Source organism: Phaethon aethereus (genome assembly GCF_964289735.1).
Source record: "Phaethon aethereus genome assembly, chromosome: Z".
Classification (NCBI taxonomy): Eukaryota; Metazoa; Chordata; class Aves; order Phaethontiformes; family Phaethontidae; genus Phaethon; species Phaethon aethereus.
Genome location: NC_138577.1, coordinates 13,392,320 through 13,536,498, shown reverse-complemented (window position 1 = coordinate 13,536,498; position 144,179 = coordinate 13,392,320). Strand labels below are relative to the sequence as shown.

Sequence of the window (144,179 nt, the reverse complement as noted above, 5' to 3'; positions counted from 1 at the left end):
CGTATATGTGGGGTTTTTTTGAAACTCAGGGGATTCCTGGTGGAATCTGAAGCAAGAAGTGTTGATTTTTCTGACTGGTCTGGCACCGAGCCAGCTGGGTTGGCTCCATCCACATGCCAGCTCTCTGAGTGGTCCATGGGGGGCTGGTCAGAAGAAAAGCAGAAAAGCTTTTGGAGCTTCCTGGTCACTTCCTGGTCACTCTGATCTTCTGAAGAGCTGATTCTTTCCCAGAATTATTGACAAGCTAAAGGATTCTTTGGAGAAGCACAGTCTTTAGCTGGGGAGTTCATTCTCTTCTCCACAGTCTGCCTGAGAAGAAACTTTAATTTTAGTTGATGTCTGAGTGCTCAAGCCAAGCTCAAGCTTTTACCATGTTCTGTTTCTCAGATTCCAGCTTTTTTTTTGAAATCTGCAGGTTAACTAAATGGATCATGAGAACCTGCCATTGTAGCTGCTGCCCAGAAACAGACATCTCCTCTTTACATTTGAGTTCTCCTGTCTTCCCTTCACATGTAGAAGGACTGTATTCCTCTTTTATTAAACAAGCCTCCTGTTCATTTTTAAGTATCATAACTATAATTATTATAGCCTAAACAGACTGAAAATTCTGCTTGAAAAGTCCAATAGCTTGGAAAATTTTGAACATAAAGTGCAAATGAGTAGCATTTGGCTAGCAGTATACTCTGTGGTTGCTTCTCTCAAGAGAGTAAAGTTGTATTTTGATACAATTTTTTGCATTAGTAGCTGAATTATAACTCCCAAGAAGCAAAAATATCACATAGAGACAGTAGCTGTAAAAAAAAGTTAGCTATGCATCCATTTGGAGTTTCAAGCTTTCTTGCAAGAAATAACTGCAATTTTCAAGAATAATTCAGGTTGAAAAAGACCTTTAAGATCATCAAGTCCAACTGTCAACCCAACAAAAGAGAGAAACCATTCACTCTTAAGTTTCTATTTCTGAATGAGAAGAATCTCAGTGTGTACATGGCTGATTAAAAATCTGATTTTTTTTTAAGAAATTTTTTTTATTTATTTACTTCTTTCAAGCCCTTAGGAAACATTACAAAAAATAAAAACAGCACCAAACTTGCTGATTTCTAAGTAAGGAAAATTCTTAAATACTAAGCTTCAGTATATTAGCAATAAAAAATAATTCCTGATTGCAGCCTTCCTAATAGAGTCATAAATATTTGTTGTCAGTGTGCAGTTCTACCGTTTGCAACAGGACGAAACATTCATGGTAGTATCAAAAGTTCAAATCATAATATCCTGCCAGGAAGCTTTAAAGCAGCTCTTGGACTGCACTAGGTTATCTGTTTGGTATCAAACACAAGATCAATAGTTTCCCTGTTGACTACTATTTACCAACCTGATTTTCTGGATGACACAGCAGAAGATACAATTTACAGAACATTACTGTAGTCATAGAAAAAAAAGCAGAAACAAATGGCAGTGTTGTTTGTTTGTTCAAAATATTTTATGGTTAAAGCGGGGACATCACTGCATGCACAAGGACCAGATTGGTGTGGAGAGGATGCAGCCTCCACAGCCCAAGAAGGAGATCGTAACGTTAATTCCCAGTGTTCTGTGTATGCCTGTGCAGCCATGACTAGCTGTCAAAAAGCAGTATGTAATCCTGGCAGAAATGCTTTGTAGGTTGAGATCCTCATTTCAAACTAAAGAAAAATATGCTGAATATATTTATGCATGTGATGCTACAGCAGTATTCGTGAGTTGACTTCTACATGAGATATCAGGTTCCTTCAAAAACACAGAAGCCTCTTCTTCATATATAACCACTAGATATTACGTGGCTGATATATTAACTAATTCCCACCAGTTGTAAATCACTGTGTAAAATATGCCATAAAACTTACTGAGTCATAGGTACCACTCCTCCCTTCAAATTGGGTAGGTTAGGTCTAAATTTGAGTTTAAATGTTTGATTTCAGATTTTTTTATTGTTCTGAGAGTTATTGTTTTCTAAACAAGGAATTTCAAAGAAATCCATAAAGAATGTTGTAAAAGAAGATCAGAAATGTGAGATTAAGTGTGAGAACTGGGATGGAATAATTTTAATGAAAATCATGCTTTTCTATCATTGTTTCTCAGAGGACAAACTGAAAGGACATAAAATTAATCCTCTTTGCCAAAATTAAGCAACGGAACTTCCTAGGGGAATCTTCAGTGGAAGAATATTCAAGCAGAAAAGCTGAGTGTATTTGGGGTTCTCTTACCATGTGGGAAGCTGTTATATGAAGTTTTATGAGCCTTTTTTGAGACATTATAGTAAGCCTTTGTTAAGCATATTGGAGGTAATCTGAGCTCTTGAAAATGTTTTCTAAGTACTGTGAACATCAGTGCCCTCCCTGTTAGCATGAGTTTTATAGAAACATGGTATATACTTTTTCCCTGTTCATACATAAAAAGAATCATAGGATCATAGAATCATAGAATCTTTGGGTTGGAAGGGACCTTTAAAGGTCATCTAGCCCAACCCCTCTGCAATGAGCAGGGACAGCTTCAACTAGAGCAGGTTGCTCAGAGCCCCGTCCAACCTGACCTGGAATGTTTCCAGGGATGGGGCATCTACCACCTCTCTGGGCAACCTGTTCTCTTCCAATGTAAATGGGACCGTGATCCTCTTCAACACTGTGTATATTTTTTTCAGCATCTAATATGGGTAAATAGCCTCTTTATGGAAAACCTGACTTCCATGTTGTGAAGGAGAAGTGTAGAAGCTCTTGCAACTTACAAAGCTGGATACTTAGTGAAGTTTCTCCACCCTTGGTGGAACAAATAGGAATTTCTGCAGCTCTTACAGCTCCCTCCTCCAGGTTGATTTGTTATCTCCTGCTAAATTCAATCCTTGACAAGATTTCAAACAGATTAAAATCCCTTCTCAGTTTGTTGTCTCCCAGAAGTTTAGAAGTTCATGAGTTCATTTTTCCTCAATGTTAAAAATATGCCAGAAGAAAGAAAAAAAAAAAAAAAAAAAAAGGAAGTGAATGCAAAGCTTTCTGACATCTTTCAGGTCAAAAACAAACAAACAAAAATAAAAACAAAAAGAGCACAGACACGTTCACTATTGATAATGAGGCATCAGTCTGCCAAACCAGTGGCTATTTAAAGATCTTCTACAGCTTGTTTCTATGTTCTTCACTGGCTGACCTTCCCCAGGCTATGGCTAGATAGGTAAAAAATAGTCAAGTCCAAAGAAACGACCCTTTAATTAGCCATTGCCCTCTGCAAATGGGGTCATCAAAGCAATGAGCAGTAAAATCTTTTGGTAAGAATTCAAGCCATAACCACACACCAGCCTCCCTCTTCCCTTCTTCGAGTTTCTAGCCCCAACCACATCTCTCCCACAGGGACAGCAACCTCCAAGAGTGCTATCCCAGCAGGGTCAACCCTGAGTCACTCTCTAGCCTGCAGATCCCTGGGACAGCCTTGGTATTGGGTACAGAGAATAATAAAAGACAAGGAGGGAAGTTCATGCCGGCCACATCTATACTAGTGAGTGATCTGACAAAGTGAAGTAGCTTGGGCTGAGGACCCAACATCTGCACTATAAACCCTTCAGAGTATCTTTACTTAGGACTAGCTCTGGTCTGGTCCCAGGGACCAAATGCCCACTTGTTGCTCCAGCTCACTTGAGGCTCTTGCAGCTTAGTATCACCTAAAAGGAGCACAGTTCATACACCCCAAGACGGCTCCATGATGCAAGCCAAAGCACAGTAAGTGGGGACAAACAGGAAATTTTCTTCAAAAGCACTCTTCTGGTCCACACGTCATCCCTAGAAATCAGAGTCAACATCTCCCAACAAGTACATCCACTGTCCTTCTGGGACAGCTGTTCCTGGAGGGCCTTCTCACCTTATAACCTCTGTCCTAATCCACACAGGTACTGGTAACATAGCAGGGTGAGACTGACTGTCCCCAAGGCACCTCATTAGTTTTTTATGTTCCTCATGGACCTTGCTTCCCTCATCCCACTGTGAAATCAAAGCCCAAGGTCTTTCTATGCAGAAAAATATTTCCAATCCGTTTTTCTCTATGCACCAGCGAGAGGTGGGGATCAGGATTGGGCAGGCAGTTGATTTACTGCACATTCTGGTATCCCCTCCACTTAGTGTGGAGTATTTTCCATGTGAAGGAGAGAGGAAAGCAGCATTTCTCTTTGCTTGCGAGGCCGTCTTACAACAAGCAGCAGATGTTTTCAGTGCATCTCTTCTGGGGTTCTCTGTGTAAAAATAAACTCATGGCAATTATTTACACCACTTTCACACTTCCATCTTTCATTCTAGTCATTTCATTGGGTATCAGTATCGCATACACTTGGTGACCACTATCTGCAGGCACAGTGGGTTGAGAGCAAGACGCTGTGACACCATGGCAGGTCCAGGAAGGGGCAGGAACTGCAGCATTAGACAATTATACTTTTTCTATATTCACAGTCCCCAAACCACATCATCCTTTAAAAGACAGTGACTTTCTAAAGGGAAGGTAAACAAAGGTATGGTCTTGAAAAGAAGCTACTTTGAAAAGAAGTACTTCACAAACATTTTCAAGCCTTAAAAGGAGACTGCCTTACAGCCTTTGGGCAGAAGTCTGACTACTGCAAAACAGCAAAACAGCTGAAATGCATTTCACTGAAAGCAAACAAAACCACAAACCTAAGCATTTAAGGTACACTTTGAGAGAATAAAATAAACCTTTTCCAACAATCCAGTGCCTTTTTCAGTGACGGTCTTGAGCTGCTGTTATTTTAAAGAGAAAGTGTTCACAATATACAGTGATATAATCCAAACACTGCAATAAGCTTTGCTTTAATTAGGAACTCTGAGTCTCTCCATGCTGAAGAAAAAAAAAAGGTCACCTTATGCTTAAACAGAGGAGAGAAGCAGTGGAAGAGTTCCTGGCCCAGGGAATTTGCTCTTTTTTAGCACGGGATGTGCAGACTGTGTAGATAACCCTCCTTTCCCTTCAAAATACCTTGGTGACTTGAATGGAAATGCCCTTCTTTCCCTCAGGGACAACCCTGATACCATTTCCTTATGCATGATCTTTGGTGTTTCAGAGTGTTTCCTAGAAATCTCCCAGCTGCCTGCAGTATGCTTCTCCTCTAGAAGTTACTCACGTCCAGGAGCAACACATCTGCCTTAACCATCCGGCTTGAAAACATTTAAGCCCTGCTCCTGCACTCAGGCCTCCTTTCCCTATTTTCCTCCTCTTGCAACTACAGGCGCTGTGCAACGTGTCTCGAGCTGCACTGATGTCCCCTGACTGACTGACCCTCTGCAGATGGCATGGAAGAACTCCATGGTGAAAATGAGGGACAACTTTAATTCTCTTAAGGTGAGAAATGTGAAATTCACTCTCACTCATATTGCTTCTTTGGCATCAAATCCAGCTGTTACAAAATTCTCTGGAACAAATGACCAAAGTGTTGGCAAGACCAGTCTCTGCACCCAGTGAACAATTACCCATGGAGCTATAGCCAATACTCCTTTATATTCCCATTCCTCTCCCAACCTGCTCAGCCCCAGCATCAGCCTGAGAAACATGTTTACCTATTCCTCTTCACTCCCAAGGAAATCCCGGGTGGTGGTGATTACCTCCATGCAATCTTTCAGGAAGGTTTGAGGAAAGGTACAACAGCAAAGCACACTCCACCATACATTCCTGCTGGAGCTTAAAACAGTTGCTTAGAAATATTACTAAATGCTGTAATATGATCTGCATGTGTAACAGAAATACAAAAAAAGCAATGAACGCTCCACATCTCCTCTCTACAGGTCCCTATCAACTACTATCGGATCAGGCCAACATCTCTTCAGTGGGCTTATATAATTCTCTTGTGTCTGGTTCCTCAGAGTTGGATTCAGCCTATACACTTTCCTCCATTGCCCCATAGCAAGGTTTTCTTGCCTTTGGTACAAAAACCTGTGAACTTCACATTTGTACAATATATGCAGAAAACAACACACAGGATGCCTCACTGCAAGGTTTCACTGATAATTTTTCCACAAAAACATGCTGGCCAGCCATTTTGTATCTTGTGGTATCATCCGCGGGTGCTGAGAGTACGTCCAGATCTCCAAAATCTGTTCTGGTATTTTAGTGCCCATGCCCAGCCATGCTTAAGGCTTTTCTTATTACAGCTCCATCCTTTGTGGTGCTGGTCACCCCACCACCAGCAAACACAGGGCTCCTACACTGTACAGGACAAGCAAGGCAGCTTCATAACCTTTTTCCTCCATGCTCTTCCTTTTAACTCTTTGATGAGGTTTAAGGAGTTGGAGAGAAAGTGAGCATCTCAGTGAAGGTGATGGATTACTGTTCAGATCAAGGAAAGCTTTGTTTTGTTGTTTGTTTAACATGATCAGCACTGGTGGGAACTGAAAGAAGGACTGAGAGGCAAAATATCATTTGCACAAACAATAAATGGCTTATCTACAAAAAAGAGAGAGCATTTCATGGAGTTGTAGGAATGGTACAGCAAAGCAGAACTGTAAGTTAAACATCTGTGGGCTCTTTCTCAGGCTGGTCACTCTCAAAAGCAATAAACATAGATTTAGTCAATACCCAAAATAACTTCACAAAGTTTTGTCACCATATTTTCATAATGGGGGAATCTCTGCACAGGCTGATCAGACAAAGAGAGACCTTGCCTTTCTTCCAAAGCAGTATAAAAAAAAAAGAAAATCATAATGAGAGGCAAAGATTTTTAACTAATATATTCTACATGCACCTTTATCCCTTTTCTTCTCCGAGGGACGTCATACTGATTTCATGATGCTGCTAAGGAGAACCTTTGGCTTGTATTGGTTTGGAAACAGAAATTCTTTGCATATCATAGTCATTAACTAGGCTAGCTAAGAATTACTCAGTGTTAACCCTGGCCTACATGGATTGGAAACAATTATCCCTTGATACTGAGAGCTTTCTCACTCAATTACCAAAAAAGTTATTTTTCACCCTGGACCACACTTTAAAAAAAACACCACAAACATGTTTTCCAAACCAGCCTAAATGCAAAAACGAATATTTACCCTAAAAACAATTTGTTTAAACTGATGCAACATCACTTCTCATAATATATTTGGATCTATTTCAGCAATTGTTGAAGAAAAACAGTGAGTCTTGGAGCTCAGAGTGCTTAACGGCTGCTGCGGCAAGTTTGCGCCGTCCCACTGCTCTGCTTGGAGAGCGTTGTGTCATTGGTATGAGGCACAGTTACTACGTTGGAGGGCTGAGCATGCAGAGTTGGGCTTGGCTACAGTCCTTCCTGCCCCCACCACGGCACAGATGTGCACCCTTTTCCCCTTGTAGTAATTGCTTGAGCCGCTGCCAGCAGCAGGGAGTTCCCATCTCCAGACGGAATCATTCACAGTGGTCTCTGGTCTAGTTAAGAGAGTGAGCAAGGAGTCCAGGGCTTAAGTATCTCCATGTAAGAGATGAACACTACAGGAGCAGAAAGAGAAGTTTCAAACAGCAATTTTAAGTAATGAGTCAAGGTGCAGGATGAGCAAAGAGCTGCTATTCACGTCTTTCAAAAAAGTGCTTATTCACATCCTCATGCAAAACTGCCCGGACCACATCTCTTGGGTATTTTAAAATTAATATTTTTTTTCTCCACCAACTGAAAGTGATAAAAATTTCCTAACATTTAAATATGTAGTAAGAGCATGACACACAGGACTTCTGGTAAGAAGCTGTGTTTTGCATTCCAGCTCAAACCACAGGATCTTATTCTGAGCTAACGATGTCACTGGGTGGCAGGTGTCACCGACCAGGGCTGGTAGGACAAGAGGCCATGGGGTTGCTCCTGAGAGGGGCACAAAAGCACTCACTACTGGGCCTGCAACCAAGAGCAGGGTTGTAGAAACCCTAGAGGATAGTCTGTTGAACCAAGGGTTTGAGTTTATTTCTAGCCAGGATCAAGTAAGGGTTTTGGCCTTGACTAGAGGATTTTTTTAGCCTGTAAGGAGGGTTTCTTGGCAGTTCTGGGAAGAATGGTTGAGTTGGGCAACAGACCAGGGGGGAGGAAGCTGGGCTGTGGTAAACTGCAGAGATGTTGAGGGAAGATGCTTCTGAGTCAGAAGGGAAATGAGTTGTGTTAGGAGGGAAGAGTGAGGGTGAAGGACAGAGCGAGCTGATGAGGGGGAACTGCTCACATGTGCAGCAAGAGGAGGGATGATGAGCATGTGGAAATGCTGCCTTCTCTTTGGATTTCACACCCTGCCTTACACAGCTCCCTCCTAAGGTGAGATAGCCACAGCAAATAAAACATAAGGAGTACATCCCACTGCAGAGGTATTTTATCTTTCCCAGCTGAGATGAACTGCTTACTCTGTTTTTTCCTTTTAATTTGACATTGTTTGCTAGCTCAGAACTGGTCATGAACTTGCAGAAACTTTGCCTGGAAACCACAGGGGAAAGCAAGGGGGCCTTGGCAGGGGATGGCACAGTTGCAAAGCATCTTCCCTGAGCTCCCCAAGCAGAGCTGTGCTCTTCCAGATGCACTGCCCGCTCTGCAAGAGAGCAGAGCAATGACCTTTCTTCTGCAGCCTGGAACAAATGAGTTTGAGCTTGCTCACAGAGGGTTTGGGGGCACAAGGGAGGAAGGATATTTCAGTCTGTTGATCATTGCCAAGAAAATCTTTCAATAAATGAGAAATCATTATTTTTTTGGTATTAGACCAGATTGCATCCAGATTCTTCCTCTGTTGGAGCTCAACTGTATTTTATTTCACTTGTGTAACAATCCTGGCCCTATCTCAGAGGCATGGGTTTGCATTTTGGATAATTGCCTGATAAGTGGTAGGCTGGGACCCCTCAGCATTTCCCCATGCAGTGCATGTAGCTTGTACCACAGGGCTTTTTCCAAGGGGGTAGAGTTATGGGAGAGGGAAAATGTTACTTTTTCCACAATACTTAATACACTGTGACTCAAAGACCATTGTGGTCTCATTTTGGCTTCATTCAGCCCATAATTAATTTCTTGCCCCTTTCTCTAAAAGTCATGGCTGGGTGACCCCATTTTGCACACAGCAGATGGCTCTGTAACATGGCTCATACTAGGGCTATGGCTGGAATTTCTCCAGTTAAATTGAACAAAATAAGTCCCAAAAGCAAAACCAAGGGTTTTATCATAGAATCATAGAATAGTTTGGGTTAGAAGGACCTTTGGGGTTTGTTGGTTGGTTTTGGGCTTTTTTTTTCTGGGGATTTCTTCATATGCATCCTTTCTGCTGCTCTCCCACAGTTTAGAAAAACAATCATCCCCTCATCCCTGAAGCTGCTGAAAAGATCTGTAGACAGCATTTGACTCTTTAAGGCAGCTGTTGAGGCCCTGAGGGCACCACTAAACCTTACTGAGCCTGACCAACCTCCCACAGGACCTCCCTGACACCCGCAGCACCCTGAGACAAGTCAAGGGATAGAGACAAGGATGGATGCCATTTCCCTAATATCACCCTGCGCGGGAGGACCAAGAACCAAGAGCTGCCCTATGGGCTTAGCACCCAGCATAGCAGAGATGGCTGCTGTAAGTATATATGGATGGCCTGGAGGTACGTCACACATGAGACACAGCTGATAGGTAAGGTGCCCAGAAAACATTTGGACACATGTTCTTACTTCCCAGGTTCTTCATGCATCTCTATAACTGGCTCGTGCTAGTAGCTCCCTACAGAAAATGCATGCAGAGGATGAGAGATGAAACCAGGGGGAAAGTAACTGAAAGAAATTGCAGAAGAGATTTTAAGAGAATGTAAAAGCGTAACAAACTGTGCTTTTCTGATGATTACAAACCCAACATATAACAGAAATCCTCTCTTCATTTCTCACTCTAGCAACTGATCTTATTGTTACAGAGGTAGTTTTTTAAATTCTCATGTCACAGTCAGGGTCATGATCTGGCAAATAGCCTGACCCTGGGAACGCTCAGTCTCAGGTCTGAAGTTTCTAGAGATTAAAATAGTGCCCGGATGAAATGCAGTGTTAAAATATTCACCACCAGCGCACTCCACACAGTCTCATGAATATGACTGTACCTACCTCAGTGGACCAATGCAGGACTTTATCATGGCTGGAAGGGTCACCTGTTGAGTTTGTGAGCTGTTGCTGTTACTCTGTTATTGATGTAGTAACAGCTAAGTAGAGATGTAAAGATGTAAAAAGAAGAGTGGGGAGCAGTTAACCTCCCTCAGACAGATGGACAAAACCAAAGTTTTGTTCTTATAGCACCACAGGGAAATTAATTGTTTTTCACAATGGCATTGTCTCTTTTTATATCTTTACAGCTCTTAGAAAACGCCTGTGGTCCAGAGAGCACTGAAATTACTAAATGAAGACTGGAAACACAGACTTGTCAGTGAGCTCTCAGGCTGTATCACCAGGTCGTTTGGGATTTTAGTCCTGCTGAATCTTCTGAGTAAAATTTATCTTCTTCGTTTTTCAATCCAAATCCACAGCCTTTAGCAAAAACAGTATTTGGGCAAGCCAAGCTGATAGCCTTTGCATCGAGCACTGCTGGGAGTGAAGGCAAAGGGTGATAGCACAGCCAGCAATGCCATCTAGCTGTTGTGCTGCTCCAGGTGATGCTTGTCGTGGTGGTGGGCCCATCAGCCTGTACGGACCTTCCTAAAACAACTTCTGGTTATTATTCCTTCTGCTGGAAAACAGGTTTGTTTTCACTCGAGGCATGAGATAAAAGGCTGGTGTTTCTGCACCAGTTGTGTTTTATTATACTTTCAATCCATTCTTGTTTTATTCATCCTGTTTCTCTCCTTTCTTCTGATTGTAATCAGTTCTGATTTTATTCAGATGCTGCTGTGATTGCCTCTCATTCTCTTTCCACCAGTACTGGAAATATTCCCCCCTACTTTCTCACTACCTGCATGCCATCAGCCAGCTCTCCCCACCCTCTGACCTTTCTGGTAATAAATATAACTATTCATTTCACAAAACAGACATGGCCTTCTGTGTGATAGTTTCCAGCACCTTTAGAAAAATAAATTGCCAGGCCCATTCCTCAGGCAATCGAGGTAGCCCTGGACTTCACCAACAACAGAGCTGCACCCATTGCCTTTGTCCCCTCTCCAATGTCCCAGTAAGCTGACAATAAGGAAGGGATTATCCAGCTAAATTTTGACATTTCTCTGCCACTATTCAAAAAGTATATGTGGAATAACTCAGGCAATAAGAAAAACTTCTAATGCAGATGAGGACTGTTACTCATGAAGGTTTCAGCAGTTCTAAAGAGGATTTCATTTTGAAAGCGTTCACCGTCCCACCTCCATAAGCCACAGAAGACCTCCTGGACACTCACATCATCCAAAGATCCGAGCTCTAAAGCCAGCCAACACCTGTGCAAACAGAGCTAGTATTACACAGGCAGTATGCCCTGCCGTAACATCCACCATGCTGGGCTTCGTGCAAAGGACACACATCTTTCCAAGAGGATCCAATGCAGTGGTGCTCAGTGATGACAGTGTACCCACATGGTGAATAGCTAACGCAAACTGATCTCAGGTCTCACAACAGCAGCAGAGGATGCCCAAGTTTCTGCCATGGTTCATTTGTCCTAAGGTACTCTGAGCTGCCAACCGTCCGGCCATGGGGACAGATCCTGTATTCTGATTCATACATGGCAGATGTGAAATATCTGTAACTCAGTTGGAGCTCATTAGCCACTCATGATTCCTCTGCCTTTTCCAGGAACTGGTCTGTGCCTGCAGAATATGGCCCATGCATCTGCTATGGTGTGTGAAACGCAGTCAAAAAGCCAGCGACTGTGCTAGGCACTCAAGAAAGGACCCACTGGGAGAGGGCTGATGGGATATCCCTGGAAAATCACATGCTACGCAGCATCAACAGCCAGCTGCCCTAATTTGTCTTGAAGGTTGCCATTCATTCCTCCAGAACATGACAAGGGAGAGGTGGCAGTGGTGGTGTGATAAAAGAAGGAAATGGATGGTTGAGCTAATGATAATCACTGACCAGCTTGGGCTAGTTGGAAACCACGACAATGTAGGATAAGATGTTACGAACGCATTTGTCAGAAAACTGAAAACCACATTTATTTGAAGAGGATGAATGTGTGTAAATACAGGCAAACAGAACTCAGAAAGTTGCTCGTTAAACCACGCTGTCCGAAGACCCTCTGTGCTAGGAAACCCCTCTACATGACACATGTTCACCTTACGCCGTTTCTTCAGTATTGATCCCAGTAATTTCCTTCTGGCCAGAACACAAACCCCTGAGAGGCATTCAGCCCTGCCTTGAATGAGCATCACTGTTTTGTTTGCGGTATGGGTGACGAAGCGAGGTGTTGGGCTGTGACTGGAGGTAGGACCGGTGGCTTGGCCTTTCACATTGCAGTGAAAACTTGATCCCTTGCATTGTAAGACCCTATTTTCAAGCTCTAACAACGTTGCCAAACTATAACCATTTGGAATGAAATTTTCCATGCCAGGTATCTGCCTCCGGCTGAAGTTTTTGGAAAATGTCCACTAACTCAGCCGTTTCCAATAATGAGGGTAAGGAAAAATTCATTGTTTTGTCCAAGTTAAAAAGAAATTGTGACCTTTTCTTTGAAAAGCCCTGGCATCCCTCATTCTGGAGCAAGAACTTTTTAGAAGGTTGCCTTTCATCAGAGATATCCCTTTTGCCCTCCTGAAATTCTGCCCAAATTTGGCTACGTTGTATGCCTTTGGAAAGTTGAATTTTCACATGCTCAGTAGATAATGAAGAGATTCCTTTCATTTTAGCAACTGAACCCCTGAAGTTTCCATCCTCCCCGAGCAGGTTTCAACCTCAGGTCAAGCAGGACTTCCCTTGCAGTTTCAGCTGCAGACTTCCACAGCCTATGACAGGGCCAGGCACCTGAAAGGAGAGCCAGGAGTCTGTCTCTTTTGCACTCTCAGTGATATTCATTGGGGTGAGACAACGTGGAGGAGAAAAATTCCTGGATTCAAACGCAGAAAGAACAAGAGCCAGACGTGTGGGTGGTGATGAGGGAGGGGAAGACTCAGGAATCCTCCTGACAAGACAAGCAGAAGGACAGGACTGAGAATAGCACATGGAAGTGGAAGAGCAGCGTGAGGTGGAGGGCAGGGCAGGGGTGGGAGGTAGAGGGACATGGTGACTGTGAAATGAAGCAGAAGAGGGGAGAAAAGAGGAAGAGGCCAAAGGAGTCTTTTCTCACCCGAGAACTTGGTTCCCTGGAATGAGCTGCAGACCCCAGGGACAGCATTTTTGCCTGCCACATCTAACGTGTGAAATGCACAGCCTGAGCCCAGACATCAAAATGACTATGTACCCTTTACATTAATCTTCACAGCTATTCAGTGAAAAAAGACTCATTTCCTTCACCTCTGAATGATATTGTAAAAATTAATAAAAGACCAGTTATATCTGAGAGCTTGGCTATAAAGACAGAGTGCCATGGGAAAAAAGTACATTAGAAAACCATTAACTCTTGATTTAGGGCAGAACTTAAATAGTGGGACATAATAAAAAGGTGTTTTATAGTGAAGGACAGAGTTGAAATTCCACAGCTAACTTTAATTCCAGCATTTCCTTAGCTGTTTGCTGTTAAGATGTCAAAGTCAGGCATTATGTTTGTAATGTTATCTTATTTTTATTGTCTAATATTCTTGGCGGTGCTTGGCATTGTCCATAGGTACTGACTGCATGTGCCAGCTTGTGCTTCAAAATGCACAACAGCGACAAGCATGAATAGCTATACAAGTTGGGATCTGGTGTTGGGACTAGTTATTTAGAAATGAAAAATCTGGGGCAGATGGTGTTCAGAAAGGTAAGCAAGATAGACTGTATCTTCTAGAAGTTTGACTGGGACTGAAGAAAACAGGTGGTTACTCTGGAAGAGGAGGTGATTCTGGGAAACTCTGCTCTCTACAGCATATTCTGCAAACATTTTTCTCAGGGATACTTAGAAATGTATGTAAAAGAAGCACATCTCTCATCATATCATCCGATTTAAATTCACTTTATATGAGTTTGCATTTCCACCAGAAAATTTATAGGCTAGTGCAAATTTAAAAAAACTTTGAAAAATTTGACTAACATTTCTAGAAAAGGACTTTTGACCCGTCAACATGTGTGTGCTGACGCAAGGAAGCATTACAGACCTCAACATGTATTTGCCTGAAGTTCTTTGTACTGTATTTGCTAAATGCTTATGGCTCTGCTGTGAGCACCCACATTGTTCCCTAAGACAGGGATTGGGGCAGCTAAAGACAACCCCACACCTCAAACTCGTAGAGACTGAGCTAATGGCAAGAACTTATTAATGTAAGAGTGATGATAGCACAGTTAATGTTTGATACTAAAGAAATGAGTTTATAACAAAGGGAAAACCTGGTGTTTTGGTGTCGTAGCAGTCATGTGAAGGGGACTTTCTCATTGTCTGACTGTCCACAGGATGTTTGTGTGTCTTACTTCAGTGACTGAGAACAAAATTCCTGTCTTGAAGAGTGACCTCCATCAAACCCTGCTGCCTCCTGCAGCCTCCTGTGCAACAAGAATACTCTCAGCTGCTTGCTGTTTCTGAAAAAAAACCCCAACTTTATTTTTCTTCAGATCTCTTGCAGTGGCTACCTACATTGCTAGCCTCACTGATGGCCCAGACCCAGAGCTGGTGCTTCTGAAGGCCATTGCTTTCTGCCCCTACAGACTTCCCTTAAGGGAGCAAAGCGTCTCTGCAAAGCCACTGAGCACTGTTTGAGGAGTCTGGCTTGGTGTCTCCAATCTCTTGTTGAGACCTACAGGCTGACTCAGAAGTTCCTTTGCTGCCATTCTGCACACAATGGTCCCTCAAGGTTCCTTTGAAAACCTCCAGACATCATTAATGTATGTTAACAACTGCTTGGCATATATTGATAGTTCCCAGAAAGGAAATGTTGCTCTGCCTTGAGTGGGTCCAAAATAAGTTAAGGACACTTTGAATGTTACTGATCAGCTTGACATGCATCCCTTATCAGCCCTGACACCAGAAAGTCTATCAACATGTCAGAAAACCGGGTAAGCCAGAGGGAGAAGTGGCAATTTGTCACAATATTGCTTTAGAGATGCACAGAAATACCCAGTTTTGTCCTCAGCCACATCAGCACAAGGTCAGAGCCAGCCTGGAAGGCTGTTGTGTTCTTACTAGGTTGAGGAAACACCACTTTTTTCTTACATTTATTTTTGAGTTATTTTTGACTGCTTGGGAGGTGCTCAAATACTATGTGATGGGAACTATACAAGCACTGAGGCTGAACAGGGGACACATTTTTTCTTGTGGGAAACATCTTATATATTCAAGAGTGGCAGTAATTGCAGGCAATTGCTAGGCAATTCTTACCTTAAACCATCATCACCAAAGCAGCCTTTGTAACTATTATTCCCCAAGAGATCTCTGGGAAGATTTCATGGTTACTTATTTGCATGCCACTGGGGGGAAGGCATTAACCATGCTGAATGTATCCTATCCATCAGCATTTCGGCAACCATCTGTGCTTCTCTTTAACTAACTACAGAGGGGTAACCGTTCTTTTTCTCACTGTCCTCATTCTTCCAGAGTCAGTAAAATTTTTCAAAGCATCAGAATCTCAGAAGCGCAGGAAACTGCTCACACCACAGTCTGGAGTGTGGGTTCAGCTTGAGTGAATATTCAGATGCTTCTCCAAAGCTTATCTGGCTTAGCCAAAACCTCCTGAATTTACAAAATTGGGCTGGGCATTTTATGAGAACAGGATCTCTTACAAGATTTTCAATATTTCCTCTGCTGACTAGAAAATACCATGAAATCACATTGGAAACCAGAATAATTTATTTTGATTAAAAATGGATCATAATGTTTCCAGATCCTATAAAGATACAGAGCAAATTGGCTTGTAGAAATCGATTGAAAGTGGAGGAGGATGACTTCTTTTATTTTGCCCTCCTTAATTCAGTTTGCTCTTTTCCAATGACATCCAAAGTAACTCTACTCTTGGCAGCCCTGTTTCCCATTTCAAACCCAACCCTCCCCTTGCTCAGGCGTTGCCTTGCTGCTGCAGTACCTTCATTTGAAATAAATTATTAACAACTTGTAAATTCTAAGCCAGCAATTATTTCCCGAAAGGTCAGGCAGATCAAATGACTTCCACATCAGCTCAAAGCTCCTCCATCAAAAATGAGATGAAAGCACTGTTGTGCCTGATCCTCATTCCAGTCCTGCATCCCCGGTTTCAAAGGCCACCCGTTGGTTTTGAGGCTGAGGGTGGGCACTCAGATGTCTTGAAGGGTTTTCCTATGGAGCTGGTGGTCTGTCTGGTCTTTTGAGCACATATGTCAGGTCTCCAGCATTTACACTTGTTAGAGTGGCCTTTTTGCTGTGTTCACAACTGAGCTGCGTTTATCTCTGCAGCAAAAACTGAAATGTCATCTCCCAGCAAAGCCTAGATGAAGCTTTGCTGAGACACGGCTGGCACTGTTCTGCTGAAGAGTAGGTGCAGTAGCTACATCACACCACTCACTACATCTTCATCTGGCACACACCAACCAGTCTCCTGGGGAATATTTCAACAGCAAAGGTTATTTGCCGTTCTTAGAAACTTTCCTCAGAAGAGGCTGTTTTCCTGTTGTTGCCTGTGAGAAGGAACATAGTCACCCTGGTTACTGCAAACAGATGAAATGTAGATACCAAGTGTGGTGGAGATCAACCTTGCTGTTCCCCCCCAGGATGGGGCCAGGAAGTCTGCAGTAGCTGCTCATACCTGCTCTGCCTTCCTATTTTCGGTTTGCTTTTATTATTTGTTTCTCCTCTGGTGAGTGGCTGACTTTGATGACCTAGTGGTCCCTTTAATGACCCAGGAAATGGTCAGTACCTAATGGTCAATCTGTCACATTCCCCCATCAGCACCAATGAAGGTTACCAAAGGTGGTCACAATGGGGCTGGTTTTGCTCCTGTATCGCTAGTTGGGTGTACTGCAAGGAAAAACATGGATGCATGTGCGTACAGCCTCTTCTAGGAGGCGGCAGCAGCAGTGTTAGAGCTTTTTTTCACACTCCAAGGAAAGCCAAAGTCAACTTCGAAGAATAAAACACAGTGGCTGTGACTACTTCAGAGGAAAGTGAGATCTGGCCAGGCCTGGACTGCATCCACACATCACAGCTAGAGAAGCTGCAGCACTGCCATAATGAGAAGAAGCAGCCACTGACCCCACAGAACAAGTTAATGTGTAAAAGCTGCTTCAATATACTGCTCTGAACTACAGCTTTTTATTTTAAAACTCATGCTCAATTTCAAAACTTATAGAGATTAAAGAATTTGAGAGTGGAAGTCTCCCAGCAGCAAACAGAGGAGAGAGTAAGTTCACTGGCCATGTTAATGCATGCAGTAGAGAATAACTGTACAACAGCATTGTAGGTGATCTGCAATCCTTCTGCCAGTGGTTTCATCTGTACTGCCTGGCTTCGTAACGGTGATGTGTTGAAACCCAAAAAATGGTACAACACCAAGTCCTTGGGAAAACATTTGGTGGGGGATGGTGTTTGGTGCGGTGACTTAAGGAGAACAAGTTGCCATGAGTTTAATTCCACTCCCACATATGTAAGTCTTCCTTTTCAGGACATCAGAGCTAGCTGGTGATTTACATACATATGCATCTATATTTGTATGAATACATAATTAAAATGGGGAATCTTATGGCAAGAAATTACTAAAAACAAGGGAAGCTCCCTTTAGCCAATGGACGAATCATATCTCCCAGTACAAATTTGAGACCAATGAGGCTAACTCAGATGTTGGATAGATAAACTAGAACAATAGCATTATACTGACCTATTTTAGACATTGGTGAGATCAGGAAGAGATGTTGTTCCACCTGCAACCCCAGAAAGATGATGGAAATCATCTTTCCAGCGTCTGGAAAAATGTCTGGAGAATGATTCAGTGGGGGGAAAAAAAAAAAAAATCAATCTTTGCTGTAAAATTACCAAACCAATATATAGACCCTGTTAAACAGAAGGCTTGGGGAAACTTTACTGCAGTCTATAGCTGCAAATATTAAGAAGGAAGTGTGCATTTGAGAGAGGGATGTTGAAACTAGCTGAGGCAGAATGAGATCCAGTTACTGAAAATAGGTATTAAATCAGCTTCAACTGGAAATGGAAATAAAGATTTAATGATGAACACAGCCATCCACCAAAGCAGTTGTATTTGTGAGGTGGGTTCTGTGTTACTGGAAATGCAGATCAAAATTGACCTTTCTTTAAAAATATCTTCTAACTCAGTAACACCTACTCAAACTGGTTATTAACACAGGGAATTTTAAACAGATTAAATTAAATGATCACTAAAATACCAGACTTTCTGGTTTTATAAATCTGCAACAAAAATGCCGCAACAGAGAGGATGATCTTGGGTTTAAGCCACTAATGTTTGAAGTTGAAGCAGTATCTTTGAATCTCAAGGGAATTACGCTGCTGCCTAGGTGTTAAGAAGTCATGTAGATGGATACCAAGGATTTATTCAAATTCCTTTCTGCTGTCACACCCTGGTATGGCTCAAGTTGTTAGAGAGATGTGACATTCCCTGTATGTGATGGCGTCAGCACATCGCAAATAATTGCTGACCACAACAGAGCCTCGAGTCAGATATATCTGGGAATGGTGGAGTCTCAGTAAAAGAGCTGCATTCCTTCCCTTCTGAAAGGTGATATATGAGTGCTTTAAATATGTACATCTATCCTGCAATAGTTCCCTTCTAAAGCGAAGAACTGCCTCCCTCTGAGGAAACCCGGACAGGAAAAAGGCAAATCTTCAGCAAGGAAAGACAACTCAAAAGACAGAACTTCATAAAAAGGTATTTATTTTCTACAGTTTCCCTCTCCATCAGTACCAGAAGACCTCTTTCAGCAAAGCACAAAGCCCATCGATCAGCTGGAACTGCACAGGGCACCCCAGCGATAAGCGGAGTTCAGGGGGCACGGGGCAGCTATCACAGGGCAGCTAGGATTTCTCCTTAACCGAACTATAGTGGAGTAAAAACTCGAACATACCCAGAAAAATACCAGCAAAACTCAAACAGAGGGCAAGGGAAGAAAAAATTAACCCAGTGGAAGGCTGAACCTATGTCACTTTTCCTGCCAGACATCTGTCCTGTGTCCTCCTCTCCTGCACACAGCATGATTCACTTTCCTGCTTCTCCTGCTCAGAAAAGCTTGGCAACAAACTCGTTGACCAGGTTAAGGACCCAGGTGAAGTTTCAGGAACTGTCATTTTTTGTGCCCTCAGACGGTACACACTCAAGGTTTTTGTGGCAATGTTTAACTGGGACTTTTTCACTGTGAGCTGTTTGTTAACATGGATTTCACACCACTGAAAGAACGTGTGAAGTTTACAAAGAAAGACATTGCCTGCTTTGTTTAACAAATGACGTTATTTCCCTTCTGCCTGGCAACCCATAACAGGGCCAGAGGATTTGTAACAGGGAGCTAGAATGAGCTAGCACGACTGAGCATTTCAAACTAGCAAGTAGATCTTATACTTCCATTGCACTTTACAGCTTAGACAAGAACTGCATGAGATGAAAAAATAATGTCTCTCTTAATAACTGTAAAAGAACTCCATAAACTCAGGTGCTTACCAGTTCATCAGAACTGTAAGAAAACATAGCTTTCAACAGCATTTCAAAATACATTATCTGAAAGACTAATTGCTTTGTGCATATTTCCATGCAGACAGTAAGATCATCACCTTACCATGCCCTTAATTTCAACAGTAAGAACCAATATAATAATGTAATAAAGTTACTGTAAACATTAACAGATCCATAAATCTGAGGCATTTTCTCACACTTCATAGTCATCATAATTCTCTTTATACCTCTGATATGCTGAAATTGAAAGAATATCTGCATTTTAAAACTTTCTTATTTTATACCTTGAAGTTATTAGGCTTGCTTACAGCCAAGCCATACAAGTCAGGCTGTGTCCTTCATGTGGAGAGTACAATGGGATGAAAGCAAGAGGCTGGTAAAGGATTAAAACTATCAGCTTGACCAGCGGCTAACTTGTAGGTCTTGTACATGAAGGGAGGGGAAAAGGGGACATTGCTATAACATATGTAGATTTGTTTGTCAATCCAGAATGAGCTGAAGAGATGATAATGCACTGGAGACACCAGAAAGCATGTCAGAGAACAGCAAGAGCCAGATGCTTTGCAGGGGATGGCAAGCCAAAGTCAAGAGTGACAACAAGGCCACTAGGGAGGTGACAACACCAACAGCCCCATCCCACAAGTCCATGGATGGTAGCCAGGGTCAGCCACAGCCCACAGATCACCAGACAGGTCCACAGTGATAGTGCAGAGCTGAAGCCGAAATAAGAAGGCAAGTCAATGGGTTGGGGTGAGGGTGAGCAACATGCAAGACTGGGCACTGGCATTCCCACAACACAGCTGTGGAAGGCACCAAGGATAAGGGCCTGAGCTTGACTGCGGCTACCAGGCAAAGTAGAGGAGATCCCAGCCAGGTTTCTCACTGCTCTTTCACACTAGCTTTTTTCTCAGCGGTAGGGTCCCAGGTTGCCTGTTTGCACCAGGTGAGATCTGGCTGTAAGCCCAGACAGCCCAAGCCCCAGGAGATGGAGCATGAGGATGCAGAGCCCCTTGGCGCACACAGGGCATGGACCACACATATCACTTGATGCCTTTCCAGCTTCTTTCTGGGATGGAAGGGGCAGAGTGGGATTGACTATGTTCACATACATCTCTTTGGGTCACTAGATTTAAAGACCTCAGAAGAATCTCCTGTCAATGAGGTTTAAAACACCCATATGGAGGTGGCGCTTGGTGTCCCTACAGAAGTCACTGCCAGCAGATGCTGTGACATGTAAAATGTAGCTCAGCTCAAGGGAAGGCTGAGCAAGTACACAGAAGATAAATGCATTGAGGGCTTCTAAATACACAGAAAACATAACCAGATGAAGAAATTCCCAAACTGGAGACAGAGGTTAGGAGGCTGCTCCAGGGAAGCATCTTATTTGCTTTTGCTGGCTATAGTCTTCCCTATCTATCACTTACAGCTGCTGCTGGAGACAGGATACTGAGCTGGAAGAGATCTTGGTGTGACCCGGGACAGCTGCTTTGATGAACTTCCTAGTCACACTAAAGGATCAGTTTCAACCCTTTTAAATGAGCAGTGATTCAGGCTCCCTACACAGTTATTAGATAAAGAGGAACTTCAGCAAAAGACTAAGCCCAGACCCACCTTCCACCATTAATCATGTAAAGACCACTTCCTCAGAGTCCCAGTGCTATGTAGGATGAATCTGGGTCCTAACATCATTTCCAATCTTAATGCAAAAATAATTTAAAAAAATTTTTCAAAGTCCTTATCTCTTCGAGAATTATATGTGAAAGTTTAAATACCTTATTTTCTCAAATCATTGCAAAAATGGACATCTAATTTGACTCCTGTTGTAAATGATATAGTATTATAAAAACTTCATCTGAGAAGATATCTAATGGTAGTTTTGCTATGAACAATTCTTAGACATGCAGGTTATTCCTTGTAAAGACAAATGTTCCATTTTCTTGCACAACTCATCTGATCAGATCAGAAATTTTTTGCAGAAATATTTTTGTATGCTGTAGACATACATTACATTATCTCCTGCATATTACAGGTAAGTTCTAAACAGGTATGGCATTGTGAATTATCACAAAGTCCCTTTTACTGGTACTGCTTCTTTTATTGTTCTGCCTGAAAAGGCAGGTACCTCATTTACCCTGCCCAATTAAACAAACCTCATTAGGCACTGGCAAAACAAAGTCGCAAGCATTTAAAAATCTCTCTACAAATGGCCCAGCACAGCATGTCCCAGCTGGAGCTTTCTGCACCCAGTCAGCCAGAAGACATCAAAAGGTGTCTGCAAAACAGCTAGAAAAAAAAACCAATCTCACAAGCACGCACTCACAGCCACACACAGGCAAGGCAACAAAGTGAGGGGAAATACAAGTATTAAATGAACATTCAAAGCTTGGCCCAGCTTTCATTTAATTGTAAGTGAAAGCCATTATTGCACTGCAGCACAATATGGCCTTGATTTTTTTTTCCCAAAACCCAGGATAGTCCTGTGCACTTTTAAGCACTACAATAAAATTTAAAACAACATCACAGTGTTCAAGTTCTCTTTTAAAAGCTGGGATTTAAAACTTAGATTAAAGTCTAAGCAAGTAGTGCAACCCCAGGTATTTGATAATTAAACAGTACCTTTTATTTTTTGTCATGGGTAATGCATCTACATAAAGAGATGTGGAGTATGCACACACATGCAAAGTAGTAGTGAACTTCATTTCTGTCCCCCACATCACATGGATTCTGTGATTATTTTAACGGCAACATTTGTTTTTCCTTTTTTCCATTGTTTAATCGGAACAAAAACAACCTGCAGCCTCTCTCACAAAAATCATAAATCTCCCAGTTCAGTAGTCTGTTCAGCCGAATTGTGTTCAAGCTCTTGGGCAGTATGAGAACTTGGGCAGTCCAGGAAGTGTTTATACAGATAAGAGATTTGCGGAGAGAGGTGGGGGGAACGTGTGTGATTCGTATGGGATGTCCGTTATTCTGGGGTTCAGAGGGCCAACGAGCATGGCGGGGATTGCAAAGAGGGCTGTGGGTAGGATAGCACCACGCAACCTTGGCTCTCTTCTAGGGCCTTTCTCGGGCTTGAGACAACAGGCAGATGCACTGAGTACCAGGCTGGGGAGGTTTGGTCTCATGTGCATGCCCAGGTTGGGGACCGAGAGGCTGGCAGCAGAGCCTTCACCTGCAGGCAGATCGACAGCGGCACTGTAGCAAGCATCTTGTCAAGCATGATGAACAGACAACTTGAGGAGACACGAGCACCTTCCACATTGCCCAGAAAACTTGTGATGGAAGAGTTAAAGAAATACATAGCATGTTTCGTGGCTTACAAACAAAAGCCAAAGTAAACAAAAAGCAATAACTTATCCCTCAGAAGTCATCAATTTCCCCTATTCTCACACCAAGTGCTGCAGCGTCAGGAATCTGTGTCTGCAGCCAGCACCAGGAAATCCTGACTCCCAGGGTCCAAAGCTCAAAGGGATCATGAACTGCAGCAGAATACCACATAGGCAGGAGCACGGCTGGGAATGAGACACAGAGGAACCTCATGTGGACAAAAAGAACCCTATAGGAAGGACAATAAATGAAAGAGGGCATCAGGTTAATTCCTCTGCTGTTTTCACACTGGGAAAATGAGCCACAGCTTCAGAGGGCAATGGGCAGAGGGAAATGGGAAATGACACATGAAGGTGCCGAGAGCTTGAATTCTGGGGTGTTGATTTTATATGGTTACATGCAGCAAAGAGGTCTCTTTCTAAGTTGTTAAAATAATAAATAAAAACTAAATATTTAAGTATTTTTAACTAATGAAAGCAATATACCACCAAAGTTTCTAAATTAATTTGCTCTGGGAAGCTTTTTGAAGTTGCTAAATCTAATGTAAGAGCACAAGAGTACAGTGACAGGGGCTGCCTTCCTACTTGCACACAGTGAGCAAATGATTTAATTAAATGCAAGTAATACAGGAAGTTTCCTTAACCCAGCCAGGGCACATGTTGTGATCCTGAAAAGGAAGGTGCTGAAGGAGCACAAAAATTGCATAAATTCCTGATTTCATGGTCCCTGTAAAAGTTGTTAAAAGCTAGGTAAACAAGCTTATTTTCCCAGTAGCATGAATGTAGTGGGAATTGAAAGGATTAATTTGATTTAACTTGAGACATAACACTTAAAAACCATGCTAGGGGCTTAGGACATGCAGATGCAGTGTTTTTCAAAGCATAACTCTTGTAGCCATGTTGCTTTGGCTGTTCAAAACTGAAAATTTTTAAAGACACTTCAGCATATCTGATTGAAACACCTTCCTGGAGATCTGCCGTTGTCACACAAGTAAGGCTGCCCAGCACCTTTCAAGAGTAAAGGCTGAAGTCAGTGTTGGTTGAATTACATATATTAACAGAGAGAATGCGGAGATGAAATAAGAGTACCGAAGGACAGTACAGAATCACTAGGAAGTCCTGGCTTCTTGATCTACGTAACTAAATAGCACAAACGTAAAGGCAATGTTTCCAGGTTTGTTATTTGGACTTAGAACATCATCTCTACTCAGATACAAAAGTATGTAAAATTCTACCCAAGTATTTGGACCAAGCAGCTACCAAACAGTCCAGAAGAGATAACTAGGGGACAATAAGGCTGGAAGCAAAAATTCACAACAGGAAATACATGTTTAAAATGCAGGTGCTGTATCTGCTTGACCAGGGACATAGATTGAGTTATGATATGCAAAGTCCTTAACTCAATGTACAGCTGCAGATGAGAGCTGATTTTGAGCTGATACCAAACATATTAGACTTTGATGTTTAAAGAGACAAGTTTTTAATCAATCAATTTAAAATATGCTGTTAGGGGTGAATCCCATGTTATTGCTTTCCCAGATCTGTCTCACTATAGTTGGCTCTTTTATTTATACAGCTCAAATGAAATTGCTCATCATCCAATACACCCACCCAAGGTCCACCATGACCTCCTGGCTTGCTTTGGATCCCTCTGTGACTTTGAGCTGTCTAGACACAGGCAAGCCCCGTTTTGCATGGTGAGAAAAAAAGGGTGATAAAAAGCCAGGCCTTTACCCAGATTATAGTAGACCTTCATCTTCTCTAGACTGGCTACAGGGGCAAGGGCAAATGCACACGGATCATTAAGGCTGTATGCATATACATTCTGCATATGCCCCAGGAGCAAGACAGAATGCTGGCAATTATACTCTACCACTAGATTTTCCCAGGCTTTGCCTTGACTTGTGGAGGAACCAGATCCACTGGGGATTAGTAGGCGTAATTCCCTGTTCCCTTCAGGCTGCTCCTCTCTGCTAGCTGTGTGCTACTGGGCTCCCAAACCCTGCCCTCATCTTCAACCGTTCTCTGACTTCTTTCAGTTCAAGTTGGCATCTTCCTTCCAACGTCTCCCAGATAGGTCCTGACAAAGCGAGGAGTCAGCTCCTTGCTCTTGAGCTGAATTGCAGATACATCTAATTACAAATCACCTAGAGTTGTGTTTGCTGCATTCTGTTTGGAAAGTCTCCAGCTCAGAGCAGTGAGCGTTACAAGACACTATCAGACAACACATACCTACGCTTGAGGTCCCACAGCCTATGAGCTGCTGTGGCAGAGTCACTGACTCCTTGCTGCTCATTCTGGCTACTTTTCTCTATGTCCAACCTAAAGCTGTTGGGATTTTTTTGGTTTGTTTTCCTCTGTTTACAGAGCAGCCATCATAGCTGTGCTTTCTTACTCCACCTGCAAAATGGGAAATCATCCAGTATCTCACTGCAGAGGGGACAGAGGTCAATGTTTGTCCAGTGCTTAGAGAGTCTAAAGAGGGTTGACAGCAATGCCACAGCTTTTACGTGGTGCTCTGAATAAAACCAGAGTCTGGCAGAAAAACTCGTGTCATTTTTGTGTTAAGGAGCCTTCGCCCTGACAATCCAGTCAGTAACATGCTACTCCTACCACATCGCCCTGCAAATGACTGTGTTTGTTGGCATGCTCGTCTGTTATGTAGGTGTGTGACAGGCTTCTGTTGTTATTTGGATCAAACCTGCCTCATTATGTTCGTTCCAAGCATTGCTTGCATGCTGTTTTGTAGACATCTCCTAGACATTCAGGGCACCATTCATCTAAATGTTTTCCCAGAGGTTGGTGTGAGACGGTATTGACCTTGCAGACTCAGGAATCAGATAAAAGGCATTCAGAATGTGAAGGGACTTAAGGCTTGATGTGGCAGAGGGAGAATATGACACTCCAGAGGATTTCAAGCTAGTTTTCTTTCCTGGAGACTAGGTGTTACTCCCTCTAACGCAAGACCTCAGGAAAGAACCACTTTAACCAGTTTCAACCTACCAAGAAGGGTTGTTGAGACTGCAGAAAAACAGCCTACATGTGATGAGTCTTTTCAGAGTCTCACCTTACCATCATCTCTGATCTGCAAACTGTCCAGTTCTGCTTATCTTTAATCTATGCTTATCATCTGCAACACCCTGGCTAATAATACCAGGATAATAATACTGACACAGCTCTCTTACTTTGGGAACTCAGTGTTCAAGAGCTTACAGCAGCTATAGTAGGAACACCACAACAGATCTTAATTATCTCGAACCAAAAAGAACATCACTTAGGTGCTCACAAGTAAGAACCTGTGTTGGCACCCATATTAACGTCAAGTCTTTAATAAAAAAAGTAAACTAACCTTGGAGGCTCAAGCTGAAAAGGGGGAAGATGTATGTGCAAGGCTTCAAACAGGGCTTCCAGCATTTTCCAGGAGCTGCTGTATTTCAGGACAAATCTTTTAAAAGGGCAATTACATTTACTGGTGATTGGGTTCCTGGCACATTTCAAACTAGTGGGGCCCCATCCTCAAACATCAGCCCTTTCATTGCCACTATTCCCAAACACCAAAGGGAGCCAGTCTTCCTGATCTTGAGTACTACACGGCACAGTGCTCACAGAACTGAGATGCCTCTGACCAACACAATGAAGCCCACCTTTGGGGAACTCCTGAGGGCAAGATCTGGGTTTTGCACAGCTGCATAGCTGGCTCAAGAAGTGACCTGCTGATGGGGACATGGGAAGACTTGCTGGCTCCCTGCCTTTTGTATCAGGGGACTGCTACTGCTCAGCAGCCCTGTGCCAGCACAGCGGTCCACTCAGTGGTCCAGCCACCACTCATGTAGAGCCACTTGTGGCTTCAGAGCCATAGAGTTAACACAATGTGTGCGACAGAGGCCATTTCCAAACAGTGACTCAGTTACAGCCAGACTTCCTTTTCCTGACCTGCTTCCCCTTTTCCCACTGCCCCTTAAAGCCAAATTTTTTTCCTGCACTGGAATAACTGGAGAGACATTTCTTCCTATTCCTGATGTGGGTTTCACTGTATTTCACCATGCCCTTCTAGTCCTTGACACCCTCTTGTGCATGCTATTCTCCCTCAAATACATCAATGTAAAATCAGACACAACATTCAGTATACGTGCAGATAAGAAATATATGGCTTCAGTATGTAGCCCCATGTTACAGTACATGGCATATCTGTATCTGCTTGTAGTTTTTCTCCTTGGTGCTTGAAGCCTTGCTGGTCTTGCCACCTATGCCTTGCTCCTCAGACAGTTTCTCAGTAGCATCTACCCGAGGTGATTGTTCTTGTCTGCTTGGGTTGAATACTTAATTTTCCAGCTGGGAAAATATATCCTTGTCCTTTCCACCCTTGCAGGTCTTCAAGACTTGATTACCCAAGTCCCTGAGCAACCTGATGTAATTAGATTGGCTTAGATCGGAGGTTGAACTAGATGGCCTTAGGTGCCTTTGAACCTAAATCATTCTATGATTGTGGTGCCTGAAACAGAGATCCAAGAGCACTAGCATTAAGTCAAGGTGGATGATCAAGGATGAGGTTAATCATGCAGCAAAGGAGTGTGAGACGCTCCTGAGGCCAAGAAGCCTGGTAAGAAAAAACTGTGAGGATCAGCAGCTGGGTGGTCCAACCACCAGAGAGATGCTTAGCAGGCCATTTGGTGCCAAGAAGGGTGACGACAGTCTATGATGGGTCTGGTGGGTCTGGTGGAGCCCATCAGTATCAGGCAGGAGGCTGAAAAAGCAATCTGAGCATTTGAAGAAATCATCTGAGCATGAATGCAGGCAGGACATGGGAAAAGGAATAGAAAAATTTATCTTTAGTAACTGCACTTAACATCAACAAGATGGGTTATAAGCTTAACACTGCACTTGTAAGGAGCTGGGACTTCTCTGCTCTTGTTGGATGGATGCAAAACAGCAGTCCACTCTATGGAGAAGGAAGAAGCTAATATGTAATAAGCACAGCACAGTCTGTCCCCTCAACACAGGAGAAAATTAGGCAGGTGGGGCTGAGCATTTAAGTATAGTTGACTTAACTCTTTCACACTTCGACCAGCACAGACTAAAGGTAGTTGCTCACTTTCCTTAATGTGTAAGTACAACCCCACATTTGCCATTATCAACTCTAGAAGAGAAAGAAATACTACTTACATTATATGGTCAGGTAAGGTTCATGCTATTTTTGGATGAGGACAGGGTGCAGAACCCATGAGTGACTTCATTAAGAAAATAAAGATTTACAAAAGAATTTACCAACACATGGGCGATGATTGGAAGAGTACAGAGTTACACTCCCAGGGCCAGTTGGGCATGGGACATAGGGAGATTTTATGTGAAGGCTTTTTGTTTTGTTTTTAACAAGAAGTAATTCCACAAATGGAAATCATGTTTATAACCCTTTTCATAAGCCTTTAAAGCCACTTGTTAGTGTTGGACACTAAATGGGATTTTGGCAAAGAATTGTCAAAAGAAGAAGCTTAACAATCAGTAAAAAACACTGCAAGAACGTAATAAAACCTATATACCTTGTGACAATTATTATCCAGAAATAGGTTATTTCAAGCTACAATCCCAAGCAGCAACCATCTGCACTGACAGCTATATTAATTCATCTGCACTTAGATGGAGAGAGGGACATCAGACCTTCAACTTCAATTCAGGTTACTTTCCAAAATCAACATTCACAAAACTCTTGTTGAAATAAGCAGGCAGAAAGCCAGGATTGCACATTCATACCACTACGCTCAGCTCCTATTGAAGTTAATGGAAGATCTGCCATTAGCTGAAACTGGGGTTTTTCACACACAGCGGATGTCTGGTGAGATTTGGGAATGGTATTTGAAGTCTGATGACTCTGAATCTGGTTGATTTATTGTATTGTTAACTTAAATTTTTCATGCTTTTGAGATCTAGTTGTAATAGCTAACAAATTTGTTTTGCTTCCCCATTTCACATCCACCTTTTAGATATCTATTTTCACAGGTTGCTCTCGTGTAATCACACTATATATTAACTGTGGCAGTGTTATGCTTGAAATTCATTCCTGGACCTTGGTTTTCCCAGAAAAGGCATACAATGGTTGTATAAACTGGGGATGGGGCTCTGAAATCAGGTACCTCTTCACTGTAGGACATGTACTTGGTCATCAGCAAAGCCAACCTTGTGGAAGTCCAGCTGGCATGTCTTCCTACAGGCCTCAGCTATTCCAGTATTCAGTTATCCAGACTCAATGGTTAGTCTCTGGGTTGTACCTTGACAGTCCTTGTATGTTGCCTGCTAATACCCCATCAGCCTTTCCAGGAGTTGTTTCAGGGAACATAAAGCAAGAACATGTCTGTCCACCCCAAATCCCTGGTACAAAGCATCCCAGACCTTCCAAAGCATTGCATGCTGCACATAGGGAACCAGGATGATGCACACTTTAGTTGCTTGTGGCCCAGTGTATTTCCAATTGCTTTCACAGGATTACAAGGAAATGAAACTTCATTAAAAGCCCCTAATTGAGCTTCCTATTTCTTTGTTCTTTTCCTCAAGGGCTCACACATTTCAATCCATTCTGGTCACTAAGTGTGAGTGACTGGGGTGAGAAGGAGCATTGAAGGTAGCTTCCTCTCTTCCCAAAACTACAGCTGCCTCAAAACATGCCATATTCTTTACAATAGAAATTGCATTCATGATAACTCAGGAAAAATTTATTTGCATGCTGCGATTTCCCCTTTTGGCAACTATGTTGAAAGCCTCTTCTCCAGCTCTGGCTCTACTTCTTGTGTTCCTCCTTCTCTGAACAATGTCATGGGTCTATCTTTAATCATCTCTAGAGTAATCACCCTAGGTACTTTGATGGCTCAAAGCAGGGCAGATGAACAACGAATAGTGAGAACAACCACTTGATTGTCCTGCTCCAGGCAGCGGTGATCATGCACAGGTCTGAATCACAGAATCATAGAATATTTTGGGTCGAAAGGGACTTTAAAGGCCAGCTAGTCCAACCCCCCTGCACTGAGCAGGAACAGCTTCAACCAGATCAGGTTGCTCAGAGCCCCGTCCAACCTGACCTGGAATGTTTCCAATGGGCAACCTGTGCCAGTGCTTCACCACCCTCAGTGTGAAACATTTCTTCCTTACATCTAGTCGAAATGTACTCTCTTTTAGTTTAAAACCGTTACCCCTTGTCCTATTGCAACAAGTCCTGCCAAAAAGTCTGTCCCCATCTTTTCTTCTAAGACCCCTTCAAGTACTGTAAGGCTGCAATAAGGTCTCCCCAGAGCCTTCTCTTCTCCAGGCTGAACAACCCCAACTCTCTCAGCCTGTCCTCACAGCAGAGCTGTTCCATCCCTCTGCACATTGTTGTGGCCTCCTCTGGCCCCACTCCAACAGGTCCATGTCTCTCCTGTGCTGAGGGCTCCAGAGCTGGCCACAGGACTCCAGGTGGGGTCTCATCAGAGGGGCAGAATCCCCTCCCTTGACCTGCTGGCCATGCTGCTTTGGATGCAGCCCAGCATGCAGTTGGTCTTCTGGGCTGTAAGCACCCATTGCCGGCTCATGTCTGGGAATGACGGGGATATACCTGCAGAGCCCTAATCTGCTGTTTTGCCTACGTTCCTTTCTCTCACTCCCAAATAAACAACCCACCCTGCTTTAAACTTTCCCCTTTGGTCCTAGCTTTTCTTATTTTACACCATTGTTTTTAATTTTTGGCCTTGGTCAGCAACTCCACTTTGCTTTTACCATCTTTCAACATTCAACTAAGTGAGCTCCCAATGACTCCTTTCACATCTGTTGTCTATAAGTTTCACCCACTATTGTTTTATTAGTTTACCCCCAGGTTGGCGTGGTTATGTGCTTTTCCTCATGTCCAGCATTTTCGTTCATTGATACCTTGTTAGTTACCCTCAGTGGATTTTCCATCCCCTGAGATTTAGACAGATGCATAGAAATAAGATTTAGGGTTGGCAACGGTCTTGATCTAAGCAGGAGGCTGGACTAGACCTTTGGGTTACAGGACCTCCACAGATCTCTCCTCACCACTGTTTCTATGATTCCTGTATGAGACAGCATCTGTAAGGATGCTTTCTCTCTGTCACTCTGCATTTGGGACCTCTGAATTATAACATCATACAGTCTTTGAACTATAACTTTGCGTAGCCTTTCTGCTGTCTTAGGCATACTTTCTCATGCTCAGAACAGGATCTACACAGAGACTAAAAGAATCTAAGATTTCAAGGAAAGAATGTCTATAAAAACTGGTAGCTCCACCAGCCTAACGCCAATATGACAAGCCTTTGGATTAAGCTGCTCCTTACACTGACAACCTGCCTGCCAGGGAATAGACTTAGCAATGCTCTTCCGCCACTAGATCATGCAATTCAAAACCTCCACAGGGCTGTGTCCTTTCCTGCTGCCACATAGTTATTTTGTTGTTGGTTCCATCCCGAAGAGCTGGTGGAATGCATTCTTGCAAAGCCTGATCTTAAAACCATTGAGATTTGTACAAAGTATTGGATCAACCCTGCAACGCAATTCCAGAACTGGGAAGATGGCAGAAAGTGAAGCGTATTCTAAGAGAACATACTGGAATGTCATAAGAAGCAATAATGAGTAAAATTTGTTTTCATAGTGAAACATTTAATATGCATGACACACACTACACAATTACTCACATTCTTAAAATGAAATAGATAAATGTTTCCAGCAGGCATCATCTTCTAACAATTCTTTAAAGCCAATGCCAAAGGAAAAAAAGAAAAAAAGCTTGTAAAATTTCTGTACAGAACATACCAATATTGTCTCCAAAGCTATCAGACATTTTTTCATGAAAATTGAAGTCAGGTTAAAAGAGAGGCATCCAAAACATATTTTTTCTAAGGGTGGGGATAAGTAAGTGAATCACGTAAGACCACTGTTTCATGTACGATATTTTGTTTCCATTAGAGAAGGCCTGCGGATGAGAGCTTCCAAACCGTATTTATCTGTATTTACAATTCAAACTTAGCTTAAGGCTATGTTCAGCACTGATCAAATGTCCCAGAAGATGTGACCTCAAATGCCTGAATGCTTGCAAAGGAGTGTAAAAGCCTGAATGGTGTATCTTGTTAGAGTAGCTGGCAACACCAAAATCTGCGGGACTGGTCCCGTCCTTCATGCATACATAGCACTTGAAGCCATCCCAAACACTCTCTAGTCCATAGGCCTCCCTCTCTTTCCAGGTTCTTTTACCTGTCTCTTCAGCCACTACCTCTGCACCTTTTTCCAAGTAGTTATAGCAAAATCCGCTCTAACATTTCTGCTTTAAGAGGCTTGTGCTAACTTAACACTGAAATAATCTGTTGTTATTGCCCAACCACTGCAGCTGTCTGCTTCTCTGTCTAACCATGCACAAAATTTTATCATTTGTTTGTCTATGAAATGCCTGGCATGTGGCAGACGCTGACACAAATTAATAACGATGTTCAGTTTGCAGGCTGGGATCATATCTAGGTTTCACAAGTGAAAACAAGTCTTTAGCTATCGCCCACTATTACTGCATCTGTTTCTGAGCAGCAGCAGTGATGTCAGATGGCACTTTGGCAATATCTCAGATGCCTGGACCAGGAACCTTCAAAACGTGGGCATGCAATTGCCAAAGTGGTAAGTGCAGGTAGGGCACAACTGAGCAGCAGTCAGCAACCAAGATTAAAACAGACCATCTAACAAGCCAGATGCCTTGGATATACACACACCTATGCAAAACTAGGCAGTGATGTGCAATCTCATGACGGGGGCAGGTCTTGGAAAGCTGGAGACTACAGGGCTTGCTGCAGATTCAACTCATAAATTCATGTATCCAAAGTGTTCACAGGTTCTTTGTTTTGCTCACTTTTCATAGTTTTTTCAAGACTTCTGCTTGAAGCTGGTAATGTTTTTGCTTACTTCAGCAGTTGCTTTTCCTCTCCTGACCGCTATATTACTTGGTGTATTTTTCCAAGGATGCTTTCCTCTCCTTTCTATCTCTTCCACTTGCATAGTCTTAATTTGCTCAGTCTTCCCATCATTTGAGGTATCAGTCATGGTTGCTACTTATTGATCCCAGCAGTAACAGGTACCTACACTTCCAGTTGAACACAAGAAAGTATCATGGAATTAAACCATCTTTGCCCCACCTACTGGCCTTTTCCATGTGGAAAGGTGGACACTGAAATGGCTGCAGTTTCAATTGCTTTGTCCTACATTTCTTCCCTTGAGGGAGCACCTCTCAGGGGCTTACTGCTTGCCATGGAGGTCAGGTGTAAGTGATCTGGACAGACATAGTGAGATGTCTGGTTCTGCCACACACAAATGAATACTGAAGCCGTCTGCACATGTCATACATGGGGCCTCGAATCATACCTCAAATCCTATTTAGGAGCAATTAGTAGGTGACTATGTTGCTGAGGTCAATGATTAGAAGGAGACATTGCCCATGTTATTAAATCATGATAAAAGAGCATTATCTCATGCTATAAACACTTGGACCAGACAGTCCATCATCCTTATTAGTACAATTCTCAATGCAACAAATAACATGCTGAAAATGTTGGAGGAATAAAGTGTCTATAATTTGCCTTCAGCTTTTCTCACTGTAAAAACGCCATATAACATTTCTGCAGTGTTTTCTGTTGCTGAGATGACTGCTGATGCACTAAATTGCCACATAACTGTCTGTGAAATGCTGACGCACTGTTTTTACTGCATGTCATCTAGTCATGCGACCTGTGAAGGGTTACAGCCATAACATCTCCCTGACCTACACTGTTCGTGAAGACCAATGGTCTCCATTGCTACAGTTCATCCCTGTTCGCTCACAGAAAGAGCAGCAAAATGTTTAGAATCAAATAGTAATAGACAGTCTCTGCTGAAAACCAGACCATTAAAAGATTCAGAGACAATTTCACAAAAGACCTGCAAAAAAGCTAAGAAAGAACTTTGTTCTTAGGCACTTATGGTCAACTTCTTCCAGAACTCCATGTCTTTTTCTGGATCCTTAATTCTTCTTCCCTGCATGTTTTCTCCTTTAGTCAGTCCAAAATTCTTCAGACAGGGACTGTCTTTTATTTCATGTAAGGAATGTGCCTACTGTGCCCCCAGCCCACCATCTAGCTTCAGGCCTCTAGACATAAAGAAATAAAAATATTATTACTAAGAATAATAGAATAATGAGTTGTCCTTAGAAACCTCATTAATGCCATATGCCCCACTGTGTCTCCTGTTTTTGTCCCCTCCTTTTGACCGATGACTGGGCATATGAAAGAAGAAGCTTTATTCAGGGTTATCCTGCAGAGACTGGTTTGCTATTTTAACCAAGTTCTGGGAATAACAGTACATTTTTCACGTTGGAGAAACAAGATACAATAATAAAGAATATTAATCAAATATTGTATTGTGTTCTCATCTTTGTTGAGCTTGAAACCATTTTCCACACTAAAAGAAAATAAATAATTAATAAAGAAAGCTTTTTTTTGTAAAGGAACACAAGCTGAAAAACGTCCTATAAAGTTACAAAGTAAAATGCAAAGTGTGTTTTTATAACGACCCATGAAATGTTGATAAACATTGTTTATTTTCAGTACCATGGACCACTGAACATGCAATAGATGGCAAAGCAGTACCTGATTCATTTTTATAGGTATTTTTATAGATATTTTTCTCACAATACCTGGTTACACACTCACCCAAGCACGCCACATGCCAGTTCTTCTCTGTTTGTCATAGCAGCTGCAGCCAAATGCCATCTCAGCTGAAACCAAGTATCCTACAAAGACTGGAATGTATCACTCAAAAAAATAAGGGATTGTAACGCCAGTGCGTTCGCTGTTTTTGAGAGGAAAAGCATCATGTTTTAAAGCATTCAATACTTGCAGGAAGCGTACTTCAGGATGCCTCTCCTGGTGTTTTTTGTTTCCCTTACTGCACTGCAGACAGCTCCATGTTGTTATTTCCCCTTTTTTCATATCCTAAGTGTAGTTTCCCTGCTCTAGATACATTCCAGCACAATGGGAGAAATATTTTGTCCTATTCTGTGTAGGAAATGCCTCTGAAACGCCCTCTCTTGCTGGAGAGAAAGAGCCCGTGCCTGCCCGCCAGCACGAGGCCCGTTTTCCAGCAGCCATGCGCAGCTGACAGGGTGCTGTTTGCTTCAGAGACCATTCACCCAGGAGGAAAAACGGTGTCACCAGTGGGAAGGGAGCCTCCAGGATGACACCGGTAAGCACAGAGTAGCCCTCGTCTCCCATCCCAGCCAGAGGGCAATTAGCAGGTTATCACGTTATAATGCTCGGGTTACGCGGCTCAGTCTTCTCTCCTCGGCCAAGCCTGGTTCAAGTACACATCTCCATGTGTGGCGGGACATAAACACACACATAAACTAGAAATTCTTGCTAGTATGACTCCAACTTCCCATGAGGCTGAGCCCAAACACTGCCCAAATAATCAGACACTTTGTCCCTTATTTTAAGAACATTTAAAAGCCTAACTCTGGTTCTAACATGCCTCATCTTTTGATACACTAAGCACCTCCTGCAGATTACTGAGCAACTTTAGATGGATCCAGATAGGGTAGTTTATCTATTATTTGATCTCCAAACCACAAGAGCAGAACCATTGTCCACGGTTTTACAGCACACTGTAGTGAACATTTAAAGGTAAGTTAAGATTTTAACAGCTACACAAAATTCAGGTCAGTGGATTATCATCTCCTAAAATTCAGTTTTGCCTCTTGTATCTGTGTCCTAGCCATTTGGCACAGGCTGTAAGGAAAAGAGTTTTGCTTTGCACAATGCATTTCTGTCATATTCTGTCTTAACAGTTCATTGAACTCTGTGGAGTTCCCAAACTCCCTCTTTTTATTTGTTCTTTGCTGCATGACAGAAGGGATTCAGCAGCATGCTTAACTTCAGCCCGCTACACACCTGGGTTGTCCTGGAGTGCCGGGGCTCAGCCTTGGCTAAACCCTTACTTGGATGGTGGAAGTGACAATTAACATAAAGTGGCAAAAAAATTGAAGTGGAAATACTATTACAAAGTAAAAGGTAATTATAAACTTAGATGGACTCTGTAGAGAGTGGCAGACGTCTCAAGGAGCTGTAGCCTTTTCATTAACCACAAAAATGAGTAGCAAGTGCTCTGCCATATGATTGCTACTAAATTGTCTTTCAGGGAACGTGACGGCTTTCTCTGGGTGTATCCTCAAAGCTGACCTGGGACACAAGGCACTCGGAGTCTGGCTTTGATCCCCCTTACGCAAGTTCAAGTTGGCCATCGAGCTGCGTGAGCTGTGCTGGTAGCTCTCCAGTGCCCATCAGCACAGGACAGAGCTCTGGGGCTCGAAAAACTAACGAAGGGCAAAGGCATCTTGCCTGGGTGATGATTAGTCGCGTTGGAGCAGATGACTGCACTGCAGCAGAACTGAGTACAGGGTTCACCAGGGGTTGGTTTGCACTGTGGGGTTAACTGCTTTAGCTGGCGAGTTATAGGACAGTGATACAGGCTTCACGGGGTGATGAGCATTGCGTTAATCCAGAATTACAAGCAGCTGTAATTATATCCAGATACACAAGAGCTGTGTTAGTGCAATGTCCCAGTTCCAGTAAAATTCACACTCTCTAACCGAGTTCGGACTGAGGGTTATGCCAGAACAAGGGAACCATCTGTAAGGCTCCCACCTCCAGCTGTAGCTAAGAAACAACCTCCCCCTCCACAGCCTGTGCAGTAGCCAGAATTTGGGACTCAGATTTCCATCTGTTTGGCCCACTTCACATCGGTAATAAACACATTGCATACGCTATCTTACCTCTATCTTGCTATTTGGCAGGAACTCTTGAAAAAAAATAGAACATAAACACTCCAACAATATAGAACAATATACTTTTTGGCAGGTCCTGCTTAATCAAACGTGTCTAAGTCTGCAGGCTCTCTCCATGGCCAGTGGACATATAGAGCTGGAGCGCGCACCTGGAGGAGCCCCAGCCTGCAAGCTGCATTAGGAGACAGATTAAATCAGTCGTCACTTGGAAATAACAACAATGGAGAAGCGGCTGGAGACACAGGTGCAGAGTGAGGGATGACAGGAACTTCCACTGCAGCCATAAATCTGGGGGAGAAGCGGGTGCCTTACCCCACCCCTAAAACTGACTTTCCCTAATGTGACTCAAGCCAGGCTGTGTCTCCTCTTTCAGAAAACCCTTCAGCTGCCTACAGACAAGGTACATAGTGGGAACTGCCTGGCACACCAAAAGAGAGGGCAGGGGAAGATTTGTGAAGTTGCAGATTTCCAGGCAAGTTTCCTGTGCTTCTAAATTCTCCTCCCAAATACCATTCCTTCATCTCTGCTTCTTCTGCACTCCCTCCTTGCTCGCCCTTGGTGGCAGGAGACACTGAAGGAGGAACAGCAGAAGGAGATGGTGGGAGACCTGTTGAAGAGCCTGACCTTTCCTACTGGAAAGTGTCCACCAAAAAGATGTTTCATCAACTGCTCTAGTTTCTTCTTTCAATGAATTTGGAGAGATGAAGATCCTTCTCCCCTCACCATCAGTGGGAAGGGAAGGGAAGCTGAACAATGCACACACAATCTCAACTGTGAAGTTTATTTGCATGGTTTAGAGTTGCTGGGGTTTTCAAGGCCACCAATCCCTGTATCTCTGCACATTCTGGGATCACAGCCACCACCACAGGGCAGCCCTCCCTGCTTAGGGCACAATGTCACTTGCTGCATCAAGTGCAGCTGGAGCTCAGCCCTGCTATTCCCCCCTTACACTCACCGGTGCATTGGTAGAGGTTGTGTTCCTGCTGAATTTCAAGCACAGACATGCCCAAGCTGATATATTAAGGCACAGATGATCCCCACTTCCATCACGAATGAATTCACTGATCCTGATGAGGCCACAGGACGCTGTCGGGCATGGCTTGCACATTGCTGCCACCACAGAAACATCTATAGTGGAATAGATATGTGATAGACACTGCAACTTAAATGGGAATTTAAAAGTTACTGAGGATGCCATAATAGTGTAATAAAATCTCTGCCAAGTGTTAATACACCTGCCAGGGTGTCTGCAAACTTATGACAGTTGTTGGCAATGCTTTCAAGGTGTCTCTGCAGCTGGCAGGCTGGTGGGCTACCATTAGCCAGGACTGCTGCGCATGCATTGCTAACCTGATCTACCCAATCTGTCCCTCTCCAGGAAAGTGCAGTAGCCTATGCAGAAGTGACTAGTGGAGCATGCATTGAAGCATGTCTTAGTCTTTTGCATTCTTGGTCATTGAGACTGAAGATCTGGCTGGAGCATCTGTTATCTGGCCACAAACCTGGGGTCTCACATCAGTACAGACTTGAGATATGACCAAGGCACACTCCTGTCGGTCAGAGTTCAAAAGTGCACCTGTGTTCCCTGGGCCAAACATAACCCGAGAGCCTCGTTGCCCAAGAAGGAGAGCAAGGAAAGATCCTAAAACCTGGGCTCAGGAATAAAAGGGAGAAGCTTGGAAATTAAACCTGTCTGGGTTTCTTGCATGGCAATGCAATTAGTTAGAGCATTAGCTCTAGACCCATCTACAAGACAATGCCTTGGCTAAGGAGGGCCAAACAAATCCATTCAGCATACTGATGTGAGTCTGAAGATTAGTAACTACATTCTTCCGACAACTTAGATGACTTAGTATTTCAATTGCAGTAACTGTGGTCTGATGATGATTCTCCTCCCTTAACAGTGTTAGCATGTATATGGGATCAATGCACATCTTGGTGCAGATTCATATATGTAGGTAGTTCATATGCTGGGCCTAAAAGTTAGAGCAAGCACAGTGTCAAGAGATCAAAGAGCTATAGTCTTTTGGAAATATATATTAAATAGGTAGAATTAAACCATGTTCTGAAGGTAGTCTGGTAGAGTATGAAGGGCATTACAAAGGCAAAACAGCTTTCAGGACTTCTGTCCCCCATCAAGTGAGGAGTTACTCTGTCGAATTTTCTAGCACTAGTATTCTATAATCAATGAGACAGGTGCTACATAGCTAATTATCTCCACATCACAGACAGGCACAATACAGCCATTATTTCAGAAAGCATAAAATGTTATCATATAAACATGAAACAAAGAAAAGAGTTTGCATAAATTTATCTTCTGATTAGGTCTCAGATTCCAAAATAAGAATCCACCTTGAGTTTTATCAGCTGGGAAAAAACTAACATAGTCTGGGCACAGTTAACGTTCAAGTGTAACCTTGGCTAAAGAAAGCTGAAAGCCACTTGAGCAGCGTTTCAGACAACCTTGTACCCTTGCAGACACTTTTCCAAAGAGCCTAGTTTATTGTGCCCAAAGCAACACTGAAGTCCAGAGAAAATAAAATCAGAACCCATGTGAGACCCCATCAGTCACTGACTCCTGAAGATTCGCGTAGCCAATAGAGATCACATTAAAAACTGCTGCAACTGAGAAAACAAGTTCTTGTTTCAAAACTGCTTGACTGGCATAGCTGATCAGACACCGGCTTTGGCCTTTCCCCCTGGAACTACAGCAGATTTTTGGTTTCTTTGTTTATGTAAAACAATCAGCTGAAATGGGACCTATTTTCAAAGTAAGTAACATAACACTTGTTGCCAGAAGATGAACAAATATCTCTGATCGCTGAGGAGCTGTTGCAGCAGTGCAGCGTTTGAGTCATTTAGGTGGTGAGGAATCGAATATGAGTGGTGGGATCTAAGTCAGAATGCAATGCAGCAGTCGTGTATACTGAGTTTCCTGTTTTATTTGGAGGAATAATATTATGAGCATCAACAGGAAATCAAGCAACTGGAGATTCTTTTTTAGTGTTAGGAAAAGCATCTAATTCCATCAATTTTTACTTTGGAAAAAATTAAGAAAAATAATTGCCCTTCTTTGCAGTGCAATAAGGAGAAGGATAAATCTTTTCACTGTGATATAAACTCTAGACTTTAATAAAAAGCTGGCAAAGACTATCCCTGATTCCTGTTTGCAATGAAACCAGGTTTAGGTAGCACATCTCACAGGTGAAAAAGCAAAACTCATCATACATGAGTCAGTTACTTTACCAAATGTAATAGCAAATGAGGGTTGTAATTTGCAAACTAGGCAATGAATTGGATGCTGGTTTCCCAATGAGGACCAGGGGGATTTGGACAAAAAAGCTCCTTAATTTCCTGGGATAAGGGAGTTGAAGATTAGTATTTTAGCCCCTGTGAAATACCTCATTGACCTAAGACCATCCTCTTAAAACAGGGTAGATGGTGTTATGCGGCTAATGTTACACTAAAGCAATCTGCCTGAAAGAACAGTTGTTTTCTTTCTCATCCCCGCTTGAGTCCACGAGTGGCTTCCCACACATCTAAGGTGTGCTGGAGGTCAGTTACCAACTGTGCGGAAGAAAGAGAAAAAGAAAGCACACTATTATTTCTCTGCCTTTTTGTATTTCACAAGCATAAATACATGATAAAAGACTGTGAGATGTCCAGGCACACTTTTTTGCCAGGACAACGGAACTTCAGTCAGATATAAACAGTCAAAAGATTTCACTTTCCAGGTTACCGAGTTCCTTCCAAAGGCTTTTATTCATTTAGCTTTTCAAAATATACTATGACGAAGCCAGATTTTACCCCTCCTTCATATTCCTTTAGCTGATTGAACTTCATGATGTAGTTTCATGATCAGATAAAGTCAAACTATGCCCACACCATTACCAAAAAGGGTGATCTCACTATCCACCCCATGTCCACATCCACATTCCTGCTCTTTCTTCCCCTGAGTTCAGCCTCCACAGCTTTATAGACAGGCAGATACCCACTGAAATAATCTGAATACTACCCATCTCACCCCCTCATAATTAAAAAAAGAATAGTTTTCAGCACTATAGATTTATATCCCCTGGAGCTGCTCTTAACCCATCATCCTTTTCTTGTCTGTGCACAGGATTTCTGGGTCACACATGCAGCCTGGGAGTCCACTATTGACCCTGCAAGTGCAGACACAATGCTGTGGGACCAGCACTCCCAAACAGTCAGAGACAAGGTCAGAGAACACAGAAGAGGTGAGGAAGATGAGTGAGAATATGTATCACACCAGATGCAACAAGCTAAGCAAAGGAAAGATTGAGAGATCAAGGTGTTAATCGAAGATAGTGCAAAAGACAAGGAGCATAGGTGAGTGCAGGAACACGATGGTAACTTGCTGGAAGGAAGGAGACAGAGCGCTATGCACAGCACGCACAGAAATGCAGTTTGCTGACTGCATGAGAAACAGAACTGAAGAAAAGCAGCCAGCTAAACTCCTTACAACAGAGGGAAGAGCCAGAAAAGCCCATTTGCAACAGATATAGTTTACTAGTCAAAGAAGGAAGGAGAATATGCTAACATTGCTCAGCTTGAGTAATGCTCTTTATACCTATTAAATTTATTTATAGACAGAGAATTATATTCTCTCTATGCTCCCTGAAAAGTATACACTAACATACACTGAGCATATCTTAGTGATTAAATTTTCCGTTGTGTCATGAAAAGGAGATGCCACTTCTCCTGGGTGGCATCGTCCTTTATCTTGCCAATAAAGATTATGGCCTGACCAAGTCAATAAGATTGAAGTCAACAGCACTTTTGCCATTTAATACTCTTCAGTGTTTGACTCGTTGCATTCGAAGACTGATGGTAACATTAACTAATTAAGAAATGTAGGAATATAAATAAAATTATGCTGGAAGAAGAGTTTTTACCTTCAGTTTGATTGATTTCAGGGAAGAAGAGAAAATAATTTGAATTGTTAACAGATAATGAAGATACTACTGTTTAGACAAAATTCTTTCTCTTTTTCCCCTAACTTCAAGTCCACCATTTGGGAAAAGCAACTTTATACCTAAAAAAACCTGTTCTCTTACCCAGCAAACTTAAGAGTGAAAGACAATAGCACATTGTACCTCCTGTGGGAAAGAAGCAGCGGAACAGTTACAAGAAGGGCTGAAAAGATCAAAGAGATCTCAACTACATCTTAGAATAAAGGGGTTTTTTTAAGTTTATTTCCCCTATGGGCAGCCTTGTCTGTACTCTGTCATGCTTGCACTATATGATATTGACATGAAAGGTCACATACTGTATGTTCAGTAACATATAAATCTGGAAGAGGAGAATTGACTGTGCCATTGTCACACTAAGTCTACATTACCTGAGAAAACATCATTTTTAAGATGTCACAAGACCTCCTTATCACTTTTATCATTGCAATTACTTATTCCTGAATCAAAAATCATGCAAAATATATTCTTTCTTTCTAACCACATAATTATTCTTTGCCTTCCTTTCAGCTTGGACAGGCTTGCAGTTAGTGCTAGTTTCTGGTGCCAGGAAATTCCCAGCCTGGATCAGCCTGTTGACTTCTAATTCAATGTCTTGTCTCAAATACCAGCTGCTTCAAACACCTCTCTGGTGGAGGCGATACAGGACTCCTTACTCCACGGAAAGCTGTCCCTTATGCATTGGCCTGTGCCCTGCAGAATTATGACTTTTCTGTTGTGCTTGGATACAAAGCACCACCAACTGACTGCATATGCTTGTGATAGACCTCCTACCCTGGGCACACTTAGCTTTTGCTCCGCAAGGGAAGCAGCCCTTTCTCTTCTTACAACCCCCCTCCACCATTGCCTTACAGAAAAGCTTGCTTCCCATTAACACTGGCTGTAAACCACCAAGTCAGAGAGCATCCTTGCCCTGCAGCTTTTAAGGCCATGAAATTCATACTTACAAAGCCTGGAAGAGAGTTGTGACCTTCCCAATTTCACACAAGCAATCCTGCAGCACTGGGTGCATTTGGGGTGAAGAGTAGGTGCACGCTGATAGTGCCCTGAGGTCTGGCCCCCCGCACCGGGACACCCACATGACATTTTCCTCTCCCAAAAGAGAGGGATTTAGGGACTTCCCTAGAGTAGCTTTGCTCCACCTCTAGGTCATGACTGGGAAATATTTCTGTGTCCACCAGCTTCAGTGCAGCAAGAAATATGGGGACTTTTATAATACATGTGAAAACACAAAGTAGACAACGTTGCCCCAAGAGGCCATGGCAATTTCCCACCCATTATACCCCAAGGCATTCTTCCTTTCCTTTCCTTCACGAGCAAATATTTATTTCTTCTTTGTTTTCCTGGCTATGTCAGTAAATTGCACTAACAGCAATGTAAACGTAGTCTGTAGGGTTACAAGCTGCACCACAAAAATCGTAACGGGTTAGAGACAGAACTTTATACTTAAATCTCTGCTTTTTACTGTGGTGCTGGAGGACCCAAGTTATTTAATAAGGTACTTTGTGTAACTGAAGAGAGGAAGTAATTACTCAACATTAAAAATGGACACAAAAGATCCAAATGGATCAGATTATTACACAGATAATAAACTTATTGAGAAAACATCTAAGAAAAATCACACAAGTTAGTGATCAAATTCCACAGGATCTGTGTATCAGCTCTGCACAGGAAGCAGACTGAAAAGAGTCAGAGACACATTCAGGCAAATGAAAAGAGATTTAACCTGAAACTGGCTTTAATCAAAAACACTGAAAGGCAAATATACATCTAAATTTTATTCTATCTATGTGTTTAGGTTAGATTTTAATGCTCGTTTGGTAATATTTGTCAAACAATGAACTAAGACATTGCTCTCTAGCTACAGCAGGTTTGTATGCAATCAGTCATATGCTGCTTAAGTTGCAGATCTTCCAAAAATAAGGAAAATATTATTAAAAGCTGAAAGAAAATATTTTAGAATTATATTTCAATAAGCTAAGAAAAGATACCCAGAGCCAAATTAATCTCTGTTGCCATCACACTGACCACAACAGAATCGCATTTGGCAAGTTTTGCATCAGCTTTGCCAGCCATGTATCCACATCTTACAAAACCAGAAACTAAGCAACAAGCCACATTTTGGTACTATCGACTGTTCTGCAAGCTCATTTGCTTTCACAGCCACTCAAAAGGAAACTTTGCACTTCGGTTCTGTCACTGGATAAGTCCGGTCCAGCAGTTAACAGAAGAGCAATGAAGCTGGTGAAAGGTCTAGAGAACAAGTCCTGTGAGGAGCAGTTGAGGGAACTGGTGTTTAGCCTGGACAAAAGGAGTTGGAGGGAAGATCTTATTGCTCTCTATAACTACCTGAAAGAAGGTTGTAGTGAGGTGAGTATCAGTCTCGTCTCCCAAGTAACAAGTGATGGGACGAGAGGAAACACCTCAAGTTGCACCAGGGGAGGTTTCGATTACATACTAGGAAAAATTTCTTCTCCACGAGGGTTCTCAAGCATGGAAACAGGCTGCCCAGGGAAGTGGGCATGCATGGAGGTATCTACCATCCCTGGAGGTATTTAAAGAGTTGTAGATGTGGTGTTTAGGGACATGGTTTAGTGGTGGACTTGGCAGTGTTAAGTTTATGGTTGGACTTGAACTTAAGGATCTTTTCCAACCTAAATGATTCTCTGACTCTAACACACAAGGATCTTTCTTCTCTGTTTTATTAATGACTGAAGATATGAGACAGGATCTGTAACAGCCATGATTCTCTAACTAACATGCCAGTTATCAAAACTGCCTCTTGAGTCAGACCAATGGTCCATTTGGTCCAATATTATATATCTAGCAGTGGTAAAAGAAACACCATTTAGGGCATGACCTCGTAAGTGCATTACTTTCTGCTGTCCGTTTCCCCATCCTTCCCCAGCATCCAGAACCAGGGATGTTAGTGACTACATACTTCATTGTATGTTTCAGATTCCCTTTATGCACGTGCCTTTGTCACATCCTTTTTAACCTACCTCCACCACCCCCTGCAGCAGCAGGCCCCTGAAGTGCTTTACTTTTCCTGTCTTAAAACTCTCTACAGCTAGCTTCACTCAGTGCCACCTAGTCCTTGTGTTGTGGGACTTCTGAGAACCGCAATCCTCCATTTCATTTATCCACCACCTTCTAGATTTCCTAAATTTAACTGTAAACTCAGCAGCCATCTCCCCACAGACTGGGGTGTCCCAGTCTTTGCTGGGGCCTCACAGAGACACAACACCATGGATCTATCTAGATGTCCAAGAGCATCTGCCTTTGAATTAAACTAGTAAACTCCTTGGTTTGTAGCAAAAAGAAATAGGCAGGAATTGCCATTCATTACAGTAAACATATATTCAGGATGAAACACAGAGAGGGAGTAGACAGGCATAGGGTTTGAAAGGTAAATATTTAAGATCTCATTGAGACTTTGAAAAAAAAAGCGTACAAACAAATTCATCACTCCTAATTATGGACCTGCACTAAATGTACCAATATTGAAAGAACTTTTATGCTCTTAGGCACAGACAAGATGGATTTTAGCTAAAATAGGAGGTTAGAGCACCTTCCATAGAAACTCTGGGAAAGCTGTGATCACAAAACAGATGGACAGCCGTCGCCTGCAGACCCTTCAGGAGTACTGAATTCCTACTTGGAGCTGAGTTATGCTGTCAAAGATGATGATACTCAAATACTAGCCTTGCCCTGTGAGCAATCAACATGTAATAAAGACCCCTCAGTCATCAACTTGTCACATTAGGCCTTCGCAATTGGGCCTAACGATGCATTCAGAACAGCCAGGCTCCACTAGGTAATGCAATCACAGTAAAATGTCATGTATAAAGGCCCTCCAACTGAAATTACTGGCTAGGAATTGTCAGTGAGACCCAAATATACAGTATAGGGACTGCAAAGTAATGAACTCCACAGCATTTCTAAAATAAGTCACAAATGTCCTGACAGGATCTGTGGCAAGGAATAATCTAGTTTAGTTTAATGACAAACCTTAACAACATTCTCCACATCACCCAGCTTTTCTAGCGTAAAATATTGTTTTGTAAAGCAAATGAGAAACCAGCTGATATTTCTTCCCTCCCAGAGTCCCTGCAAAGCTGAGTGTCTAAACCAATTGCACTCACATTTCAGAAGACAGCAGTCTCCCCGGCTGGAGGCTCAATCTGCCAAATTTTAGCCTGAAAGATATTTGAGGGTGGAAGGAACAATATCAAATGTAAATTCCACAGGGGGTTATAACAGAAGCACTGACAGCAAACAACATAAATGCAACTCTATCTTCCTGGATGCTCCATAAGACCAGCTCTCTCTCAGTTTCTGGTTTGAAGTCAGGAACTGCCGAGATGTGCCGTTTCCAACTGTTTCTTGTGTTACTTGCACTCAGTGTAAACTCTCGAGGACTCAGGGCCCCATTCCTGCAAGCTGATGCATGTGAGCCTCCACAAACTCCCATGATCTTCAACAGGGCTTTGCGGGGGTGTAAGGGTTTGCCTGAACAGATCAGTTTGCAAAATCAAAGCCTGAGAGACTGCACTTAAGTGCATTTTCATCTCTGTCTCCTCTCCTCCCTGCAGCTGGGCCTTAGCTATCGCTCCCCCTAAGACATCCCTCCCCTTCAACTCAGTCAATCAGTCAAGGCTCATATACCAAATTTCTCTGCACTGAAGTCCAGACCTTCATGCTCCCCACCTTTTTACTCAGAAGGCAAAATCCTTCACTCACCAGTGTTTTCTTTTCCTCGTTACCAGGCACACCTTTACCTCCATCGAAAACTCAGTCTGCTCCCCAGCAGGTCAGCTTAGGATCAGCCTCAGCTCTTCATAACCTTCACTGATGAACAAAGCCAGGCCTGAACCACAGCTGACATTTTCATGAACTAGAACAGGGCTGTGATATCTGATTCCCTAGACATGGATTTGACTCTTCAGGGACATACATTTATGGTCAAATTCTATTCTAGAATAAACGTCTTATGGATTTGTTTTTAAACATCAAAAAACTTGTTTGTACTAAGCTGTGTAAAATGCATGCTAAAGAAAGCTTATTTGTAGTGTAATCAGAAAAACTGTCCTTTTAAGCCTGGTATAATAGCCTTCACTTTTAACATTTTATTTCAAGGCCAAACTTGCAAAACAACTGACACCATAACACTGAGGATCCTTGTCCCTCCATGGTTTCTGAGCCTGGTTTTCACTCCCTTTGTTGCTGTAGCTGGTTTGTTGTCTTGATTCAAAAAAACTGTTGCTGGAAACTAAATATTTAGTAGAGATTTGTATTTGTTAAATCTTTTGCAAGATGTTTGTCTGGCCCCAGCTTTTAATCTACTTCTCAATGAGTCAATCTTTCACAGAAAGGATGTGGTTGGAAGAGACCTCTGGAGATTGTCTAGGCCAAATGCGCTCCTCAAAGGGGGCAAATTGAGCATGTTGGCCAGGGTCATGCCCAGCTGGGTTTTTAATACCTCCAAGGATGAAGACTCCACAAATTCTCTGGAGAACCTATTCCAGTGTTGGATCACCCTTGGAATAAAAAAGGTTTCATATGTTTAAACAAGATTTCCAACATTTCAAGTTTGTGCCCATTGCCTCTTGTCCTTTCTCTAAGAGGAGTCTGCCTCTGTCGTCTTCACTCCCTTTCACCAGGGATTATATGCCTCAATAATCTCATCTCAAGCCTTTTCTCCTCCAGGCTGAGCAGACCCAGACCTCTCAGTCTCTCCTTACAGGACAGTCCTTTCATCATCTTTGTGGCCTTTCATTGGAATCACTTCAGTAAGTCCATCTCTCTCAGACTGGGGGCCCAGCACTGGATGCAGCTCTCCAGCGGAGTTTCACCAGTGCCAGGCAAAGGGGAAGGACCACTTCCCTTGACCATTTGCCATCACAAATAAAGCCTCTTGCCATCAGGAGCAAAGCCACATAACTGACCATCCCTCTGACCTCAGTTCCTCACCTCTCCTCATTGAGACTGAAAACTCAAGTGACTGGTCCTGCTGTACAGAGTTATTTGCCAGTGTATTTACTGGACTGGGGCACTCAGAAGTATTTATCAGTTAATCCCAGATATTGCTTAAATCCAGAGAAACTACCTTGGCATAACAAATTACTCGAGTGTGCACAGCAAATTCAGAACTCCATAGGAGGCAAGGCAGGCACATTTCCACACCGGTGTCTCCAGCTCCATCCACTAGTAGTTGCATTCCTGAACCTGCAGCTTTTTGTTTCACAGATACCCAGATTTTCATTCAGGATGAATCTTAACTTCATAATTTTTTTTGATGGTGCATTTTTCAGATTAGCAATTTTAGAAGATATTCTTTTTGCACCTCCTTATGTCTAGAAAACTGGAAAGAAAGCCCCAATATTGTCTGAGACCTCACACTGTGTGCAAAGTCTCCCTTTGTCTCCATAAGTTCTGTACAAGTTGGAAAGCATAAAACACTCTAAAATCATTGGGTTTTACATGTGAGGAGAGGCAGCTTTATTTTTTCACATTTCAGTGTTACAAGATAACCATCTTAAAGTCCCTGTTGGTCAGCAAAGGTATTTGCCCAGTTATTCTCAGCAATTACCACTGCTGAAACTCCTAAGTACACAGAATATTTGCTTGCTGAAATGCAACTTTGACATAAACCTACTAATAAGTAGCTAAAGTTTGCTCCTAGACACCCCTCTCACTGTAACAAATAGCTTTAGAAGGTTTATTAAAGAAACATGCCTTCCCACTTCTATTATAGGAAATATTCACCTGTCTTCCCCATTGTATTTTACAACTAGCCTTTTGCCTGAAGCTTTCTGTAAGTATACATGGCGAGAGGTACATTGATTTAGCTGGACTGTTGCAGGGCTTTTTCAACAAAACAATCCCTTTGCTCTTTTTTTTGCTTTCTTTGATCCTACAAAACCCAAGAATCACTGTAACTTCAGCAAATCAGTTATCACTGACAAAATAGACGTACTCTGAAGTCCTACAAACAGTATCTCCTGGCTACAAGTCACCCAGAGAGATGCCCACCTGGGGCACCCCAGCTCCCTTCTGTCCATCTGCTTCCCCCAGGCAGCTGCTCCACATGCACTCACCACAAAAAATGGAGTTTGCTTAGTTGTACTGTACCTTGGTTCTATATAATGTCTTCCTGTACCCCAGGGAAAGGTCCATGCATTACAACTTCTGAGACACGTAAAAGGTGTAATAAACTCAGTGGCTGAGGCACTTTCAAATGGATGGGTTTTAAAGTTCAGAGTAGGGCTGGGGACTTGCAAAGTGTCCAATCCTCCCAGCTTTTGAAAAATGCTGAAGGGATTTTACCTGCAGACCCATAGGGGTAGGAATTAGATGCATCTTGCTGTACCTATCCAGATCTATTTCTCTCCAACTTTCCAACTAACAAGCCTATAAAACTAAAAAAGATATTGCAACTTACTACAGCTTAACAAGATTGACAAATTCTGAATTTTTCCATCATTTAATTGGTCAAAGTAGAACAAATTATAGTGCATATTTTGCCATTTTTCAGTGCTTTTTTTTTTCCTTCTCCCTTCCCCTCACAAAACAACAACATAAATTATATGGAAAAATCTGTATTTATTTTTTTGTAATTACTTCTGGAATCAGACCAAGTTTCTAAGTGGAAGCAAATTTTTACATCCAAGTTATAACCTCTGAAAAACAACTTATAATGAGAATACTGACACAATTTTAAGTGGAGTGACAGGAATGGCGCCAATATAATGTAGTCAAAACATGTGGGGAAAAGTATTTTGTTCCAGAAGGATATGAAATTCCCAACACAGAATAAAGTATACGTCTGGTATTTACTGGATTCTACCAAACATAACAATTTTGCAAAACATACAAGGGCTTCAGGGAGTATAGGATTCAATCCAAAACCTTCATACATTTGAGACAAAGGGAATCATGAGCCACAGGGGCTAACTTCTTTCCTTCCTCCAGAAACTCAAGTGGGATTTACAACAAGTGAATAATAGAAGTTCAGCAAAAGATCTACCTAGCAGAAGCATTCAAAAGCCCACATAATATCCAAAATGCTATAAACCACTTAAAATTATGAGCTGTGTAGTAACTATGCAGCATGGGAACCATAACAATATACCAAGAAGGAAGAGAATTGGAGTTTTTATGTCCTTTGCAAGTCAGCAGAGGTAGTTTCAACACTGAGATGAAGCAGAGCCTGAGATGAGCTATTATCATGTTATTCTTTATTACTTATTAAGCACCGATGTTGTATCCAGTTCTTCACCAGAGAGCCCTAGTCCTAGTGGATTTACAGTTGCAGGTCCTCTGCCATTGTTCCAGACAACCCTTAAGTCCTCTCAAACTCCTAATGTCAAGACAGATATAGAGGTCTGCCAACACAAACCCAATGACTGTGCAAAGAAAAATACAATGTAGAAATGATACAAGGCTAGAAATATAGAAAGAGTTAATTGTACTTTTACAAATCACTTACTGTGGGAAATACAGAGAAAGGAAATGTTTAAGAGTGATGTGAATGGAAAGAGATGGATTAGTGAAACAATGGAGCCAAGTCCTCTCTTGAGGACAAGAAAACTGGCACAGAGTAGAGAACTGCAGAAGACACTTGTAGAGCTCCACCCAGCATCCTTGGTAAGGTAGAAACAGGATGGAATAGCCATGAATACCAAAAGGAGCAAGAGGGGATGGAAATCAAGTCTTGTGCAGGACAGGTAGATATCATGCCTCCTGGGCAAACAAAGCAAACAGAAATGAGGAAAAACTAAGGACTCACATTTGCCAAAAAGAGTTGCCCCTCTGCCATTCTTCCTTCCTGCCCTCAGCTACATGGTCTCACACTTGGTGCTGGCACAGACGCTCATCTGATGAGAGCAGGATCCTCTTCTCCCCAAAAGAAAACTAGTTGCTTGCTCCTGTTGGGTTGTTTTTCTGCCAAATTAGCCACTTGGAGAGCAATAGAGAGAGGAAGAGGACTGTATCTTTTCTGCGTCAATGAGCCACTAATTTGGTTTAGCCAACTTCCCCCCTAGGTGCAGCCCTAACGTGCACACAAAAGCTCTTCAGCTTTGCTGAGGGGCTCCGTGATGCAAAAGAATTTTTGCTGACAGGGAGCTGTCTCCGTCACCTCTTTGATGGATCCATGCTTGAGTGCAAGCAGAACTGAACTTCAAAAGTCTTATTATTAAATTTCACTTTGTTCTTAGTTGTTTTAGCAGGTATCAATGTCTTTTTCATGAGGACTAAAATGTTGGAAATTATTAGGAAAATTCTCCCTAGTATGCTGCTAGAAACATGGTTTTCACTGAGTATTTCACAAATACAAAAGCCTGCAGCCTCTTGGTACTGGTTACCAAGTCTCATGTTGTCAGAAAGCAACTTTACATCAAGCACATTTTAAGCAGGAATGGCCAACTGGCATCTCAGCTGTTAATATTTAAAATAATGCTGACATCTAGTGGCTGACTGCGCTCATACAGGTCTGTGCAGGTCTGAAAGCTATTTGCGTGTGTCCAGCATCATTCCTTACCCTTTGGAGGCAAGAGGCTCCAGCTGGAAGTATCATGTCCCTCACAGTTGTGCACTATTCAAACAAATAAAATGCATCCTAGCTCTGCAGACATCATAAATTAAATAAAAAAGGACAAGCAAAGAAAAAAAAAGAGAGGAAGAAAGTATTATTATTCCCCTTTTGTAGATGGAAATTACCATGGGATAAAAGAAATTCAAAGCCAGATTATTAAAAGCTGATGGATGCAGCCAGCTGGAGCTGACGAAAACTAAAGAGGAGTCCAGACTTTCCCAGAAATATCAGGTGCTTGAAACTTGTCAGATTTGATGAGCTGGAGTGAGACACTTTGAATACTCACCCTACCCCAATTAATAGCCCTCCCTCACGGCACATGGATGCTGGCTGGATCTGCACTAATGCACTGCTGCTCCTGGTCTGAGCGGGGAGATTTTCTGGATTGAAGTGTCCTACGTGACCCATACACAAAGAGAACACATTCAGAAGCAGCAGCCCAACCTTGTGATACTAAAAGGTGGCCAGCGCAAAGATTAACAATCACAGAATCATACATCACACAGTTTGGGTTGGAAGGGACCTTTAAAGGCCATCTAGTCCAGCCCCCCCGCAATGAGCAGGGACAGCTTCAACTAGATCAGGCTGCTCAGAGCCCCGTCCAACCTGACCTTGAACACTTCCAGGGATGGGGCTTCTATCACCTCTCTGGGCAACCTGTGCCAGCATTTCACCACCTTCAGTGTGTGAGACATTTCTTCCTTACATCTGGTCTAAATCTGCCCTCTTTTTACTTATAACCATTACCCCTTGTCCTATCGCTACAGGCCCTGCTAAAAAATCTGTCCCCATCTTTCTTATAAGGCCCGTTTAAGTCCTGGCAGGCTGCAATAAGGTCTCTCCAGAGCCTTCTCTTCTCCAGGCTGAACAACCCCAACTCTCTCAGCCTGTCCTCACAGCAGAGCTGTTCCATCCCTCTGATCATTGCTGTGGCCTCCTCTGGACCCGCTCCAACAGGTCCATGTCTCTCCTGTGCTGAGGGCTCCAGAGCTGGACGCAGGACTCCAGGTGGGGTCTCAGCAGAGCGAAGCAGAGGGGCAGAATCCCCTCCCTCGACCTGCTGGCCATGCTGCTTGGATGCAGCTCAGGACACACTTGGCCTTCTGGGCTGCAAGGTGCCTTGTCCTGTCTTACATGAACAATGAGATTTTTTTTGAGAGACCTATAAGCTACAAATCAAATAAAGCTATACAATGACAAATGCCTTTATAAGAAAGCTCTGCAAAGGCATTCACATGGATCTCACTTTGGCCCAAGACTGCAGCTCTGCTCACTTTAACTGACAGAAAACTAGAAAAATATAAATAGGTACATCTCCAACAAATGAACATCACCCATACACCTCTGCCACACTGTATTTGCCTCCTGATGTATTAAAAAGAAAGAACAGACCACTTGCTTATGCAGCACATTTAAATTTTCCAGTGTAACTTAAACATCAGGCTCCTGAAGATGAGACCGGAAAGCTTTGTATAAATTCACATGTTGACTAAACTGTGGGATGGTTCCCCCTCTTCAGAGTTATGCAAAGCCAGTCTGAAATTTTCTCAAAATGTCCATTGTTAGAAGAGCATTTGGTGATACAAGAGCATAGGCTGATCCTGCATCTTACCTGGTGCAGGAGTAAAACAGATAATCCAGAGATGAGCGAGTCAGCCTTCCTCATGTTGGAAACTGAGTTGTGACATTTTTCTAGTGACAAGAGGCACACGTTCGTCTGGAAACAAGTTACTGGACTAGAGGTACACTTCCTACAGCTGTTCTTGCATTATTTTTTCCACTGAGGAGATTCCAAAGAGACTGATGCTGTACTTCACAACAGTACCTTGCCTAGTTTCAGAGCAGACTTGGTGGGGGACGCTATTCTTCTCTTTCCAGGTGCTAAGGGTTGCTGGAGAGAACAGGCAACAAAGCAAACAGCAAGACCTCATAGGTGCCATTGCTGCTGCTACCAGTATCCCAGGTGCCCACTGGCACCAAGAAGCTGACAGAGGTGAAAGACAGTTTAGGGAGAATTGCAAAAGGTAGGATGACAGCAAGATTGCTGATCATGCAGGAAAACATGTGTGTATTAGAAAGATTAATTCACACTTTACGTCACAAAAAATACCGCATTCTTCATACCAGCAGAACAGATATGAGCGGAGCCCAAGCCTACATGCAGTAATCCATATTCACAAATTTTGTAGATTTTCATATATTTTACAGCAGTAAATATTTTCTGAAATAGCAAAGTCCTGAGGCAACAGAGGCACTGTGATCTGTGCTGGTTTTCATCTCATTGCTCTGGCAACTTTCCTACAGACTGAAACAAAATTCTTAGCAGCACTAAACACATATGTTATTCTAAATATCTTGAACAATGAACATTGTCTTGTTTTAACATATTGCTCAAAGAAGTCATACCAAGACAAAAAATATAACTGCAAAACATCAGCCAGTTAAGTCATCAAATTGACACAGGCACATTTTTCCCAAGGGATGAAGACAACTGTTCTCTACTATCCTCAGTCCCATCATTAATACAATAAGAGGGTGTTATTTAAGACAATGTTTTAATTTCAACTCTCATTACTTTGAAAAAAAATATTCAAATCCCTGTCCTACCAAAGTCAAAGTATTGACTGAAGATTCATGTGCCAAGAAGTGGAGGAAAGCACTCCAGCAGATGTTTCATTTCCAAGTGCTGGAAGTGCCTCAGCACTACTGTCAGTCAGCAGAACAGAGCACTCAAACAGGCTTTATTCACAACTATTTGACGTCATAATGCAATACTCTCTCTGAGATGACTTTACCCTTTTCACAACAGTTTCTCCATAAAACATGGAGGAAGTTGACCTCTAAAAGACCAAGAAAGTATCTAGGAGGTTTAGAAACCCTTTCAGAGTGAAGGATTCCAACCCAATAATGCAGTGCTATTGTAGGCCACACACATGTAGATTTCCAGTTCTTCTACAACAAATTCTTGCAGTGACCCTACTACTCTACAACACCCAAGAAATCCAAGCACATGGATTAAGACTTAGTACCTGTCACAGATGATTTATTAAAAGAAGTTGTCATAATGGGGTTAACTAAAAGGGTTTTATTAATGATTAAATTATTATCAAATTATAATTAGTTGATGATTGAATGGAAATTAAATGGTGAAAAAGTGATAATTGAATGGTAATTAGCCAATGATTTGTCAAAGATTTAAATGATGATTTAAACGATGATTTAGACAGCAAACATTCCGCTACTTATTACACTTCTAATAATTAAGCCTTAGCTGGATATATATACACATAAAAATGTCACTAGCATACTATATATTTTTAGGCCAAGTGTAAAATGCTGCTTACCTCACTGTAGATGCCAGATGCTGGATAAAGGGTCTCTCAGTCTCGAGGAGCAACCTTGAGAGGTATCCCTGCTCACAGGGGGAGATCTCTGTGCAGCCCACTGCCGTACAGGGGAGCTGGATGGGCTCGGGACGGCGACAGGTATTTATAGTGTAAAGTGATGGACTCATAGTCAAACCCCTCCTCTGCACAGTTGTGCAGCTGTGGCAGTTCTAGTTTTGTCTAGTCCCAGCTCGGGCTGATGCTGTTATCTCCCGATAAGCCACAGCCTGGAGTCCTTGGTCCCTGAGAAGATGCGGCCTCGCACGGTTCTCACGGTTTGCACGGCAGGGCTGGCACTGGGCAGGCCTGCTCATCGGTGATGCCCGAACCACAGTGCTGGTCACTCAGACGGAGCGGGGCATCCACCACACTACCATTTACAAACTTACAGTACACATATATACTGCACTAACCTATACTGAATTATTACTTAAGTATTGTTGTCAGCACAGAACTTGCATATAGTAGCCACTTAACACAGAGATCTGTTTGAATATGTTAGAGAAAAATATAAGTTATTAAAAAGTAATTGTTGAGGTTTACCCAGGAAAAAAAAAAATCTCACTTCTCTGAAAAATTGCATATACTGTTGGAAGATTTACCAATAGGTTGTCAAACTGTTCTATAGGAAGGTTTTCAATTCAGATCTTGTATACTTTTCAGGTAAAAAGCAGTAATGAGTTATCTCATTCCACTTCTTTACACCTTCCATACATGTTGCATTCAAATGACCCATAGTGAAAAAAAGACCTGCTTGGCAACAGAACAGTATTATCTTACCTGGCACCAGGACTCCCACCCTTAATGCTGTACCGACTGATGATGCCTATGGAAGTACATTAGCAATGACTCAAGCAGAAATGTAACCAGATGCAAAATAGAACTGAAAATTATGTAAACTGTGTATCAATTGCAGAATTATAAATTTCTTGACTATGTGCTAATCTTGATCATTTTGAAGACAAAACCACACAAAATAGCATGTTTAATTAATAGAGCTAAATATCCATCCAAATGTCACTTCAATAAACACACCAAAACCTCTTAAAATAAAGTTAGTTGTGCCCTTCATTAAATACAGCAGACTGCTAATACCAAGGCTTTAAGGCAATACTGACCTAAAGCAGATCAAACTCATTGCCTTAAGCACTCAGAAGCCTCTTTCTCCAAGAGCTTCCACGCAAGAAGTTAACAGGTCTCTTCCTTCAGCCAAGGATGTAACCTCCATCCATAGAAGTTCTCACAAAGCCTAACAGAAATTTACCTATTCAGTTAAGATGAATGCTTCAAAGTATCAAAGCACAAATAAAAACACTTTAAAACTGTATATTGGCATAGATTCGATTAGCTTTAAAAATTTTGTGGTGCTAAACTTAGCATTTATCAGGGCAGGTTTCTTTTTTTGAAAAAAAATTGCTATAACTTTTGCAAAAATATTGCATAAAATAGTGCGCGTCTGATGAACTCGTGTTTGAACAGAAGCAGTTCCAAATTCAAGCTTAGCATTTTTTAACAGTTTGGGGTTTAGTTTTTGCCTTCAAAATTAGAAAAACGCTGTTTCTGGAACATGTCCTGAAAAAGTTCAGAAAATAACTAATTTCTTTAGCTGTGCACTTCCCTCTCCTCACCTTTTCATGTGGCATATCAGAAGCTTGCAATTTTATAGCCCTGACAGACACTTCTCTTTTCAACAGTTGCTCAGACTACAGAGCAAACACTCTCAGCCGGACAACAATCTAGGAATCTAACAAAATCTAGTAAGAAATGTATCTAAGCATGACCTTTGCAAGTTCATTTTCAAAAGCTGCAACCGGATCATGTTAAAAATAAGGAACTGCAAAACTCTTAAGTGATCACAGGAAAAAATCATTTCAGTTTCCTGAAAAACAGTGACACAAAATTAAAATACCAAAACATGAACAAATTTATAGGAGAGGGGAAAAATACCTAGATAACTTATTTACAAAAAATTCTCCCCCAAACCCAAAATGTCTGTTCACAAGCATTTTCCACCGGTTACTACAAATCGTTTTGATACATGAAAGGCACACTGCTATGGAATATATTACATAATATACACTACTATAGAATATATTACATAATAGGTGCTGTGTGAAAATGAGAAAAAGACATGCACCGTCCCTACACAATCTCAGCGTGACTGAGAGTAAATCAGGGCAACTAGTTCTCCCACCACTGAAACAGGACTACAGAAATTACACCAACAAATCTCCTCAAAAAAAAAAAAAAAAAAAAAAGAGATAAAAAAGTAGGATATATGTAGGGACAAGCATACTGCAAATTAATATTGTTCAAAGGTTTCTTTGAACAGACAAGAGGGCAGTCTTTAAATCATCACAAATGCTACTCATGTGCTACATGGCACTTTAGGAACTTTCCAGGCTACCCAAGCAACTGCGTTTTCTTTCCATTAACCAAACCATTGCAATTACAAATACCCTTCCTTATGGCAAGCAGATATCCAGGTGGTAACTCTATTCATTTTCACCCCAGGAACTGTCTCACTGTGGTATTTTCCAAGTTGTGAATAATCACTTCAGAGAAAAACGCATTTGTCCAGTATTTTCACTGCAGACAATAACCCAAGCTAGTGTGAAGAATCACAGAATCACTAGGTTGGAAAGGACCTTCAAGATCAAGTCCAACCATTAATCCAGTGCCACCGTGTCCCCTAAACCATGTCCTGAAGCACCACATCCACACATTTTTTGAACACTTCCAGAGATGGCAACTTCACCACCTCCCTGGGCAGCCTGTTCCAATGCTTGACCACCCTCTCAGTGAAGAAATTTTTCCTAATATCCAATCTAAACCTCCCCTGGCACAACTTGAGGCCATTTCCTCTCGTCCTATCGCTGGTTACTTGGGAGAAGAGACCAACACCCTCATCGCCACAACCCCCTTTCAGGTAGTGGTAGAGAGCGATAAGGTCTCCCCTCAGCCTCCTCTTCTCCAGACTGAACAACCCCAGTTCCCTCAGCTGCTCCTCATCAGACTTGTGCTCCAGACCCCTCACCAGCTTTGTTGCCCTTCTCTGGACATGCTCCAGCACCTCAACATCCTTCTTGGAGTGAGGGGCCCAAAACTGGGGGATTCAAGCTGCGGCCTCACCAGTGCCGAGTACAGGGGCACAATCACTTCCCTGCTCCTGCTGGCCACACTATTGCTGATACAGGCCAGGACGCTGTTGGCCGCCTTGGCCACCTGGGCACACTGCCGGCTCATGTTCAGCCGGCTGTCAACCAGCACCCCCAGGTCCCTTTCTGTCGGGTAGCTCTCCAGCCACTCCTCCCCAAGCCTGTAGTGTTGCATGGGGTTGTTGTGACCCAAGTGCAGGACCCTGCACTTGGCCTTATTAAACCTCATACAGTTGACCTCAGCCCATCCATCCAGCCTGTCCAGATCCCTCTGCAGAGCCCTCCTGCCCTCCAGCAGATCAACACTCCCACCCAACTTGGTATCATCTGCAAACTTACTGAGGGAGCACTCGATTCCCTCATCCAGATCATCTATAAAGATATTGAACAAGATCGGCCCCAGAACCGAGCCCTGGGGAACACTTGTGACCAGCCGCCAGCCGGATTTAACGCCATTCACCACAACTCTCTGGGCTCGGCCATCCAGCAAGTTCCTCACCCAGCGAAGAGTAATCCTGTCTAAGCCATGAGCCGCCAGTTTCTCCAGGAGAATGCTGTGGGAGACGCTGTCAAAGGCTTTACTAAAGTCCAGGTAGACAACATCCACAGTCTTTCCCTCATCCACTAGGTGCGTCACCTGGTCATAGAAGGAGATCAGGTTGGTCAAGCAGGACCTGCCTTTCATGAACCCGTGCTGGCTGGGCCTGATCCCTTGGTTGACATTACTTCCTTTGGAAAGTATCCATGTTGGCAAGAGTAACCAAATTACTTCAAGCATACTTTATTACAATGCTAAAAAAAAAAGTGTATATATATATGACTGTTAATAGGCCTGTGTTAGCAATAGCAGATGTATCTGCCAACTATTATGCGGATCCAATTGTGAAGATATTCCTTGTCTTGTGATAGTGTGAGTACAGCCAGAGATGCTTGTGTTCCAAGAGATGGAGGGATGCTTCCAGCCAGAAAACAACTAACAGAGGAAATGCAAAGGGAGCTGCAGATTTCAGTAAGGTATGGCAAACGGAAAGCAGACGAAACAGAAGAGCTCTTCAGGCCCATTCCATGTTGAGATACCTATCAAAAAGCTTCAAAGGCTGCATAAAATCAACACCACAGACTGCAACGTTTTATTGCTATATACCACCTAACTTTCAGCTTCAAGTAGTTACTTTAATCAGTCTCAAGTTTGTTCTTGACAATGTTGTTCGCCTCTCCCTCAGATATATTATGTGATATTTTAGTGAATAGAACAACTTAGGTCTTTCTGTTCCTAAGACGAAATGGACTATTTTCAACAACCTGAAAACTATTCTGACACATTAGCCTGTTAGTGAAAGCATAAAACGTTTAAACTCTTGAGGTGTGAAACAGTTCTTTTAGATAACAACACAAGTAACAGGGTTATGTAAAAAACTTACGACTTCTTTACTTCAGCAGTTTTTCTCTCATTAACTGCTGCCCAAGTGAACTGATAACTAACAGTAGTCTGCTAGGCATGTTCACCAAGGAGGCATAAAATATGTTTCTTATTCAGCCTTATCAAATACAGCTAGAGATTTCCAAGAACAGTCTGTTCATTCCACCAACTTTAGCAGTTTTACAGCAAGCTCTTTTCACCTTTAGGATTGAGAGCCCACCTCCTTCCACATGATAACAATGTTTTTAAAAACTTGAGTCCTCAACCCAACCTCCATTCCTGCCTTATTTGCCATCCCATCAATGAGTATATGGATTCATTGAAAGCATGTGACAGTAAAAAACAAATTAAGCAGCTTATTAACATTATAATATTTTTGTTAAATGAAGCACAATACCAAGGGAACAGCTGTCACCAAGTCTTTAAGTTATCCCATGACTACCTGCATGTCCTTCTGCTCACAAGACAGCACGATTTAAGCTTCCAGGATAAACGATCACAAAGCCAAGGAACATTTATTGCAGTGCTTCAGCAGGTGTCTTCACACTTCCACATAACCAGGTTTAGTTGAGAACAGGGGACATACAGGCTTGATTCACAACAGGGGAAACATTGTCTATCAGATTGCTCTTCCATACACAGTCACCAGAGTTACAGTCAAACACGAATCCTATCAGCAAGCAGATGGCAGTAAATGAGAAACAGGTAGGACACGATGACCTTCCATCAACCCCAAACTCCATTTCTTCCCTCTGAGCCAGAGTTATTTCTGTTTCTGTGGCTATAAATTTCTAAACTAATCAAAATTACTTGAATAAAAATCTGTTCAGTTCAAAGCCACAAACAAAGTTCATCCACTCCCTACAAATCAGTCACAGCAAGCATGTGAAGAACAAGTATCCTTCCTAATGAAGCCTACACTGACCTAACTCACTAGTGATAATAAATAGATGGATGAAAAGCTTTTTTCTATCTAATCTATGGTTACATTTATCGTCAGGTCAAAAAGAAACTCCACTGAAAAAGCCAATCAGCCATTTTCTTAACAGCAGATACTTATCAGGCACTTTCCTTCTGTTTGATGTTTGAATGGGTGTCTGTATCTGCTGCTTCAATATTTACATGACACTTGTTCTTCTATCACAGTGAAAAAATTCTGTCCCTCCATGCTACACCACCTCTCATCCGCAAACATGGACTAAGTTGTAAGATAAGAGGATTAAGTTTTCAAATTTCCAAATTACAACAGTTGTAAGAAACAAAGAGCAATTTCCATAACAATTTCAGAAAAAATAAGTTCTAGTGCAGCTGAATTTCTAATAAAAATAACACTATGTCAACAGAAGTCTTCATTTATTTCCAAGCGTTTAAATGGTTGGTACACATAAGCCATTTAACTATTTTTTATTTGAACATTCAGATAATTACAGTTGGAGGGGTCATATTTCCAGTGGCCTTTCTGCAGTAGACACCACCAGAGCAAAACATAAAACATTCCACATGGTTAACAACATGACATTTGAGTTACCAGAATTACAATCATTGATTTTTTTGCTAACAGATCACATAAGTAGTACGTAACTGGGGCATTTCCTTTAACAGAAATATCAAACTTAGTACTGCATTTGTTTAATTTCAATATGAACATCTCTACATAAGAGCAACATTGTACATGACAGTTTATCACACACATGATACTTTGGCAGCTCTAACTGTGACATAATTTTCCTCCTAAGCTCCATAGTAGGCTTACTTTATAAAACATATTGCTAATACGCCCTGCATAAACTTCAAGAATCAAATGCATCTTTCTTTTGCCACTTCAATGGGAAAGGGAGCAGTGTTTTCATCTGGTATTACACAGCCTTTTCATACATGCACAATTTTCTTCCATGGAGACTTCTACATGTACCCTAACTACCATTCTGTCTGCAATAATCTTTATTCAAAAAAATCAGAATTCTCCCTTCAAATCAGGTAGTTGACAACTACCTGACAAATCACTACCAACTATTTGTTTCAAAATAACATTGAATGTGTCACGTGTCTATCAAGTAACAAGCACATCAGTCATCTGAGGTGCAATGAGTTCCCCCACAATTCAACTCATCCCATTTTGAGTTCATTTGTGAAACTGACTGGTTTAGTTACCTTTTTTGTAGGACATTCATGCAGATGTTAGGATTGGCTCAGGTAAAATATGTATTTTATCATTATTACAGGCAGAAATAACTGGTAGATGGAAAACTATTTTTAAATGTGCAAGCGAAGCAAAATCAAACTGCCACAAGTTTTATCAAGTAAAATGGAATAAACAGGTTGAGTACTTATCACCACAAATTCAGCAAGGGGGCTATCTGTAACAGGAACAAATAGTTCTTGGTTAACAAATACTAATTTCTTTGAACACCTCTACCAGCAGTTTCCACAAGAGAACTGATCACTGTATTAACACTTTTCCACTTACTCCCTGTAAATGAATGAATTTAATTTTCCACTTTCCTGAACACAATTATATTGTACTCTGATACACACCTGCCATTCAATGACCTACTACCACAGTAATCTGACGGAGGACAATGTTCCCTCCAACATAATCATACACTTTAAAGTAGCCAAATGAAAGTTTTGGGGTAAAAATGGGTGAAGTCTAGTTGCAAACTTTCAGATTTAAAGTTGAAAAATCATATATGCATACTTCAAATAAAAAACACCTAGAACCTGTCCATAGTGATTAGCAATTTATTTCATTCTCTCATCTGTGAAATTTTAGCAGGTATTTCGTATTTATTCTACTTGGTCCAAATATCCCTACATGCCTTTAAGAGTCACTCAAAAAAAAATGTTCTGCCCCAAAATGCATCTGCTACCACAAAACATCTCTTCAACCTTTTATTCAACCTCAAGCAGTTCTTAAAAATTCCGATTTCCTGAGCTACGCAAAAACAGACGTCAACTTTATTTGTAATATGTCAGCAATGTGTAAGTTAAAAAGCAGGTGGAGGTATTGTTGGGTTGATGGTTGGACCTGATGATGTTAAAGGTCTTTTCCAATCTCAATGATTCTGTGATCTGACATAATATTTAAATTAAATAATGTATATTTAATTTGATGACATCACCCTTCCTCACCTTTAAACACCTATTTGTGTCGAACTATGAACGCTGCAGCACAGGAACAGTCTATGTATGGCACTTCCATGTACGTTTGCAATATAAACAATGATATTAAGATATTCCAAAATTAAACAAATAGTAAATCCTGTTTATCTATGCAAAATTTAAAACATATTAACATCAAATGGTAAACTTACAGCCAAACCAGTTAAGGTGTACATTCACTACATAGCCTTGAAATTTCCATTTTCATGAAATTTTCATCTTTTTCCTTTATTAACTGAATTAAGTCAAAATGACTCCTCTCCAATTCCATTAATGTACATTTCTTCACAGTAAGTATGTGTCAGCTAACTTTGAACTTTCACTGTTAACTTCCATACCGGTGTGCCTCTCATCTCTCCAGGTTCTACTCAAACATCATATTCTCCCTCCCTCATTTCATTGTTTGTGACACCTACCAAGAAGCCCTTCAACTGGGGCACCGTCTAGTCTAATAGAGCTTCCACTGGACAGAAGCTTCTCTTACCAGGATAGTACAATGGTTGACAAGCAAAGTTCAGTAGAGTCATGATCCACTATCTACCAGCGTTCCATTGTAAGCGCTACTTATCTTCTGTACAAAAGATGAAACAGCTGTGCACACATAAGCTACACAAAGCAAGCCAAGTGATTTGGGCAGGCAGTGTGGACAGGGCAGAAGCATGACAGCCAGACATTTTGTCTGAAGCAATTTTAACCCTGTTTGGCTGTTTAACCTGTGTTACAGTCTAGTTTAAACATCACTGTTTATGCAATACTCTGAAACGAACAAAAGGCCTACAAAGACAGGTTAACTGTTCTTTTCTATAGAATAACTAGTTAGTATGTGTTAGTTAATATGTGTTCAAGAATAAGTTTAATGTGAAGTTTAAAAAGGGTACCTAACTAATAACCACACTTGGAGCCTTCAGATACTATCTTACTCTGAGGTATATGTCTATTACTGTAAAAGTTTATGCATCACATTCTAAAATCTAGGGCCTGAGAAAAAAGGCTAACTGAATTTTCTAAGTCAAGCAAGCTGTAGAAAAATGGGAAGAAATAACATGTGGCTTGTGTTCAAGTATTATTGTTTAGCATAACACTCCATGCAAGTAATGCAAAAAAGTCTATATACTCAGGACTGTTTACATCTGAATAAATAGGGTAAATTAGCAAATACAGTATTTAAAATTATCTACAAAAATGTGTTTTACCAAGTATTTATTGTTTGTATCAAGTTTTAGAACAGAAAGCTGGAAGGGCAATACCAAAGAGTATGACAAAGAAAAAATTAAATTGAGACATTTTAAGAAATCTCCTCAGAAAACAAATTTATATTAACTGTTAACTAAACCGAAACTAAAACAAAGACTAAAGCTATCAGGTAGCCTTATCAGTAAACACCTTCAATCAAAAGGCCACAAGCAAGTATGATTTACATATTATTTCATTTGTTTATTCTACTCTATGTGGTGAAAGTAACACATTTCCTTTTAGTAAAGTATACACAAATAGCCTCACTCAGAATACACTTTTAATGCACATAAAAAAAGTATTCATCTTACAAATCGTTTTGCAATTCAAATATACAATAGCTTGGAAAACAATATTTTAGAAAACAAAAGCCAATGTAGAAAGACCGCTGAAAACAACTTAAATGATAAAGTTTCTGTATGGCTCTGTCTTTACAGTTTTCTTACTGCATCATCAATATCAGAAATCTGTTCCTTCAGCTGGTTCCACTGTTCTGGATTTAAAGAAATACCTGAAACGCATTGAAAATAAACACTTAAGATAAAGAAAATTGGGGTGCAGTATCTTGCATCATTTCTATCAAGGCTGGTTTCATACACAAAATCTATGTCATAAACTATTAATGGTTGAGCTACTTCAACAGCTTTCTCAGCTACAAAGTGGAACTACTCATTTGCAACACTTCAGTTTAGCTTATTTCTGGACAAGTTTAAATGACAAATAGTATGAGTACAGTGTAACAAATTTATTCACAAGTATTAGGCTAAACACAGGAAGTGAAACAGAGCTCTGGCCTTGGCAGAAGGCAGGACAAAAGCCCTGGGCAAGACGGAGGAAATCATTCGTATTCCTGTTGGCTCCTAAAAGCCCTAACAGACTGAACTTCTGTGCACTTTTAAAGTACCATAATTCTGGGGGTTTTTTCCCCTCTCCTGTTTCTTAAAGCACTGTAATAACATATACTGTAAGTAACATTTTAGACATTAAGTAAATCTATTCCACTCCCTAGCACTCACAAACCAACACAGAAGTTTTTTCACTACAGTTTTTTCACTACAGTTTCTAGTGACACTCAATAATCATTCAGTGACCCACAAAACATCTCCTCAGTTCTAAATTGGTACCTCCCCTCAAGCTTGAGTTCAGGCACATATTTCATTTGTGCTTTAGTCTCCTCATTCTTCCCCTCTATGCCAACTCTATGTAAGTACAGAATCACAGGCCCACCTCTCATACTCCAGCCAGGCTCTTGTACTATTTACCCCCCCTCTCCCCACTTCAGTGATCAGGCTTCCTTCATCGCTTTCTCCCTGTAGGTGGAGCAGGACCTGAAAACGGGTGAAACTTCGAATTCCATTTTGGGGGCTCAATGCATTTTTCTTCTACCATCACTGTTTTATCAGAGCAACACCATAATTCTGAACAGTGAGCAGCATGGAGCTACTCTAAGCAGTTTTCCACCATTCTTTAGAGGGCAGGTTTCTTTTGAGAACAGTTAGGTCGGGTGTGCTAACCATTACTAGGGCACCAAACGTCATCAAGATGTCATACAATCATAGAATCATTTAGGTTGGAAGAGATCTTTAAGATCATCAAGTCCAACCGTTAACCTAACACCACCACTAAATCATATCTCTAAGTGTCACATCTAAAGGTGTTTTAAATACCTCCAGGGATGGTGGCTCCACCACTTCCCTGGGCAGCCTGTTCCAATGCTGGACAAACCTCTCAGTGAAGAAATTTTTCCTAATATCCCTAATTTCCTAATGTCCCTGAACCACTTACCAGATGAACTGCACACAGTTCAGACCTGCTGCTTCAAAAAATCTGACACAATAATTTAAATTGTTAGATTTTTTTTTTCTGTTTTGTATTACACAACTTCAACTGCTAATACTGTTTTCAGGATAACTAGATAGGAAGTTCGTAAGTGCATAAATGGAATTAGACACACATAGTGTATCAGATTATTATTAATTTTATTAGGATAAAATTCAGACCCTTTTGCCACATTGATAAACATTTCTCTCAACATCATGTGATTTTTGTCACTTGGCCTACCCATCAAATCTCATTGTAGTCTGCCATTCAAACTGCATATACTTTTGACTTCCACCTCAAAGCACAGCAGACTTAAATCCTTAGAAGTCAGAGTAATCTTTTTTGTTAAGTAGCAACAACAAATGCAAAACAAGAAATTTTCCTCTACAGTACTAGTACAGCTGTTCATACAAACCTGTTCATAGGTTATTTAAGAGATGTTGAAAATGCTTCTCAAGCTTTCCAGGGATCTATTCACTGAGTTGCTCCTGGACACACCAGAATAATGTAACAAACCTTATGCTGATTGTACATTGCAAATGTCTCCAATCTCCATGGCAGAATGTTTCATACTTACCTCTTTCCTTAGCACACTATGAAAACAGATTAAAAGTAGGCTTTTCTAAACAGAAGCAATGGGACATTAAGCAAAGCACTACTACTGCAACTATCCTGGCATCCTCATCTTGCAGGTGGCAAAGTTCTGAAAATGGTTCAGCAAAGACATGCCATAAAAGCAGGTATGGGAGTGGCAATTAAAAGTACAAAGTCTCATGCTGTGCTGCAGATTAGAAGCCCAGTATCAGAACTTGAAAACTTCAGGTACTTCTGCCTGAACTAAAATCTTGACATATTTTTTCCAAAATTAGTCACATTAAGTGTTTAAATTATTTTTATCTAAAATTTTATATAAATTGAAGGACACAATCGTTTTAAATAAATTAACATCTTATCACAATTAGTTAGTTCTTTTCAGTGAATTTTGAAATAAGAAGTCCAATTGTAGTAAAAGAAAGAAATTGCATTAAGTTAATCAATCAATGAAGGGGGAAAATGTATGGCTATGTTTATAACTCCCAGACCAAATTTGCTTGTATTTGATGCCTTGTTTTCCATAAATCATGGAGGATCCATTTAGGAAAACATACTCAGGCTGACAAACACACTTTGCTTTTGTTTATAACCTATAGATAAAACTAATCATTTTTTAAAATATAAATTATAAAAAAGTAAAAATATTAACTCTTATCATGTAGCAACAAAGTATAAAAATCTGATATACAAAATTCTCCAGCAAACTGTAGACAATGTTTTAATATAAGATAACATGAAGCAGAACAATACCTTTTCTGCCAGGTTTCATTTCACCTTCTTGATCCATCCAATATTCTCTAATATCAATTAAGACTTTCCCTTTAAAGTCACGAACACTGACGTACCTCATTTTGCCAATCTGTCAAAACACATATAAGGGTCTTTCAGGTATTTTACATTTTACAGTATTCACTTCTCCCAGCAGTATCAGACTTGTACATGTGACATTGCACACTGCAGCTTATTTTAGACACCAGAGAAACAACTGGATCAAAAGCTTAATCCAGAGTAGTCAGTAGGCTAATAAGTAATGACAATATAAATGGATGAACAACTTAAAACAAGTCGAGCATCCAATGCTCAATGCAAAAGTAGCTCTCTTCAAATAAAAATACCTGCAATCTTAACACACTTACTTCTTACAAAAGTCACTCATTTACTGTTTTCTGAAATAAAACTACTATACTGTCTCTACTATAACCATCTTTGCAGCGTTGTAAACAAACAGGGAAAAACGGAACTCTACTCTGAAATCTGAATTTTAGTCCATTCCATATGTACAGAAAGTAAATTAGATATTCACATGAGTAAACCACAATTTCTAAAGGGAGATTTTCTGTTGTTTTCTTTTTTTTTTTTTAAAGACAGTAAATATAGGTGGAAATTAAAAGTTAGCTGCCAATTGTCCCATGCCTGCTCCCAAGTCCTCATGGCACTTCATTGGAACTGTGGCTGAAAGACTATCTCACTGTACCAGGTCATCCAAAAATCCATTCAAATCGTTTCAGTTTACCAGCCTGTAGCATAGTATGAAATGACTGTGGAGTTCCACAATTTCTGCATCAGTTTGGTTTTTTTTTTTTGGGGGGGGGGGGGGGGGTTACAAGGGAAGCGGAGTGGTCACACTAACAACTATGCATTACACTACATATTTAGGCTCATTAAAGGTCTTTCCAAATTTGATAAAAAACTATTTGTTCACATAAATTTGAATTATAATGTGAACTTGAGAATCAGAAATTAGATAATAAAAATGCAATCATATACAATTCATATAAGAAATTCTTAGAATTCTGTACGTGCCTCCTAGATTCACTTTTTGAAGAAAGAACACATTCTAAAGTAAACGATTTTAAAATACAATATTCCTCCCTGAGAAAACATTAACTTCAGTTTTCAACTTCTTCAGTCCATGCATCTTGCCATTCAATACAATTTAATGAGGGCCCAAACACATCTTACTAGCATTAAGAAATGCTTTCTGTCTGACCAGAAAAGTTGAACAACTCTCCAATCAACTAAAATCATCCACAGATGTTTAAGTCATAAGCTGCTATTTCACAAAATAGGTATAAAGAAGGCTTTATGTTCGCTTAAATTAATTCTTCTTCTCATGCAGATCATGCTAGATTAACTCCAAAATTGTTTTTAAAACAATTAGGATATCTTTAGATACCATAAGCCTGAAGCAGTTTTCCTACTTCAAAGCATCCTTTAAAATGAACAAGACATTACAGTTTAAGATAGTATTTTTGATTGATTTATTAAATACTTTCACAGTACTACAGATTTAACATTCAAAAATAAGGTATGATGTCATGGTAGCTTAGTTTCTTCAGACCAAACTTGGTACCATGCCCAAGCCCGTCAGCACTGCTGGCAAAGAACATCCTGAAGAGCCTATAAGCATTTCTTGGTTTTACCCTTTAATGCTTCGGTGATTTTTATGGTCTAAAGAACCTCTGAGAACAGCTTCAAGTAGTAGTAGTAGTCTGCAACAACTTTTTCCAAGGCTATCAAAGAATATTAGTGCATTGCCAAGTAATTCCAGATTTGCTCTAAGAAATAAAACCTAATAGAATAGAGCAGATTACAGCTGCAAATACAGTAAAAGGATTTAGGATTTGAATTTTAAGGATAAGACTGTATGTCTTAATTCAACTACAGTAAGGCAAGGGATAACAATGCAAAGTTCACATTTATTCAATCAGTCAGTCTACCTTAAATGGAAACAGTTCCATATGATAATGCTGAAATTAAGTTAGGTTTTACATCATTGTCTAGATTTCAGGTGATGTTCACATTAAATTTTGAATGTTTAGTTGAACTCTATGCAAAAGCTGCCACTGCTAAAAGCTTCAAAGAGGCTTCTAAAGTACAGTTTCAACTAACATCTAAGGTTGAAAACCTGAACCAAAATCTAGATTTAACTATTTAAGTAAATTTATGCTTCTTGATGTTCAGTTACCTGCAATTCTGGCACCGATTAATTTCTGAATATTTTTTTTCGTGCAGCAGCTGATAGTCCTAGAACAATTTAACTGATCTAAGACATCTTTGTATCTCTCTATCCACAGAGGTGTTCCAAGCATTGTATTGATTTATAGCAGCGTAGTTACTGCAGTTCAACCTTCATAGGTTCGTATGCTTTTTATTAAATATTATATCTCCTTAGATTATACTACTATACTGAATTACATAAATCAGTAGATGTAAAAATCATGATTTCCAGGTTTCTGCTTCTTAGAATAAAATGCGCTGAACAGTGTCTTGGTTCTTTTCATATCTATGCAACTGACTTCCTGTATGAGTTTCAGCAACCACCTTCTTCACCATTTCTCCTCCTATTTCCAGTCTGTCTTGATTAAACTGTATACACACTGTGGAAGTAGAAACAGCAAAAAAGCATCCTTCTTTCTTAGCCAATAACTATATGTGTAGCATTAGAAGGAGCACAATAGAGAGCCCTGTAAACAGTGAGATCTGCAACACAACAAATTGATTGTTAAACACATCAGAGACCACCTAAGTTTCAGAATTAATGTGCTAAACCAATCACCTTTCCGGAGCATCATAAACTTATATATTTACCTACTTTCAGGAGCCCTATGATAAAGACATTACATTGGGAAACTGAAGAACTTTGTTCTCACAAATCAAAAAGCTAATATGACCCAAACTTAAAAAATAAAAATAAATAAAATGGGCAGGGGGGAGGCTGGACAACACACAGGCTGACGACTTTCGAAGTAACAATTTCAGTGAAATGCATGATCCTGCAATGTGGTTCCACTCTGGGTAGTCATTAATATTGCACTCAGAGCATTAACAAACCTATCCAAATCAGGCATCAGTAGATGACAGGATTTGTCAAACTAACCAAAGCACATGATGCAGAGCTCACATTGGCTTGAAGCCACAGACAGGAATCTAACGTATCAATACTAAACCCTTCCACATTAACATGAAAAACGCTTGTCCGTAGGGCCTCTAGTAATACATCCCAAATGGGAGTAAGTTTCTGCACCCCAACTGCACCCAAACCCTTTAACAAATTCCAAAGTATACTAGGCTAAGTGTAAAACCTAAAAACATCACGACATGTAAGTAAATAAAACACACTTGGTCTCTTATACTAAATGAATTCCCTTCTACTTACATTTATACTACTCTTCGTCATTACTTTCAAGAATATCATTATACCAACATTATTCTCAAAACAAAAATAATAAAATGCAGATCTTTATGAAAATACTGAATCTTCTGAATACAGCAGTCACAATGAGCTCTGTATTAAGAGAAGCTGTGTACTTTTAAGAACACAGCCTAAGGGTGTAGAACAAGCCTCTAAGTTTCACATCATTTGCTGCCACTACCACACACAATATGGATACCACAGAACTTCTGACTATCCTATGAATGCTTTGCAGACTGATTTCCATCAATCGAAGACACACTTCTAAGTTATACTGCAAAGTCACGTGCAAGTCAGATCATTTTACTATCATGGGAAAGCAGAAAGGAGAGTTTCTAGTATTACTAATAGTCCTAGAACAAACAAAAACCATATGTAAAAAATTAACACACAATTAGATCTTCTAGCGTGCTCTCCTGGGTAGAAGAAGAGAGGGGAAGTATCCTCAGACCTATAATGGTATTTCTACATTGACTGAATGTGGAAATAGCTGAAACAGTTGCATGTTAGTTAACGCACATAAGCTGATATAGCATGAAACAACTCACAATGCTTCACGTAACACAGTAAGTGATCTAAAAAAATGTGTTGTTGATTAACTAAAAGGCAGGCAGAGACTAAGCAACACTGATGTTTTAGGTCAAGGTGATATTTAAATCTTTTTTCTGTATTATACTGAACTTTGGAAGAATCCTGTTCTTATCAGACTAATAGAAGTCCTCTACTGTCTGTTTTTAGTAACTTTATTATCATCTTAGGTCAAAAAGGTTAAAAGAAATCAGAGCACACAAATACTTTCACTTTTATTTGAAAGTTTTGGGGGTTTTTTGCATCAGGGGAGCAATAAAAATTTTAACAGCTTCCTCCAAGGCTGGAATTTCTGAACTTATTACAAACATAGCAAAAACCTTATACAGAGGTTTTTTGAGTTCTAACTGCAGTTCATCTCCTAAGGTGTACAAGACACTATTTCACTTCTCCTACATAGTTCAAAGCATGCCCCAGCAGAACTAAAAATATTGTATCCTTCCTTCAATGGGGAAGTCCAGGCAATGCCTTCAACAGAAGCCCTCCCTCCCAGCTACATACAAAGATGAAAATTACAACTGATACATTAAAAATAACTGCCCTGTGTTACAATATCACTTAAGCGGTCTCTCTAGAAAAGTTTTGGGGTTTTTTTACCCCTATTACTTTGTACAGCTACAGCCCAAAACCATTTCTTTTGCCTTACTCAGTATTGGGGCCTTCTTATTAGGCACCTCTCACATACCCTTTCACAAATTTAAGGATCAAAAAAATTTAACTCTAAAAATTTAGTCCCTTTCCAGCCAGCTAGTCAGAGACATTTAATAAGTCTTGATACACACCCCTAGAACAGGTAATTCTGAGCAACATATATTCTTGCACAGCTTTCAGCACACTGCTACTGCCTCTGCTAACCCCAGGAACTGCAATACCCTGAATTCACAAATGCCTCTTGCTACTGAAAAATGTTCATTCATCCAATCTTAAAAACAAGGACAATATCAAAAATCACAATCTTTCTGGGTATTTAGCAAGAAAAACCTGCATCATAAAACAAAGGAACAAGCAAAACATGTTCTAAGACACCGTCTTACAATACAGAAGCCAAGTTGCCCTTGACCTAGTTAAATAGGAAGGAGGACTCCACATTTTGGTTTCCAAGAACCTTTCTTTTAAGAGCCTCGATTAAAAAACATCTCCATGTAAAGACAGTCCTGATCTAATATTTACAGTATACTCATGGTAAGTGCTGTATTTACTGACAAAATGACTACTCAGAGTTACCATGGGCAAAGACATGAGGGTTAGATCAATTGCTACAACTCAGATTCTTTTACTCTGCTGAAACCTGACAACACTTTATCTGAGCATCTCATCTGCATGCTAGCATTGCAATTCCCTTTGGCCAAGGCTTAAAGAGACCAAACACTATGCTGTAAATATATTTGGATTATTTCATAAAATTTATACTGAATATAATATAACATGTTACCTTAACCAGGCTCTAAGAGTCATCAATTTTACCTGAAACATATTCTCATCTCTGTTACTGCTTTGCTTAGAAGAAGCTGCACCTTTTGAACTTTCACCAGTCTTTTGTTTCTTTACAGGCTTTTCTGGAGCTGCTTGCTTTTTCCGCTTTGCCTTGGAGCAAGAATAAGAAAAGAAAAGCATGAACCACAGCTCATTCTGTAAGTTAAAGAAAAGTTTACATTAGAAGTCACGAAGTACTATTACACAACACACATTGTCACCTTCCTGCTATGAAGGCAAGAATCCAATTTAGATTGGAATTAAAAAAAATAGATCTTCAAATGAGCCTCATTCTGCTCCCAGCGAAGCTTACCATAATACTTTGGCTTTAAAGAGAACTGAACTGATCAAAATACATTTCAAAAATCCTATTCCTTCTATGCAGTAATACTGTCAGTTGTGTAGTTTTAATAAAAATTTCAAAGTCTGATGGAAGTTTCATCTTCCTTTGCATTCAGTGCAACAAAAAATGCAGGACAGCTTACAACTCTTCTTAAAAAGAAAAAAAACATAGATGAGATAATGAAGATAGGATCTGGAAATCACTTCCATCAGAGTAATTTTATTTTTAAATTAGCATCCAATCTCTGCCCATAGTATGACAACTTAAAACATGTTTTTAAAACACTCAGACCTTATCACCTGTGAATCAGATTACCCGCAGATACTACAAAGTTACTAGTACTACTAATGGTTATATAGTAACCATGCCCACCCCCAAAAAAGAGTAATACCAAGACACCAAAAATTAGTCTCACCTGCTAGAATCATATTGTGGGTAACCTCTTTTAAACAAATATGGGAGGTTATAACAGAAAAAAACCCCACCTTACTGCCCACTAAAGCAGACTGTTAAGACTGCATCTTTTAAGGAATACAGCTCCCTTTTATATTAAGATCTGACAGAACGCCTAATTTGCAAGTACAATCAAGCCACGTTTGAACAAATGCAGTAAAGCAGACCGAGTCTCTTCACATACTACATTAAAATATCTGATATCTGTGTTATCACCTAACATTTATTAAAAAGATAAAATAAGTGCGTTTTTTCTGGTTTTGTTCATAATAACTGGTACAAACTTATAAATTAAATAACTATTAAAAATAAATGGGCATACTCAATTTATACATTTGAAACAGTCAACATATGTTAAAATTAATCAACTCAAAGACACTGAGGTTGCCTCAGCTTTTAGATGAGAAACTAGCAGATGGTATTACAGTAAACGTAAGAAACTGAAACAGAGAAAAAGAACACACAAACAAGATAAGCAAGTGGCACATGGAGGACACGGCAAGTGGAGGGTTTTGTTCTGGACAAGTAATCCAGACACCAAAATGCTGGGGGCGGGAGGGAGGGGACGGAATAAGGATGAGGAGCAGTGTGCTCAAAATTAGTCCAAATTTTTGCCACCATGGGCAGCTTAGAGAAGCCTTCCATCACGTGCCACAAAGCAGCAAAGAATTCCAGGAAGAGTGTCCTCAGATATATCCTATCTAAAACTGAAGAAAGCAAAATACAGTTTAAGAAAAAAGTTTACTGCAAGGCAAAAAGCACCCTACCCATCTAAACCCTAACCTTTGGAGGTGTCTTAGTTGTTGGGGGAAGCGGGCAGGGGAGAAAGTGTTTTGATCTGATAAATCATATGGAACGACATGCATGTTGTGACATAACGCTCACCTAATTCCTTAACCCCAGGCTGAAATATAAGAGTTAATACAGTAGCAATAAACTGCATATAATGTTCACCTTTTTGTCAACTTCACTATCTGAATCACTGGCAGATGAGCTTGAAGACACAAGTTCCTTTGACTTAGGCATTCTAGGAAGAGAAAAATAATGTGAGAACACTATACAAGGAATACGTCCCATTACGGCTGCAAAACCATCTTCAAACCTGTCTGTAAAGGCTCATCTTATTAAAAATGCTCCTAAAGTCTTCTCTGCCTTTTCATATAGGATTTAATACATGTTGTAGATGTGATCTCAAACACTCCTCCCTCTTAGCTCTCTCCTTTTTGCAGCAACTGCATTAAATGCAGTAGTTTACTTTCTGACCTCTTTACAAAGGCACAGTGTTTCACCCATTTCATATACCCCTAAGTATGGCAGAAATCACACTTTAAAAAATACAATATTGCCCTCCAGTTGAACTCTTTTTATTACACGTATAAAGGATTAAGGCCCTAGCATTACCTATACTCTTATACGGGCATTTTGCCGAGCTTCATTTGCCAGCAACACGCTTCATAATCACCATAGTGAAGCTAAAGTTCCCACCAATAATACAAAAGTCTGAAAAACACCTCAGTTACAGTGAACTACAGTATTGCAATTAATATTTCCACTGCAGCTTCAACACATCAGTCACTAGAGTCTATTCATTTTCTAGGCAATTGGACATTCAACTTTCCTTGAATGCATGCTGCCAGGTGTACTTCTACATCACTGTAGTATGCAAACGTGTGGTTAGATATAGCAGTTGCACATCTTGCCTGCTACTAGAAACTCTTTGTAACACACACATAGCTCATTTGTTCTTTCAGAATTAAAACTGAGAAGAAATCCCAGAGAGAAACTGAGTGAAACAAACTTCAACTAGGAAAGGCTAAGAAAAGATTAAGGAAACGTATCTCAGGAAAGAAAAAGGAATAGCAGTGTTTTTGAACTGACAGTGAAATAAACCATATGCAAACAAAAAATGGAAGTCGAATAACGCTAATGAGTCAATGAGATTCTAAAGTTGGGTAAGTTCTGTCGTAATAACTTGGATCACAACGATGGAAGCTGCAGCACTGAAAATGAAACTGGGCACGGCAAAGCAGACTTAAGCCACACTGCAGGATGGGAGGCAGAGGAGAACTGTAATGGGACAATGTAAAAATAAGCACAGCGATGGCATGAAATCGGGGAGTCGAAAAAGACTGATACGCGAACGCCGCGGGCACCAGCAGGGGACAACCCCAGGGTCCGCACTAGGGTGAGGGAGTGACAATATGGAGGAAGGTGGGGGCGGACGCTGGAGGAAAAAGAAATGGGGGGTGGTCGGTGCCCCTCGGGAGAGGCTGGCAGGCAAAGCGTGAGGAGACACCGAAGCACCCGTGAGCGGAAGGACGAAAGAAAGGGAGAGGAGGAAAACAAGCGAGGACGAGCTAGGAGCACCAGGCAGGCGGATCCCAGGCGCCATTTTCCTCCCCTATGCCTCTTTTCCACGGCTCGTGTTGCCCCCCGGGGAAAGGAGCGAGGACCCAAACAGGGGGGCGCGGGCAAGAACGCCCAGGTCCTCCGGCGGCGGGGTGGCAGCCAGTGGGCTGCAAGTCACCGGCGGCGGAGAAAAGGCAGCACCAAAAAAAAAAAAAGATATAGGGTCGGGGGTCGTTAGCGGGCAGGCTCAGATCCCGGCGTGGGGGGAACGGAGCCGGGCGGTTCCCCGCCGCCATTTTCTCCCTCACTCAAATCCTCTTTGCCCCCCCAACATGGCAGCTTTTCCTCGACAGCGGCTCCTCCTCCTGCCCCAGGCCCGCTCCACAGCGGGGCATCCCCCCAGCAGGGCACAACAGGCACTCGAGGAACAGGGGAAGCCTCGCCACGGCTGCCCAGCGCGCCTCCCCCGCGCCGGCAGGCACGTGCCGATGCCCCGGCAGCCGCCGACGGGGGACAGAAAAAATGGCGGCAGCCTTAAGTGGGGCGCGAGGGGGGAACCCCAATACTCACGTCGTGCTCCGCGCGCTGCTACCCCACGAGAGGAACGGAAGTGACACACCGCGGAATCCCCGCCCCTGCTGTGTACCACGTGGAGGGGCGGGGAGGTGCTTAAAGGGGACGCGTCCCTTTGTTACTCGTTTTCGTTGATCTCGCCTCAGGGGGCGGGGCGGCAGCGCTCGTCTTCCCCGGGGCCGGTCGCTGTATCTATCGCCAGCCAAGCACCAAGGAGGGCAGAAACACGCCCTCCGACAGGAACTCTGTGTGGCTGAGGGCAGAGCCCTGCTCGCTCCGCGGCCCAGCCTGGAGGCGGCACCCCTCGGGGCTGTGGCCCCGCTGAGGCGAGGTGCCGCCGGAGTCAGGCCATCACCAGCCGCCTGCCTTCCGCTGACGGGCTGCGGGGGGAGCGGGAGGGGACGGCGGCGGGAGGAGGGCCCTTAGTGCCCTGTTAAGGGAGGAAGGCTTGAAAAGGAAAGAGAAAAATCCGTAAATGGCTGTTTTCTTTCGCACGCCGCAGCGGTTCCTCGATCTCGTTCGAAGCCGCCCGGCCAGCAGCCGTGCCCGAGGAAGCGCCGTGAGGCCGCGGCTTTGCATACCGAAACCGCAGCGCTAGGCAGCAGCTGAGGCGTTGTTCAGGAAAGCGCCGGTTCCCTTTTCGCTCACCGGGCGTCTGGGGTTTCCTTTTCTTCCCGAGGGCTTTACGGCTGGTGGGGCGGGTGAGCTTGAGAGCACGCATCTTGGCAGTCACTGTGGGTCAAGCGCACATCTGAAGGGCTGGAGACTGAAAGTTAAAACAATCTCTGCTCCCCTTCTAAACACCTACTTTCTAAAAGCCCTCCAAGCAAAAAGAACCCTTCAAAACATGACCTGACAATCTTGCCTGTTTCCTGTAGCACGTTGACACCAGAAAGCCCTGCATCCTGAAATGCCCTGCTAATGCTGTCTACCATGTTAGGACTTGAAGAGATGCGACAGGCTTAGTTCATCTACACAAGTATGCAACAGCTTCTGAGATAAACCGAAATGACATCTCTTTGGAGGGGAGTTGGGGAAAGGATCCGTTGCCCACATCTTTGTGAAAGGAGAAGACTTTTAGCAGCCTTTCTAAATGGCAGTAGATGAAGCATGCTGCCAGAGCACTAGTGGTTTCACGTTGTGCCTTCCTGTGTTACTTATTTGACCCTGCACTTCCATTCAGTTTATGATCAGATTTATTGATGTTAAAATATTCTCGTAGTCAATGCAACTTCACACAAGACTAACAGCCTGGTATGGTTTGTTTATTAGTGTTTGCACCAACGGGTCGTTGTGGTAGGTTGACCCTGGCTCAAACAGGGTCACAAGAGCCAGGTGCCCAAAAAAGCTGCTCTATCACTCCCCTCCTCAGCTGGACAGAGGAGAGAAAATACAAGAAGCAGCTCATGGGTTGAGATAAGTACAGGGAGAGATCATTCAGCAAGTACTGTCATGGGCAAAAGAGACTTGACTTGGGGAAAAATTAATCTGATTTATTACGAATCAAATCAGAGTAGGATAATGAGAACTAAACCCAAATCTTAAAACACCTTCCCCTCACTCCTCCCTTCTTCCCCAGGCTCAAATTCACTCCCAATTTTCTCTACCTCCTCACCCTGACCAGCGCAGGGGGACAGGGAATGGAGGCTGTGGTCAGTTGATCACACATTGTCTCTATCGCTTCTTCCTCCTCAGGGGGAGGACTCCTCACACTCTTCCCCGGCTCCAGTGTGGGGTCCCTCCCACGGGAGACAGTCCCCCACAAACTTCTCCAACGTGAGTTTTTCCCACAGGCTGCAGTTCTTCAGAAACTGCTCCATCCTGGGTCCCTGCCACAGGGTGCAGTCCTTCAGGAACAGACTGCTCCAAAGTGGGTCCCCCATGGGGTCACAGGTCTTGCCAGGAGCCTGTTGCAGTGTGGACCTCCCATGTGGTCACAGCCTCCTTCGGGCATCCCACTGCTCCGGCGTGGGGCCCTCCCCAGGCTGCAGGTGGAGATCTGCTCCAGCATGGAGCTCCATGGGCCGCAGGGGCACAGCTGGCCTCACCATGGGCTTCACCCCGGGCTGCCGGGGAACCTCTGCTCTGGCGCCTGGAGCACCTCCTGCCCCTCCTTCTTCGTTGACCTTGGTGTCTTGCAGAGTTGCTTCTCTCACATATTTTCACTTCTCTCTCTGGCTGCAATTGCTGTTGCACAGCTACTTTTCCCCCTTCTTAACTCTGCTCTCCCAGAGGCACTACCACCGTTGCTGTTGGACTCAGCCTTGGCCAGCAGCGAGTCCGTCTTGGAGGCAGCTGGCACTGGCTCTGTTGGACATCAGGGGAAGCTTCTTTCAGATTCGCCTCCCCACTACCAAAACCTTGTCACATAAACCCAATACAGTCATGTAGTTGTGCTGTAAGCATGTCAGGATGCCAGTGCTTCAGATACCCATTTTCAGTTTAGTTTAGTTCTTTTCTCACTATTACTACCTCCAGACCTGTTCTTTTGTTACCATGACAATGCAAGCTTTTCATAAAAAGTGCCAGGAAACTATCAGAAATAGGAAGCGAACTCCAGTCCCAGTCCTAGCTTCCAGATAAAGCTATTATTGATACCAGTGGAGTGGGGTGGTGGGTGATCAGCCTCTCCAGTTTCAAGAACAAATACCTCTTAACAAAGTGTTGAAAATGAAAAGTCTTGGGCTTTTTTTAAATTCCAGAAATCCCTATTATTAACATGGGCAAGAAGGATAAACATTGTGTTTCAAGATGGGATAGTCCCCCAAAGTCAGCAGGAGCAGATGCAAGTCCTAAGCAGTGTTTCTGAAAGAAATCCTTCAGGGAGGTGGGCAAAGATATTTTTAGAAGGGATCCATGAGGTCTGTACAGCCAACACCATGAATTGAGGTAAACTGGCTAGCCAGTTTTTCACTTTAATAGCAGGAAAACAGGAAGTTAATACCAGAAATTAGAAGTGCACTCTTTCAACAAATTCTTGGAAATTAGCCTTTTCATGATGTTGCTATATATGTTGCAAAACAAAAATAGAAAAATACACAGTTATATATTGGACACAGTTACAATACACAAAAATATACATGCCTGACCTTTGGAAAATAAAACTATGGTTGTTTATACAAAAACAAAGCACATTAAATAACATGCATGCAAATATAGTAATTGTCACCACTGTGCAAATATCAGGCTTGTCAAGCTGTATAACTGTGGAAGATGAAAAAATGATCTTTTAATACTTAATGCCTAACTGCAACAAAAAAAAAAGAAAATACTTATTTTACAGAAGATAGTTTCCACATGTGGAATATTAGTTTGAAAAAGCATAGCCATTCTTTTCAAGGCTTTTATTACCTTTTCATATTAGGATAGTAATGGCAGCTCAGGTCTTTGTAATCCCTATCTGCTTTGCTTTCTTATAGGTCAACATCTCATACACAAAGAATGGTAAGGTTTTAGCAGCATTGCATTCAAATCAACAATTCTTTATGCACTTTTAATCAAGTCCTTCAGCCTTGAAATAAATCAAAATGACTAAAAGAAAGATATTTTTCTGCTGGATCTTAATGAGTTAGCTTCTCCCACCTGCAACATTTCCTCCAAAGCAAACACCAAGTTTATTTTTACAGCTGAATTCCCAAATAACAGGTCAGTGAGGGGAAGTGAGGGTTTGCTACAACTGGGGAGTTCATGTTCTGTTTTCTAGTAATGATATGTTTCTTTGAGAATTATTCTGATGGTTGAGTGTAGTCGCTGTTTGATCTTTTTGGTAGATTACTCTTATTATATGTTATTCTATTTAAAAAGAAGAAAGAAGATACTAAGAAAAGATGCTGGCTTTAGAAAAGGGGGGAAGAAGCCTTAATTTTTCCAAGGTAAATTTCTTCTGTTACCTTCTGAGTCACCTATCTCCCTAAGGGGTATAGTTCACTTTCTGAGCTCTTAAAAGAGATTTTTGTAATGGGTTTGTTCCCTCATCAGACACTTTCCTCCTGTAGCTGCCTTAAAAGGTCTTAAATTCTTCTAGTTACTGCCTGATTGCTTCATTTCCTATCACACATGTCTTTGAGAAGAATGTTGAAGCTTTTCCTTCAAAGTGAAATTTTAGCATGCAGGTTTAAATGCAAATGCTGAAAAATACAGGCTGATGCTTCTGATCACAGAGCAATAGAATCACTAACTGCAGTTGTTGACTCCTCTAGTTACAAATCATATTGCTGGTAGGAAACACATCTTGGAGCAAGCAGAATGAGGGACAGCTCTTTCAAGTTTTAGTATTCAGTACTTACTAGTTTAAAAGGTGGATGAAGAAATTGACTGAGGAAGGGAAGGTTATCCTATAATATGGACGCTCATTTCATTAAAGTGTCAGGAAAGAAAGAGTAAGGGATACAGCCAGGCAGTATTTTTGCTTGCATACTGTAACTGGTTCGTTTCTCATGTGCATATGATTTGTAATTTGAATTTGCATTAACACTTGCACAATTTTGTGTTATGCTTGAGTTTGGGTGGTTGGGTTTTTTATGTTGCAATTTGATATTCTAAACACTGATAACTTCCATTTGTGGTTTAATAAATTACTTTTATTTATTCTATTAACACTTCTGTGGTTACGGTCACTGTTCAATGTCTAAACCCTGCTGTTAAAAGGCAATACTTTTTTGCTTTAATCACTTAAAACCTTGGTTTTTAAGTGATAAAAACATCTGGTTCTTGTCTTCACTGCTCTTAAAAATAAGAAAGTAGATAAACTGATGAATGTCTTGTCTCTGCGTAGATAATCTGAAATAATCTCCAGGTGAGAAAACAACATTGGACTCCTTATACTGATTTTAAACCTTTTCCTATCTAGGGCTTTTACAAAGAGAGCACTAAGTATTAAATTACCTTTTCAGGAAATAAAAATGCTGCTTTTGTTAACATGGTTTGTACTCTACTGTGTAGGAAAGCTTTAATCCTCTGCTACATCTGCCCTCTGGTGGTCACACAATGGCCAGCTCAGAGTCTGTTTTTAAATAAACTGGAAGGTTGCCTCTGAGAAATCTTACCACTATGTGCTACCAACAAAAAAAACCCAACCAAACAAACAAAAAAATTCTATGTTTGCTCACTTTTAGTGGCTTACAGAGAAGGTGCAAAAGATTGAGGGTTCTCCGCATTGTGTTTATACTACAGTTTTGCAGTTCTGTGGTCGCAGCAGCGACATGCGTCTTGGACATTAAAATAAAATAGTAGGATTGGTGACACTGCATGTTGTATGGTGCTTTCTTCTTCTCGCCATGTGTTGGAGATCTTTCATATAGATGAAATGAAGGTCAAAGATTTGTTTTTCTGAATGCTAGCTTGCCGTTTGTGTCTGTGGTATTGTTAGATGCATTGAACTTTGCACAAATAGAGTAGCTGTACTATTTAATCCCAAAGTAAAGTTTTGCATTCCAGTGTATGTTTTCATTCTGGAAATTCTTGGCTATTCTGTAATCTTAATAGGAAGAGAGATGGAGGAGTTTCTTTTTCCTATTAAAAAAAAAAAGTTTTGAACGTTTCACTAAAGCTTTTCTGCCTTTCTCCCTCTGCCACGTGATTTGCACTTTATCACTCCATTTGTTTTCTTTCCAGTTAAGGATGAAGAAATCAGTAAAGTCCAAAATGCCCTAAAGGATCTAATCTAAATTTACTACTGTTTCATTTTGAAGCGAATCTGATACACATGTCTGAAAGATGCAATCTTGTTTTATAACCCAGCCGAGGTTTTTTAAGTATAGACTATGAATTTGATCCTGCGAGCTAGTAGTAACATAAATAGATGTTATGTAATGGTTCACAAAGTCACCAGGAAGCATCAGGTTCTTACTAAGAAACTGCTGAGGGAAAGACTTGTATAATACCACTGGAGTTTTTTTCCAAGAAAATGGGAAACCCTTTTGGGTTTTTTTTGTTTGTTTGGTTGGGTTTTTTGCCACATTTAGTAAGTGTGACTTCTCATAAAGTATGTTCTAATCTTTTTAAAGTGATATATGCACTCAAGATTCAATATGCCAAATTCACCCAGAAAAGTAATCTGAAACTTCTGCTGAAATTGCAGCTGAATCAGGTTGCCAAACAGCAGCTTATGCTCAGACATGCAGGACTAAAATCACAAGATATAGAGTGGAACAGTTGAATTAGAACTACTAGAAATTATGTGGATAGAATAAATTATGAAACCTAAGACAGAAATCTGTATCGTGAATAAGAAAGCTTTTTTTTTTTTCCTTTCAGCTTGCGGAGTCAAAGCTTGAAAAGATGGTCAATATTTCAAGTTTACCTCATCAGTGAAGAAGGAACAGGCAGTTGCAGGCATATGCACTTGCAAAATATAGGTTTAGTGCTACAGTGTTAAAAGGTCTGTGAATGTCTGTGTGTTTATATAGATGCTTATATTTTTAATGAAATGTGTATTGAACACTGTGTATTTGTCACTATATTGGAAGGTTTATAACTGAAAAAAACTTGAAAGACAGTGGAACAAAGAAAACTTCCATTTCCTTTTTGTCGAAGTACTGTGATCTAGTGGTCCAATTATGAACAATTTTTAATAAAAATGAGAAGAGACTATAGCTATCTCTCACTTTTGTATCCTGAGTCCACTGAGGTTCTTATGGCAGAGGTCATGCCCTGTAAGTTCTTCTATAGAAGATTTGTGTAGAGCCCTCTCATGAAATATTATTGTAGGTAACATCAGGATCAGGGCTTTTGTTTTTATAAGCAATAGCTATTAAATGTCTTCACCCAATAGCTGCTTTCTTCACAGAAAAGCACTCTGAGTGGAAGTGCACCACAGAGGTTGGAAATTCATTCCTTTTCCCATACAGGTCCCTTTTCCTATTGTGCTTGATCAGGATAAGAAAGAACAAGAGGTACAGTACTATTAAATGCCTAAAACTAATAAAAATTACCAACAAATTATGTTCAGTGAATTGGCAAGTATGTCTTAAGTAGCTATACTTCATAGGCAGCTGCAATAACGTAAGCTTTAGATGAGAAATTACTTTTCTCTTCTCATTTCTTTTATGAACAACAATCTCTTTGTTGAAGTCTTCTTGCCTAAGATGACCGCAGGTACTGTGGGATAAAGGACATCCCTGCTTTTGTGAGAACGGTGGGGGGTCCCAAGCAGGAGTATCTTGAGTGGGTGTGGCTTACAGAAAACAAATACTTCTACAATGATCACTTTTAATTAATCCAGAAATGTTTTATAAGTCTTAATTAGTTTATGAAAAATGCACACCACGCGCAGACAAAGTACACCAATGGCATGCAAGTATTTGAGGATTTAAGTTTTGTTTTGTTCAGAGCTTTGAGAAGCATCCACTGCTCAGAGGGAAGGATTGCCAACAGGTGGAACAGAGTCAAGGGGAACAGATGCAAATTCAGTCACTGCACTGGCTGCAATGTGCTGCCCAACAGTTTTTAGGAGCAATCCGAAGGATTGCTTGGTGCCTAGAAACTTGCTGCTGCACTGCGGGTGCGTAGAAACTTCAGATGAGTGGGCCCCACATATGCGAGGCTTTACCTCATATGAGCAACAAGTGCATGGGAACTACTGCAGAATGAGTTTGTGGAGTGTGTCGGCTGTGGCACCTTGGGGACAGGCCAGACAACATGCACATGATTTTAGTTGGACGACAGCAACGTTGCTCTTGATGTGTGCACTTTGTGGTGCTGCAGCTGGGGGTCAAGGTGAATCTAAAATGGGTTTCAAGCTAGCCAAGTCCTAGGTCTCGCTGTGAAGTCTGCAATCATGCACGGGCTGCAGCTGCTGTGTTCTGTGGGGCCTTGCAAGGGTGCCCATTAGGTACCTGCTGTCTATGTCAGGCTTCAGCTGGTGATGTCCTTGCGTGGGAAAGCCGGTAAATACTGATGCATGCGGTATGCTCGTGGGGACAAACACCAGTATGTGGCAGATGTGGTGGTGACCCACTTCACCTGCACGTCTGTTACTGGAGGTACCTACTGCGCTCTGTTGTGCCTTTGGAGGCAAGAACGAGAAACCGACCCTATGGTTGCAATATGAGTCCACAGGCAGGGGTGTAGTGTCGGTGCAGAGCACGGGATAATGGAAGGAAGATGAGGACAGGCGGCCGGTGCACCCACCGCTCCCCGGGGAGCGGTTCTCCGTCGCGCCTGGGCCTCAGGGACGGTGACTACAGCTCCCAAGAACCTTTGCACATCCCGCGCACGCGCACAAAGAAACCCCCGCGCCTCAAGGCGCCTCGGCGGCATTTAGCGCAACCTTCTGCGGGCAGGGGTAGGGGGCGTGGCCGCAGGCCGGCCTACAACTCCCAGCGGCCCCCTGAACATCCCGCGCGTGCGCACGGCGCCGGCCCGGGCGCACTCGCCGTTGTCGCCGTAGGTGGGTGGGTGGGGGGAAGGGAGCGAGCGCGGCGGTGAGGAGGAGGAGGAGGAGGAGGAGGAGGAGGAGGAGGAGGAGGGAGGGGGGGGGTGAGAGTTGAGAGTTCAGCTGCCGCTGTCGCTGCCAGGTCGGACTCATGATTCCCATATGCCCGGTAGTTTCTTTCACCTATGGTAAGTAACGGCGCTCGGTCTGTATGTGTGTCTGTGCGTGCAGGGGGGGGCGGCGGGGAGGCGGAGGGGGAGGGGATGCGGCCCGCGCGCGGGGCGGGGGACGGGGGACGGGGGGGGTGTTGTCCTGAGACGCTGTGTCTGACCTGGCGCTCGTGCGCTCTTTCTGTTCTCTTGTGTCTGTCTGTCCCCGTCTCTTCCTTCCCCCTCCTCCTCCGCCTCCTCTCTTCCTCCTCCTGCCGGGCCTCCTGTCATGGCCCCGACCGCCGCCGCTGCCTCCGCCTCTCGGTTATCGTCGCCACAGTGCCCAGCCGGCTGGGAGAAGATGCCAAAATGGCCACCGGCAACTACTTTGGATTCACCCATAGCGGGGCTGCTGCCCAGTATAGGTAACCACCGCGACCGCTCCCTGCCCTGCCCCGCCCTCTGTCCGGGCCCGCAGCCCCCGCTCCTCTCTGCGCCTCCGGCCCCCTGGTCCTGGCCGGGATCTCCCCGCCCCCTCGGGGTGAGGGCCCGGGACTGCTCCTATCCCCGCCCGATGCGGGGGCCTCTTCTGCACCCAGCTCCTCCGGGATGGTTGTGCCTGGGCCCCTTCTGCTGGTCTGTCCCGCCCGCGGGTGTGTTTTCTTATCGTCCTGGTGAGGGCCTCCCTGTATCCCCAGTGGTGTGAGGATGGGGAGGTGGAGCTGGGCACCGCGGAGGAGGAGAATCAGCGGCAGCATCAGGTCCCAAGGCCCTTAAATTAAAATGGCTACTTGCAGGCACCACCACCAGCCAATTACCGTCTGCCGCCCCTGGGCAATTCTCCTCCTTTAGCTTCAGAGAAGATGGGTCTTGCTCCCCAAGTCTTTCCCCCGCTTATGTCAGCATGGGAGGACAGAATCCTTTTTAACACAGGTTAGAATTATGTCAATCCAACCTAAGGGAGACTGGATGTATAAGGGAAGAGCTGAAGCATCAGAAAATGCAGGGGACTTCATTCCATTGAAGCAGTGTTATAATCAGTGTTAGTAACAGAGTAGAGAAGGTACTTTCAGGGCCAGGCACCTTTTAAAAAGATTTCCTACCTTGATATCTAAGACTAGGAGCAGGTCTTCTAGTGGGGCTCAGGGACCTGTTACTATACATCTTGTATAGACATACTCCCACAAGTCTTTGTACCTTTCTAGTTTCTGTGCGTCCAAACTGTGTATCGGAGTGTTAAAAAGTAACTGGTAGCATCTATTATCTCACGTGTTCTGAAATCAGATTACTTAATTTGGCAAAAAGCAGATACAGTGAGGAACATCTTCAAATTTTTGGCTTGTATTGGAGTAGCACCTTAAAGTCCACATTTGAATCTGCATTATTTGTTTCATAAATCTGTGGTAAAAACCTTCCTTGAGTCCTAAGTCTTGGTTAGTGAGAAAACCAGAAGGATAAAGCAAATATATGAGGGGTTATTAACAAATGAATACAGATGTATGTTACTGTTAATTAGCTAATAAAAATTGCATACCTGACATAGTTTCAGGAATATGCAGTTTTATGGAGGTCTTTGAATGACTCAAAGTCTATTCTTTCTATCTGTGTTTTCCTGGAAATGGACATAAAGTACCTTAAATTTCATTTACTGCAACGTTTAATACTTAAAGGAGAGGATTAACTTAGCTCATCTTCTAGTTCTTTTAAGATTTGGTGCCTACAGTATGTTTATATTTTACTTGACAGTTACAGTGAAATGTGAAACTGGGTTGTCATGGGGTGTGAAGGAGTTTCTGAACAGGAATTTTTTTTTGTACGTAAACAAATTATCTTTAAGTGAATAATAAACTGAGATCCATATGTTTGCAGTTTTGAAGTAGAGATAAATTTTAAAAATTACTATTTCTTTTATTGTGGAGCTGAGGTGGTCTCTAGACTTGCGAACCTGAACAGCTCATCTGAACTTTCCTTTTAAATTGCAATATAAAAACATAATTGGAATAACATTGAAGTTCAGAACTTGTTTTCATAGTTAATTTTAAATGTCTTCTTGAGAAAATGAAAAAACTGATTGAAAGAAGCCTTTTCTTTTGCTGTTGCAAGTGCAAGGTACTATTTAATTTGCTATCAGTAAAATACTCTACATTCTGTAGATGTTTTGTATATTTACTACATCTGAAAGTGAAGATACACAGCAATCAAAGTTAAAGCAGTCCTTTCATAAGAATGAATTTAGTATTTTGAACAGAAAACACAGGAGTCACTTAAAATGTCTAAAAGGCAGTTTACCTTCATGAATCAGACTTGACAGGTCCTTAGCAGCTTGTTTAGAATGCTACAAAATGTATATTGCACTCCAGTATATTTGAGAAAGAGAAGCTGGTGGCAGGGGAGGATAAAGATTTAATACTGGAACAAGTCCTCTAAGACTGTTACTAGTATTTGAAGTAACAGTTTGTAGAGTAATAAAATTCTTTCATTCTTAGAAACCAGCATAATATAGCCACAAATGCGTGTTTATCTGCATAGTTAATACATAGGTGAGCCTCATAAACCTACCAAAAACATTTCCTGGCCACAGGACTAATCCATGGATTTTTTTTAAAAAGTTGCTCAAAATAGCACATTGTTTTAGGAGGGCAAATCAGATACTTGAAATTGAAGACCTTAGTTCTTTGATACATGCTGTTTAGAAGTCCTAGTGCTGATGTTTTTACAGCAAGTAGCAAAAAATTTCATTATAAAAACACTACTGGTCACACTTTTGGGGGTTCTTTCTTGACAAAATAGCTGTAAAAATTCTGATGTATAAAAATTCTCAACCTGTGTTGACTGTGCCTGACAGTTGCATTGTTCTTTAAATGCCTTTCAGTAGCACCCAGTATGATCTTCATAATTTTTCCAGGAGCTGAGGTGAGACTAACAGGTCTGTAATTTCCTGGGTCTTCTCTCACACCCTTGTAAATCAGAATAACACTGGCTAGCTTGCAGTCAGCAGGGACGTCCCCAGATTCCCAAGACCTTTAGTAAGTGATTGAGAGGGGTCCTGCTGTAACATCCACCAGCTCCTTCAGTATTTGGTGATGAGTCCTGTCACGCCCCATGGACTTGTGAACATTCAGCTAATACAACTGGTCCCTTTACAATTTCAGTGTCCACAAATGGAAAGTTGCTGTTCCTGTTGTTGTGTTCCTCCCACTTACAGGACTTGAAGGAGAAAATCTGCTGTACTAACTGAGTGGTATTTGAAAGGTGCTTGTAATGAAGGTTTTCTTTAGGTTTTTCTTCTAGACCTGTTGGAGACCAATATAAACTCTCTTGGAATTCCAGTTTCTCAATGCAAATTAGAATATTGTATTTTTAATATTAGTGAAGAGAGAACATATTAGAACTGTTGAATTTGAGGAAATAGCTTCTTAAAATTGAAGCAACAAACAACTGAAAAGACGATGAAAAGACGATTTCTATGTTACTGGCATAGAAATCACTATGTCTTCCTGTGCTTTTAATTTTTGTGTGGCCATGGCGGATCATTCAAACACACTCTTATCCTTCACATGAAAGATAAATTGAAATTTGTCCAAGGAATATAGTCTTAACGTTAAATACAGATATTTGAAGCAGTTATAAAGGCCAGATTGGTAGCTGCTTAGATGTTAGATCTTGGATTTAGGAAATTCATGTGTAGTGTGTGCAGGAGTTGATAACGTATTTACTGTTGTAACGGTGTAGGCAGTATAGTTCCCTGAATTTACTAGATAAGAAAGAGGATAGATATCTGTCTCTAGTTCATAAATGCTAGTTTTCAGATAACACATTTGAAATCTTAACTCATTTCATATTTAATCAAAGGTAGCAGAAGAGCTAAGTACACTTTAAACCTGTAAATAATGGATGAGAAGCATTCTTGTTCCTTTCAGTGTTGTCACTGCATAAAACTTCCTGCTGCCCCACTCATTCAAAATTCTTTGTGTGCACTACCTGGTAATAATATCATTACTTAATGAGAGAATCACTAGGTTATGCAAATAACAATACAGGAAATTTCTCTGAATGTTGCAATACCTTTACAGATTTGTTCTTTCTGCTAGTGGTGGTATTAGGGCCCTAAGGTTATAAACCTGTGTGCAGTGCAGACTTCATCTGTTACTTATTTAAGTAACTATTAATCGAAGAGCCTGAAATAAATGTGGAATTTGGTGATACTAGTCCTCTTTTCTGTGTGTATATGCTGTGTAGGTCACCTGAACCACTGTGTGTCTATCCAGTTTAAAATGAACAGCCTAAAATTGGCTTGTCTTTCATGTGTAAAAAATATTAGCATTGTTTATTTGGTGCTGGAGAGAGGCATAGTTATTCTTTTACTCTAAAGTTGGCTGATTGAAATGTGGGGATGCTGGTGGAGAGATGGGGGCATTGAGAAATGTTTGGACAGAGAAGCATGCAAATATGGTAGTCTCATTTCGTTGACCTTGTGTTAAGATTTTGGTTTCTGTTAAGATGATAAAGAATCTTTAAGTGTCTGAGTTTCATCTTAGTGATACTCATGCTGTGTCCCTGCTGTAATGAGACAGGACACAGATGGGAGATTCTTGGATAGTTAAGAGTGATTTGTTAGCTTTGAATTGCCTTCATGTAGCGTGAATATTGGTAAGTGTGGTGAGCCTTCACAGGTAAAGGCAATTCTAGCAGTTAAGGTCCAGAGCAGACCACGGTGCCTTTGAGTTTAGGTTAAGATGCAATCTTCTAGGCAGCCGTATGGAGGTGAACTCTTGCAATTGTAGCTGGACTGGAATTCAAGTGCAGTGTGTGATGTTACAGCATATTTGAGGCTGGTGCAGAACAGCAAAGGAAGGTGAAATGCTGCAGATGCATGTTGGCTATTGAGAATTGTTTGGGGGTGGAATGTTTTTCTCACATTTGGTAGTAATGATAATTAACTTTAATTTTGTCTTCTGTTTCAGCCCCAGTTACCTCAAGTTGCGCCAGGGGAGGTATAGATTGGATATTAGGAAAAATTTCTTCACTGAGAGGCTGGTCAGACATTGGAACAGGCTGCCCAGGGAGGTGGTGGAGTCGCCATCTCTGGAAATGGTCAAAAAACGTGTGGATGTGGTGCTTCAGGACATGGTTTAGGGAACATGGTGGCGCTGAATGGTTGGACTTGATGATCTTGAAGGTCCTTTCCAACCTAGTGATTCTGTGATTCTTCAACTAGATCCTAGTCTCAGAACTGTTCAGTCCCTTAGAGACATTAAGGTTGTAATTCACACAGGCCTACTAGCCCAAGCTTAAAATACCACTAAACATAATTCAGGCTTGAACTGGTGGACAAGAGGAAGATAAGCACAATGCTGAGTAGGACTTATGGCTTATTCTGAAGTGAAAATGTGCTACTAGACTTAAACTTGTGTTAGGAAAAGCATTTATTAATCTCACAGTATTGTGGTATAGGCACCCTATTTGAAAATGGATGGGGAGTGAAAGTAATCATAGTTTTATCATGAGCTTACCTATATCATAGTATAACAACTCCACATGCTTTCTTTCAGTGAATTTTGTGCCCATGCTATCTTGAGTTGTATCACATCTTAAAGCATATGCATTTTTATCAAACAAGACTTCACTGAATATGATAGAGCTACATGGTTCTGATTCTCTCTTGTTCAACCAGTGTTAGTCTTAAGTGCTCTCCTGAACGTGCTGTTCTAGCTTGTTTAATGTACACAAGAAGCCTTCAGTAAGCTATTGCTGTTTATAAAAAGATTTTGATAGACTTATTTTCCAGTCAGTGAGGTCCCACTCTCAAAGGAGGTATGCCAACATTAGAAAGGCAATAAGGTGCTCTGGGTTTGTTAACATGGGCTGCATGCCAGTATTCCAGTTGAATAATGATGGGGAGACAGAGGAGGTGATGATGGGGAAGAAAGTTGCCTCACTACTCAGAGGGTCCTTTGTCATGTTTAGGAGGGAAGTCTGCGAACTAGCTAAAATTTGCAGCTCATGTCTTTAGGAACCAAGCACTAGGGGAAGCTTTTCTCTTAATGGTATAGTTATGTCCTTTGTAGTTGTATCCTCAAAATGGATTGATGGTTGTAGGCTTAACTCTGGGGTGTTAAACTATGTGTAAAATTTGTCTGCTACTAAAATGCAACAATGGTAGGTTAAAATAGTCGCATTATTGGTACTAGAAAAGTAGTAACTTAAGGCAGGAAGTATAGAATGTTTTAAGAATGTAATACAATTTTCCATACCAGTGAAGTTTCTTTCCTTTCATAGACAATTTGCCAGATTTAGAAATTTTTCTGTTTAAATCTTCACCCTCAGCAAGTTTTCTGATGAAACAAAACTGGGAGGCGTAGCTGATATGCCACCCAGAGGGTTGCGCTGCCATCCAGAGAGACCTCAACATTCTGGAGAAATGGGATGACAGGAATGCGAAGTCCTGCTCCTGGGAAGGAGCAACCCCTTGCCCCAATATATGCTGGGGGTCACCCAGCTGGAAAGCAGCTTGGCACAAAAGGACTTGGGGGTCCTGGTGGACACCCAAGTTGAACATGAGCCAGCAATATGTCACAGAATCACAGAATCACTAGGTTGGAAAGGACCTTTAAGATCATCAAGTCCAACCATTAATCCAGCGCCACCATGTCCCCTAAACCATGTCCTGAAGCGCCACATCCACACGTTTTTTGAACACTTCCAGGGATGGCGACTCCACCACCTCCCTGGGCAGCCTGTTCCAATGCCTGACCACCCTCTCAGTGAAGAAATTTTTCCTAATATCCAATCTAAACCTCCCCTGGTGCAACTTGAGGCCATTTCCTCTTGTCCTATCACTAGTTACTTGGGAGAAGAGACCAACACCCTCGTCACCACAACCCCCTTTCAGGTAGTTGTAGAGAGCGATAAGGTTTCCTCTCAGCCTCCTCTTCTCCAGACTAAACAACCCCAGTTCCCTCAGCCGCTCCTCATAAGACTTGTGCTCCAGACTCCTCACCAGCTTCGTTGCCCTTCTCTGGACACGCTCCAGCACCTCAACATCCTTCTTGTAGTGAGGGGCCCAAAACTGGACACAGTATTCAAGGTGCGGCCTCCCCAGTGCTGAGTACAGGGGCACAATCACTTCCCTACTCCTGCTGGCCACACTATTGCTGATACAGGCCAGGACGCTGTTGGCCTTCTTGGCCACCTGGGCACACTGCCGGCTCATGTTCAGCCAGCTGTCAACCAGCACCCCCAGGTCCCTTTCCACTGGGCTGCTCTCTAGCCACACCTCCCCAAGCCTGTAGCGTTGCATGGGGTTGTTGTGGCCAAAGTGCAGGACCCTGCACTTGGCCTTATTAAACCTCATACAGTTGATCTCTGCCCATCGATCCAGCCTGTCCAGATCCCTCTGCAGAGCCTTCCTGCCCTCCAGCAGATCAACACTCCCACCCAACTTGGTGTCATCTGCAAACTTACTGAGGGAGCACTCAATTCCCTCATCCAGATCATGAATAAAGATATTGAATAAGACCGGCCCCAGAACCGAGCCCTGGGGAACACCGATTGTGACCGGCCGCCAGCTGGATTTAACGCCGTTCACCACAACTCTCTGGGCTCGGCCATCCAGCCAGTTCCTCACCCAAAATGTCCTGCAATGTCCTTGCAGCAAAGGCAACGAATGGCATCCTGGGCTGCATTAGACAAAGTATTGCCAGCAGGCTGGCAGGGGGTGATCCTTCCTGTGTAACTCAGCATTGGTGAGGCCATACCTGGAGTCATGTGTCCAGTTTTGGGCTCCCCCATACAAGAGAGACATGGACATACTGGAAAGAGTTGAACAATGGGCCACAAAGATGATGAAAGGACTGCAGCATCTCTTGTATGAGGAAAGGCTGAGAGAGCTGGGACTGCCTAGCCTAGGAAAGACAGGGCTGAGGGAGGGATCTTTTTCATGTATGTAAATACCTGAAGGAAGGGTGCCAAGAGGACGGAGCCAGGCTCTTTTCAGTGGTGCTCAGTGACAGGACCAGAGGCAATGGGCACAAACCAGAACATAGGAGGTTCCCTCTGAACATCAGGAAACACTGTTTTACTGGGAGGATGACTGAGCCCTGGCACAGGTTGCCCAGGGAAGTTGTGGAGTCTCCATCCTTGGAGATACTTAAAAGCTGTCTGGACATGGTCCTGGGTGACTGGTACTAGGTAGCCTTGCTTGAGTGGGACTGGACTCTAAGATGACCTCCAGAGGTCTCTTCCAACCTCAGACATTCTTTGAATCTGTGATTTTGACAAGTAAAATGCTGGTGCTTTTTCAGGCAGACATAATATGTCAAACTCAGTTCTTTTTGTCTTGCATGTTATGATTGTGAAGATGGCTGTTGACTAGACTTGAATAAAATCAATGTTTTGATAATGAAGAAAGCCATATAGGCAATGAGCTATCCATTGTGTGCAGCTGAGAAAAGGGAGGTAGATACAGAGCATATATTACGTCACTGTTGCAGATACTTGCAATTGTCATGTACAGTGCGGAAAAGATTACAGAATTTGATTGGATTTAAATCAGGTCGTGAAACTAAATGCGGAGATTAACAAAGCAGTAAGGGTTACTGAAAACACAGGGGCATCCATCTTTGAGGTGAGTTACTGATAGTATATGGTTTAGTTACCTAGCATAAATCTGTATTTTTTGTTTGCAATGAAGTGATGCAAGGATGTTTTTAGAAACAAGAAAGAGGAAGGGAATCTCAAAATTGCTACAAAGAACTGTCTTTTTTAGGCTGTGTGTAGTTAAACCATAGAATACATTACTAGGAGCTGCTGAAATTTAACAGAATTGAAGAGGGGATTGCACATTTGCCTGCCTTCAGGCCTGTGTTTGGATTCTTAGTGAATTGCATTACAAACAACGTTTTGTAACAAAATTCACAAAATTGTAATAATAGGAAATAACAATTTTCATTGAAGTTCCAAAAAGATATATTCAGTCTTCATCAAAATTTTATGCCCATAGTGAGTGACAGGCTCTAGAAAAACAGAAGTCACTTCTAAAGTGCAACTTACTGCAGTGTGATACTTAATTTTACCATTTTATGTTGTTCATTGTCAAGTATGTTTAGGAGGAAGAAAGCTCACTTGATTGTTGGGGGGGGGGGGGGTGTTATTATTATTTTGTTTTCACTTAGCCCAGCTTCCATTAACACACCTGAAATTTCATCTGACTAGTTGTTCAGTAATGCCTCTTCTTAGCTTCCTATTGGAAGAAGCCACAGATTGTAATGCTGCTTTCAGTTTTTGTAGAATTAGGTCATACTTATTTCAGTCTTCCTATCCCTGAAAGAAAAACTGCAAAACTGTATTTTTTGCTCTTCTGCTACTAATAGAATACTATGAAACTTTGAGAAATCTGGGAGTTAGGTCTCATGAAATATGGTTTCCTTAATTCTAAAATGTTCAAACGTTCTTAATAGTTAGAGTTCAAGAAATAAGTCTTAATTAGTGGATTTTTTGTAGTTCAAGATATTTGTATTTTAAAAGTTACCTTAAGAGTAGCTTAAATGTTGTTCTAAGCTAGCCTGAAAATCGCTTCTTTAAATGAAAAAAAAAAACCTGCAAGAAATACGTTTTAGAAGTTGTAATTTTTGAGGCAGCTGGTAGTTTGGGTAGAGACAAAATTGTTTTTAGTCCTGACCTTAATTCTATATCAAAATCGCACTCTTCAGAAAACTAAGCAAAAAAAGAAAAGATGTTCTTTTCCTCTGGGAAGAGAGTTTTCAGTGTTCGGCACTAAACAGAGATGGAATAGCAGCAGTATTAATGTATCTGTGGTGGTTGTTAGTACAGAGGTGCACTGTAGATCAGCATTTTTGTTCTTCTTTGGCTTACATGCAGTTGAATTACAATTAATTTTTGGTTTTAAATTAAATCAGTCAGTGTGATGAAAAACAAGGCTTATAGGGAACCTTTTATGTGCTTCCTTTATACATACCTTTTACGTGATATATATCTTATATGGAAATAGACTGCCTTTTCCTGAAAGTGTATTCCTCTGACAATAATTGCCAAAAATACCTTATTAAGTTTTTTTAATGCATTGATTACTCCACAAGTATCTTGATGTGGAAAATAAAATACTTACAGTCTTAAGTAATCTGAGGCTATTGCCTCGCAAAATAGATAGGACCATATCAAAGTATTGTACTTACTTGATCTTGTTAACATGCAAAAAATTAATAAAGCTTTCTACTTCCAATGTACTTTTTTACAAAAAAAGCCTCAACACTTTTTTACTAGGAAAGGCCAATAGCTGGAAATGAAAAGGACACAAAGAAAGTGTTCTACAGAAGAGAATTCAATATTTGTTTCTTAATTGCTCTTAATTCTCTGTCATTCTTAGGCTAATATATCACAGGGAATCCAGACTTTCTATCAGTGTTGCTATATAAAAGTAACTACAAAATGAGGTTCTGTATTAGATCTAACAGTTGTAAGTTCTCGTCTAAGCTTTTTTGTGGAAGGATGTTGCTTATTTATAAACCTATATTATATAGCTATTTAAGTTAGACAAACCTGTGTGGTTTTGGAACTGGAGAACAATGCCTTGCTAAGCGGACGCCAATATTTCATGAATTACCATTGATCGGCAATTTCTGCCTCCTAGCCAACTTCTGACTTAGTAATTTTAAGTATACTGCCAGCTTTTTTTCCACTTTGAAAGTCCATATTTCTTTTTCAACATCAAAAACACTGCTAATTTCCTTGTTGAAGATCTTTGTGCAGTTCAGGAAATTTTAGTTTTTAATTACTTCTTGAATATTCTGTTTTTTGACAAGGAGACTAAAAATTACTAACAGAAATATGAGATTAATCCAGTTATTTTAATAACTAATACGGAGTAGTGATGGCTAACACTTTCTGTTTTCAGAGCTTGTTCTCAGGGTGTGGACTTTTTGTTGCTGATGTTTTAATACAGCTTGTACAAATGTAAATGTTCAGGCTGGAATTTTCCTGCCTAAGTAATCTACCTAGAATTATGCTTTTTTTAAAAGCTACACTAGAGCTTAGTTGATTTTTGTGGTGTAGAATTGGGCAGGGAGGGATCTTCATAACTCTTTGATGCCTCAGTGTTTTGGAGTGGAGACTTTACAAAGAGAAAAAAATTTTTGTGTGTTATACTGTTTCAGCATCACAGTTCTGAGTGTACACAGTGGTATCAAATGTTGATACCATAAAAGCAGCTGCAGTGTTAGTCTTACGTCCAGCTTGCCAAGTACCAGAACAAAACCAGCATTGGAAAACATACTTTCACGTAGTGAAAGGAGTTTCATACACCAGACAGCAATGTGGACAAGGCCAATTTTTGCTGTGGCCTTGCTCTGGGATCAAGTCTGCAAGATTGTGAGCCAGGCCCCTAACCCTCCAGAACATTAAATTGACATGGAATTGGAGAGTAGTATGGAGAAAGATACATGGTCACAGCTCAGTGCAGTCAGTCTTACCTAGGAGGTTTAATAACATAGTGGTATTTCATAATACGTATCACTTGTTCTGATGCTTATGCATCAGAAAATTTAGTATTTCCCATCTTCAATATTAGTAGAAACTAGAATGGGTGTAACTCAAAGATTTGAATCAAAGGTGCTGTGGTGGGTTGACCCTAGCTGGACGCCAGGTGCCCACTGAAGCTGCTCTATCACTCCCCTCCTCAACTGGACAGGAGAGAGAAAATACAACAAGAAGCTCGTGGGTCGAGATGAGGACAGGGAGAGATCATGCAGCAAGTACTGTCATGGGCAAAACAGACTCAACTTGGGGAAAAATTAACCTGATTTATTACGAATCAAATCAGAGTAGGATAATGAGAACTAAACCCAAATCTTAAAACACCTTCCCCTCACTCCTCCCTTCTTCCCCAGGCTCAACTTCACTCCCAATTTTCTCTACCTCCTCACCCTGACCAGCACAGGGGGACAGGGAATGGGGGCTGTGGTCAGTTGATCACACATTGTCTCTGTCGCCCCTTCCTCCTCAGGGGGAGGACTCCTCACACTCTTCTCCTGCTCCAGTGTGGGGTCCCCCCCACGGGAGACAGTCCCCCACAAACTTCTCCAACGTGAGTTTTTCCCACAGGCTGCAGTTCTTCAGAAACTGCTCCATCCTGGGTCCCTGCCACAGGGTGCAGTCCTTCAGGAACAGACTGCTCCAGCCTGGGCTCCTCTCTTCATGGGGTCACAGGTCCTGCCAGGATGCTGCTCCAGCGTGGGCTTCCCACGGGGTCACAGCCTCCTTTGGGCATCCCCCTGCTCTGGCATGGGGTCCTCCGGGCTGCAGGTGGAGATCTGCTCCAGCATGGAGCTCCATGGGCTGCAGGGGCACAGCTGGCCTCACCATGGGCTTGACCAGGGGCTGCAGGGGAATCTGCTGTGACACCTGGAGCCCCTCCTGCCCCTCCTTCTGCACTGACCTTGGTGTCTGCAGAGTTGTTCCTCTTGCATATTCTCGCTCTTCTCTCTGGCCGCAATTGCTGTTGTGCGAGTTATTTTTTTCCCCTTCTTAACTTTGTTACCCCAGAGGCGCCACCACCGTCACTGATGGGCTTGGCCTTGGCCAGCAGTGGGTCCATCTTGGAGCCAGCTGGCACTGGCTCTGTTGGACATAGGGGAAGCTTCTAGCAGTTTCCCACAGAAGCCACCCCTGCAGCCCCCCTCCCCACTACCAAAACCTTGTCACGCAAACCCAATACAGGTGTTTTACAAAAATTACTTTTCTCACGTACTGTAATACAATAATTGTGAATAAAGAATTAAGTAACCTCAAGATTGAGAGAATTAGGTGGGATGTGGAAGATGAGAGCAAGCTACTTATACACTGGGGTGTAAAACTTTTTAACAGAATCAAGCTTATTTGGAAGGACGAAGCAAAAGAGCATGTGGAAATAGGGATAGGCATGTAGTGGCTTAGGGCAGGTAGGGAGAGACAAAACATATTAGATAAGGTGCTGGAAATGACCTGTAGTTGACTGAAACACTGGAGCAGAACAATTGAGTGCAACAGGTAGACTGTAAACTCGCTCTGACTGGGACAGTGAAGACACAGTGAAATAGAAATGTGAGCTGGAAGATGAGCATTGAAGGACGTGTTTTATTCCTAGAAAACAGCTATGATTATTTTATAGAATATTAGGATTATTAAATTAAAGGCAGCTTAGTAGGAAAGCACTGTTGTTGTTATGATCAGCTAAAGAAATAGGTCTGGTATGAGTAAAATACTTTCTTTTTGAATGAAAATTTCTGGCAGAGGCGATAATATTACAGCAATACGGCAGAGTATGATTTGAAGCTGCCGAGTCTTTCACTCACAACTTTTTAAATCAAAGAATGATGTTTATTTTGATATTAAATTAAAACACTGTAAGAATTGTAATATGAAATTACATTGAATTGAATGGTCACAAACTGGGTATGCCTTCTGTAAATGTTGGTCTAGAACTCATTTGCTTTTGTAACAGAGGCTTTTACAAATTGAGGAAAAAATTCTGGACGGGGTGCTCAAACACTGGAACAGGTTGTCTAGAGCAGTCTTGCAGTCTTCATTCTTGGAGGTGATCAGAACCTGACTAGCTGAAGCCCTGGGAAACCTAATGTTACTTCGAAATTAGCTGTACTTTGAGCACTGGGTCAGAACAGATGACCTCCAAATCTTTGTTTCAACCTACATTATTCTGTGGTTTGGTTGTTTTTTTTTTTTAAGCTCCACCTAGTTAATAAGGCCAGTTGGACTAGTATCTTTTCATATGAAGAGAGCTGGAATTCCTTGAACTCAAAGATGCTAATAAGGATCTAAGAATTTATTTTGCTGAAGAACAGAATTGATCTACAAAGAAAACTTGCTAAGTTATCAGGTCAATGAATTACCTTCTCTGTCTGCTGTATTTCAATACCTGTTTGCATGTCCTTAGCCCATAGAACCTACAGACTAATTTGGTTCAACTTTTTCCCTCTGTGTTGGGGGATTAAGCTAAACTGAATGACTTCCTTTGTTGTGGTGAAGAACACGTGCGATTTGTTACCATAGCTCAGCTGACATACTGTATTTCATTGTTGCTCTAATAGCTTGATCATGTGCCTAAATCTTTTGGAGTCTTATTTATTGGGACTAAGTTGAAATACTTGATGTGGTGCAATATAGAAAATTATTACTTAAGGTAGAGATCAGTAAAAGAATTGTAGAGAAGGAGCTGGTAGAGGTGGTTAGTAGAGTTAGAGTGATTATCAAATACGAATAATTGCAGTGCAATTCCCTAGGGATTGCTTCTGAGTCTTACTTAGTATTTGTATTAGTATGATATGTCATGATATTTGACGCAAGGAAAATATTGTCAGTACACAGGTAACTTTACAAGAAGCTGTTCTGAGGAAGCTAGACTTTTCGGAAAGAAAGTACTGCCTGGAGCAGAGCGGGTAGCCCAGCTGAAACTTTATCTGAAATTATGCATACAGTTCTTGCCACCTGTAGTCAAGACAGAAGAACAGATAATACTATGATAGGTAAACAGATGAACTGCAAGAAAGATCAGTGGAATAGGGAGTCTGACAAAATAATCTACGAGGAGGTAAGTTCAACTCAGCAAAATGATGAGGCACTAATCACCAAACAAGGATAAAAACTCCTCTAAGTTAAAGGAAGAAGTTGGCACAAAAACCTTTTATGTAAATTAATTACATGAAAATGTCTGGTCATCTTAATGTTAGAAGATTTTCAGTAAGATCATGGGGAGAAAAAGGAATGTCATAAATTTAGAAAAGATTTTGTGAATTTGTGTAACAATGTAACATAACTTTTAAAAAGGAAGATATGGCCAATTCTAGAGTATTTTTCTTGCAGTCTTGCAAACTTGATCACTAGCTCTGTAAGGTTTTGCAGAAGCAAGGGAAACAGCTAAAGTAAACATGGTCATAGAACTATATTGGCCTTAGAAATCAAATGACTAGGACTGTTAATTCTATACCATGCTAAGGAATTTCAGTACAAAAATGACACACAAGAAATGAAACTGTCTGTACCAGAATCTTGCTGACAGTAGTCTTGCTGATAACGAACATAATCTCTTTACAATAGTAAATACTGAAAACGATCAGGTGGCTTTAATCATATATATTCTGAGAAAAAAAGCATTTTCTTTGATAAACTGGCTGGTACTGTTACTTCATGGTGTGTTGTGAGCACTGTATTGTATTTTGTAATAATAACTTCAGCACAATTTCATGAAACCTGGAAGAGCAAAGTTAATGCTTCCTAGACAGGTCCCTGTCTTTCTTGTCCTCCCATTTTTTTTCCCTGCTTCCCTACGTATGACTTATGTGGGTTCGTGTATTGTAAGCGCCAACGTTTCTAACATTTCTACCGCATTAGAAAATGAGCCCAGCAAAAAAAATTCTTACAATTTTCTGCTAGATTAATGAGTTACATCAGTGGACTGAATAGCTTGACAAGTAGCAGAACTAGCACCAGGGATGGAATAGGATGGCAGAGCCAGGTTTGATATATGGAAGGAGGGAAGAGTAAGAGTGCGGATAGGGTGGAGCAAGACTTTTCCTTGTTGGCAGTGTTGGACTGCTGTTATGTTCAACTGCAGTCTGAGTTAAACAGTCTGCTGTTTTCTCAGTTTAATGTGGTTTTAGTAGGTATATATGATAATGGTATATATGATAATTACCTCAGAATTTGTGAATATTTTACACTTCTGTACTGTTAGTTATGTAGATAATGGCAGCCTAATTTTATAGACTGTCATAAAACAGTCTTCCTGAATTTTCTGGTGGAGACCAATGTCTCACCTTAAACTGACAAAACAGGGAATATTCCAATGCATGGCAAGTAGGAGGAATTGTTTCAAGCAGTGGTGAGAGCTCCTCCAAAGTGTTTTAGGTCTTTTCCTTCTATTGTTATGCTAAGATACTGAAAAGAAAATGAAACATCACAACTGAAATAAATTTGGATGGAATGCGAGTGGTCTTTTAAGCAGTCAGGGGTCTGCAATGGGAAGAATGTGGCTGGAAGTCTGATAATAATAAAATTTTCTGTTTCTGCTGTAAGAATGTTGGTGGGTTTTTTTAAATATGTTGAAATTAATGTGTTCTGCTGTAATTAAAATTACAAAATCTTTTTTCCTAAAAATAAATAAATAAACAAAAATTACTAAACACAAGGGAGTTATGGAAATGTCTTTTGCAAAAATAATAGTATGTATAGTTAAAAGGTGCGTTGTTTCTGGTAGTTACGTCAGAGAGAATATTGCAGTCTTTAGGAAACATAGCGTGACTTGTTCCTTTTGGTTTTGAGCATAACCTTATTGCACTTCCATTGTGCCACTGAGTATGTTTGCTTTAAGAGAGATTTAATTTTTCTGTTTTCTTCTGAAACGTAGGGGATACTACCTCCTTGATAGGCAGGGAGTTGGTTTTGAATGATATTTTAATAGAGTATAGAGCTGTGAAACCCTATAGAGATTCTTAAATACTGTTGAACAACAGTGCAGGAAGGGTACTAATCAGAATCATCACTCAGTCCCCCATTTCATATCATTGTTCCAGGTGTTGATATTTTGCCTGGTTTATTTTATTTAAAAATAACTATTGTAAGCTTCTAATCATAATGTACAGTTACACAACAATATAGGACAACATAATACTTATACATCAATATGGGACAATAATAATTGTTTCTGTTCAAATAATTAAATGTTTGAAGTCATCATGGTTTATTTCTGCTGTGAATATTTATTCACTCTTAGTAAATAACCACATATTGATGTCCTACCTGCAAATTTTAGAGATGCAAATCAGTTTCAACATGTGCCTGGAAGATTGCCAGAGCTCTGGTAGCAGTCTTCTTGCTCCATCTGACTGTCTGTTCTTTTGATGCTTCATGTTGTGAGGCAGTGGACTTCCATACGAGCGAGTGGGGTCAGCTTTTATAATTCTAAACTTTTGTGGGCAGAGTCCCCTATTGGACCTGTATATTTAAAGCGTCTCTGCCTTAAATGTAAGACTTCTGAGCTAATTTTCATGGAAGTCTTTAAAATCTCATTACTTTAATATGATTTATTGAAAAACTTCATGCAAGTGCAGGTTAATGAGCTCTCACAGAACTAGTATTTTTCTTAATTTGACATGTATGTCAGTTTTATTGAACTGCTAAAGCATTTAAAAACTTGTTAATCATGAAAAGATAAGTTTAAGATGTTTCTATTATTTTGAATGAAAGACTTGTGTTCCACTGCTTGAAAAAAACCCAACACAAATGCCCCCCATGCTAAGAAAGTCATCACCTGCATGATAACATGTGCATCCACAAAAGCTTCAAAATTATTTGGCCTTTTTAATGGGGGTGGAAGAGAGGTAATAACAGCCATTAAAGTGTATGCATAGATAAATAACTGTTCCAGGTCTGTTTGTAGAACAGACAAGTATTAATCAAATCTGGGATTTTGAAATGTGTAGGCATTAGCCTAGTATGTTGGATTAATCTATTTACTTTGTCTTTTTCCAATATAGCCAGCAGCCAGCTTCGGGTGTAGCCTATTCCCATCCAACTACAGTTGCTAGCTACACTGTCCACCAGGCACCAGTTGCTGCGCACACAGTTACTGCAGCCTATGCTCCAGCAGCAGCTACAGTTGCAGTAGCCAGGCCAGCTCCAGTAGCTGTTGCAGCTGCTGCAACAGCTGCTGCATATGGAGGCTATCCTACAGCGCACACAGCTACAGATTATGGTTATACACAGAGGCAACAAGAAGCTCCACCACCACCACCTCCTGTCACTACACAGAATTACCAGGTGGGTTCCAAAAAAAAAATTACTTCTGTTGTGTGGTTTTTAAATGATACGTTAAAAGGAGGAGGCCTGTTTGGGTAAGGTGATACTTATTTTTTTTATTCTGTGAATCACAGTTTCAGTAGAACTCAAATCAGTAGCGAAACGTGGTAGAATGTGAAGTGACTGCAGTCTCATATGGCCCAAACAGAGGATTATCAGCACTAGTACTGCAGGAGCTAAGATTTAGACATTCACACAATAAGCAATGAACTGATGTTTACCTTCAAGTGATTTTGTGAAACTACTGCTGAAAAGAGCAGTACTGTCTTGTCTCAGCTAGCTTAAATGTTTGAGTGGCATGCAGTAAACTGGGTCATGGAACTGATGTAGCTGAAAAAACTGTTGCAATAAGAATTTTCAGTGGAGGTAGAAATAGTTGCCTTGTCAGATTCCTGGTTGCCACAGCAGTTCTAGTACCAAATATATGAGGATAAAAGATTGCCCTAGGAGAGGAGCTACCCTTTGGGTAGTTTTTGGGTACCCTTTGTGAGATCACTGCCTAACTTTGTGTGGTTACAGGCTTCTACAAAAGGGAGCTGTTTGTCTGTTTTCATCTTGGATGTTGAAATAGTATGTCTCATAATATTTTTTTTAACTTTTTAGTCTGAAACTTTTCAAGGCATTATCTAAATTCTTACTAGGTTTTTTGTTTGTTTAAAAGGACTGTACTATTGCTGCATGTTCTCAATTCTTTTGTACAGCTTCTATATAACTCATTACCCTATGTAATGAATTAATGTAGGAGGCTTTCCAGTAACATGTGTAATCATAATTATAAGGTCAGTTATTAGATGCATTCAGACAGAAAGGAGAGTCCGCTAAACTAAATAAAAGTAATTCCAGTTTACATAGGGTAAATGAAAAGGAGTTTTTATTGTTATATTTCTTGGAAATAAAAACAGTTTTTATACATTAGTACATTATAGTGTTTCATGCCTTGCTACTTCTCCGTTGATCAACTCTTTACACTTTACCATAAATATGGTGAGGATGAGAGAATATATGTACATACTTACAGTGATTTCCAGACCCTCGCCTTCTAAGCTTAATAGCCATCTCCTGAGTTCTAGAGGTATCGAATGGGCTACTTGTTTTGCCATTTTAGGTTAGATAGGGTTCCCTAATGGACTAGTTGATACACAAAAAAGTAAAGAAGGCTTTAAAAGTATCACTTGTACAGCCAAGAAAAATATTGTTAATTTATTGTTAATTTTGTTAATTTAATTAACTGTTAAAAAGGCATTTTTAAAGCCAATATAGGGTCATGTTTGTATACTTGTGAATTTATATGTAGAAGTACACATTTTCTGGAGGTCTGTGGTGGGTTCTTGCTTCATATTTTACAGAAATGTAATCTGATACAGCCATTATGAAAAACTAGTGAGAGTCATTGCTTTTCAGTAACATAAATAACTTGGTAGGGAAAGTGATTTAATAGCATGAGGTTAATTACTGTATTAGGTCTGAAAAAGGTGTGTTCTCAGGCCTGAAGTATCTGTAAAAACAAATGTAATTTATTTAATGCAGTTATTTGTATATATTGTATCCGCAAATGTTTTTTAAATCTACTTTAGTAGATCAGAAGAAAACACATTGGTTTTTTTGACTCTGATAATGACTTTTATTACTCCAGATACAAACTTAAAAGAAAAATTTGCTGCTTTTTCTTTTTTTGAATTTTTAGGATTCCTATTCCTATGTTCGATCTACTGCCCCAGCTGTAGCTTATGACAGCAAACAATACTATCAACAGCCAACAGCAACTGCGGCAGCTGTGGCTGCTGCTGCCCAGCCTCAGCCTTCAGTAGCTGAATCGTACTACCAGACAGGTGAGTGGCATGATTCAAACTGCTGTCATTATACACAGTCTGTGTACTATTTTAATACCTTAAAAATTTTTTTTCAATATTTCACATTATCCAGATTTTTTTTTCTTAGTTTTGTCATGTAACATCTGTCAGTGTGTAGAAAAATTTGTTGCACCTAGAACTTGAACATTATTGTGACGTTGCCATAAATAGCTATCTCCGAGGTTTGGATTATTATTAAATACATTCAAAACACACTTCTAGGCAAACATCATGTTGATTTGCCTAGACATGTTGCTGAAGTAGATTGAAATAGTCAATGGTGGGTTCAGATGATAACTTCATTAGAAAGACTTTTAATTCTTTAGTTACTTAATGTATGTAGTTCTTATTGATATCATGATTGCTACAAAGCTTAAATCCTACTTACCTTTTTTTACTTCAATTAGAAATAATAGGAAAGTTTAGGTGTACTTTGGTTTAGCATACTCTAGTAAAACCATTGCATGAGAAGGTTGTTTAAAACCATGGCAGCACAGTTACAACTAATTAATAAATCTGAGCCTTACTAGTGTGAGCTGTGACATGATTAAGCAGTTTTGTGATACAAGCGTAACCATGACTGTAAAAAACCAAAACAAAACAAAACCCCCAAAAAACAAAACAAAACAAAACCAAAAAAACCCCACAACACAAAAACCCAAAACCAATGAAACAAAAGAACAAAACCCACCTCTTAAGCGTTTATTCCCCAGCATATCATTAAATATCACTGAATATGGTTTGCATTTCCTTCAACTAAAACATATCCATGTTTGTACACATTTTTTATCCTAATTAGCTCCGAAAGCAGGATATAGCCAAGGGGCAACTCAGTATACCCAAGCCCAGCAAACACGACAAGTGACAGCTATAAAACCTGCAACCCCAAGTCCAGCAACAACTACGTTTTCTATATATCCGGTATCCTCTACTGTGCAGCCAGTAGCAGCTGCAGCTACTGTTGTTCCATCCTATACTCAAAGTGCAACGTACAGTACAACAGCGGTTACTTACTCTGGTAAGAATTTTGCATATTATGTTGCTGGGATCTTTGCAATTACGACTCCAGGAGAGGCTTGAAAAACTCAGAATTTTAGCAGTTCGTGTTCAATTATATCATAGTCTACTGAGAAGTATCAACTAGTTAAATAATTATAATGACAAAATATTTTGCTGTATCTTTAAAAGAGGTTTGATGTTTGTATGTGCCTATTTTGTTACATGTGAGTATACAAAGTGTTGGCATTGCTACAGTGTTTTGTGACTTACTTTAAGGTTTGGAACATGGGGGTTGGAAAAAATAAGGAAACACATCCACACAAATATTAGCCAGGGAAATTGGGAGCATGCTGCCATCAAACAGCAGTTACAGAGACAGGGAGGAGCAGTCCCTTAATCTTAACTTAAATCTTGTAAGTTTGGGCTGTCTTGACCCAAAATGGGAGTAGAATGGGTGCTGAAAAAAAGACTTTCCTTGAAACGTTAGAAATCCAAAAAAGTAGTTAAAGATGAAAAGATGTTAACTTTATGGCCAGATGCTAATCAACTGGCGTATTATAGCTACCTTGAACTTTTTGCTTTTTGTTTTCTGTTTAAAAAGGGATTTTAAGACTTCCTTGAGACAGAGCCTGATCAGAGGATTAAAATAGTTGACCTAGTAGATGTAGAAAATTTATGAGAAAACTGGCTCAAAGGTACGAAAGCCCAATTTCCTTGATTTATTCAACTTTGATAGTAGAAATCAAGGATTGTGTAGCCAGGTTTTAGCAGGCAGGCAGCTTCTCCACAGTAAACCAACTTAAATCAATGAAACAGAATGTAATAGCACTAGCTATTCTGTCTTTTATCTTCATTTTTTTCCCCTTCCTCTATGTAATGTCTGTCCTCCTTGCCATTTGGAAACTTGAACAGCAAATCTGGTTCTGGAAGACTACTTATTTCAACTGGCCTTTGATAAATCTTTTACTAGAATTCTTGCTACATCATACTCTGTCTCACCAGATGTACCAGGAAATTTCACATATTTTTAGGGATGCTTTGATATAACATAACTGTGTGTCTCCAAAGATGTGTCTAAAATCAAATATATTCCTGATACAATTGGTAGCTATGTATTTGTGTACTGTGAAACGTCAAGAAAAATTCAGACTGCCTAACAAGATCTCAGTTGTTTATATACTGCCCTGCCCCCCACAACTCTATTATGCAACATGTTTTGAATTAGTGTATTATGTAATTGATACATGATGTACAGTGATGTAACATTTATTTTATTTTGATCTTTGAGGTACCTCTTATTCTGGCTATGAAGCCGCAGTGTATTCAGCTGCATCGTCCTATTACCAGCAGCAGCAGCAGCAACAGAAACAGGCAGCGGCAGCAGCTGCTGCTGCTGCAGCAACAGCTGCTTGGACAGGGACCACCTTTACTAAAAAGGCACCATTCCAAAATAAGCAACTGAAACCAAAACAACCTCCCAAACCACCCCAGATCCACTACTGTGATGTTTGTAAGATCAGCTGTGCTGGACCACAGGTACCTGTATTATGTAATATTCTGCTATACACTTTAGTCATAATTTCTTCAGCCAAAAAACTGACCCCTTTAAGAATACTTGTTGATTTTTAAAGACCTGATTCTATACTTCTGCTAAAGGAATAATTAAATGAAAATACCTGCTATTACAGAAAGAGTTCCTATGAGGAGACAAAAAAATACATCCCCTGAGCTTGTACAGAGATGCTTCAGCTGTGCTTTAGACTTCAGAAATATTCTAAACTTTGAATTTGATTTGTGATTCTAACATGGCAGACTTGTTAGAAAATACTTTTTTTGAACTATAAATTTACATAAATTTTGTGAATGGTAAGCCTGAAAGTTTATTCTTAATTGTATTCCAGCATCCCAGTTTAGTTTCACAGTGGCTGCAAGTGCATAGAAAGTAGATAATGATTGATGCAGAGTGTTTATGTGTGTGTCTGGCTAAACAGTTCTTACTCTTTAGGTAAACTTGTCATTATTTCCCACCCTGTTTGCTTTCTAGATTGCCAGTGTTGGTGTAGGAACAGATATCAACTTCTGTATTTCATCTTCAGCACAGCTTTATTTATGCACTACCTTCTTATGAATTTATGTTTTTAGTTCTCTGGATACCCTTAATCACTGTGGTCTTGTAGTTTGAGGAAAATTCAAAATCAAGAATAATTGAATGCAAGGCAGGAAACTGCAGTTTTCTGATCATATCAAGTTTTCAATGTTAATATCTGTTGACCAGCACTTGACTAAGGAAATGAGAACTTAGAGGAGAAAAGCCCGTATTGTATTACGTAAAAGTGGAATCCTGATGGTGAAGAAAATATCTTGGTCGTAGAAGTGGCCTGCTAATGCCTTAGAGCATGTCATATGGAAGAAATGTTCTGCGTAGGAAGTGTTTCTTACCCAAAGCATGTGTTTTATGCTATGTTCTATATTCCATGTATTCACATGAATGATGAATGAGCAGTACAGAGACAGCTTATTATGTGTATTGTTTATTTAAACAGACTTACAAAGAACACTTAGAAGGCCAGAAACACAAGAAGAAAGAAGCAGCATTAAAAGCTTCCCAGAACACCAATAACAGCAGCACTTCTGCTCGTGGAACTCAGAATCAGTTGCGCTGTGAGCTCTGTGATGTGTCTTGTACAGGGGCAGATGCTTATGCTGCCCATATCCGTGGAGCCAAGCATCAGAAAGTAAGAGTTGTTTGTTGTTCTTATTACACAATTCAGTCATATATTTCTTCCTATCATTTTCCTTGGAGAGGAGAATATATCCAGAAACAATATAATTTGAATTTTGTTTAAAGACATTTAATTCTGCTTTTTGTTTCAGACTTTAAGCTCACTATTAGAAGAGCCTTGTTGGGAGAAAGGGGGGAAAAAATTGCCATATCATCAGTGAGAAGAAGTAGTATTTGGGAAAGTATGTCAATTGTAGGAAGAAGGTGTGATGTAAGATGGAGAAAAGAGTCAATGAGGACATGCGGTAGTTTTCAGAACTTCTCGTGACATTTGTCCTGTTTGTCTGGTGCTGTGAAGCTTTCAGTGCACTTTGAAACACTGTAAACTGAGTCAGTGCCAAGGGACAGGACTACTGTGCATCACTCCTTCGTAGCTCTTGCAAAGAAAATGGACATATGGGAGCAAGGAACAATATCCTGTAGTAGACTTTATAATGAGTATGTTTGGAAGACTTTTGGTAAGCATATTTTCCCTACTGTTTGGATGCAGTTAGGTGGGCATCTGGAAAAAGGACTGTGGGCTGCACTGTGAGCCCCTGTGACCCATGTTTTAAATTTGGTCATAAAACAGTAAATGAAATGGCAGTGTAGAATGTGTGTCTAGATATTACAGATTTTTCTTACAGGTCTGGAAAGATTAATGGCAGTAACAATAAAAAAAAGTTTTTATAGCTTTTTGGATCTCAGAACACTGTACAAAGTGGCATCAGTAACATCGTTCCTATTAAAATGTCTCGCAGATTTGTATTTTTTTTACTACTATTTTCAAAGCCCAGTCTTTAGCTTTAATTTTGCATGTTTTGTTCTTAAGGACTACAGGCATTGCTTTTTCAGATGATGGTCAGCTTTTGCCAAAAAGGAGTATTATTCTATCTCAAGCATATTGTGGAAAGGCCTCTGCTTATTATTTCCAAGAATAAGCATGTACCTCTTTGCTTTCTATAAGACACTAAAGAGCTCTGAAATATGCCACTCGCATCCTCCTTAACTAACTCTGCAGATGTGCTTTTTTAAAAAAAAGAAAAACAAAAACAAACACAAACATGGAATCTCTTCAGTTTTGCTAGGTAACCTAGAAATTCTTTCAATGTGAATATTCTTAAAATGGAGTGATTAAAACATACAGTGTTGTTGAATCTGAATTAATTAACTTTTACTTACAAATATTATTTGGAACAAAAATAGTTCAGTGTAGTACACTTTTGGAGTGAGAGTAAAAAGCAACCGTGCAACAAAACAGTCACATTGAAACAGTTGGCATAAAATGTTTCATTGAGTTGTACTAGCTTGTGAGTTTATTAGCTTTCTGTTCTCATCTACACAGCTTTTGGAGTAAATGTCTGAATTTCTCCTGGAAATAAGCAATGTGAAATGACTTTCCTTGTTAAAGATAACAAGAGCTTTTATATGTCCACCTTTTTTTTTTTTTTTTTTTTTTTTTGCCAAGATTGCTTTTTGTAAAGAAGCAATAGCTAACTTTTTAGTTATTGTCCTGTTTTCAGCTGGGATAGAGTTAATTTTCTTCCTAATAGCTAGTATAGTGCTGTGTTTTGGATTTAGTGTGAGAATAATGTTGATAACACACTGATGTTTTTCGTCGTTGCTAAGCAGTCAAGGACTGTTCAGCTTCTCACGCTCCGGCCTGCCAGCAAGAATACAGGGGGCACACAGGAAGGTGGGAGGGGGCACGGCCAGGAAAGCTGACGCAGGGTGGCCAAAGGGATATTCCATACCATATGACATCATGCTTGGTATATAAAGTGGGGGAAGAAGAAGGAAGGGAGGGACTTTCGGAGTTACGGCGTTTGTCTTCCCAAGAAACCATTACGCGTGATACAGCCCTGCTTCCCTGGGGATGGCTGAACACCTGCCTGCTGATGGGAAGTGGTGAATGAATTCCTTGGTTTGCTTTGCTTGCGTGCACGTCTTTTGCTTTGCCTATTAAACTGTCTTTATCTCAAGCCATGAGTTTTCTGACTTTTACTCTTTTGATTCTCTCCTCATCCCACCCTGGGGGGAGTGAGTGGCTCTGTGGTGCTTAGTTGCCACCTGGGGTTAAGCCACAAGGGTTATATTGATCTTTATATTGATGTTTGTGTTACATCGTTTTATAGTGATCCCAGAGAGATCATATTATGAATTTCTCTTCATTCTTACAGGTAGTAAAGTTGCACACAAAACTTGGCAAACCCATTCCTTCAACTGAACCAAATGTGGTTACCCAAGCTACTTCCTCAACATCCACATCTGCTTCCAAACCAACTGCCTCTGCTTCAAATATAGCAACCAGCAGCAGTACTGTGAACTCCTCTGTTGCATCCTCTGCAGTGAAAATTCTTACTCCCACAGCAAACACACCACTTAACACTGCGTCCAACAACAAAACATCTTCAGCCGCTGCTAATATAGCTGTAAAGAAAATATCTACACCGAAAATAAACTTTGTTGGCAAGTACAGAAGTCAGTCTTTATTTTGAAACCTAACCTATTCTATAATTTTTTTAAGAGTTCATGCAGCAAATACAAATGTATTTAGTTAATTTTATGCATGAGTAACTCTGTGTTTAAGAGAATTACTGATAGGTGAAAATAAGAATGTATGTAAACATTTTGTTTCAAAATCTGCGGTGTTTTCTGTCTGATTGTCTCCACCTGACCTTTCTTGGAGGCTTCTCCCACCTTCATAAGAAGGTTTGTTTATGTAGTTTGTTTTACTTTTTGGTTTGTTATGTAGTAGCTGTTGGAGTATTGCAATTTATAGTGTAGTTGGTCCTAATTTCAGTTTACAGCCTGGGCTGTGAAGGCAACCTGCAGTAGGTTGGTGGTTGATAACTGGGCAACTGAAACATTCTTGTAACAGTGGAAATCTAACAGTGGAAGCTTTTGAAATGAGCATGACAGACATTTAGAGGCGGGAAGCAGCTGTTCCACAATGAGCTATCCTGCTCTTGAAGGAAAAACCTATACAGTTGCAACAGTGACAGCATACTACCTTAGTTAGTACAAACATTATAAGGTTTTGAGGTACTTTTTTTTGATCCATTTGCAAAAAAAAATTACCTGATGGCAAAAAAAAGATTATTAAAATATATTTGCTGAGTTGTTCCCATTCAGTTCTATCTCTTTTGAAAAAGCATGAAAATGACTAATGAAAATTGACATTATATAAATGAAAAGTTTTTCTTGCTAAAATAAAAAACCAAGTGTTTAAATAACTTGAATGCTGTTAAACTTAACTTTAAAAATCTTTAATTGTATTTAAAATATGGATTAGTTTTAACTAATTTTTAAAAACTGATAATGCTTTTTCCAGAACATTGGTATTTCCAAATAGTTTTCAGTTTGCACATCTTATGTAATCACATTCTCATTTTATGAAAGTTAATGATTTAACTTTTCTGATTTGTAGGTGGCAATAAGCTTCAGACAACAGGAAGTAAACTGGAAGAAATGAAATCAGGTGAAAGTGTTAAAACAACTCCTCCTGCTACAGTACAAACACAGGAAGTAAAACCAGACACAGCAGCTGAACCAGTGACTCCCACAACTCTCGCTGCCTTGCAAAGTGATGTCCAGCCTGTGGGCCATGACTACGTGGAGGAGGTATTGATAGGAAAATGTGTATTATTTTTTAACCATTTTAGTGAAAATTTGTTTAACATGAAACAGAATCATAGAGTGGTAGAGGTTGGCAGGGACCTCTGGAGGTCATCTGGTTCAACTCCCCTGCTGAAGCAGGGCCATTTTGAGCCATTGCCCAGGACCATGTCCAGACGGCTTTTAAGTATCTCCAAGGATGGAGACTCCACAACTTCCCTGGGCAACCTGTGCCAGGGCTCAGTCATCCTCCCAGTAAAACAGTGTTTCCTGATGTTCAGAGGGAACCTCCTATGTTCTGGTTTGTGCCCATTGCCTCTGGTCCTGTCACTGAGCACCACTGAAAAGAGCCTGGCTCCGTCCTCTTGGCACCCTTCCTTCAGGTATTTACATACATGAAAAAGATCCCTCCCTCAGCCCTGTCTTTCCTAGGCTAGGCAGTCCCAGCTCTCTCAGCCTTTCCTCATACAAGAGATGCTGCAGTCCTTTCATCATCTTTGTGGCCCATTGTTCAACTCTTTCCAGTATGTCCATGTCTCTCTTGTATGGGGGAGCCCAAAACTGGACACATGACTCCAGGTATGGCCTCACCAGTGCTGAGTTACACAGGAACGATCACCCCCTGCCAGCCTGCTGGCAATACTTTGTCTAATGCAGCCCAGGATGCCATTCGTTGCCTTTGCTGCAAGGGCACATTGCTGGCTCATGTTCAACTTGGGTGTCCACCAGGACCTCCAAGTCCTTTTGTGCTAAGCTGCTTTCCAGCTGGGTGACCCTCAGCACATGTACCCTGGGCTGCATCCAGAGCAGCGTGGCCAGCAGATTGAGGGGGACAATCCTTCCCCTCTACCCAATTCAGGTGAGACCCCACCTGGAGTCCTGCGTCCAGCTCTGGAGCTCTCAGCACAGCAAAGACATGGACCTGTTGGAGCAGGTCCAGAGGAGGCGACAACAATCATTAGAGGGCTGGAACAGCTCTGCTGTGAGGACAGGCTGAGAGGGTTGGGGTGGTTCATCCTGGAGAAGGCTCCAGGGGGACCTTATTGCACCTTCCAGTACTTAAACAGAGCTTATAAGAAAGATGGGGACAGACTTTTTAGCAGGGCCTGTTGTGATAGAACAAAGGTTAATGGTTTTAAATTAAAAGAGATTCAGACGAGATTTAAGGAAGAAATTTTTGACAATGAGGGCAGTGAAACCCTGGCCCAGGTTGCCCAGAGTGGTCGTAGATGCCCCATCCCTGGGAACGTTCCAGGTCAGCTTGGATGGGGCTCTGAGCCACCTGCTCTAATTGAAGCTGTCCCTGCTTAGTGCAGGGGGGTTGGACTACATGACCTTTAAAGGTCCCTTCCAACTCAAACTATTCTATGATTCTATCATTCTATATATTGGTGCAAGGGCTTGTTCCTTCACAGGTACAGAACTTTGCATTTCCTGATGTTGAACTTCAGGAGGTTCCTCTCAGCCCATTTCTCCAGCCTGTTGATGTTCTTCTCGATTGCAGCAAAACCCTCTGGTATATCTGCTACTCCTCCCAGTTTTCTGTCATCAGAAAACTGTGGAGAGCACACTGCCCCATCATCCAGATCATTAATGAAGATGTTAAACAGGACTGGACCCACTATCAACCCCTGGGTCACACTGCTAATTACTAGCCTCCAACTAGGCTTTATTCTACTAATCACCACCCTCTCGGGCTGGCCATTGAGACAGTTTTTAATCCACCTCACTGTATGCTTATCCAGCCCATACATAAACAGCTTTTGTATGAGGATATTATGGCCAGACTGTCTCAAAGGCCTTGCTGAAGTCCAGTTAGACAACATCAACTGCACTCCCCTCATATACCAGGCTGGTCATTTCATTGTGGAAGTTTATCATGTTGATCAAGCATGACTTCCCCTTGGTGAAGCCATGATGACTAGTCCTCATGATTTTCTTGCCCTCAATATGCCTGGAAATGGTTTCCAGGATTGGCTGCTCCATCACCTTCCCAGGGATCGAGATGAGGCTAACTGACCTGTAATTCCTTAGGTCCTCCTTGAAGATAAGAATGACAAGGCATTGAACCTGCAAAGGCTTGTGCATATGTTTATATTTTTGTATTGTGCATGTTTCTTTCATGCTCAGTGGGGCATTCTTCATGTGGGTGGCGTGAGATATGTGGATGAAGTCTGATGCAAATTTTTCATGATTTGCAGGTTTGTAATTATTCAACTCAGTATGTTCAGGCTGTGTACTCTTTGGAATGGAAGAACTTTGTTCATTACCAAGCCCAGTGGTGTGTGGGTCAGAATTGAAAGTTCTACTTTGCCTTCTTTTTGTTATTGTGTGAACTTTTTAGCATGTTTTGAGACAGGTAGACATTATCCAGTGTCACTGAATTAGATTAATTTTTACATCATCTTTGTTTTGTTTTTTTTTAAAAGCCAAATGTGTTTTAACTTTATTTTGCAGGTAAGAAATGATGAAGGAAAAGTGATCCGCTTTCACTGTAAACTTTGTGAATGCAGTTTTAATGATCCTAATGCCAAGGAGATGCACTTAAAAGGGAGGCGACACAGACTTCAGTATAAGGTTAGTAGAAAAGCTAACGCTTCTATCTGAAAATCCACAAGATGTCAGCTGACTGATTACACATTCTTACATTTAAAGATTAGACAAAAGTAGGTACTCTGAGTAAACAGTATATTAAAAAAGGCAGAGAAATATATTTCTGAGGGAGTATAGTCTTAAAAGAAGCAATGCGGATGGTGAAACTCTATTTTGGTTTGGCTTTTTTTAAACATTTTGAACTTTGTTTTCAGGCAACCTTTGCAACATTAAAATATGGTGCAATGTATGCTAGCAACAGTAAGGTTCTTTATGTTGTTTACCATGGATTTCAGATAGTGTAAAATAGTAGTGCTCAATGTTTTTCGCAGGATAAATCACATTTGTCTCCCTTTGTGGAGACATTTGAGAAACAAGTGTTTCAGATTTTTTCGTGACTGGAGAGACCTGTACTGATATATGGTGTGCATTTTGATTATTATAAGATTGTATTGGAAGAATCTATTGTAGTCACAGGACATACAACAGACCTGCATAATCATGAAAGGGGTGAAAGTAGAGAAAAAATTGCCAGAAAACTTTATTCAGTAACTCATGATTATGCCCCTGTATGAGGAAAGCAGGAACAGGGCATCAGGAAGCACACTGTAGTTAAGATTAAATGCTTTTTTAGGCTGTAGAGTAGTCATCGTGCTACAGAATGAACAGCAAATTACTTAGTATTTAATGTAACATTTTAATATTAAATAGCTTTGTTCTCCTATAAGTGAAGAGGCAATTCATGCTATTTGTAATATATTGCTATTTCTTTCCTTTAAAATACTGGACACAGATTTTTCTTCTTCAACTACTGATTCAGTGCAGTTCTAAAACTCCACTTTACTCCCCTTGATTTTATCATAGACCAGTAATGTGTGGTAAATATGTCAGAAGAACTCTGTAGCCTTGAGATGAAAAAAGGGAAAAACAACATTTCATTCATTATTTTTCTGAACTAGAAAAAAGTAAACCCAGACTTACAAGTAGAAGTAAAGCCCAGTATTCGAGCAAGAAAAATTCAGGAAGAGAAGATGAGGAAACAGATGCAGAAAGAAGAATACTGGAGAAGGCGAGAAGAGGAAGAACGATGGAGGATGGAAATGAGGTAATGCATTGTGTTCTATCAATGAATGAGACAAAGCTACAGTCAGATTATCTAAAACTAACTCTGCTTCTGTAGTTACTTATTTTGAATACTTGTTTTGGGAACTCTGTACTGTCTTGTTTTAAATTAAGTTGTTACCATCCCTCTGGGGTCTTTGTTAGCATTCAATCCCTCTGAGGAATGTAGACTTACTAGAATTATTTTGCTGTAAATTCAGACACACTTTCAAAATAGCAATTCATTTTAGTTACCTTCTGGAGTTCACTGGTATTTGCTTATGAGTACTAGAAATGAGTAAATGAGGGCATACAAAAATTTATTTAGAATGGTTGCAATTATTAACTGCTATATAAAGAGAGCACTTTGGTTGGTGCACTTCAGGCGATATGAAGAGGACATGTACTGGAGGAGAATGGAGGAAGAGCAGCATCACTGGGATGACCGTCGCAGAATACCAGATGGAGGATATCCTCATGGTCCTCCAGGACCTCTAGGCCTGCTGGGAGTTAGACCAGGAATGCCGCCTCAGCCCCAAGGACCAGCTGTGAGTTTCTTAACTTGGAAAAAAAAAAAAATTAAATCATACTTACTAGGAGGCACAGTTAAGAACTATACATTATGCAGCGCTACTTCAGTTGTCTCCAATGTTTCATAATAAAGGATTTGGAAAAGTGAAGAAATGATACGCTAATGAAACTATGTAGGTAGACCTGTCGTCCAAATAAGTCCACTGAAATGAGGATGCCTTAAAGACATACATTGTTTCTTCTGAAATACAAGTCACTCTGGATTTGTGTGCTACTTTTTACTTTATTTAGTTGCATTATACAACATTATTTAATTGTGGACAAATGTATGGATAAAAAGTGATTGGATCGTTAGTCCCAAAGGCCAATGGTTAGGATAATGGTCATACTTTACCTTGGGGTCAGTAACAAGTGCAGTACCACAGGGGTTCATCCTAGGATTTGTTTCATTAGCACCTTATCAATGATCTGAAAGGTGATGGAGTGAGTGCACACTCATAAGATTTGCACCTGGCATGAAACTGAATCAGTTTGGGTTGGGGACAATAGTTGATACCTTTGAGGGCAGGGCTGCCATCCAGAGGCACCTAGGCAGGCTGGAGGAATGGACCAACAGGAGCTTGATGGAATTCTGCAGGGACAAATGCCTAATGGTGCACTTGGGAAGGAGTAAGATGGTACACTGATATAGGCTGGGGAGTGAAAGGCTGAGTAGCAGCCTGCTGAAAGGGACCTGGGGATCTTGGCAGACAGCAAGCTTGAACATGAGTCAACAGTGTCCCCTGGCAGCAATTAATGCCAACAGCATCCTGGGTTTATATTAACAGGAGCATAATCAGTAGATGAAGAGAAGTGATCAGCTTTCATTAGACCCAAACTGCAATATTACATTCAGTTTTGGGCTTTCCAGTACAAAAAAAGATACTATACACTACAGCAGCTTCAGTGTGGGGCTACCAGGATGATCAGGGGTCTGTAATACAAGCCCTGTGAGGAGAGACTGAGGGATCTGGGCTTGTTCAGCCTGGGGAAGAGAGTGTTTCAGTGGCACTTAATAGCCTTCTACTACTTGTGCATTATAAAGGTAACAGAGCCAGGCTTTTTGGAGTCATGAGAGAGCAAGATACAACCAGCTTAAGGTGAAACAAAAGAGGTTCAGACTGAATACAAGAAATAATTTTTTCACATAGATGTTGTGCAGCCTCCATCTTTGGCGGTTTTCAAGAACCAACTGGATAAAAGCCCTGGGCACCATGATAGGGCATTATAGCTGACAATGGTTTGCACAGGAGGTTGGACTAGAGGACCTCTTGAGGTCCCTTCCTATTTGAATTCTCCTGTGATTCTATGAAAGCAATTATGGATACTTTATTTTGCAGCTATATGAAAGTATTTTCCAGTTGATAGAAAGACAGTAGATTTTTATATAGGCAGGGGAGATACTTTGGGTCCTGGGAATCCATAATTTGTTTAATTTTAATACATTTCATGTTTTTTCAGACATGATTCATTGTGACCAGTGTAAGTTGTTAGGGACACTTCATGTTCTGTTACATTGCAGCAATTACGGGTTTGAATGTTCTGTTGTTTAGCTACATGTTTGGTTTTTGGTCACTTACCACTTGTAAACTTGGTAGTGTACCCAAATTTCATAAACATGCTTTTTTGTCTGTTTAGCCTCTACGCCGCCCTGACTCCTCTGATGATCGCTATGTGATGACCAAACATGCCGCTATATATCCAACAGAGGAGGAACTTCAAGCAGTCCAAAAAATTGTTTCTATTACTGAGCGTGCTTTGAAACTTGTTTCTGACAACATGACTGAGCATGAAAAAAGCAAGAACAAAGAGGGAGATGACAAAAAAGATGGAAGTAAAGACAGGTAATTTTTTAATTACTTTTCAAGAATTTCATCATTTGTTTCTGAAATTTTTCCTTAAACTCTTATCAATGCTTCTAGGGATTCCCTTCTCTTTGGGTTTTGATATGGTATATGTCACTATGGCCTCAAAAGTATGTGAAATACTCCTATTTTATTTCACTTTTCTGTCTTCTGGATTAGTTTTAAGGTTTTCATATTATTTTAAATGCAACTTTTAACTATCATTCACAGAGCTTTGAAAGGAGTTTTACGGGTAGGCGTTTTGGCTAAAGGTTTGCTTCTCCGTGGAGACCGAAATGTCAATCTTGTTTTGTTATGTGCTGAGAAGCCCTCAAAAACATTACTCGGTCGTATTGCTGAAAGTCTTCCCAAACAACTTGCAGTAAGTAGAATTTAGATTTTTGGATTTGAATTTTGGTAAAAATACTGTAAAAATCTGTCCTCAAGTCAAACGTCTGCAGGGCTCACTGTGCCACATTTCATAGCTCAGGTTCAGTTTCTTTCCATTTTCTGAGTGTTTCCATCTGAATTCAGGGACTATGCTGCATGTTTTGTTTTCTGTATATTGTGTCCATACAAGAGTCTGTTTACACTGATACTTCACTGCTAATCGTCATTTAATAGATTTCATTTCATTGGGAAATAGAAATGAACAGAAGACAGACTATTACTCAGTTACCAGCAGCGACAGAGGTAATTTGTGCTGTGTTATAAGAAGTTTGCTGCCTGAAGGTCAAAGTTCTCCATTAATGCCAATCTGTTTGTACTTACATCTTGTTTCCAATTTGTATGTGTCAGTGCTTTGTAGTTCCACAATTACGTACGGGGGGCGGGGAGTGCGCGGTATTTCTTCTTTAAAAAAAAAAAGTTCATGTAGTCTTAGACCATCAATGGAATTCATACAAACCGTTTGCTGTATTTCCACACGAAGTGAAAGTATAGAGCTCTCAGTATAGTCTGCTCTCTGCTGAGCAAAGCCTGTCCACCAAGAATGCTTGTCACAGCATTAGTATTTCAATACTGTCTGGTAAAATGTTATGCAGAAATACTGGCATGGCACAAGCTTTAGCGGGATTAGATTAATTAGAAAATAATCTTGAGTTTGCTCTTGTTTGAAGTAACAGAACAGAAGAAAATTTAAAAACTGCACATCTTGATCTGGCTTTGTGGAAAAGTCACGTCCCACTAGTTTGTGGAAGAAAGTGACAGGTGCTTACAGCTTCCCTTTGGGGATATTTAGAATTATTAAATGTAGTTGCAAGAAGGAATTCAGAAAAACCACCTTGTTAGTTACTTGTTAGTTAGTTAAATGTTGTTTACATTTTTTTCCCTGGTGTTTATCCTGCCCTTTGTTCTTAACATGTTGTGACAACCAAATACAGAACGTACCTAGCAGTACCCATACTGTAACTGCAAGCCTGAAGAACCACCCCTGCATCTTTGTGCTTTCTAAAGGCTCCTGTGTTCAAATGAGAAACATATCCAGCTGACATTATAAGAGGCACTGAGGCTTTTCTTTATCTCAAACATTGCCAAGATTCTTGTTATGTAACTTACTTGTATATGAATTTCCTTCCTGGGTAGTTTTTTTTCTTTTGCATGCTTGGTGACTGCTGCGGATTTTGATTAATGATTCGGAAACTGTATGCAAGTCCATATATATCTCTTAATTGTGTATACTGTGGTTTCTTTGAATATAGAGGTATCTACTTCACATTATTCTATTGCATTTCTGTCTTTCTGTTAAAAATACTGTGTTGAAATCAGTTTTCTTCCCCATACTTTTATTGGCCACATGCTAATGGAAATTTCTGTTTCTCGATATTTAGGTAATAAGTCCTGAGAAATACGATATCAAGTGTGCAGTCGCAGAAGCAGCAATAATTTTAAATTCATGTGTGGAACCCAAAATGCAAGTTACTATCACACTGACATCTCCAGTCATTCGGGAGGAGAACATGAGGGATGGAGGTTGGGAAGTTGTTAAAGATGTTACTTCTTTCTCACCTGTTTTTTTTATGTTTATCTTTTCTGCTTAAGATGGCATTAAGGTCCTGGAAGGCAACATGCTGGCACATGTATTTGATCGAAACCTTATTTTTCAACAACCAGTCTCGGTAGAGAGCAGTTGGTTAAAATAAATGCTTATATGACGGGTTTATTTAATTTTTAAAAGTTCTAACTTTATGTTCAACCTCAGCTTTCTGGAAAAGGTACAAACTTGACTATTTTTTTGCCGTCTTTTAAAATTATGTGGAAAAATAAGTATTTTATAGTAAGTGGCTATAAACTGGCTTTCTAGAGCACTATTGCCCTAAGAGAAAGATTTGTGTGGTTTTAGAAAATCAAATCACAGGTTTTTGGGTTTAACTGGATCAATATTACCATTACTTACACATTCCAAATAGCAGCGCCACTTAAAATGCACTTTTATAATACTTTTTGTGGTAACAGTACTTCTAACTTTAAAAGACGACGTGATTTTTTCCAGCTCTCTGAGGTTGCTTTTTGGTCTGGAGTGCTTTTTTAGTATATTTTAGGCTCCTGGTATTACAATCAGTCTTCTATCCAACTGGCAAACCCAGACGAGTACAATAAGAAATGGCTTTGTCATTGAGCTGAAGCAGAAGGTGGAGCTTGTAAATCGATTTATGTTTCTGAAGTCCACAGTTTCTCTGGTGCCAGCAGCGTTGCTTTAGGGTCTGTTCTGTAACACTTTCAAAGCTCCAAAAGCTTTTAAGCCAACAAGCATGATTAATTGTCTGCAGTACATTGGTTCTTTTTGTTTATGGGTCAGATAAAATTAACTTTGTTTCCTTTTAATCCTCTATTTTCATAGTTGAAAGAGATCATGGCAAACAGGGTTCTGGTGTTTGACAGTGAACCTACAAATAGGAAATCTGAGGCTATCTTAACACATCTTATATGCAGGTTGAAAAAAATTGTATGTGTGTATGTATACATGTGCTTGTGTATATACGTATTGATATAAACCACGGAGGTTTTTTTTATTTCAGCTCATCATTACATGTCCTCTAAAATACTTGAGGTTTTTATATTGCATTAGTAAGTGTTCTGTAGCTGTGACTAGTGCATTGTAAGCAAGCTGTGTTAACACAGTCATCCTACATAACCAGAAAGAAAAATTTCAAGATGTGTTCACTGGTTTGGATGACTTCTGAAGAGTCTTTAAGAGTGTTTTGAACATTAATTTTAAGCTGTGCATATTGTTCCTAGCTATAAAGGCTTTGTACATGTACTGTCACACCCAACCAATTCTACTTTTTTTGACAAGCTAAGTGTAGCATTACTCTTGGTTTGTCTGTGCTGAATCAGATTTCACATATTATTTAAGTTCATAAAGAATACTTTAACTTAAAAGATTTGATTATTAAATTAGATTAACCATTAAATGAAGTTAACCTTAAACACCATGTTTATTTCTTACCGTACTGTGCAAAAGTGTAATACTGATTCCTGCCACAATACTCAATTTCAATTAAGTGGTTTCTGGCCTAAAATTCTATAATGTGGACTAAAAATAAAATGAATTTCAAATTACTACCATCAATCCCTTAATTTATGCCACCTAAAGGAAACAAATCTGTATTTTTGTCTGACCCACACTTGAGTTAAAATATCACTGTGTCTTTATTCACTGCTGAATGCAGTACTGCTGCTAGGCAAGCAAAATCAAGTTAGATTTCTCTTCAAGACACTGAGCAGTATAAAATGGATGTGCAGAAAAGTTCACTTTTGAAACTAGAGCAAATAGAAGACTGAATTGCAAATAATTGCAGTGAAGAAGGCCTTATTACGAAGACTGCTGCTTATTTGCTGCAGAGTAACAGTATGTGTTTATGTTTTTTCTTACTGCAGCTTCTTATGCTCTGTGTCTTACAATGATTTAAAGTTTTCATTTTTCTTGGCCCGCTTGGGGACCTAGTTCAGATGATAAGAAAGGCTTTACTGGAAGAACCCGTTTGAGTCAAGATGAGACTAAGACTTGCACATGGAGTAGAATCACGTTTGATGTGTAATAATTCCATTACATGATAAAAGGCTAAAAAAAAATACAGTGCAATAAAATTGTTAACCGCATAGCAACTGTTTCTTACAGTATTATGCGTTTGACAGTTTACCGAATCTGATATATTCAAAGTGCTCTAACCCCTGCTGTGGAATCTTTCCTTCAGCAAACAAAGTGTACATATTTATAAACACATACATGTGTGCGCGTGTGTCTCTTTTATCCTTAGCTAACCGCCCCGGTCTAAAGCCTGCTAGCAGAGGGACTTGATTCCTATCAGGGGTTCCTGCCAAGACATCGGAAGGATTTTTGACCAAGGTTTTCTAAAGCTCAGTGTCACACCTGCCATGCTTTACAAAGGAGGGGGTTTGGATGCATAGTCCTGGCATCTACTGTTACTTTGTGGTTTGTTTTTTTTTTTTTTTTTCTTTTCGTCTTTGTCTCTCTCCTAGAATTAAGCAGTGTTCACACTAGTCCTGAAATAGTTGACTGGGTAAAATGTATTTCCCATAATAAAATTTACCAAAATTTATATACCTGTTAACTTTCAATGAAGAGGTAGTGTGGACACGGCATGTCTAACTGATTAACCCCTTATATTTAGGCTAGTAATAATTAAGTTATATAGGGTGAGAATTTGTGCTTGTGTTTTGTAAATTAATTCTGTTTTTTGTCTTAGCTTAACGGGGTAGTAGGTTAGGCATCTGAATTTAGTTAAATAGTCTTTAAGGGGTTAATCCTGAAATGTGAAACAGAAGCAAAAATCCACACATTAAATATTACAGGAGTTTCCTTGATACATGTTTTTCAGTCAATGTGTTCTCAGTGCAATAGGTGCCTTGGCAACTTCTGACTTTCAGAGTCTTTTTAAGTTTCAAGGGTATCCATATGATATCTATTAGTAGCACAGTTTAGACTGACATTTCCAGTACTGGGTAAGATTGTCTTCTGTGCACTTACAACTGTAATTCTTCTTAGTAAAATTATTTTCCAAATTGAAGTTTTTTAGAGCTAGAAGTAATTGGAGTTTCAAATTATGTAATGAGTTATTGTGCTAAAAGTTTGCACAGTGTCACCTATTTGCATATTAGTTTTAGAAGAATGTAAACTTGACTTAGACTACTAGGGCCAACAACCCATTTTTGGTTTGGGGTTTGGTTTTTTTTAGTTTATCAACCTTACTTTGCCACTTTTTTCCTGCTGTGGGTTTTCTCTAAATGTACTCCTTGTCTCTTATATCTAGATTGTACTCATTTCATCAGTTACCTTACCTGGCACTTGTATAGGTTTGGGGCTTTTTTTCCTTTTTTTTTGTTTTATTTTAAAGGAAATACCGCTTTAAATGTCTTCATTTGCTCTGTAAATGCCTTGTTAGTGCAGATTTTCATCTTTCCACTTTAACATAGAGTCCATAAGTTTGAGTATCCATGTGAGAAGATACCTATGTTCTTCTCAGCTTCGTTCTTATTTTGAAGTCCTCCCTCTTTTAACCCTCTGCAGAGCAATGGGACTATCTTACAAAAATTATCAAATCTGAATATAGTACTTCAGATTAAAGTTAATTATTATATTGCAAAGTTGTACCACCATGTTCATTCATGGCTTTTTAGATCTCTGTACAGTAAAGTATCCTATTATTTATTTTAAATCTGTGTAAAATAGGTGGTTTCAGAGCTGTCTTTCTTTCTGCAGCATTCTTAAAAGCTTCTTCCTGCAGGCATGTTTCATGAGTCTCAATGTATCTCTCTTTTTAAATTTTATTCTCCGGCTTACGTAAACTTATATCTTGCTGGAGTAAACTACATTGTTACATCCAGCCAGCTCCTGTGAAATGAGTGCCACTGAATGAGGGCTTTTTGTTTCATCTTACCTGGTGTAACACCAGTTATTCTGGTTGCTAGTCACAATAGCCATTTGCATGATTAGTAAAACAGAGAACTTTTAAAGCTGATCACTGCATTATATCTGTACACTTTTTAAGTAACCTGAGGATACCATTTCACATTGTTCAGTGGTTCCAGTTTCATTGATTAAACCACTTCCAAAAAGGCCTGTGGTCTCTTCCTTTTTGGTAACAAAGCAATCGGCTTGGTGATTAAATCCTTTTCTGAACATTTAAATGTACAAGATCTACTATATTTTCTTTATCTTTCAGACATTCTGCTTTGTTTTTTAAACTATTCCTTGCTTTTCTTTTTCCTGTTGAATCTTAAGTAAAGCAGTCCCTTTTCAGATCCTTCCTTGAATCCTAAATGATATTGAAGCACAGATATAATGGGCTGAAGAATTTTATTTCTAAGAGTAGAAGAAAGAGAGGGTACTAGAAAATAATGGAACTCTGTAGTATTTCACTTTCCTTTAGTCAGGTTTTTAAAGCAAAATAATTTCAAGTTCAAGGTATGAGACAGATAACATCATTACTAAACATCTAGTACTTCTAAGATTTGTTATACTTAGTTTTTGTTTTAAAGAATAGGTTCCAAATAACATGCGACCATTAAAATTTACGAGAAACTAAGTTTGAATGTTTCTACTTGGTTAAAGTGGATTTTTGTGTTCCTTCTGTCTTGTGTTCTCTGTGCTGGTGCACTGTGTCCAACCATCCTTCCTTCAGTATTTAATTTTAGGGGATATATGTTTTTCCAGTGTTAGCTTAAATAATGAAGTACTATGCATTGCATAATCTGCAATGCACTTGAAAATAATCGCAGAGCTAAAGTATAACATGCTCTTGATCTTCACACTGGGCTGATGCCCTAATCCTAATTTAATGGCTTTTATTGAACATTTACATTTGTTGTTCAAGGGTTTAAACTTTAAATGGCATGTGTGACATTGAAGCTACTTTAAGGAAGTGTCTTGCTCACCTGGTCAAACACCCATTCCTCACTGCATTTTGCCAATTCAATCCATTTTAGATGTAACCTCGGGTATGGTGAAAGACCCACCGGACGTCTTGGACAGGCAAAAATGCCTTGACGCTCTGGCTGCTCTACGCCACGCTAAGTGGTTCCAGGTTCGGAACATCATTTTACTTTCTTCTTGTAGCCTTATGAGAGATTAGTTCAGTTGCAATATAAATGTTTAATTGTGTGAAAACACGCAGCGTTGTTCATGCTAATAATACTTCATATTTTTCTGGTTCCTAAATTTAAATGTAGAAGGTTGAGTATGGAGGAACTGCTTTACGCAGTTATTGCTCATTTGACATGATTTTTTTTTTCTGGTCATTGAGGAGGCGATGTTGAAAGTTTGACTCGCTTGGGGTAATTATATGTTGTATATTTGTTATATATTCCATAAGGCTGCAGAGTAACTTTGCTTTAAATAATGGAATATGTGTTTAAAGCTTTGTGTTTAGATTTAAGACTTTTTTTCCTATTTCTTTAAGTGCATTAAGTGTAGGGAATGAAAGGTGAGAAGCAACTGTTTGGTTTAGTGACTTTGCATTCTGGCAAAGGCACGATAAAGAAACCAAACAGATTCCCTTGACCTTTCAGTCTCTATACCTATTTCTTAGATCTTTACTTTATCCTTTTCATTTCTAATATAGAAAGATACTGTATTTATTGTTACAAGTGAACACAGGTCAAAGTGTACAGGGGATCAAGAAATGTTATTCTTGTATAACCTGTGCACTTTGACTTCTACCACCTTAAATTACTAACCCTGTATAAAATACTGCTGTAAATGGCAGCTCATGGAATAAAGCTGTAGAATGATTTGTTTCAATCTTGTATCTGAGCTTCCATTGAACAGTGGTATTTTAGTCTTTCAACAAGTCCTATTTGCTGTAGGTGCTGGGATTAATTAATTTGATTTTGTATTGGTCTCAAGGCTAGAGCTAATGGTCTGCAGTCCTGTGTGATTATCATACGTATCCTTCGTGACCTTTGTCAGCGGGTTCCAACTTGGTCTGATTTTCCAAGCTGGGTGAGTAATGTTCTTTTGAGTGCATCCTTTTAATACACATGGTACTGCAAGTAAAGCATAGCAAGATGTTACTACAATTTTTAAATGTAGACTTTTTCAAGAAGTAATGCAAGATTTTGTTTGGGTTTTTGATCCCCCCCCTGCAACAAATGATCCCGATTCTCTCTAAAAAATTAATTTTCTGAGGTTTTGTCATTTGGAGATGGAATTTCTTTTTTCCCTCAAAAGGGATTTTCTTGTTCTTTTGTATGCTTTGTGGGTAGCATTCCGATTCTGGATTTTAGCATTTTTTCCTTTACTCTGTATAAAAGAATCTCATTTTTTCTAACTACCTACTCTGAACTGCTTGGAGTTTACTGAAGCTTATTTAAAATAATGTCAGCTGTGCCCAGATAGTTCTGTGACAACAGAAGGGCTACTTGAAAGAGTAAGTCACAGAAATTCCTGTGATCAATCATATGTCCCTTCCGCAAGATGAAATACCACAGTACTTCAGTACAGTCTGCAGATGTGTCACCATTAGCATTTTAATCAGTGTCACTTAGATCTCTAGGTTCTACCGGGTTACCTCTCTTAATTCTTGCAGCTGAGTGTTCTTGGAGCATTCCTTTTGCTTTGGCTATCTTAAATGATGCTCTCCAGGAGTGGAAATTGTGCTCTAAATATTAACAGATGTTCAATCTGTGGATCGGACAAAGTTAGTCTGAAACAGCGTCTCTCAAATATGTATGGTCTGGATATAAACTTAGCTCCCACTGTTTTCTTTCACAGACAAAATTCTGTTGTGCTGTGCCGAGTTTTGGCAGGAAGAGCACTAACATTGTCAAGACAGTTTGAGCAGTTGGCATTATTTCAATGAGAAATGTTTTACAACTGTATTAAGCTTGCAGACAATTCTATCAAATTACTTCTGATAGTATTATTGCTTCTGGAAAAATGTGGAGCAGTTATTAATTTTTTAAATATTAAGTTTTAAAATATTTAAGTAAAATAGTGCCAGTTTCTGTGCTACATTTAATGAAAGGCACAATGCACAAATATAGCTTAAAAGAAGCTAAGAAGTATGTAAGTGCCCTCTTAATATCACTATGATACTGAGTTGCCAAAGAATAAACCCTGGCATACTTTCAGAAAAACATCCTTAGAACTGTTGCAGCACACAGCAGGCACAGAGATGAAGAACAAGGAATGTTGTTTCATATTTCTCACATTATCTCTTCTAAGTCACATCCAGAAGGGAAGAGAGGTGTGAAACAGTCTGTCAGGCTTAGCTGTGTGTCAGTTCTCTCCAAAAGTGATTTGCTCCTGGTCCTTGATGCATTGTCAGTGATCAACATTGAAGTCTGTGTAGTCAGCTGTTCTTTTGGCCTGTTGGCAGTCTTACTGATAAAAACAATGACAGAATGAAAATGGTGATTTTAAATATATGTAATTCCTGCCAGTCACCGGTGGCATTTCATAGATTGAAGAAATGTGGTTTTCTGCATACAGAACTTCTCCTAATCTATATGCTAGAAGCCTGTTACAGAAAAAAGAGATGCCAGAGCTTAAAAAAAAAAAAAAAAGTAGTTGTAAAAATAGAAGATATTAGGAAGTCTAAATATGGACATTAGTAGCACCCTCTTTATACACCTAAAAATAAAAACTAAATTAGAAGAATTTTGTCAAGGTCCTACAAGTTAGAAGGAGCTATTATTTAAGGTTGATTCTTCAAACTTGAAATCCAGCCTTTCATGCACATACGACCGGGGCATCATAATTCACATTTTTCTAGGATTAAGTTGCAGACTCTATTGTATGAGGATCCAAAAGAGCTAGGCTTGAATAAATGCAAAAACGTTATTTGTTTTTTTTCTTTCCTGCTGTATTTTGCTTCATACTTGAAAACAACTAAATTACTGTTGCTAAATCCTGAGTGATGCAGTGGGAGTATGGAAATACCATGCTCAAGAAGTGGTATTTGTCAGTTAAATGAAACTAAAATAGAAAGGAATGGGCACCCTTAGTAAAGGATTGTAATCAACACTGCCTGTAGTTACTTGCATGCATCAGAATAGGGATTTAGTCCTGGTAAGTAAAAATAAAAGGCAGCATTTGAACAATAGTAAACTCAGTGGGGGAGTCAAGGACCAAAAAACAAATCCCTCAAAAAAGAAGAGACACATTGTTTGAGAATTAAACTTGCCAGAGAGGTTGTATTGAAACATCCATTTAGTGCTGAAAAAAACCCCAAGGAAAGCTATTCTTCACTTTTGCAAATACCTTTTGTAGCTTTTTCTGGAAAAAATAGTGGCTAATAAAAGTAAACAATGGAAATAATTCACAGGAAAAAACTATTTAAAATAGAGCTAATCATTTAAACCTTTTTAACTCATATCAAATATTGTATAAACTTTAGAAAACCTGTTTATCATCAAGGCGTTTTTATACTTGTTTAACATCTGAGTTAGTGTTAGCCTATATGCAGGAGAAAACTTTCTATGAACTTCAGTTTTGCTAAACTGAAGAACTAGTAATCACTTAAAGCATCAGAAAAGGTCTTTTAATGTTTAAGGTTCTGTCCTCCTGTAGAAAATGTTTATTTTTCTATAGCATCCTCTTAATTTTATTACATATACTGTGTGCTGTTTATTCATGTGGCTGACAGATTCAGGTGACATGCCATGTTTCATACTCAAAAAATGGCTGGACAAGATGTCTACTTGCATATGTAGGCTACTACTGTATAAATTTCTACAAGACTTTTGAAGAACTTGTGATGAGAAGAAGCGTATCAGTACAGTACTCAATATTAATCTTGTATCAGTTTTCTTTTTATTCATCTTTTTAGAATATCTGATAATTTTTTTTTTAATATTTTAACTGAAAGTGTTGTTCGTGTAATGTTCTGCAAAATTCCAGACTCAAAAGTTCCGTATTGAACAACAGTAGCAGCTTTTTTTGGTTTTAATCCATCTTCTAAATTGGCTGTGTTTTCTTATTGTTGTTCTAGGCTATGGAGTTACTTGTGGAAAAAGCAATTAGCAGCGCTACTGGACCACAGAGTCCTGGGGATGCGCTAAGAAGAGTTTTTGAGTGTATATCTTCAGGAATCATCCTTAAAGGCAAGTTGCATTTGATCAGCGTCTGTATACTTATGCTTAACTAATGTAAAATCTGTAATCTTGGTTGAAATAAGGCAGAAATATGCTACTAATTAGCCTAACCATTGTAGGTGGTCCTGGTCTTCTGGACCCTTGTGAAAAAGATCCTTTTGATACACTTGCTGTAATGACAGATCAGCAGCGAGAGGATATTACTTCGAGTGCACAGGTAAGGAAACGTATGCGTGAAGTAACTAAATGAATTGGCTAGTTTTGGGGGCTTTTTTTGTTTTGGTTTGGGGTTTTGTTTTGTTCTTTTTTTTAAATGAAGCTATGTAGTGGACATGAGTTTTCCGTTCTTAAGAATATTGTTCAGTCTTTCAGATTATCAATTTTAAGCTAGGCAATAAAAATGTCACAACAGAGGATGTATAATAGTGTTCATATTTGCACTAAAATGAACATATTTTCCTGAAAAGTTTGAAGCACTCCCATCTACATATATCCATAAAGATACTCTATAGCACTATGTTATTAGATTTAAAATTACATTGGCATTTAATATTTTATAAATAAATCTGTGTAAGTTTATTTTTAATATTTATTGTATCCACTTACAGCATTAACCATGCACGCATGCAGCTTGAGAGGTTACTGCCCCTACACTTAATTTGATCCTTTTGCTAAAGATTACTAATGCATAATGGGACGTGTGACAAGCCTTGGCTGTTGCAGTCTAAGTACAGCAGCTAAAACACATGTACATTATTTTTAAGCTAAGATGATACATGTTGTACGGAAGCGGCAAATGTGACGTAACACATTTTATTGTGTTGACTTAGTTGAGGGAAGGAGGAGGGGATAATGAGAGCTCAGGATAATATCATACACTGCTAATATTCTTCATTAATTGCTTGACAAAGTACGCAAAATTGACATTTGTTTCTAACAGAATATCCTCTTTCTACCCTTTTTCTAGTTTGCACTGAGGCTCCTTGCATTCCGTCAAATACACAAAGTTTTAGGAATGGATCCGTTACCACAGATGAATCAACGCTTCAACATCCATAATAATCGTAAAAGGAGAAGGGACAGTGATGGGGTTGATGGATTTGAAGCAGAGGGAAAAAAAGACAAAAAAGATTATGATAACTTTTAAAAATGTTTGTCATCAATGCTAAGATCAAAGGTGATAAAAAGTCCATTTGTTGCCTTGCTTTTACTTCATTCATAATAATGTCTGTTTAAAACATCCAAAACCAACTTGGGAATTAGATTTGGAAGAGAACAACCTAGCTCTTCTGGAAGATTCTGAATATTTTAATGGATGTACTGTACCAGACAAATTATGGATGGAAAGACTGCAAATGGAAACTCTATTGTCAAATGAAAAAATAGTTTTCCCTTATTGCATTTTCTTTAAATGTGTTGCTAACTTTAGTAACTTTTCTTCTTTTTTTTGGTCTTTTTTATTAACAAGTGTGTTGTTGTCTTATCTTGACTGTATTTAATACAGCATTTGTGCTTCTGTTGCTATGTGTATTTTGACTTTTTATTTAGAAGTTTTTTTGTTTGCCTTTGACACTAGTTGTATAAGTTACTTTGTGTTAGATAGTATAAACTGTTCCCCTCCCAATTAATATTTCACAGAACTTTTTTTTGTAAAGTGAGGCTGCAGGATTATGTTTTTTTTTCTAAATGTGAAGGGGTTACAACACATAATTATCCTGCCGTACGAGTGCTCAGAATTAAATGTTTTTGCCAATCTCGTGGCATTTGTCTCCTTAGTGTGATATAACGGTGTAATTAAGACAAATTTGTGTTAATCTAATCAAGTTTGCTGTTAGTTGTGCATTAGCAGTATAAAAGCTAATATATACAGTATGGTCTTGCAGCAGTTTTAAAGCAGCTACATAATTGATCAAGTTTTGCATGATGTTTTTGTTCTTAATAGAAGGGCTTTTAAAACTACCATCTTAGATTAAAGCGTAGGTCTTTGTAAGATTGACTTTGTGACATAGCAAGGCCAAAAAATAACTTTCTGATTTTCTTTTCTCAATATACAAGCAAAAGCAGGCATTTCCCATTTAGACAAAGTTAGTCGTTCTTTTCAGTCAACTTTGTCAATATGATGTTAATGCCTCTCAGCCCTTAAAATAAATGTTTGTCATATCAGTGCCTGTGAGGTTATTCCTTATAGCTATTCCTGTATAAACTTTCTGTGATTTTTTTTTTTCCCAATAATTCAAACTCTAAAAGTGAAGTATTACTGAAAAAGTGAAGGTTATCAAAGAAAAAAACCCAGAAAATTATTTGATGTGGCCATAGTGTATGCTTATGTCTCTTTCAAAAAGCTAAATATAGCAGTGATGTAAGTAAAGTTACATCATACTGTTGATGTATGCTCTGGTACACAGGTGTGATTTGTTGTCACAGCACTACAGTGGAATACACAAATGAAAACTAAAATCTATTAAATTACTAAAATATATTATACACTGGAAACTGAAGTTTCACTCATTCTGCTCAATGTGTATTATGCTTTGTTGCAAACCCATAAAACACAGATTAACATAGACTAACATTCTGGTAAGTATTTTCTCGATGGCTGTAGGAGAGTATCACACATTAGAAAGATTTTTTTGTTATTTCTGGTACCATTTATTAAAAAAACCTTTTGTTCCATATTGAGGTCGAACTTATCTTTGATCTTTTTAATAAGTAACTCTTGGAGTAGGGCAATGTTTCTGTTTGCAACACCTGCTAACAGCATGGGCCTATGGAATAAAAATACAATTATTTTAGAAAAATGAAGGGAGTCTAAAGACTTAAAAAAAATTAGTACAGTGTTCTTCAAACATCTGAGTGCAATTTTTAAGGGAGTAATTATTAGTGGTTAGCAAATAAAAGGAAAGCTTTCTCATGATAGGAAAGATTTCTTACTAATTCCAGCATCAGGAATATGCTTTAAAAAAAGACTACACTAGTTTCTGTTGTCCAGCCTTGATGCATAGCTCCAAGCATGTGCTTGTTCTTAGTCTTTTTTTAAGAGGTATCTTGCTGCCATGGTGTCCAGTTAGCCATTACTATTTATTTTGAAAGCTACAGGTGCTATTCATGTGGCTAGTTCAACTCCATACCAAAGTTTTTTTCCTCATAAATCAAACTTGTCTATTCAGGCATGTGACCCTAAAATTTAGGATTTAAAAGGTCAAAGATTTATTTTGTATTTCCTGTATTTTTGTTCTCCTGGCTTTTAACTCTTAACCAGTTTCTGGATCTTTTGAAATACTGTATACTTAAAAGTGATTCCACATTAAATATGAAGCTGTGACCATGATTTTTGTGCTGTGTCGTGAAGAGTGAATTTGCAGTTTGTTTCTGGTTTTCTTGCCCATTTTAATGGGCTATTTTTGGTAACTTATGACTCTTCATCTAAGAAGAGAGGAAAAACAAGGTTTTGAAAGGTACAGAGCTAGCTTTGACTTTAATTATTACACGATGCACTTAGGAAGACAAAACAGACAAAGTAATCAATTTATGAACAAGTAATCAGTTTAATAGCATGTGTTTTGGTAATGCTAGCAGTTTACTAATAACAAGTGTTTGCCTTTTTATTCAGCAACACTGTGTGTTAAATCTCAAAATCCAAGGCACCATAGTCACCATACACAAAAGAAAAATTTGCAGAGCAAGAATTTTCCCCTCAGTGCTTACCTTAGAGGAACAGTTTGTGAAAACATGAGCTGTTCTGCTCTGAAGCTTTTTCAAACTTTGACTTGTGTGCCTAGTTTATAGGTGTGTCCTGTCCATGAGTAGTGTGGTTTCACATGGATTCCTGTATAGAGACATTGCTAGAAATTAAAGTCTGTTTGACATAGTCCGTCAACTTCTTGCTCGATTATGAAATTCTAGATGAACTGTCAATCTTACACAGGTATTGAGTGTGATGGGTTCATTTGCTGCTTCTATTTTTAGACCTATTTCACTAACCAGAAGTGATTTAATGTGCTTAAAATTGTTGTACCTATCACATTTCTGAGAGTTGGAATTCACTTTAAGTATTCCTACAACAATTTGTATGCATATTTAACATTCTTGTTGCTGGTTGAATATCTGCTGATTAAGTGTTCACACAATGCCGAATTCATTTCTTTATTAAACAATTAAGGCTTGTTGGGCTACCCAAATGGATTTTAGTAGCATAGCTTGGAGGGGGAAAAAAGTAGTAGGCACAATTTGCAATCTGTTTTTTTCCACTTACATTGTAGGTTTACAAAGTACAGTGATAGAGTCAACAAAAACATTTGTTTTCCTTCTGTTTGTGTTTTTTTTTTTTAACCTGAAAGCTGCAAACCAAAGAGCTTTCTAGCAAAAAAAGACTATCAAATTAAATTTCTCCCAAGAGATTCTTTTATAAATCTTTTCCAGAGTCCTTTTTTCTCCTTCAGTGTGGTATTTCTCAGCCTTTTTAAAATGAAAGACTAGATGTCTATCTAGTCTTTTGGGGAGGGAAAAAAGATCCAAGGAGTGTCATCTACAGAGCTATCCCAGTGGTTTTGATTTACACCCAAATAAAACCCAGGCTTCATTCTGTAAATATCTGTTAATTTGTATTCTCCCATTTTGTTGTTCTTTCTCATTTGGATCATGAAAATGTGCATACATATTCCTAGTACTGAGAGAAGTTTGCTGTTGTTTATTGAACTGCTTTCTGATGTTTTACATTTTGCATTTTAAGAACTGCTACCCTAATAATACTTGGCAAGTGTAAAGTTCCTGACAGAGTAAAGGCAGTTGTTTTTCATGGGTACACAATTGGCAGCTGTTGCTGGGGATTTTTATCCTGCACGGTGCACACTTTCCCATTTAGTGTAGCCTTAACATACCTGCATTAGCAAGGGTCATCATTAAGAGCTATCTTTAATACGTGTGTTTTTCTTAAACTATTTTGCAAAGCCATGGCCATTAATGTTTGCTCTGAAGCCAGTGATTTATTTATTGCAGGGTAGTTTAAAGCCTATCAGCTTTTAGAGTCTCAGGCTAGCTTAAATACTTTCTCATATATTCTACATCAATCCTATTTCAGGATGTCCAAATTCCTCTGAGACACTGACAGGCTTGGGGCATCAACCATCTCTCTAGGAAGCCTGTTCCAGTGTTTGACCACTGTCTCTGGAAATAAATGCTTCCTATGTCCAGTCTGAACCTCCTCTGGTGCAGCTTTGAGCCATCCCCACACATCCTGTCACTGGATACCAGGGAGAAAAGCTCGGCATCTCCCTCTCCACATCCCCTCCTCAGGAAGCCATACAGAGCAGTGAGGTTGCCCCACAGCCTCCTTTTCTCCAAACTAGACCAGCCCAAAGTCCTCAGCCGCTCCTCACATGACATGCCTTCCAGCCTCCCACTGGCTTTGTTGCCGCCTCTGGATGCACTGAAGTCCCTTCACACCCTTCTTAAACTGGGCGCCCAGAACTGCACACAGCACCCGAGGTGAGGCCGCACCAACGCTGAACACAGCGGGATAACGACCCCTCTGGACCCGCCGGTTGTCTGTGTTTGATGCACCCCAGGATGCAGTTTGCCGTCTTGGCCGCCCGGGCACACTGCTGGCTCCTGTCCAGGCTGCTGCCGACCCGCACCTCCAGATCCCTTTCGGCAGGGCTGCCCCCCAGCCGCTGCTCTCCCAGGCTGTGCTTGTGCCGGCATTACCCCAGCTGCACAATCTGGCATTTGTTCTTGTTAAATTTCATCCCATTAATCATAGCCCAATGCTCCAATCTATCCTGTCCCTTGAGAGAGCCAACAGCACCTCCCAGTTTGGTATCGTCAGCAAACTTGCTAATGGTGCCTTCAACTCCTGCTTCCAGATGATTGATAAAAATATTGAACAGAACAATGTGTACATGACTTTCCCCTTATTTCTCACATGGAGCAACCAGCTTTCTGTGGCCGAAGTATCAAGAATGTCACCCAACACATTTTCATTCTGAAATGTACTGTTTCTGATAATGTATCCTGTTTCCAGTTCGTTATTGTTTTGGTGGTCTTTTCCAGAACCATGGGCATATGCATTTTAGCAGAAAGATGTCTGCTCTCCCCAGCCTTTTTCCCTTTGATGGTCAATCACCTCAACTGCTGCATTTTTCCAGCTGAAAAGCAGTCTTTGAGTGAATCATGACTTTAAGAAGAGAGAAGACAGGGGAAAAAACCCAAGAAAAATGGTATCAGAATGAGGAACAGAACTGATTAAATGGATCCAACTGAAGAAATAAAATGAGGAAGGCCATTAGAGACTTAAAAATCAAAGCTAAATTAAAAATGAATGAAAAATTACATTAAGTAGTAAAACAGTCAACTACAAACTACAAAAATTGTGAGGGAAAATGAAGAAACCAAGAGAAAGGTTCTATTTTGTGCAGAGGAAGGACCTAGTCCAGTCCGTGATTTGCCACCCATGCAGCAACTGCAGCGCTCCGCAAAAACACGGAAGAAAAAAAGAAGTGCCAGGTGACTGAGGAGGTTGAGACTGACATGGTTTAGGCCAGCTGAGCTGAGGTGTTAATAAATGTTACATGAAATGTCATTGCCAATGAGCTGGGAGGAAAGGTGAAGGGAAAGACGAAGAGAGTGGCTGACCTTTTGTGCATCTATCCTGCTTCACAGATGGAACTGTACATTTGGTCCCTGTGCCTTGCTCCCCAACCTGTGAATGAAAAGGAGAGCGTTGGAGAGTGTCTGAGCACACTTCTCCAAATACTTGGAAGTCAAATTGAATGCTGCACAGCCAAAAAAATACGCAGTTTTACATAGCAAATCACCAGGCTCAGCTGGGCTAATATGTGAAATGTCTCTTGTGTGCTCACAGCAGCAGAGAGCGCTGTGTCATTAGCAGCAGCTTCCATTCGGAAAGGCAGAGTTAATTTTCAGCTTGCTGTGACAAGCATGAAGCGAAACTGTGATGTTTCAGCTACTCTGGCATTCCTGTCTATTGCCAAAGAATGCATCTTAAAAGAATTTTCAAATACATTTAAAAAAAAAAATAAAACAAAACTGCCATGGCAGCAAAATCTGATATAAAATCTCCGCTAGTGCATAAAAAGAGAGCAGTGGTTAGAAGCACAATCAGGACTATGTCATGGACATATTAGAAATAAATGCTTTTGGGGGTAAAGACATGAAACATTACAGAGTAGGCATAGGAGAGGGGAGGAGAGAGATTCAATTTGTCCAGAGTCACTGGGAGACAGCAAAGAAATGAGTTCTCTTCCCACTGAGGAAGGTGACCTCAGAAAGAGGTTGTAAAGGAAGACTTGATAAAATGTGTGTCAGAAGAGTATATCTGGCAAATTGTTGAGAACAGGAGGAGAGGGACATTTCAGTTGCAACTCCTGTGTGAGGAAATAGTGTGCGTTTTCACTTTCTTGCATCCATTTCTTAAGAAACTTCTTGCAGCTGCTGCCAGGGGTGATTTCAGGGCAATAGATTCAGGATAAGCATTCCTCATATGGCACTGATAAATCATAAACCAGGATTCTGAATGCTTTAAGTAATGACCCCAGCATGTTCTGCAGCATAGCCAAAGGCACAGGATGTGCCAATTTACAAGCTGCGTGACCAGTTCAGAGCTCCTATTACAGGAGTAGCCAGCGCTGAAGTGTTTCCCAAGGAGCAGTGAAGCAAAGTGAGAGAAAACAAGCCTTAAAGCCAAGGGCTTGGAACAAAGTCCACAAGAAACCATCAACCCTCTGCTGGTTTGTATATTCTCCCTGAGGAACAGTCCCTCTACAAATGTCACCCACACATCAGGAAAGAATAGAGATTTAAAATAACCATATAGTTACTTATTGTTCTTGTTTTCCAAGAGCTCATGATCCTTAGCATCCTCCCTTTGGACTGCAGGTTAAGAAGAACTGAGGGTGAGACGTGAGCCCTGATCTAATTCAGCCTCACATCTAGCTGTGGTGTAAGCTTTCTCCTGATATGGATGGGCTTTGGCTCACCCTTTGGGTACTGTTAAGGACAAGTTTCCAGCCTGAAGTAATTTATATTCACAGCCTTTTGGAAAATAAAAGGAAGAGGTCCACCACACAACAAAAAGTCTGTGTGTTCCCATGAAAAAGTAATTCTGTTTGCTTTCAAGAGAGCTAAAAAAAGGTGGGGAACTCGCTAGATCCTGTATTCTAGTTTCTGATTGGCTTTAGACAGGTTTAGACAGTTCTGGGTAAAGAACTGGCTGGATGGCCGAGCCCAGAGAGTTGTGGTGAACGGCGTTAAATCTGGCTGGCAGCCGGTCACAAGCGGTGTTCCCCAGGGCTCGGTTCTGGGGCCGGTCTTGTTCTTGTTCTTGTAGCTTTATCGATGACCTGGATGAGGGGATCGAGTGCTCCCTCAGTAAGTTTGCAGATGACACCAAGCTGGGAGGGAATGTTGATCTGCTGGAGGGTAGGAGGGCTCTGCAGAGGGATCTGGACAGGCTGGATCAATGGGCCGAGGTCAACTGTATGAGGTTTAATAAGGCCAAGTGCCGGGTTCTGCACTTTGGCCACAACAACCCCATGCAACACTACAGGCTTGGGGAGGAGTGGCTGGAGAGCTGCCCGGCGGAAAAGGACCTGGGGGTGCTGGTTGACAGCTGGCTGAACATGAGCCGGCAGTGTGCCCAGGTGGCCAAGGTGGCCAACAGCGTCCTGGCCTGTATCAGCACTAGTGTGGCCAGCAGGAGTAGGGAAGTGATTGTGCCCCTGTACTGGGCACTGGTGAGGCCGCAGCTTGAATACTGTGTTCAGTTTTGGGCCCCTCCCTACAAGAATTACATTGAGGTGGTGGAGCGTGTCCAGAGAAGGGCAATGAAGCTGATGAGGGATCTGGAGAACAAGTCTTATGAGGAGCAGCTGAGGGAACTGGGAGGCTGAGGGGAGACCTTATCGCTCTCTACAACTACCTGAAAGGGGGTTGTGGTGAGGGGGGTGTTGGTCTCTACTCCCAAGTAACTAGTGATAGGATGAGAGGAAATGGCCTTAAGATGCACCAGGGGAGGTTTAGATTGGATATTAGGAAAAATTTCTTTATGGAGTGGTCAAGCATAGGAACAGGCTGCCCAGGGAGGTGGTGGCGTCACCATCACTGGAGGTGTTCAAAAAATGTGTGGATGTGGTACTTCAGGACATGGTTTAGTGGGCATGGTGGTGTTGGGTTGATGGTTGGACTTGATGATCTTAAAGGTCTTTTCCAACCTTAATGATTCTGTGATTCTTTGATTCTGATACTCATGCTTCCTTGGGTGAGTAGAGTTTTTGGTTACTCACTTCCTATTCTCCCATTTGTAGCTAAGAAAAGGAGGTGGTTTTGCTATTAGATGTGACATGCTTTGTTCCCTCAATTTTCACAGCTCGCATAGTTTGTTTGTTCTCTCTTTCTTTTCCATCCTCCAGTTCAAAACATGTAATTCCCAGATGCATCTCTATGACTAAAGTAAACACTCTGGGCCAGGGTGTGTTCTCAGCAGTTTATGCCTCTGTCCTGCTCTTCATTATGCACTTGTTAATTTAGTCTTGCACTCTTCCGCATTTGTGTTTTGGCAGTATATACCCCAAATGGCAGATGAACCTTCCTGGTAAGTAGTGGGATGCCCCCATGGTCCCTCTCCACAGCCTTTTAATATCTAGATTATCACTTAACTGAGACTTAATATTTCAGTTTGCTCGTGAGTTCTGGAAGGCCCTTGTAAAAAAAAAAAGAACCCAACCATTCAATAATTAGGGCATGGACACAAAATTGCAATGGTCTGAATTGCTACAGCTGAAGGAACTGCTGTTTGCCATCTGAGTCATGAAATGGCCATGTGGTACCTCCCAGACAGCTTTACTTAAGAAGTAAAATGCATCTCTTCAACCACCTTCAGGGAGGAACTGAGTACATCATGACCTAGGACTGAGACATGGGATGGTGCAGGAGTCGGAGCTGAGGGAATAAGGTACAGAGCTGCCTTCCCTGTACTGGGGGAGATTCACACAACTCTCCCCAAGGAAATTAGGTTCTCACACCAATGAATAGAAAACTCTACTTAAAAAATTGAAACACACAATACAGTCAGTAAAGACAGAACGCTGCAACAAAGATAAAAGATAGAGAATTCATATAGGACAGCATTACACAATCTCTGACCATATACTTAGTAAATGAGAATGAAAACAAATGGTTATATTCCACAGCTCTAAGTATTACTTTGGAGCTCACTATGAAGGTGCCAGCCTAAAGGATGAAATATGAACCAAGTTTAGAAACTCACTCCCAAAAAGACAACTTAAATTACCAGCAGATGAAAATGTCAACGCGAAACCACTGCTAAAAGCATCGTCTTAGAGTAGAGCCCTTCTTTTATCTTCTTTTTCGTATATAGAAGTGTCTTAATTTGCATAAAGCTAACATCCATGACTTTTAGTAGGAAATAATCTTAACCTGTGTAAAGCAGAGATAGCTGCTGGCTATTTATAGGCAGATTGATTTGCTGACCTTTCCCCGAAGGACATCACAGTACATTCCTCATTTCCAATTTTTTCTTTGATAGTTTCCAGTAATCTGACTTCCAGCTTAGTCTTGAGTCTACTACATTTCTTGCATATTGATTTCAGCTACTTTAATGTGGTCTCATGCTGTTTAATATACTAAGCCCTAAACTGAGTGATTTAACTGAACAATACAAATAGGGACTATCAGACTCAGCATGCATGGCCTATCTCTGTATATTCAGGGTAAATCCTATGCTTTTGGGACACCTCCTACCTTCTGAGCATTCATGGCCATCTGTAAGGCTCTGGGAAGTGTCAGATTAATTATGCATAAACTATCAAAATATCCAGATTTCTACCACCTAAGGGTAAATATTCTGGTAACGCCCAGACAAGTGTAATAAAGAAAAATTTTTCAACCTCTACCCAGGTAGCTTTTCTGGATATAAAAAGAGGATTGGGAAACCTTGACAAATGGTAACTTTGTGGGATTCTCTTTCAAGCTGATACTTCAAAATCTTTACCTGTGTCAGCACTGGAAGTGCATTTACTAAAAGCGGTCTCCAGGCCTGGATCCAGCGTAGTGCAGCGTCCAAGGGGGAGCACAGCCAGTGCCGAGTCCTGCCAGTGATTTACCACTCTGGAGTGGAAGCTGTGCACACACCTGTACCTTTGCAGGTCTACGGCAGGGCAAAGCCTCTCTTTAGGGAAGGTCAAAGAAAGCGTACCCCCCGTGATGAGCAAGACTGGCAGACTGGTAACAATGGATGAGGAGAAGGCTGGGGTACTCAATGACTTCTTTGCCTCAGACTTCACTGGCAGTGTCTCTTCCCACACCTCTTGAGGGGATGGACTGCAAAGTGGAGGGGAGTGGAGGAGCAAAGTCCCTCCCACTGTAAGAGAAGATCAGATTCATGACCACCTGAGGAACCTGAACATGCACAAGTCTATGGGACCAGACGAGATGCACCCCAGAGTCCTGAGGGAATTGGCTGATGTAGTTGCCAAGCCACTCTCCGTGATATTTGAAAAGTCCTGGCAGTCAGGTGAAGTCCCTGGTGACTGGAAAAAGGCAAACACAACCAACCAACCAAAATTGTTCTATGACTCTATGATTCTATGATTTATTTTCTTCCAAAAGAGGAAGTAGGGAGTAGAAATTCAGATGTAGTCATGCAAGTTTGCTCAACACCCAGGAATGTCTTTTAACACTTAATTCGTTACACCTGCCCATCCTACACCAAAGTGCCTACAACACAGTGACCTGCACCCCTGCTCATGTGAGCACCCTTGGGACTCCCCAAGGCACCAAGGCTTACAAAGCCCAAGGCTCAGAAAAGCTGGAATGTGGTATAAAGCTGTATTCAGTGATCTTTGCCAGCTGTGCTCCAGATATTGCCTAGGATAATGCCTTATCCAGGCTATTCACTTCCAGAGCCAAGGCAACCCTGACAGGAAGGAGTGCCACAAAGGAAAATATGAGATACAACTTATAGTTAAGAGGATCCCTGAAAGAAAACTGACAGGAAAGCTGCCCACAGCTCCTTTGTGTCTCCCCTCCATCAGCTGTTCCCGCTGAGCCTGGGCACAGCTGAGAATTCAACCCAAAGTATTACTCAAATAAATGGCATGTAAGTTTTTTAAACAAAGCAACCTCTGTTCATGGGAAGAGCAGAGATGATCTGTGAGTTTCTCTCCTGCAGACAGCTTTAAAGGTAATTACTGCAATTATATTTTTAGAAAGAATGCAAAATATCATGATAAAATGGGGTAGTGAAAGGCCATATGTTTTTCACCCATCACAGACAAACTAGAACTTGATTTTTTTAAAGTTTTACTCTTCTACATTTGCATGACTGTCATTAACATACATCTAAAACGGACAAAATTAAATGACAGGATTTTTATAAGCCCACTTTTTTTTTTAATTGGCAGCGTAGAACAAGACTTCCTATTTAGAAGTAACGTGGGAAGACAGATCCTATTAAGGCATCATCCCAGGAACTTCAATTTGATGCAGAAATGATTTTTTTTAAGTATTCATTAGTGAAGAGAACAATCCCAAATGATACAACACTGAACTGTCTTATTTCCTCACAGGGAGGGGGTGATTCAGAAAAACACTACAGAGTGAAAATGCTGGAGGGAGGGAGCACAAGAAAATAACAGAAAACTTAATATATAAATACACACAAGAAAGGCAGTAGATGACTATGGGAGTAAAGACGAGGCAGGGAAGGAGGACACTCAGAAGGCCCAACTTCAGCCTGGCCAAGCTGATTTCCCGAGGTGCCCTGAGCACCAGGCAGTCTCTTGAGGCTGTTTCTGAACAAGGAGTTTATTTGTGTATCCCCACACCTCCTTCAGGAGGAGCCTGTTTCCCTCCACTGTCTGCAGGGAGACAATCTACAGAGATTAGGTGGCTGGGCTGAAGCTGGCTTTTGTGAGTCTTCCTCACAGCACTCAAGATTTTAAAAAAGAAAGGGGCAAGACTGCACAGAAGTCTTTCTGGGGCAAGGGAAGATAACCAAAGCACGTGGTGCTCTGTAATCTGTTGGGCAGTATCTGTGGGTTTTCAGATGCAAATGTATTTATCTGAGGTAAGTTAACTTGCATGTGTGATAGCTTTATTTTCTCCATTCCAGAAAAGATGAACACACCGACCGATGAAGTGGGGATCTGAATCTGGCCCTCAAATTCCCGGAAAAAAACTTCACATCCCTTTCGCCATGGGTTCAGCCTGGCACATATGGAAGCCTGGGGAGAAACCCCAGGAAGGAGAACTCTCCATTTCCAGGGACAGGACATGGGGCTGTGTAGATATTTTGCTTCTGCAGAACAGCAGTTACATCCCGATTTTTGAGATGTAGGGCTTTTTTTGATGAGATGTTGAAGAATGAATTCCCATGTGCTATGTGGGAATTAAATCTCCTTTTGCACTTCCCGTCAGAGTTAAGACTCTGGCCTGGTGTCAAAACATCCCTTCCTCTTTGATACATGCTATGTCAGTAAGTAGCTGATCTTTGCCTTAGTCTGCTGTAAAATTCAGGGCGTGCTCAGAGGTAATCCTGGTATTGCCAATGTAAATTCAGATATTTTAAAAGGTGTGTTTTTTAATAGTAGTCTTCTTTTTCTTTGTGTATTTTAATAAACTAGAGAGCATGGAAGTGCAGCCCCATTTTCCCCTCACCCTAGATTTACACCAATGTAATCTTACGGCTGTGCTTTTGACCTATGCAGCTGAGGTCAGATGCAATGTAAAGGAATGACGTGGAAGCAGCTGTGGAGCGAAAGGTGAGAGCTATTCTGCATGGGATCCCACACCAGAATAGCCTTTGTTGTAAACCTACTGCAGATACCTAATCTCTGAGTTTTCTTTTTTTCAAGCAGAAGGTGATTAAATACAAAACACTTCTCATTCCTTGAGTTTGAGACTGAAAATAGGGAAATTAATTTATTTCTGAATTAATCCAGTCACTCCATTTTACTTTTATAAACGCTGTCTTATAACTCCATGTGACTCTTTTTCTTTCTCCTTTAGTTTTCCTAGGTCTGAGTTTGGAGCAACGTAAATAAAGTGAAGTATTACAACAAAAAGAGGGGTGGGGGTGATATGAAAAGTGCTTATCTCTAATGTTTGAAGGAGCTATCGATTTTCATGTCCTATGGTCTATTGAAGTATGTTTTATTTTTTGTAAAAATATTTCCATAAAGTCTCCTCTGTATTCCAATTGTCACCTGGGTTACCATTCATCATTTGAATTGCTGGGTAGTCCTGCTGCATTGCCACCGGCAGTTTGCAATATTTGCATTGCTCTGTACCCACATAAAAGTTAAGCTTTTAAAAGTAACCTAGATACCAGGTAAACCTGGTGTTTATTTACAGCTCTGATTATACAGTGCCCAAAGACAAAATTCCAGGGAGGCCACGGCTGTAACACTTTAACAGACATTGAGCAGAGGACTTCTTGGGGTGTGTCAGCGGTCAGCTTTTAGAGGATTGCTAAAAATCCTCGAAAAATTTAGAGGATTTCTATAAAATCCTCGAAAAATTTGGAGGATTTTTAGAGGGTTACGTTAATGGAGGACCTGTTTCACATCATTTTCCTTGCACATCTCCTGCTGTAAGGAAAACTCCGCATCCCAACGCTTTGCTTAGGTTTTACTCAACACGGCGTTTTCTTTCGGGTATGCATGGATACAACACGGGCATTTTGGAGCTGAAACGTTGTGGTGGGCGACTTCATCAAAGTGACAACTTGACCGAAGAACCGGGAAGAGCGAGCCGTCTTCGCCGTGATGCAGAAAAGACGTGGGTACCCCGAGATGAAAAAATTCAGTGGGAACCCCGTTAGCTCGGGCCGGGCACAACACGCCACACGAAGACCCGCGCGGGAGATAGGCCGGCCGGGCAAGGGCGGCCGGCAGGATGCACAGCCGTGGGGAGACCCCCTGGGAGAAACCCAAGGATGTGGCTGCACCCCCTCCGCCGCTCATCACCTGGACAGGCACAGGAGCTGCCATGGCACCTGGTGCCGTGGCGCGCTACCCCCGGCCCTCCGGCAGCCGCCCCGGCGGGCCGGATTGGCCGAGACGCGCCCGCCGCCACCGCCCTCCCGGCGGGGCACGGGGAGGGGCGCCCCCCGGCGGCCCGGGCCGCGCACCGGTCAGGCTCCCTCTCCTCCGGCCACCGCCCCGCCTCCTCCAGGCACACCCCCTCGCGGCCAATAGGAGGATGGCGCGCTTA

The 144,179-nt window shown here is 40.8% G+C and overlaps 2 protein-coding genes across 2 annotated transcripts; one reads left to right on the top strand and one right to left on the bottom strand.

Moving 5' to 3' along the window:
- Positions 1-64,191: 64,191 nt before the first annotated feature.
- On the bottom strand, positions 64,192-74,253 carry SUB1 (SUB1 regulator of transcription; the record flags this gene model as incomplete). The annotated part of the gene is made up of 4 exons (XM_082013780.1): positions 64,192-64,271; positions 66,926-67,034; positions 72,423-72,542; positions 74,182-74,253. 4 exons carry the CDS (start codon positions 74,251-74,253, stop codon positions 64,192-64,194), a joined length of 381 nt encoding a protein of 126 aa, XP_081869906.1.
- A 10,421-nt stretch (positions 74,254-84,674) lies between these two features.
- ZFR (zinc finger RNA binding protein) lies at positions 84,675-130,919 on the top strand (the record flags this gene model as incomplete). Its single annotated transcript, XM_082013120.1, has 20 exons — positions 84,675-84,711; positions 85,013-85,097; positions 102,216-102,498; positions 104,222-104,366; positions 105,187-105,405; positions 106,675-106,922; positions 107,930-108,121; positions 110,328-110,616; positions 111,578-111,771; positions 114,223-114,342; positions 115,317-115,462; positions 115,844-116,006; positions 117,667-117,872; positions 118,104-118,254; positions 119,702-119,843; positions 124,821-124,918; positions 125,740-125,835; positions 128,828-128,939; positions 129,050-129,147; positions 129,898-130,919. The coding sequence occupies 20 exons, from the start codon at positions 84,675-84,677 to the stop codon at positions 130,075-130,077; spliced, it is 3,204 nt and encodes a 1,067-aa protein (XP_081869246.1). The 3' UTR covers positions 130,078-130,919.
- Positions 130,920-144,179: the final 13,260 nt, after the last annotated feature.